Raw genomic sequence first — 144,179 nt, forward strand, 5'->3', positions numbered from 1 at the left:
ACTTGCCGACCGCCCACCATAGTTTTACGGTGACGGGACGGCTCGGCTGTGCAAAATCACGTAATATAACGTGATTTTGCATTCCAGCCACTAGGGGCGCCCCCTGCTCGCCCTCAGTGCCGATGCGCATGCCCGGCGGGTGCGATCACCGCCGGGCACCCGCGATCGCTCGTTACAGAGCAAGAACCGGGAGCTGTGTGTGTGAGAAATGACTGATCGCATGTTCATACAATGTATGAACAGCGATCTGTCATTTCCCCTAGTCAGTCCCACCCCCCCTTCAGTTAGAACACAATGCAATGAGGGAACATAATTAACCTCTTCCTCGCCCCCTAGTGTTAACCCCTTCCCTGCCAGTGACATTTTTACAGTAATCAATGCATTTTTATAGCACTGATCGCTATAAAAATGCCAATGGTCCCAAAAATGTGTCAAAAGTGTCCGAAGCGTCTGCCATAAGGTTGCAGTACCGATAAAAATCGCAGATCGCCGCCAATACTAGTAAAAATAAATATTAATAAAAATGTCATAAATCTATCCCCTATTTTGTAGACGCTATAACTTTTGTGCAAACCAATCAATAAACGCTTATTGCAATTTTTTTTAATGAAAAATATGTAGAAGAATACATATCGGCCTAAACTGAGGGAAAATTTTTTTTTTATATATTTTTGGGGGATATTTATTCCAGCAAAAAGTAAAACATATATTTATTTTTTTTAAATTGTTGCTATTTTTGTTTGTAGCGCAAAAAATAAAAACCACAGAGGTGATCAAATACCACCAAAAGAAAGATCTATTTGTGGGGAAAAAAGTAAGCCATTTTTTTTGGGAGCCACGTCACACGACCGCGCAATTGTCAGTTAAAGCGACGCAGTGCCGAATCACAAAAAGTGGCCTGGTCATTAAGCAGCAAAATGGTCCGGGGCTGAAGTGGTTAAAGAGACCCCATTGACAGATCAATCATTTAAAAAAAAAATATCTTCCCATGCATGTTATTTACCTGTAAAATCCTCTTGTGTAGACACCAAAGGCCCTGGTACTGATGCTGGGTGCCGCCATCATGGATGTAATGTCAGCAGCCCCCCCAACAGCATAAATATATCATTTTTGTTTATAAGATTTACTTGTTTATCCTCATTCTTCTCTTCTCTACATACGTTCAGAATGCAGAATTTATACAGCTTGTCTAAACTTTCTGAAAGCAGAAGGCAGAGCTCTGAGAGCTGATTGGAGGAAAGAGACAAGCCCCCCTTCAAGCAGCACACAGAGCTGAGGACGTCAATTGCAGGCTGTACGCTGGAGATCCCTCCTCGTCACCTTTTTTTTCTTTGTGTCAGAAAAACTTGTCAGAGCTTACTCTTGCAGATAGCAGAGGAACAAAGCAGCAGACAGAAATGACGCTTAGGCCTCGTACACACGACCGAACATGTCTGCTGAAACTGGCCGCAGACCAGTTTCAGCGGACATGTTCGGTCGTCTGTACGTCCGACCGGACAATTTTCCGGCGGATTGGACAGGTTTCCAGCGGACAAATGTTTCTTAGCATGCTAAGAAACATGTCTGCTGGAAGCCTGTCTGTCGGACATGTTCGGTCGTCTGTACGACTTACCGGACATGTCCGCTCGGCCGAAAGCCCTCGCATGCGTCGAAGTGATTCGACGCATGCGTGGAAGCATTGACCTTCCAGGGTCGTGCACGTTGCCGCGTAATCGTCGCAGCGATGGCGCGGCTACGTCACCGCGTATCCTGTCCGCGCGGATTTCTGTTTGATGGTGTGTACAACCATCAGACAGAAATCTCCGAGCGGACATGTCCGATGAAAACGGTCCGGCGGACCGTTTTCATCGGACTGTCCGCTCGTCTGTACGGGGCCTTAGTGCTTTTGATTGAGGTCATATTACATGTCTGAAGTTTACAACCACTTTAACTACTTCAATACCAGGCACTTTCACCCCCTTCCTGCTGTCAATCAAATCTTGTGAGGATGGAGTGGGGATGGGGCTAAGCTGCACTGTGTGTCGTTATTTGGCCCAGATCAGGATCAAGCCTACATGTGTGCCACTATAGGAAGGAGCTTCCTATGGCGACACATGGAGAATGGGAGAAGAGTGAGAGCAGGGGGATTGCCTGCAAAATCATTGAAAGAAATGAAAGTATAATGGCAGAGCATCTTGTCCTCTTATTGATACAATTGATGAGAACAAGGGCTTCTTCCCCACAGCCCTGGCAAGAGATTGTAGATGCCCAGATACCAAGGAAACAGATTTGTGGCAGTGTTGGGCCAGGTACATTGACAACATCCTCCTCCTATGGACTGGCACTAAACCCCAATTAGATCTTTATATCTCTCTTCTGAATGATAATAATGGGGGAATTCATCTAACCCACAAAGCGAGTCAGGAAACAATCAATTTCCTAGACTTAACAATCAGAAAAGAGAATGGCACCTTCAAAACAAAGACGTATTTTAAAAAAACTGACCGGAATTCCTTCATCCCTTTGGGAAGTTGCCATCATGACAACTGGCTAAAATCGGTCCCAAAAAGCCAGTTTATATGAATGAGAAGAAATTGTACCACCATGGAAGATTACCAAATTCAAGCAGGCGTGTTAAAAAAAAGACTGTAGGAAAAAAGATATGACCCAGGAGCATTGGAAACCACCCTGAAGGAAGTGGCCGACATTGAGAGATCACAACTGTTGGATCCCAGCTCCAAGTCTAGCAGAGATAGACAGACGGTACCATTTATAACCACATATTCCACCCAACACTATGCGATCAAAAAACTGATCAAAAAGCATTGGCACCTGTTGGAAACGATAGAATTATCAAAACATTTCTACCCAACAATCCGCAGGTGATCTTCAGCCATGACTAAGCGCTGAAGTACAGCGTGAAACGCGTCGGCCTATACTGTACCTTTTTGCTTGCGGTGAATGCATGTGCATTTGAAAATAAATACCTAATTTGTTTTAGTCATTTTGGAGTGCGGCAATCCAGAGTTTTTTTCGACTATTTGCTGTGATCTTTAGAGGTGTACCTTCTCTAAGAGACAAGATAGCACCGAATGTTGTGGATCCCCCCACTAAAAAAGTCTCTTTTTTTCAACGTGGCATCACAGGCTACCATCAATGCCGCAGATGCCAAGTGTGCACAATAAATAAGAGTAAATCCAAAAAGACTGTATCATTCACTTCAACTAGTACATCTAAAGAACATAAGATTGAGCCTTTTATCACTTGCAGTTCAACTGGCATTGTATACTTATTACAATGTCCATGCGGACTTCAATATATAGGCAGAACTAAACGATCTATGCAAGTGAGATTGGGTGAACATATTGCCAATATTAAATCTGGTTTCCCCCAACATTCAGCGTCCAACCATTATGATCAACATCATGATCGTAACCCTGCAGGCACACTCTTCTTGGAGATCGATAAATACGACCCCCATTGGAGAGGTAGCTCTTTAATCAGAGAGATATCTAGACTAGAAATGGCCTGGATCTATCGAGTACGCACTGATACCCTTTATTGGTTAAATGTAGACACTGACGTGAACGCATTTATTGACAATGGTTAGATCAGCACATTTATTCCACTTGTATGATCTGTACTAGTCATTTCTTCTTTTTTAGGCTTATTGTGTAAACCAGCTCTGGGATCCGGGCAAATCCGGGCACATTGATAGTCACATTGGTTTAACATTTTTTTATTGGATTACAGCCACATCCATATACATACGGGTTCATTTTCTCCTTCCCCTTTTTCTTCCTTTTCCATTTTCAAAGATACTGTACATCAAGTTTTAACCTTTGACCTCCTAGATAGTACATATTATATTCACAACTCCTATGGTTTTGTGCTCAACTCTCATATACTGTAGCTGATTAAATATAATATACAACTATTTACATTGAGCATAATTTCTGCCCCTGTGTGTAGCCTAATGATAATTGCGTGCACCCAAATTATTGCACAGTGTTTATGGAGCCTTTGGCCCTCTCGGTGTTACAACACACCTTTACCTACTAATTTTCATCACTATGTTAGTTCTTTAATGTCCGAGCTGCTTGGCTAAGTATAGTTTTTAACTGGCATAGTTATTAAATATTTTTATATTTTTTAAATTATTTTAATAGTTTTAATAAATTCAACAATTATTTAAAAACAAGGGTAGTTCAACTCTCATCTGTCCCATTTAGTGACTTTTCACTGAAGGGATGCGAGAATGATGACTCATGTCTGAACAGGGGAGACATAGCCCAGTTATTGATATTGAGGTTCCGTGTCCCCTATTGTTCATGACCTCATGCTAGTCGATTGGGCGCTCTCACAAGCGACTGGCAGGGTTATCTGATTTTACTATTTTGTTGTCTGAATTTACCATTCCTGCATTGTAATACTACTGGCAGGGATCCCCATTTAAAGATGGAGGACGCATGCCCTGGATTCCCGGACCTCAGAGCTGGGCGGTCCTAGGCGCTGTGAAGGAATAAGAAGTGTCGAGTCAGCGCGCCGCTCGTGCCCCTGGAAGAAGTCAGATTTGTGACGAAACGGCATAGGGAGGAGCGGCATGCTGACGTCACCACTGTTTACCTGCTGCTATCCGGACGTTATTACACTATATGGTATATTTTCTTTAATTGGGTCACTGTCAATGGGAGCTTTGACTGAGTGAACTAAGGAGGATCGTACAGAGGGAAAACACACAGGAGGCTCCAGGAAACCGTACACAGGGCTGTTTAGCCACATGCGCTTATGATCTCATTCATAGAGATCCATTTTAGCTGGTAAGCAGATGTGAAATTAGAGGTGGAGGTTTCATCTATTCTGCTCCTTGGCACGGTTTTCTCTTGGATCTATCTGGCACTGCTGTTTAAGATCTATTGGATTTTCACAGAATTATGGACTAACTGTTAATTAATATATGATTACACACAGTCACGGTGTTTTATCTGCACAATGCACTTTGTGCACATAACATATGTGTACAAATATTATATCACCATAATTATCTAATAATCACGCAGCGCAGCCTAATTTTTTATTTTTATGCTATTGATGTTTTATCTGACATTTTTTTGTTGCAGCAGCATGATTTGCACAATTTAACTATATGATTCATATCATTTATTATTCACTATTAGAGACCTGCGCAGTATTTTTTTCCACATAGTTGAATTGTATGTCTTATTAAATTGCTGCACATTTTCACTGTGCCAATTCGGCAGGTTGTAAACTTGCAGAGCACTTGAAGCACAATTTCTAGTTAAAACTTTTTCAATTTGCAGCAAATTTGTGTAGCAAGTCTTTAGCAAGAGCAAAGTTGCAGTGGTGAGAAAGTTGATCTGGAGTCATGCAATGCGGACTTGCTGCAATTGTGGAACAAACCTGTGATTCACAGGTTTGTTCCACAATTGCGAAGTCCACATTGCATGAAAACCGGCAAGTCTAGCAATAGCTTATACCGCCTACACACGACCGGTTTTCATGATGTGAAAAATTACTTTTTTTTTAATGTCATTAAAAATGCTCATTTTCATGACGTGAAAAATGGCCATTAAAAATTTAGAACATGCTCTATTTTTTCGCATCGTTTTTCACGTTGTCGTTTTTCACATCATAAAAAATGGTCGTGTGTAGGCTTTAACGACGTGAAAAAAACACGCATGCTCAGAAGCAAGTTATGAGACAGGAGCGCTCGTTCTGGTAAAACAAGCGTTAGTAATGGAGATAGCACATTTGTCACGCTGTAACAGACTGAAAAGCACGAAGACTGAAAAAGGCGAATCGTCTCTCACCAAACTTTTACTAACACGAAATCAGCAAAAGCAGCCCCAAGGGTGGCACCATCCGAATGGTACTTCCCCTTTATAGTGAGGAGTGAGTGAGAAACGTATATAGCGCAACACATCCAAACTGAATCGCCTGTGGGCTCTTAGTATCCTTTGCCTACTGTACTTTTGCCCTCAGAAAAGATGGGTTTTGAGTTTTTTTCTGAAGGCCAGGTGATTCACCTCCAACCGGATGCTGGTTGGTAAAGCGTTCCATAGTCTAGGTCCTTGGATTCCAAATCTTCGTTCTCCTTTGGACTTGTATCTGGCTTTGGGTATCTGGAGAAGACTTTGGTTGGTGGATCGCAGAACGCGATTGGGGTTGTGACATTTTAATTTTTCACATAGATATTGGGGGACGTTTCCTTGAACACACTTATGTGTCAGAGAGAGTGCCTTAAAAGTGATTCTGTCTTTTACTGGCAACCAATGAAGGGATCTCAGTGATTTACGATCCGCCGGTGCAAGTTTCGAGGTAAGTGCTTTGTGAATACTGCACTAGCCTCGCAAAAGTGCACCGGCGGATCGTAAATCGCATAGATTACGCGGATCTAAAGATCCGCTAATCTATACGAATCTAGCCCATCGACTCTAGCTACTTCGGCTAGGCGAGTCAGCAATAATTTGTGGTCTACAGTATCAAATGCTGCGCTTAGGTCCAACAGTATCAGAAGACAAGATTCTCCTTCTGCCGTCGTCAAGATTCTGGCGTCGTACATGTTGTACGTCACTGCACTTTGCTCAAGCATTTATTTTTTCACGATCGTGTGTAGGCAAGGCATGCTTAACTAGAATCGTGTTGAAAAAAACTTTGTTTTTTCTAGACCATTAAAAATGGTCGTGTGTACGCGGCATTAGTCAGTCATTTTAAAACTTGCAGCGCAATTGTTTGCTATCTGGGGGTCTGTGGGTGGGGAGCTTATCAGATGCCCCTACTCATTCACAAAAAAAATAAGATGTCACCTAAAAATGAAGACACCCAAACCTTTGACAAATCCTTTATTAATAAAATAGGAATCCCTCAAAAAGTCCCTGATTATAAGTCCATCATCAAACATGATGCCTGCTGCCTGCTGATTCGCTATGAAAAAAAAAACAACAACGACCCAGTGTACATGACCAATCTTGATGCTACCACTTCCTGAATGACAGCACCTGCTTCCTTAGCAACCATTAACAACTGAAAGCTGTTATGTTCATCCACGCCGAACACCCTTAAAGCTGGATACACACTATACAACTTTTGTTGTTCAATTTCCTTTAGATTTACCTTCAACTATGTAGTGCAAGGGCCTGACTGATTGCATACAGATTAAAAGTGTTTAGGTTTGACCTCATATTATATTTGTTTGTTAAATCTAAAGAAAAAAACCTAAAGAAAATTGTATATTGTGTATCTAGCTTTAGGGCCAGATTCACAAAGAGATACGACGGTGTATCTACTGATACATCATCGTATCTCTGACTTACACTGGTCGTATCTATGCGCCTGATTCATAGAATCAGTTACGCATAGATATGGCTAAGATCCGACAGTTGTAACTGTGTTACACCGTCGGATCTTATTTTCAATTTGAAAATGGCACGGGGGGCGTTCCCGCTGATTTACACTGAATAATTTGTAAATCAGCGAGATACGCGGACCCGACGCAGTTTCTTACGACGTTTCCGCAGCGGTTTTCCCAGCGTATACTTCCCCCTGTTTCTATGAGGCGCAGCCAATGTTAAGTATAGCCGTCGTTCCCGCGTCCATTTTGAATTTTTTTACCTCGTTTGCGTACGCCGATTCAGAAACTCGCGCGTCGCAAGTTACGCTCACGTCGAAACCACTGACGTCCTAGTGACGTCAGTGGGAGCAATGCACGCCGGGAAATTTCACGGACGGCGCATGCTCATTTAAATCGGCGCGGGAACGCGCCTGATTTAAATAGTACACTCCCCCTAGCCACGGAATTTGAATTCCGCCGGGGGATTTGCGAGACGCCGCCGCAAGTTTGGAGGTAAGTGGTTTGTGAATTACCCACTTGCCTCTCAAACTTGCGGCAGCGTATCTTAAATCAGATAGATCACGCGGATCTAAAGATCCGCTGATCTACCTGAATCTGGCCCTTAATGTCTGGCTCTCACATGAACGTCCAAACAGCCAGTATTCAATCCGGACCTACGTTTGGACTGAACCCTGAACTCTCCATATTAAGGGAAGGGAGGAAAAACTGGCAGGTTCAACAGACAAACATTTACTCACACCAATATAAAAACCTTACACAACCTAATTTACAAGGCATAACATCAGTTTAAACACAGGTAAACAATTATGTTTACATTTGCCAAACAAGCTGATCCAAAGCTTAGTGCCTCCATATACCACAAGGTGTTGAGGTGAACCGATTCGATTCTCTCCTAGCTACATATTTGTATTTTTATATCCTGGTTCTGTTTTTTTAGGTGATGATAACTGCAAATGTGCTTTGTGGGTTGTTTTCCAGCGTTTATGGGCATTATGTTTACTAGTGTTTACCTGCATTTACATGCATTTTATTGCAAGCTGCATTCATTAAACACAGAAATAGCTTTTAAAAGCAGGAAAGCGCAGCAGGGAGCTTCTACAAATGCTGACACAAATGCCGGATATTAAAATAGCGGGGAGTACAGCACGATAGAAAATAGTTACCTTAAAAAAAAATCTGTCAGCCATTCTAAACTTGTGAAAGTAAAAGGCTTGTCTGAAGTTGTTATTTAGTTTGTCAGAAAAGTCTCTTTTGTATGTCTTTCTCTATTCCTGGCTTTACGTTTTACTGAAAGAATAAATTTTTATTTTTTTTGGTCTAAGACAACACCTTGGAGGCTAGTCCACTCACCAACCATGCCAATGACTATGGAGAGTGCCTTTATTAGCCAATGAGTTACTCTTGTTAAATTGAACACCATAAGTGGGTGGAGTTTAGATTTAGGAACAGGTCATAGACCCCAAGTTGCAGAAGTTATACCCTTCTGCCCTGTACACACGATCTGATTTTCCGTCAGAAAAACCTTGGATGGTTTTTCCGACGGAATTCCGCTCAAGCTTGGCTTGCATACACATGGTCACACAAAAGTTCTCTGAACTTTCGTCCGTCAAGAACGCTGTGACGTACAACAACTACGACGAGCCGAGAAAATGAAGTTCAATGCTTCCGAGCACGCGTCGAATTGTTTTCGAGCATGCGATCGGATTTTCCAATAGGATTTTTTTCCGGTGGAAAATTTGAGAACCAGCTGTCAATCTTTCGCTGGTGGAAATTCCAACAGCAGAATGGAGCATACACACGGTCAGAATTTCTGTTCAAAAGTTCACATCTGACTTTTGCTGGCAGAATTTCTGATCGTGTGTACGGGGCATTAGTGACACTGAAACCAAGACATGAGGAACTTGCAGAAATGGCTTTTTACGGCTGACAAAGATAATATCAAACACAATAAGGAGTGTATCCTTAAGCAGAATATTTAAATTGTTATTTGGTTTGCTTGTACCGTGTATTTTCATCAGGTTAAGGCCAGGACCACATCTATGAAGTGGATAAGTGGTTAGCACTTTTGCCTGGCAGCACTTGGATCATTGGTTCGAATCCCAACCACGGTCCCAACCACGGTACTACTTTCCTGGAGTTTTTATGTTCTTTCTGTGCCTGTGTGGGTTTCCTCCTAGACTCTAAAGATATGCTGGTAGGTTATTTAGCTCCAGACTAAATTGGCCCTAGTATGTGTATGTATGAATGTGAATAAGGGACCATAAGTTCCTTGAGAGCAGGGACTGATGTTAATGTATAATATGTACATGTAAAGCACTTCGTAAATTTACAGTGCTATATAAGGACCTGTAATAATAAATTAATACACTTTAATGTAAGTTGCATTACGGCAACCCATTCATTTTGAATAGGCTCCCAGTGCAAACAGAACACAGGACACAGGACACCCTATCAATGACCCTGTTTTGGGAACCAAAAATTTAAAACAGAATCAATTCTTGAATTTTTTAGGTACACTTGCACACAGTTTTTAAAGGAACTTAGCAGGTTGTTTTTTCCAAAAAATTTGGAGAACTAACCACAGATCTTCTGTGCCTTAACCACTTAAGACCCGGACCATTATGCAGGTTAAGGACCTTGCCCCTTTTTGTGATTCGGCACTGCGTCACTTTAACTGACAATTGCGTGATGGTGCGACGTGGCTCCCAAACAAAATTGGCGTCCTTTTGTTCCCACAAATAGAGCTTTCTTTTGGTGGTGTTTGATCACCTCTGCGGTTTTTATTTTTTGCGATATAAACAAAAATAGAGCAACAATTTTGAAAAAAATGCAATATTTTTTACTTTTTTCTATAATAAATATCCCCAAAAAAAGATATAAAAAAACATTGTTTTCCTCAGTTTATTGTTTACAAAAAAGGGGATAGTTTTATGGCATTTTTATTAATATTTTTTTTTACTAGTAATGGCGGTGATCAGCGATTTTTTTTGTGACTGCGACATTATGGCGGACACATGGGACAATTTTGACACATTTTTGGGACCATTGTCATTTTCACAGCGAAAAGTGCTATAAAAATGCACTGATTACTGTGAAAATGACAATTGCAGTTTAGGAGTTAACCACTAGGGGGCGCTGTAGGGGTTAAGTGTGACCTCATATGTGTTTCTAACTGTAGGGGGCCGGGGCTGAACATGTGACGTCAGTGATCGTCGTTCCCTATATTTACCTTAGTGCAGTCCTCCTTCACTTACCTCATCCGTCGATTTTGCTTTTAAATGTCCTTATTTTTTCTGAGAAATCCTCACTTCCTGTTCTTCTGCCTGTAACTCCACACAGTAATGCAAGGATTTCTCCCTGGTGTGGAGTGTCGTACTCGCCCCCTCCCTTGAGGGGGCGAGCAGGAGAGTCAGGACGCTCTCTATGTTGCAGATAGAGAAAGGAGCTGTGTGTTAGTGGGTGTCCTAACTCTCCTGCTCGCCCCCTCCCCCCTCAAGGGAGGGGGCGAGCATGACACTCCACACCAGCCTTGCATTACTGTGTCGAGTTACAGACAGAAGAACAGGAAGTGAGGATTTCTCAGAAGAAATAAGGACAATTAAAACCAAATTTGAAGGATGAGGTAAGAAAAGGAGGACTGCACTAAGGTAAAGGATGCTATTTAGGGAAACATTTTTTTACCTTTACAAACCCTTTAAATCCTTCTGTCTCTTTAAGTAATCCCAGACAGACTCAATGATGTTGAGATCAGGGCTCTATGGGGGCCAAACCATCACTTCGAGGACTCCTTGTTCTTCTTTGCACTAAAGATAGTTCTCAATGACATTGGCTGCATGAATAATATCAGAATGTATCTATTCTTTAAACCCGTGGTGACTCAAGGACAAAAAGGGTTTGCATGACTATTCCTTTTTAAAAAAAATAAAGAATATACCCCTTATTTTTGGGGATTTGTGATGGAACCAGAACATATAGAAATCTTATGTTTCAAGAAGACTTTTCTGTGCTGTGCACTGAATTATTGGGGGGCCTGTTGGTTCCTTTAAATTCACTTTACTATAACCTTTCTGACTATACTATCTCATTAGTTTGATGGAGAAACCCAAACTTCACATACGTCAATAGAGCTGTATCTTTCAAAGACTTTTCCCTCTTTGTAGAAAACTTACAGACTGCTGTGTGTTGTATGCAAACCAATCTTTGGTGCATATAAAGCAGTGTTTCCTTTATATTCTTTAGCTGCCCATTGACCCCGGTGTTAAATAGTTTCAAGTTTTACAGTCAACCATATTTCTTTCCTGGTGTGAAGCCATATTAACCTAGGCATACAATGTGGGTATTTGGAAATCAATGTAGGGTCTGTTTACATATTTCGTCAAATGCATACTTTATAGATGCTAGTTTACAGACTCCCCTCCCATTTAATTTGTAGCAGGGTTTATGCAGTTATCATGGTAACTGCAGCTTAAGTTGCCATGTTTATGTATTGACAACTGGAGCCAGTCAATGTGTATAAGCTACAGAGATAGACCAGTGTTTAATGAAGCGGCAAGCTACAGCTGCCTTCATGATATGTTTTGAGAGGTTTTTAATAATCATGTACGATATTTGCTGCCTTCAGAAAAGATGTGAGCTCTATAGGGCTGCACATCCAGGGGAAGGAAGGAGAAATTCTGTATCAAACATGTAGACTCATCTACATAATGTATGTATTTCAAACCCACACACTTAGGGTGATCTGTCTCTGCTCCTCCACTTGTCTAATATGACAGCAAACTGGACATAAATGGCAGCCCTGAGTTCAGAGCTACAATTTACCGGTGGGGGTAAGAGGGAAGATCACCAAAACTCATTAAAATGGATCTCCAGGAAAACCTCCATGTATTCTATTGGTAGAATGTGTATTGATGTTAGTCTCATGCAAGGGCAGAGACTTATGCCGCGTACACACGATCAGAAATTCCGGCAAGAAGACCGTGAGTTTTTTCCTGACGGAATTTTGGCTCAAACTTGTCTTGCATACACACGGTCACACCAAATTCTGACCGTCAAGAACACTGTGATGTACAACACTATGACGAGCCGAGAAAAATGAAGTTCAATGCTTCCGAGCATGCATCGACTTGACTCATAGCAATCGTAGGATTTTTCTCTATCGGAATTGCATCGGAATTTCTGACAAGAACTTTTCCCGTCAGAAAATTTGAGAACCAGCTCTCAAATTTTTCTTGGCGGAAATTGCGACAGCAAAATTCCGTTTTAGCCTACACATGGTCGGAATTTCCGACCAAAAGCTTGCATCAGACTTTTCTTGACGGAATTTCCGATCGTGTGTACGCTACATTAGAAGAGAAGGAGCAGCACTTTAACCCACGTTAACGCAATCTCTGTGTCTAACACAGAAAACATGTTTACAGGAGAGAATACAGGAATGATGTCATCAGTGTGCTGATGCTTCTTTTTCTTCCAGTCATGGGCTGGAGCAAATTCTGTTATAGGTAGTATTGCTTAAATTCTGGAGTCTGCAGGAAAACTAAAGACCTGGCTGCGCTGTTTATCTGGGGTACTTATATCACAAGAATAACTATAAATTCCCATATAGGCATTTCAACTTTGGGGCAGATCCACAAAGAAGTTACGCTGGCGTATCTATTGATACGCCACGTAACTCCTAGTTTGCTCCGGCGTATCTTTGTTTTGTATCCACAACACAAGATACGCCTAAAGCTGTGCTAGATCCGACTGGCGTACGTCTTAGTACACCGTCGGATCTAAGGTGCATATTTACGCTGGCCGCTAGGTGGCGTTTCCGTCGATTTCCGCGTCGAGTATGTAAATTAGCTAGATACGGCGATCCACGAACGTACGTCCGGCCGGCGCATTTTTTTACGTAGTTTCCGTAAGGCTTTTTTCGGCGTATAGTTACCCCTGCTATATGAGGCGTATCCTAGGTTAAGTATGGCCGTCGTTCCCACGTCAAAATTTGTAAATTTTACGTCATTTGCATAAGTCGTTCGCGAATAGGGCTTTGCGTAGAATGACGTTCACGTCGTAAGCATTGGCTTGTTGCGGGTTAATTTCAAGCATGCTCACTGGGATACCCCCACGGACGGCGCATGCGCCGTTCAGAAAAAACGTAATTTACGTTGGGTCAAGACGTATTAACATGAAACACGCCCCCATCTCACCCATTTGAATTGCGCGCCCTTACGCCGACACAGATACACTACGCTGCCGTAACTTACGGCGCAAATTCTTTGAGAATACGGGAAATACCCTGTAAGTTACGGCGGCGTAGTGTATCTGAGCCGGAAAGAAGCGCCGCGCTTCGTGGATCTGGCCCTTTGTGTTTAGCTGTTCCTTAGGTGTCCAACTTTAAAATGCATCTGCAATACTAGTAAAATAAATATGCTGTAATGGAATCGGAAGATAAGGACTCCCGTCTTTCTTTTATATGTAGGACTCCTGCCCTGCGTTGGCTAAATTTAGTATACGGCTTTGCTGTATCCTAGGGCACTTCAATCCATAAATACAGTTCTATACGCAAATCTTAAATTAAGCATTTTTTTTTTCTGTGTGTTTTACTTTTACTGAAGGTAATGATTAATGATATCAAAATAAATAAAGCCTATGCCAGCTAGAACAGAGGTCCCATGCTGTCCCTTGAGCATGGAAAAAGGGTATTTTGTCAAAAATAAGTATGTACTGAATAATTTATTTTGTTCCTTTATTCAAAGAATGTTATAAGGAAGGAGAAGAAACATTATTGTGCCATGCATATTACTGGGTATTCCAACTGACATACTAGACAGGGCTGCAGCTGTTTGATTCAATTTTATTATACCAGCATTTTCGGTCTTTAAAACCTCCCATCCAAAATGCCAGTTACAGTGGAACTAAACCTATAAATTAAAGTTACATTCCAGGCATACTGGCATTGCTAATTGTCACATTTGCTCTCAACCAAACTGTCAAACCATGGAATGGCTGGACTCAAAACTGATCACATGTGTAGCATCGCTGCAGTTACAGATCAAAAAAAAGCTAAGATGGCAGCTTCTTAGCTAAAAGTTTAGTCCCACTTTAAATTCTAAAACAGTGTAATGGTATTTACTTTTCTCTGTATGTAAAATTGGAAATATATGTGTGGCCCTTCATAACCTACATTTGAGGTCCCAAAGTCCACGATGTTGACCACCACTAGCTGAGATACCTACTGAATGAATATTCACATAGCAGTTACATGATAGTAGTACAGATATTGCTCTATGATGTTCGTTTTTAAGGTTCTTGTAATGCCCAGATTTTCTTCACAGCACGGGAGCAACGCAGGTCAAATTCATAACACATAATCTCTTCATAAATCCTAATCTTTTCATAAATCCTAATAAGCTCACAGGTGCGTCAATTAGCGAGCTGTCTGTCAAGAAGCGATGGGGAATTCTAGCCAACCTTTTGTCCAACAATTTTCATATAGAATCCACAAAAGAAGAAATGTTAGCATTGCCACAGCCATCTTTGCTTAATATACCTCCTTGGGGGCTGTCCCTTTTCCAAAGCTATTAGGCATTCATAAATATTAAAGTTTCTGTTTTTTCTTCAAATAAATGAAAATTAAGCTAGCTGCTTTTAATCATTTATGATTATCAGTCTCAAGCCTCGTAAACATGGTCGGACTTCAAACAAACTTTTCCGTGGATTTTTGTCCGAAGGGAGTTGGCTGGGCACACCCATAGCATACACACGGCAGGACTTTTCTGCAAACTTTCCCAAAACTTTCCCAACATCACATGGTTTTTCTGCTCTTTTCTGCTCTTTACCACCACCCTTTGGTCAACTTCTGCTATTGTTGGTTGATTTAAACATTGGTTCTGGGCATGCGTATTTGTACTTCGGACAAAAGTTCGATGGAGTTCTGTACACACGATAGGACTTTTGTTGCCGAAAAGTTTGTTCGTTTGCAGAGCGAACTTTTGTCCGATGAAAACCGAAAAAGTTTGTCCGATAGAGCGTACACACGGTAGGATTTTTTTTGAAAACTTGCTCATTTTGATGTTTGTTGTCAAAAATTTCTTCATATAAAAGTCAAATTCTATGGTATTCAGTTAAATCTTGAAGACCATTAATGCAGTCATGACTGACTGGCTGTGAACACCTTGACAATGGCAGATGTTAAATGTCATACTAATCATCAAATTTACTAAAGCACTATCAAATGTGTACATTTATTGGGCCTCACTAAATGAAAATGTCTTGAAATGTGGGATAAGTGATCTGAGGCACTTTCAAGGGCAGCAGCAGGTTGGTGGAATTTGCTGGATGTGAAATACTGTATATTGTGAAGCCTGTCCAGCTACTTCACTGGACTGGAAAAGGGAACTGAGACCCTAAGGCCCCGTACACACGACCGGATCTGTCCGCTGGGATTTATTCGCGGATCAGTTCCAGCAGATAGATCCGGTCGTGTGTAGGGCCTAGCGGACATTTTCAAGCGGACATTTGTCCAGCCGACGGTTTTCCAGCGGATAAAAAATTCTTAGCATGCTAAGAAATCTATCCGCTGGAAACCTGTCCTTCGGACTTATCCGGTCGTCTGTACAGACTCACCGGATACGTCCGTCCAATCCCCATCCCTCGCATGCGTCGAAATGATTTGACGCATGCGTGGAAGTATTTACCTTCCAGGGTCACGCACGTCGCCGCGTCATCGTTGCGGCGACGGCACGGCCACGTCACCGCTGATGTTTTCCGCAGGGATTTTGATCTGATGGTGTGTACAGCCATCAGATCAAAATCCGCCAGCGGACATATCCGATGGAAACGGTCCGGCGGACCGTTTTCATCGGATATCCGCCCGTGTGTACAGGTCCTTAGTAGTTCAATAAAATAATCCTGGCAACCACTGATTGGGGAGATGATGCTACCAAATAGTAATAACCCAAATATTCATGAACTGTTATATCACCATCCTAATAACTATAAGATGTTGACTGGCCAAGAAATTTGGTGACCAGAGGACAAGGTTCTGGCTCTTTAACTATTAACGTGAACTAGTTAGGGGCAAAATGGCAAATATAAAACCAGATTATTTTGGATTTCTAGGCTAATGTGAAGAAAATAATATTTTTTATGGAATCTGCAATTTATGAGTCAAGCACATTTTGTTATAGAACAACTTGAGATAAAGTACATGTTGCTTTTATTTTTCCTATATTCGCTGCTGTAAATGCTTATTTACAACATCAGAGGCTTTAAAATGTTTGTTAAATCCTCTAGAAATAAGTCAGCATTTTTTAACACTACTCAGGGACATGGATACTAAATGTGCCAACTGGGGGACTTTAGCTTTACATAAGTTGAATCTGGTAAAAATATAGATTTGGTGGTAAAATGGGTTAAAAATGTGTCCATCAACAGAACTCATAATGCAGTAATCTGGCTTCTAATGACCACTATATCCTCTCATCCCTGTAAAAGTATTATATGTTTATATTTTTTCAATGGTCTTCTGTCCTTTCCTGGTGACCTAACAGGCCCCTTTTCTTCTCCCGGTGATGGTGGGCAGTCTTTATTGCTGCATGGGAACAGCATTCATGTAATGATATGTGAACAGTGAACACTATTTAGTAAGCTGAGGCCAGACCAGCATGTTGTTAGTTGGTGTCCATGATAATCTGGGAATGGAAGAAGTGGTCTGAATGACACTGGTTGTCAATCTAGGTGGAAGATTGTTGTATAAACCTTTTTGTAGGAGGTATTAAACGAATCACCGTGATACTCATTAAGTGCAATTAATAAAACAAAATATATTATATAGGGTGATTGTCATAGAATGCATAGTCCCATTTCCTGAAAGGAGGTATCTGATATTTTCATAGATGTAAGATCCAAAAAGACCATCAATCTTCTGATCTGTGGTATCTCATCCCCAAGACTGATCACTAGTAGAAATAAATTGCCCTTACCAGAGATATGCACCCCTGTGGAAGTATTTTTATACGAAACCGGTCGGGTCTTTGATCATATACACCTTTACTGCGCACTGTCTGTTCTACCTTTGAAGCTTGTATGCCCAGACTGCTGTGATTGTTTTGCAGTGTTGTCTGCTTTATGGACATTTTGGTGTGAGATATTCAAGATTCCTTTTTATATTCTGTGAAGCATGTCCTTCTTTTTGAATTTTTAATAAAAAAAATTACGCGATGAGGAGGTGTTTTTTCTCCTTTATTTTTATATTTTACCAAGATCATTACCATCACACGTTCCTGGTTCCTGGTCTGATCGTTGTAGAAAAGCCCTGCAGGAAACATCATCAGGAGTGTCCGGAAGGTTACCCTGGTAAGGCAATAGGCCTACATAAGCTTTGAGGACCCCCCGCCGTATGGTGAGATGTGGGTCTACAACATCTGGTAAGGGCAATTTATTTCTACTAGTGATCAGTCTTGGGGATGAGATACCACAGATCAGAAGATTGATGGTCTTTTTGGATCTTACATCTATGAAAATATCAGATACCTCCTTTCAGGAAATGGGACTATGCATTCTATGACAATCACCCTATATAATATATTTTGTTTTATTAATTGCACTTAATGAGTATCACGGTGATTCGTTTAATTTATATGTGCATTTTTTGTGATTGATTCCAGCTGGTCTGGGATATCTAGGCTTTACACCTAGAATTTTATTTAAGTATTGTTCAGGGAGAGTCTATTCCCATTGACCCTTTTCAGGGTTCGGAGGATATAATTGACATTTCCTGTGCATCTTATTATTCACTAACACTAATATTGTTGTTGTAAGTTTAATATTGCCCAACAGGGCATATTTGTTTTCACTGGCGCTGCACTTTCTTTTTACTTTTTACTTTTACTTTATTTCACAGTTTTCCATGTTGTGTTGGCAGCCTTACATTTTGAATTTTTCACATTGCTTACATCATTTTGTATTATAGCGCAGTATAATTTAATTTTAATTTTATTGTAGGAGGTATTGCCTGATTGAGGCAAAACTGACTTTTTTTTATTTTCCCTGACATCCCTAAATATTTGCCAAATATAATGCTACCCCTACAGGGCACACTGGTAAAACTGGTTCTTCCCTAAAAGTATATTTCACACTGGCTCCAATAACACAGTATAGGCAATGTCTCAAGATTTTAGTGCTTGAAGTACTTTAAACAAAAGAGGGGTTAGGGCAGAGGACTCCAAAACCCTCAGTAACAACAACAAGAGTTCAATCTTCTCCTTTAGTAACTGTGAATTCTGAACAGTCTAATGCCGTGTACACACAATAATTTTTCGGGTTGTAAAAAACAAAGTTTTTTAAAAATGTAATTTAAAACGTTCGTATGTAGACTTCAGAGCATTTTTCGGGTTCTGAAAAACCTGCGCATGCTCAGAAGCAAGTTAAGAGACGGGAGCGCTCGTTCTGGTAAAACTACCGCTCCTAATGGAGTAAGCACATTCATCACGCTGTAACAGACAGAAAAGCGCGAATTGTCTTTTACTAACACGAAATCAGCTAAAGCAGCCCAAAGGGTGGCGTCATCCAGGTGGAACTTCCCCTTTATAGTGCTGTCGTACGTGTTGTATGTCACCGCGCTTTGCTAGAGCATTTTTTTTTTCACGATCGTGTGTAGGCAAGGCTGTTTTAATGATGAAGTTGAAAAAAACTTTGTTTTTTTCTAGAGCCTGAAAAACGTCGTTCGGGTGTAAATGATGAGGCTTATCAGCAGGGGACCAGAAAGCAAGTTTCTGAACAGTCTAAAGCCTTACAGCTGGGGACATTAAGACAAGTTTTTTTGGCATCTGGCTTACCTTGGGCCTTTTCAAAACTATTGGTACCCTTGCAGATCTCTGCACAGTCATAGGGATCAATTTAGACTCTTTACTCTTTAAGTTCACAGGACAGCTGCCAACTTCCAGCTTCCTCTGCACACGATCCAGTGTATGAGACAGTGCTTTGACATACCAGAACCTCTGTGGTGAGCTCCTGTGCCCAGCCTCTAAGAGGATCCACCTAGGCCCTCAGCCCTGACAATGCAGAGGCCTCTAGAACAGCTACACAGTCTAGGTGCTGCCTAAGTGCAGCAGCCCCCCAGGCTTTGGAACCCTCATGGGGAGAAGGAACTCAGCTCTCCTGTGCTTCAGACCATTTATCACTTCTCCTGCCCTATTCTGGACACTCCTCTCCAGGCTGCAGCATAATAAATATAAATAATAATAAAAACAATAAATATTCAGGTTGTTTTTTTTAATCTCTCTTCCTAAGCTCTGGTAGGTTCTTCTAAAGAGAGATGGAAACAATCAAACTCCCATCCTGTGAAGCCCTGAACAGACCAAGACAAACAATCACTGCTCTCTCCATTACAGAAGGAGACAAAAGCTAAATTTACCTAGCAGTCTACTCTAGAAGGGTGCTACACAAGATTTCAGGAAAATTAGAATTTTTAATTTTGCTTATCTCGAGGGCTCATATGTCACATATTCTCCAAATACCTCTGAGTACTCGATAGTTCTCTGACTGCCTAGGCAGATTGGTCAGTGGGGAACAGGTGGAAGGTAAGTAAAAGCTGTTTAAAGTGTCTTCTATAAAGTAAATATTTTACTTTGTGTTCTGTGAGGTCAGGTTTGCTTTATAAGTACTGTACATTTTCAAATATTTTTATTTAGCTTTCACTAGGTATTAATGTAGTTATATTTTATGAGTGGTTTGTTTTGCATTACCTTGTAATGATGGGATCACATGTTGTGGTTGTAGTTTGAAGTGTCATGGCTGGTTGATCCCTCTATGTCCACATATTGTTGCAGTTACCCTGTCCCTTTTCACCAGAGGGACAGACAACGTCTTGTACCGGGTCACACATCGTCCAATGCATGCCTAACATTTGCCTGTGTTGCATCACAAATGTGGGGGTGCAAATGTGATGAAAAGATGTCTCTTCAAGCATGGTGTTCTTTGTAACTGCTCTACCTGTTTGTCTCTGTGTCAGATCTAATTACTATTTAGCTTTCACCTACAACAAGCACTAGACTGAGACCCAGGAATTGTACAATATGCAGTTTCTTCACAGGAAGTATTTTTCTTTGACTACAGACACAGGGTATGTATTAACATGTGCAGTGCCATGCTGCTTGCCTCATGTTTGAACACAAACACTTCTGACACTGGAATGTGAAGATTTACTCTACTAAATCCTGTATAGCCAACAAATGACACCACAAAATGCACGTCTAAGGTCTAAGGTGCAGGTAAGAAGGGTTATAATGCTTTTAAGTATTTATTTTAAAAAGCTTATTCACACTTCACATTTGCATTAGCATTCTCCCCACGATATATATTGAATGTTTCTCATACAGTAAATATGTTAAATTGTACTAAATACACACTTGTACACCTTGAAGCATTGTATATTAATTAGCTAAATAATGTTTATGGAGAGCACATATTTTCAGATTGTTTTGTGCCTGTCTAATTTTTCTAATTGGATAAAGAGATATTAATTATCTGCTAATGTTTAAGATTCTAAAACTGCTTACAAAGGGAAGCAATAATATAGGCATTAACATGAAAGCCAATTACACCAATCAAATATAAAAATAGGCAAGACTACAATAGGCCGCTCTTAGATTAGAGAATACTGCACTTACATTTTAAAATGTATAGTATCTCGGACCAAAAAATTTAGAGATTTCCTCTCATTTCCTGTTCGTCCCCAAGATAGAAAGTGAAGGGAAATCTCCCCAGTGGGACAGAGAAACCAGAAAAAACTAAAAGGTTTTTAACCACTCCTTACAATACCTGAAAAGTTTGCAACATGGTACAGAAAATTGTCTGGGCTGGGAAGCCCATTGCTGAGACCAGTGGGCGCAAGGCAGATGTTCTCACCCACCGAAGGAAATTGTGGCCAACAGGTTGGAGCTGAGCGCGGCATATCAAGCTCTTCTAGCCTTTGCCCAGGTAATCCTTTGGGGCTTGGTCCTCCTAAAGATGGACAACGTAATGGCTGTAGCCTATATCAAGAAGCAGGGATATATCAGAACTCAATGATTTGGAGTGAGAGAGTGACACTCACCAGACAGGGCAATTACAGGAAGTTCGTGAAGATGTGGAAACCTTGGCTAGACGAAACAGGATGTCCTATATAAGAAGATGGTAGTCGGCCCTCAAATTTAATATCTTAACCCGTTATCGGGCATCCCTTTTTAGGGAAGATTTGATTAATGAAGTACACTAACTTAAAAAAATGGTTTATGGTGTGCGGGAAGGGAGGGGGGGTGGATTTTTGAGGGTTAGAGGGGCGGGTAAGGGGGTGGGAGGAAATGAGGGAAGACAATTTGGAACTGGGAGGTTTTTCATTTTCACAATGCTAAAAAGTAAAGAAAGGGGACGATAAGAAAAGGGAAAAAGAGGAAAAAGTATGGTTGTGTATTTAATATGTCAAGTTATGCACGTTGGTTTACTGTTTTTTACCTTTGATATGCGAACAACAATAAAAAAGTATTGAATAAAAAAAAAAAAGAAGCAGAGAGGCACGCAGAGTTTGTCCCTCCAGGAAGGAATCCATAATGAATTGGGCCCAAGAGAACCTACTTTGCCTCTCAGCAGTATATATACCCGGACAAGCCAATCTCCAGGCAGACTACCTGTCCAGGACTACAGTGGACAACAATGAATGGTCCCTTTTGATACAAGTATTTAGGGAACAAGTAGTCTGGTCTTTTCTCCCAAAAATTTACCTCTTTGCATCTCAGGTCAACGTGAAGCTCCCAGATTCTGCACAAATTCAATTCATCCACGGGCAGCCATGGTGGACACTCTGACTGTGAAGTGGGACTTTCAGACAGTTTATGCTTTTCCCCCCTGTGCTGTTAATACTGCTATTTCTGAACAGACTGAGAAAGGAAGACATCGCAGTACTGGCAGTGATCCCAGATTGGCCAAAATGCCCATGGTATCCTCTACTCTTACGCATGTAAGGGCACCTCGGATGTTACTGACAAGGCCAGATCTCCAGAGCCAGGCTCCAGTTCTGCACCCAGCACTGGAGAAACTTGGGTTAATGACCTCGATATTGAAAGGCGGAGGGTCATAAACCTAGGGTGCTTAGCCCAAATGGTACAGACCCTCATGAAGTCCCACAAAAATAGCACAAACAGTGTCTATAATAGAAGCTGGCAAAAATTCCAAGAATATGCAGCATCGGCGGCACTCAGAATGGAAGAACTCAGAGCCTGTCACGTCCTTCAGTTCCTGCAGAAGGACCTTGAAAGTATGCTCAAAGTGTCAGCCATTTCCGCAGTCACAGGAATTCAGTGGGCCTCTAACGAACTAATCATCCAGTTCTTTAAGGCTGTCATGAAACTAAGGCTTCCCAGAGCATCCGCACTTTCCAAGTAGGACCTGCCGCTAGTTCTGAATTTCCTGGCCTCCCCCAGGTTTAGCCAAGGTGTCGCTGTGGGACTTGACAATGAAAGCATCCTTCCTGGTCACAATAACCTCAGTCAGGAGGGTCTTGTAAATAGCGGCTCTCAGAGCTAAAGAGCCCCACATGTCCTTTGGGGCAGGTAGGGTCATTCTAAGGCCAATGCCAGACTTCATTCCTAAGGTAGACACCAAGTTTCACCTAAGTCAGGAGATAGTGCTACCCACCTATTTCCGAGTGTATGGACAAGAAATCAGTCCACTGGATGTGGGCAGAACATTGAAAGTGTAACTTTGAAAATTCCCAATGGAAAACACAAGAGATATAAGGCCTCCAGCAGGATCATCGTCGCCCAGCTCGTAAAGAAAATCGCCATGGCATACAAGGATAAGGGGTTGGCACCTCCAGAGAGAATAACGGCTCCCTCCACGAGGAGCGTTTCAACATCATGGGCAGCCGCATGTGGTATGTCTCCAGAAGTCATATGCAAGGCAGCAACCTGGTCATCCATGCACACGTTTGTCTTTTACTACCGCATTGCCCCGGCAATGTTAACCACAGCCAAATTTGGCAAAACTTATTTCTGTGGCTATAATTAAACTAATTTAGCAGCATCCCACCCTTGTATCTAGTTATTTCCCAGTGGTGGCTGACATGGAGCTTGTCAGGAAAACTGAAAATTGTATATCAAATACTTACCGCAATTTTCCTTTCCTGACAAGCTCCATGTCAGCGCAGACTCCCACCCTTAGGACAAAGTTCTAGTTATGTAACGCCGTTCAGGGAATGGGGTCAAATGTATTACTTAGGTCCTGATTGCATGGGGGAGGGCGGTGCCTTACCCGGTGGTGGCTGACATGAAGTTTGTCAGGAAAGGAAAATTGCGGTATTTTTTTAATATACAATTTCCAGTTTTTAACCTGCCAAGATCCAATGATCCAGGAGTGCTGACCAATTTCAACACCTAGGCCTGGATTCACGTAGCACTTAGGCCAACGTATCACGAGATACGCCGCGTAAGTGCACATATGTGCCGTCGTATCTATGCGCCTGACTCTGAAAGCAAGATACGCCTGAAAATAGGCTTCATCCAACCGACGTAAGTTTTCTATGCCGCGCATATTTACGCTGGCCGCAAGGGGCGCTCCCATTGATTTACAATTCGAATATGCAAATGAGTGAGATACGCTGATTCACGAACGTACTTGTGCCCGGCGCATCAATATTGCGCGGTTTACGTAAGTCGTACGTCCGGCGTAAAGTTAAGCCTCATAAAGCAGGTGTAAGTCAGCAGCATCAATGCAAATGGCTGCACCAGGGAACACAGCCGTCGTTTTTTATGTCGTTTACATAGTACGTGAATAGGGCTAGTCGTAGGTTATGATCAAGTCGTAGGCAGTGATTCGACGTAACTTAGGCAGTTGTTTCAACGTGATTCTGAGCATGCGCACTGGGAAGCGTCCATGGGACGGCGCATGCGGCGTTCGTTATTCGTATCTTGATGGCGCTCGGCCCATCATTTACATGGGGTCACACCTCATTAGCATGGCTCACGCCCACTGCCACTTACTATGAGTTACGGCGAGGGAACCCAGCGTAGATTAGGGAGCAAGTGCTTTGTGAATACTGTGCTCGCCGCTCGGCGCTACGTCGGCGTAGCGTATATTCGAAACGCTACGCCGGCATAACTATGTGCCAAGGTATGTGAATCCGGGCCCTATTGTGTAAAATTAGGGTGGAGATGTGGTCAGAGTACCTGGGAATGGAGTAGTGCTGTGGGATTAAAGTGGTAGGAAACTCAGTTGTTAAAATGATCCCCTGCCTGCAGGTTAAAGTCATAATGTGCTAGTATGCATTTAAACAACAATATTAAAGTGGTATTAAACCCAAAACCAAAAATGTTATATATATATATATATATATATATATATGCAAATACTGATAGAACCAGCATGAAAGGTGCATGGCAAAGATGCCCAAAGAGTTGCCAATTACCAGACTTTCTCCTAATTTAATTGTCACTTTGTAGCATTTTCTATTACGTATTATTATTACTTACAGTATCAATGTATTTTATTTAGGGTAATGAAATCTCGCTGATCTCTACACCTATGATAAATAACGAGTTAAGGGGAAAAAATTTAAAATGCTGAACAAAACTTGCAATAAATGCTGCTTGCAATCCACTATGGAGCTGGTTGAATTTCAAAACCAGCTGTTAAAGCAGTCAGCCATAAATCACTCCACTGCTGAGCAGTTACAACATCTGACAGAAAATGATTGTGCAATTGTAGAACAAAAGAAACAAACAGGAGAAGCTTGAACGAGACACAGGGCCTGATTTACTAAGGTCATAAACTGACTAGCCAGGCCGTTCATCTCTGGCACTGCAGCTGGAGTGTATGTCTTAAGAATCATATGTCATTTTAATTAAGCTCTGTTATAATTCACCTTTTATTACTAATAAATATATAATATAAAAATAAATCTATGGTGATTTTTGACGAAACCTGTTAAAGTGATACTAAACACACACTGTTTAAAGTACATTACTTCCCTTTTTGTATGTGAATGATGGCACTGTAATTATTTTAATAAAAAAAGTACTTTCTTTCCTTAGCGATATACAGATGTCACATGACACAGCTCTTTCCCAGCCTGCCTGCAGGGAAGCAGTGACAGGAGGAGCCTATATTCCTCTGGTACTGGTCAAACGTTCAAAATAAAATAAAAAACAGCCTTTGTAATACAGAGTAAAAATAAATGAATAATATCAATAAACTGTTTTATGTTGCCATACAAATATATTTGAAATAAAATCGTTATTATTTGTTGACAATAACATGGTGGCAGAAATTGTGAAATGTTGACATTGATATTAAAAATATGACTGATCATGCCAAAAACCTCTCTTTTATTTTAAAGTTAGTGATCATATGAAGGCATTTATTATCACGTAGTTGTTTGACTCCTTTTTAAATCATAATGATAACGGGAATCACCAAAATGGCCCTGATCAAAAGTTTACATGTCTTGGAATGTTTGGTCTTGGTACAGACACACAAGGCGACACACACAGATTAAATGACAATTAAAGGTTAAATTCTGTGGCATTTTTTTTTGCAATTAGTGTCTGTGTATAAATTGTCAATGTGTTTGTTAGCACTAATGGGATTGCACTGAGCAGACTAGAAACTGAGCCATGGGGAGCAGAAAAGAACTGTCGATGACCTGCGTAACTAGATAATGGAACTTTATAAAGATGGAAAAGGATATAAAACAAGATAATCAAAGCCTTAAATTTGCGAGTAAGTACTGTTGAGTCACTTATTAAGAAGTTGAAAATTCAGGGATCTCTTGACACCAAGCCAAGGTCAGGTAGATCAAGAAATATTGCAGCCACAACTGCCATAGGAATTGTTTGGGATACAAAGAAAAACCCACAGGTAACCTCAGGAGAAACACAGGCTGCTCTGGAAAAAGAAGGTGTGGTTGTTTTTAGGGAGCACAATACAACGATACATGAACAAAAATGATCTGCATGGTCGAGATGCCAGAAAGAAGCCTTTACTGTGCCAATGCCACAAAAATGCCCAGTTATAAATATGCCCAGTAACACCTTGACATGCCTCACCAGGCTTTTTTGTGGCATTGGTGCAGTAAAGACTTCTTCCAAACAAAGTTGTGTTGTGCAAATGATGGAAATGTGTATTCAAAACAATTAGGTAAATAAACAATTTGAAAGGTATTTCAGTATTTTATAGCCCAAGAGTCTACCAGTTGCTAATAAATTATTATTAAAGTATATGTAAATCCTCACCTTAACCTCCCTGGCGGTATGATTCTTTCAGAAAAAACATGCTGAAAGCGGTACCGTTATTTGCAAGGAAATTTGGCGTTTTATACTGTAGGTCTGTAATTTTTAGAAATAACTCACTTAAATCTGTCCAAACAAGATTCTAATAGGCATCCCGGGTATGACATTTTTTTAAAAACAAAATTATAAATTATAATATAATAAATAATTATAAATAATTATAACAAATAATAATATAATTATAATAAAAATTATTCAATAATGTAATCAAATCAAAATCACTGAAATTTGCTCAGTTGCAGAATTGTCGCTGTCATTATTTTTTTTTTATTATGACGAATTTCCCCACAAATCGCTATCGCACAATTCTGCAAGTGATTATAATTTATTATCGCTGTTTTTTAGCTGATCTAAAACTATTTTTGACATAAAGGGACACTTTTGGTTGCTATGGACAATCTAAAGTTTGCAGGGAGAAAGAAACGTTTTTATTTTATAAAAGTACATGCAGGGCACTGGGCAGACCACTAGGGACAAGGGGGTGTGTGTATTTTTTACATACAGTACTGTAATCTATAAGATTACAGTATACTGTATGTAATGTGTTTGTTTACTTTTTTGAATTTGGCGCCGTTCTCCGCTCCCGTGCGTCGTGACGTCACAGGGAACGGAGATCGGCGTCACACAGAGGCACTGTGTGAATCGAGCGAGGTCCCGCTCGCTCACACAGCGCGGTGGCATCGCTGGATCCAGGGACAAGGTAAGTAAACAGTGCCTGTGGATCTAGCGAGGCAAGCCAGAGTCTGACTCGGGGTTACCGCTCGCAGCAGGAAAATCTAACCCCGAGTCAGACTCGGGAATTAGTTTAAAATAGAAATGCAACACAAAACATCTGTGTATAGGTATAAAAAAAACATTACGTATACCCTTTTTCCACTTTTTTTATTACATACTCTTTATTTTCAGCTGCATAATGAGCTCAGAGAGGGGAGTAGAAACAGCTGCACATTGGTCTTCTCAGTGAATGGCTGTACTGGGGGGTGTCAGAACAAGTCTTATCATTGAAGGAGAACAGGCTGACTTCCCAGCACAGCTAGAGAACTGACCAACGCATCGACATTGTATGTGCACTGAAGAACGTTTTTTAATATATTGATTTTTACTGTCTATTAGACTGCGTGTTTCAAATGATTTGTAGAGTTTTTCCACCATAATCTCTTACATCACTTCCAAAGTTTTGACACACATTGTAATGCAGCGTTACTAAGAAGCTTATAATAAAGGGTGTCCTATTAGTTTGGTCTTGCCTTTCTAGGTGTGGAGTGGCCTATCCATTTAGGCCCACCCTAGAAAGACTGTTTCGCTTTGGGGTATAGACAGTCACATAAGCAGTTAGGTTTAGACCCACAGTCTAAGGCCCCATACACACGATAGAATTTATCCGCGAATACGGTCCAGCGGACCGTTTCCGCGGATAAATCCTCTCGTGGATTTCGGCGGATTTTCATGCGATGGTGTGTACACACCATCGCATTGAAATCCGCGCTGAAATCCTCTGGCGATGACGTGTCGCGCCGTCGCCGCGATTATGACGCGGCGACGTGCGCGACGCTGTCATATAAGGAATTCCACGCATGCGTCAAATCATTACGACGCATGCGGGGGATCCCTTCGGACGGATGGATTCGGTGAGTCTGTACAGACCAGCGGATCCATCCGTTGGGATGGATTCCAGCAGATGGATATGTTGTGCATGTCAGCAAATATCCGATCTGCTGGAATCCATCCCAGGGGAGATTTATCCGCGGAAACAGATCCGCTGGCGTGTACACACCATAGGATCTATCCGCTGAAACCCATTTGCTGGGATTTATCTGCGGATGGATTCTATGGTGTGTACGGGGCCTAAGGGTATGAAGTCAAAGCAAATTTATCTGACACCAGCTGGAATTATTGCCATATGGAATTAATACTGCCATATGTTGGAGACTGACCATGTCATTGAGATTGTACCTATTTGAGTTTGGTTCAGTCTTATGCACATGTTTGTACAAAGTTTACCTACAGTAAAGAAACATACAAATGAGACATACCATACCATGGTCTCATGGAGGCACAGCACACAACCAATACCTGGGGAATCCTTTTTTAGCAGCTGGTTTGGGGTAGAGTTGGTGGTTCAGTGACATTGGATAAATCAGTGGCAGTGGCCGAGTAGGTTCCCCCAGTGCACTGGCTATGCCACCTGTACACCTGTGTAACATGGGCCGCAGGTGTGGGATGTGATTACCTAGAGACTGAACCTGGAATCATGAGTGTAGCAGAGTTCTCTAATGTACGGTGTTTCATGGAACTTTGGTTCACCACCCCTGCAAATTTGCTATTGGGAGTGCTCTGTCCGGAAACTGCCTTAAGAATCTGGGTGCAAGAGGCCCCTCCTGACATGCTGTAACCAAAATCTTGCATGAAACCAATTAAAACATTTTTTATTTTGTCCATTCTAGGCAAATTAGCATCAGGCCATCTGATAGACATCCCCCACCAATGCTAATACTTACCTTTCCTGAGCTATCCTGGTGCTCTGTATGTTCATCAAAGACTGGCAAAAAAGTCATGATTAAGCCTTGGATTACTCTAAGTCAGAGTTAATACATAAGGACCCTCCTCAGCCTTCCATGTTTTCATAGGGGTTGGGCTATCAAGTAAACTTGTTAACCTTGCCTTAAAATAAAATTGTTGAAAATTTTACTGTTCCTCTTAAAAAAAGAGGCAGAAACGAACAAGTTGAAAAAGATCTGTACCCACCCCCCTGCACAGCGGGGAACCCGATGTGCTTGGCCGGCGGGCACGATCACGTGCACAAACGGGTGCACGGGGGTTTGTGTGTGTAAACACACAAATCCCTATGCTGTCAGAGGAGATAAGATAGATTGTGTGTTTCTACAAAGTAGAAACCACAATCTGTCATCTCTCCTAGTTACACAGTTAGAACACACAAATAGTGAACACAGTTAACCCCTTGATTGCCCCCTAGTGTTAACCCCTTCCCTGTCAGTGACATTTACATAGTAAGCAATGCATTTTATAGCACTGATCGCTCTGTAAAGCCTCGTACACATGATCAGTCCATCCGATGAGAACGGTCTGAAAAACCGATTGTGTCAGAACGCAGTGACGTAAAACACAACGACGTGCTGAAAAGTTCAATGCTTCCAAGCATGCGTCGACTTGATTCTGAGCAAGCGTGGATTTTTAACCGATGGTTGTGCCTACTAACGATCGGTTTTGACCTATCGGTTAGGAATCCATCGGTTAAAATTTAAAGCAAGTTGGCTTTTTTTAACCAATGGTTAAATAACCTATGGGGCCCACAGACAATCGGTTTTGACCAATGAAAACGGTCCATCAGACCGTTGTCCTCTGGTTAACCCATCGTGTGTACAAGGCCTAAGTGTCAATGGTCCCAAAAATTTGTCAAAAGTGTCCGAAACTTTTTTAAATAACATTGTAATAGATTATAAGTACATGTAAATAGGATAGATAATAAATTAGATTATTCTTTTTTTTTTTTTAATCAAGTAATTTCTTTATTTTTATTATTAAACATTTAATACAAAAAAAACAACAACATCTAAATTATTGTAAGGCCAACCCCAAAAGAGGCACACTGTGATATACATTCAGTTACATAAATTATGTCAAATCAAACTAAACAATATCAATATCAATAGAAATAATAGAAAAAAAAAACTAGATAGTACTAGATAAACCGTTATATAATAAATTACAGAAATCTCTCCAGTAGGACCATTTTTAAAATTTTTTGGGGTGTTTCTCTATGTTTATACATTAACATTTCTCTTTTTAATATGTAATTAAGTTTCTCACACAATTGTTTGAGTTGGAGGAATAGGATTATTATTTAATAATATTTATAACAGAAAATTAATCTACCCAAATAAACTCATGTGAATCTCTCATAGTACTTCTACATTAAAAAAGAAGAAGAAAACCTGATGACGTCATCACGCTGAACAGAGCAAGCCACTGGTGCTTTCTTCAGAGCACAGCCGAGTCATTGTATCACACCATTGGGCTAAGTATATTGCTTGTCTGCTTATAAAAGAGCTGTTATACTGATGATGCTGCATCTATTGGCCATTATGTGAGTATTTCTTATTGCGCTGTACTGCTTTTAATTAAGTTTAGTAATGAACACTATTTGCAGTTTCTATTTCACTTTTATTAGCAATTGTCATTTCAAGAGTGAGCTGGTGTTAACCCCTTACATCATGTGAGCTTTTTTTCTACCAAGCCAGGTATTGGATGAATTTTACCCATTTACCTACTAAGGGCCATATATAATTTAAGGGGTCTAAACCCAAGGTGAGCAGTTTGAGTGACACCAGATGGAACAAGGGAGAACAGGTTTGGTGGGTTTTCACAGATAAAGAACACCTGATGTTATGAGCACTTTTATGGCATAGACATTGCACCGCTGGATTTGTGTGATTTTACTTCATGTACAGCCTTTTTCTTTAGAGTGTGGATCTTTTGTTAAGGGTATTTTTTCATAATATCACTCTATATTTGTGCAGTATTTACACGTTAGGATTACTATTTAAATATTTTATATAGCACTGCACTTATCACTTTATTTTTTTATAGTTTTATCAGTGTGAATCACTGCATTAAGTGCTGGCTGGTTGTTTGTGCAACCAAGTACTGCAATCCTAATACACTGACAGTTTTTTTTTTTTTTTTTAGACTTCTACATTGCTGTACTCTTCCCATGGCCAAGCAGTGCAACTCTATCCAGTTTGGAAATCCCGTTTTTCCTCAAGTCCAGGAGGTGTCCAACCTGTGACCCAAGACAGCTATGAATGCAGCCCAACACAAAAATTCTAAAATTACCTAAAAAAAAAATTTTTTTGTAAAAGTGCATTGACACTTAGCAAACATATAATGGAAAGAACATTTTGACTGTGTCTCATTTCTGGACTTTTTCTTCCCAACGAAAAATCTCCCATTCTTCACAATCACATCTTATTCATGTCATCAGCTTTTGAGAGCACCTATATTTGTGACAATATATAAAACAAATAATGTGGCGCCTCCTCAATACAAAAAATGAACAATACAATTAAAGTTCATGAACTTCAATAAATAAATAAACAAATATACGTGTAAATAATATATTACAAAAACTCAAATTAAATGTCTGTTCTCTGTATATACAATTCCAATGAGATATAAAAAGTGCTCCGTGCAAAAAAAATTGCGCAAACAATTTCAGTACAATGTTAAAGTGCTCTGTGCAAAAAAATTCAGTGCAAAAATGTATGGGCCAGATTCACAGTGAGAGTACGCCGGCATATCTACTGATACACCGGCGTACTTTCAAATTTGCTGCGTCGTATCTTTAGTTTGAATCCTCAAACCAAGATACGACAGCTTCTGGCTTCGATCCGACAGGTGTACGGCTTCGTACGCCTTCGGATCGTAGGTGCAATACTTCGGCGCCCGCTGGGTTGAGTTTGCGTTGTTTTCCGCGTCGGGTATGCAAATTAGCTTTTTCCGTCGATCTAGGAAGGTACCCGCGGCCGTCACATTCTCTTACGTCGTCGCTAGTCGGCTTTTCCCGGCGTACAGTTAAAGCTGCTATTTCGTGGCGTATAGATAGACTTGCCATGTTAAAGTATGGCCGTCGTTCCCGCGTTGAATTTATTTTTTTGCGTAAGTCGTCCGTGAATAGGAAGGGACGTAACTCACGTCTATGTTCAAAAAATGACGTCGGTGCGACATCATTTCGCGCAAAGCACGGCGGGAAATTTCGAAACGGAGCATGCGCATTTCAATCGGCGCGGGGACGCGCTTCATTTAAATTAATCCCGCCCCCTACCCGCCCAATTTGAAATACGCGCCGAGAAATACACTACGCCGCGGTAACTTACGGCGCAAAATCTTCCTGGATTCGAAATTCTGCCAGGTAAGATACGGCGGCGTAGCGTATCTCTGATACGCTGCGCCAGGGCAAATGTCTGTGAATCTGGCCCTTTGTTCCTACTGTATACTGATGTCACCATCCAAAGTGTACACATAAAAAATGTTCAAAATTCTTTCAAAGTGAAGAACTTCCACCATCTGTAATCATAGTGTGCCCCAGCCTCTCACCTCAGGAATGACCTCTACAGGTCTAGTCACACTTCTGGTATCAATCTTTAGGTGTCAGCAGCCACAGCCTCTTTCTCCTTGAAACATTCAGCAACCATCAGCTTCTCAGTATATACAGGAAATTCAAATGGATTCTTAATATCTCATCACCTCCGCGCTCCTCCGTAGTAAGCTTACATGCAATAGAAATGAATCTTCATGTGCAGAATCCCAATAAAAATATTTTATTAAAAGCATCAACTTACATTTAAAATTTCACTGTTCAGATGTCAGGTACTTCGGGTCTCGGCCGTGACCGGAAGTGACATCACCCAGCTCCTCCCGACGCGTTGCGTCACTAATCAGGTGACTTCATCAAGAGTTTTGTGAGCCACATTTTTCAAGAATGAAGCACACAAAGGCAAAATTTAGCACCTAAATATTTGTTGAGCGTCTTGAGAATTGTTACTCCATTCATCAAATCAGATATTAATGCGTTTGCTTATCAAAAACAGTGTTAAATCCAGAACTAGTTTTATGTTTTCCTTTTTTACTTTTATAATAAAAATTATTACAAAAAAATAAAGTTTTATTACTCAGATAGGTATATTATCTATATCAGTGATCGTTAACTTGTGATCTGCTCTCTGCTCACCAGCTATCCTTATTTTTAGTGTTTTTTATGTGTGGCCCAGGATAATTCCTTTATTTCCAATGTGGCCCAGGGAGGTCAAAATGTTGGACACCCCTGAACTAGTCCAATTCTGCGCTCATCCCTTGTACTGTAACTATTAGTCTCACCCCTTCAGTCAGTGGCTATTTGCACCTGCAGTTACCACCATCTTCGGTTAAACAATTATCATCAGTCATTGTGCTACAAACTCTACCTACAAATGTAATTAGTTAATGCGTTCCTCATCATTAGAATCCTCTCCTGAGAGCGAAATCATGAGCATGTTTTATAAATACAGCGCAGAACATCATTTGTGGAGAAAAAGTGTCTTAGAACAAAATTAACTGGATACATGTGGATAAGTGAGTTGAATAAAAGAAAGAAAAGAAGTCAAACAAAAAGCAGTACAAAAATACAATCATTAGAGGAAACCAACGAGATCCATCACTGCCATACTGAGATGAATATTGTAGGCAAAACGATGTTCTAATAAATCTCCCTCAGAGTCCCTCTACCACAATGAAAAGAAGAAAGGGTTTTAAGCTTAGTATAAATAAACATATGGGGCCAAATTCTCAAAACCATGTCTAAATTTAGGATTATCTAACTTATGTCATTTAAGTTACGGCGCCCTAAGTTGGTGTCGTAACTACCGTATTCTCAGTGCATTTGCGCACAAAACTGCGCCATCCTTAACTTAAGTTTCAATGCCTAATGCCGCGTACAGACGGTCGTTTTTTGCGATGAAAAAAAACCGACGTTTGATGTGATGAAAAAAACGACGTTTTTGAAACTTCATTTTCAAAAACGACGTAGCATACAGACCATCGTTTTTTGAAAAATCTCTAGCAATGCGCGCTGACGTCCATCACGTACGACGGGACTATAAAGGGTAATTTGCATGCGGAAGACGCCCTCTTTTGCTGATATCGTGTTGCTGCGTGTTAGTAAAAGTTTGGTGAGAGACGATTCGTGCTTTTCAGTGTTTGTGCTTAAAATTTCGTTTTCTGTCGTACAGTTTGTGTATTTGTAGTCGGATCTGTGATACAGTGCTTGTATTTAGGACGTATTTGTTTTGCAAGTGCGTTCTTGTGTGCACGTTGCTGTTTTGCAGGTCGTTCTTCAGAGGCCTTTCTGTACTTCAGGGCAGAATTTTTAGTCCGATCTGATTTGACGACCGTTTTCTAGCCATGTTGCGGGTACGTTCTCGTCGCCGAGATCGTGCTGTGCATGTTGTTATGATGTGTGCTGCATCCCGGCTCCGGTCCTTGAGGAGGAGGAGAAGGACTTTGTGGGCCAAGAACTGGTTTCTTTGCAGGGACCAGTTCTCTCATATGCCTCTGCTGCGGGAGATCCAAGAAAATAACCCTGATGATTTCAGGAATTTTCTTCGGATGTCTGACCCCGTATTCCAGCAGCTTTTGGCTTCGGTGTCGCCATATATCACCAGGCAGGACACCAATATGCGGGAAGCCATAACTGCTGAGCAGCGGCTAGTTGCTACGTTGCGATACCTTGCAACAGGGAGAAGTCTGCAGGACTTGAAGTTCTCGACGGGCATCTCCCCCCAGTCTCTGGGCGTCATAATCCCGGAGACGTGTTCTGCCATAATCCAGGTTTTGCAGGAGGACTATATTAAGGTAAGTTCTGTCCTTTAAATGCATAGACTATGTTTCTTCTTTTGTTTTTTAAACAGTCCCTAATTAACCTTTTTTTAATAATATGCTGGTAATGTTACCTTTGTCTCCATGCATGTATTATTGTATTTTTTTTTGGTCCTACATGCATTTTTTATCTAGCCCACATGTCCATTTTGTGTTATTTTGTTAGTGGCAAACCCACCTAGCTTAGTCCCTATATCCCCCTTGATTTTTTTCCTCCATTGTAGTGCACGACCAACCCCCCCCCCCCCCCCCAATGTTATTTTTGTAACTGTCTATTTGTATTAATTTGATGTTAAACCATCATTTTTTGGAGGTCACAAACTGATCTTGGGGGGGGGCCCCCATCACACTTTTATGTTAATTTTTCTTACCATGAGAGGGTGTGATTAATCTGCTTAGTGATCCCTTAATATTGTTGTTTTTACAATAATACCTGAACTAATATTTTTTATTTTTAGGATCCAATAATCTTTGCTGATATTCTGTTAGTAATGTACTATCTTAAAAAAAAAATTCTGCTTTATTTACAGTTCCCCACAACACCACAGGAATGGCAGACTGTGGCAGCGGACTTCTCTCAGCGATGGAATTTTCCAAACTGTGGAGGAGCTATTGATGGCAAGCACGTCCGCATCGTGCCACCACCCCATTCTGGATCCCATTATTTCAACTACAAAGGGTTCCACAGTGTCGTACTGATGGCGGTGGTGTCTGCCAATTATGACTTTCTCTATGTTGATGTGGGGAAAAATGGGCGGATGTCAGACGGCGGGGTCTTTGCCGAGACCGAGTTTGCCCAACGGCTTCAGGCGGAGGACCTTGCATTGCCACGTGCGGAGGATAATGAAGAGGGGCTGCCCTTCGTTTTTATTGGTGATGAGGCATTTGCCTTGGGTCCCCACCTCATGAGGCCATTTCCCCAACGTGCCCTCACCCATGAGAGGAGGGTCTTTAATTATAGGCTGGCCAGAGCCAGAAGAGTGGTTGAAAATGCGTTTGGCATTATGGTCAGTCGATTTCGCTTGTTTTTAACCGCCATAAACATGGCAGAATATAAGTGGAACAATATTATTTTATGTTGTTGTATATTACATAACTTTCTACGAAGACATTCTTCAAATTATTTGACATTATTGCCTGATGAGGGAGTTGATGTCCCAGAGGCGGCCCATGAGGCAGGCCATCCAGGCTTGGCCCCCCGAAACGCACGTGCAGTGCGCCAGGCATATGTTGACTATTTTATGGGTAGGGGGGCCATTCCAATGCCTGATCTTTGGTGAATGAACATAATAAATATTTTATGCAAGAAACATTGTATTTTTTGTTCTTATTGTTTTGAATGTTTGTGTATTTTCTTTGTCTCCTAGGTTATCATAGTTGCATGTGTTTTGGATGGACTAAATATCCTTCCTCGTTCTATGTTCCCAGTCACTTTTTTTTAGGTTTAATGTCATCATTGATCTAAAATAACAAGCCACAAATATATTGATCTGCATAATTTTTATTTTACATATTTTGTGAAACCAATTTTTCAGTCTCACATGTGTTTTTTGGTTGGTCGAACAAGTAAAATCACATATTTTTTTTTTTTAGTTTTTTTTTATTTAACAATCAACATATAAAATCATATTTTTTCATTTTTTTGTATTTTTTTGATCAATCAACATATAAAATCTTATTTTTTCATTTTTTTGTATTTTTTTGATCAGTAAACATATAAAATCTTATTTTTTCATTTTTTTGTATTTTTTTGATCAGTAAACATATAAAATCATATTTTTTCATTTTTTTGTATTTTTTTGATCAGTAAACATATAAAATCATATTTTTTCATTTTTTTGTATTTTTTTGATCAATCAACATATAAAATCTTATTTTTTCATTTTTTTGTATTTTTTTGATCAGTAAACATATAAAATCTTATTTTTTCATTTTTTTGTATATTTTTGATCAGTAAACATATAAAATCTTATTTTTTCATTTTTTTGTATTTTTTTGATCAGTAAACATATAAAATCTTATTTTTTCATTTTTTTGTATTTTTTTGATCAGTAAACATATAAAATCTTTTTTTTTCATTTTTTTGTATTTTTTTGATCAATCAACATATAAAATCTTATTTTTTCATTTTTTTGTATTTTTTTGATCAGTAAACATATAAAATCTTTTTTTTTTCATTTTTTTGTATTTTTTTGATCAATCAACATATAAAATCTTATTTTTTCATTTTTTTGTATTTTTTTGATCAGTAAACATATAAAATCTTATTTTTTCATTTTTTTGTATTTTTTTGATCAGTAAACATATAAAATCTTATTTTTTCATTTTTTTGTATTTTTTTGATCAGTAAACATATAAAATCTTTTTTTTTTTTTTTTTTTTTTTTTTTAAATTCAAGAATGAGATGAAATCATTTTTTAATTTTTTTTTGGTTTTTTTCACACCCTACCCAAAACATCCAGTAAATTTTTCAACTGGACCTTAACACTTTTTGCATTTTTTATTATTTTCCGGGCTGCTATCTGTAGGTCTTCATTCTTTTCCCGGCAGGACCAAATTTCGGCAATGAGGAGCTGGGCAGTGTCCCTGTCAATTGAGGAGCCAGCACGAGTTGCTCCTGAAATGTGCAAGCAAACCATGTATTACAAATATGTTTCTCCTACATCTACATTACCTGGGTATCTTTTGAATATGATACTTTACCAGATGTGGTGGCAGCTTCACATTCATCAAGATCCCTCGGGGGTGTGGCTTGTGAACTTGCGTCCTGCCTTGATGCTTCCTTTCGCCCTACGAGATTGAAGAAAGGGAAAACACAATGGAAAAATTTTAGATGAAACTTTAGCTCACAATTTTCAAACAAATAAATCCCTATGTGTATAAATCCTCTGCTGAGTATACTGTCCTTTTTGTGCATATTTTATATCGAAATTATTAAGATCTAATTAGGTAAACATGTACATAAATGTTTACAAATTGATGTCACATTAAACCCAATAAATTTTTTGAAACTGGAATATTTGGGAACACAGGAAATGGTCGTATGAGTCGTCGTTCGTTATAACATAAATCAGACAAATACGTTTTTATTTGTGGCTGATACAGTGATTGCACTACAATTTGTCCATGTGAAATAGGCATGTTGCAAATTATCGGGAATCTCGTCGTTTTATATTAGTTAAATTAACGAATGAACGACAACACATACGACAATTTTTAGTGCCCACACAAATACATTTCAACCTGAATGGAAAAGCACATGACACAAAGAACAAACACCTAAAATTAGGGAACATAAAATTCACTTACTTTTTGCTCGAATCAATCTTTTTATTGCCCGAAGTTGCTCTGGCTCTCTTTTTTTCAGGTCTGACCACCTCTTTCTTATTTGTTCTTTTGACCTGCGTTCACCAAATTTCTGCCGGAGCCTTCTGATTACTTTATCAGTAATGTCCGCCTTAACCTTATTGGGGTGCAGGTAAGGCCCGTGCTTCCCATCATAATCTTCATTAGTGAAGATGGTGACCATCTCTACCATCTCCTGGAATGCCATGTTTTTGGCCTTGTACCTCCGCCTGGATCTTCCTGTTGCCTGGGCCTGGCCTACCTCATGTCTTGAGCCTGACATTTTTTGCTGCTTGTCTTCCAACACCATAAATCACACCCACAAAAAAAGAACGAGAAAGGGGCGTGTAAAGGACGAGACGGAACGTCAGGGGCGGGGTATCGTGCGTTGCGTCACACGTGCGCAGTGTTTAAAGGGATCCGACGTCATTGAAAGCGACGTATACAGTCTGAAGAAAAAGGCGGAAGTAAACGATCGTGAAATACGACGGTACGTAACTCTATTTTTGACATTTCTATTACTGAAGAGTGGATCAGTTTGTGGGCTAGATGATATGGTGTAAAACAGGGAAATGCAATTCTCGGACCTCCAGCTGGTGCGGAACTACAAGTCCCATGATGCATAGTGAAACTCTGACAGCCACAAGCATGACACCCAGAGGCAGAGGCATGATGGGACTTGTAGTTTTGCAACAGCTGTAGGTCCACTAATTGCAGATCCCTGGGGTAAAAGCTTGTTGTAGTAGTAGTGGCTTTACTGACACTTTGTTTTTTATTTAATTTTTACATACAGAAATTATGGACCCCTTCAAGGAGCCAGAATTTTTCACGGAGTTTATACAACGCTGGAAAGAACTTCCTGTGCTCTGGCAAACAAAAAGCAAAATAAACAAAAACAAAGATGCCAGGAAGCAAGCACTGGAGACCCTGCTTGCATTTGTTAGCCCAAGGCTCCCACACGCAACTACTGACACGGTCAAAAACAAAATTAATTCGATTAGGGGCACCTACAGGACCCAACGGTCACAAGTCCTGGCCTCTATGAGATCTGGAGCTGCAGCTGACAGCATCTACAAACCCAACCTGTGGTACTATGGTCAGATGCAGTTCATTGATGACCAGCTCGAAACACGGGCATCCGTGTCTACCCTTCCCCCAAGGAATCAGTCCAGTCTTCCCGGCAGCCAAGAGCAGGCTACATCTGATGAAGATCTAGACTTCATGGAGGACACAGATTGTGACCCATCGAGCCAGGTATTGCATTTTAATACTAATTAATGAAATGCAAAGTATAATAATGATTAGAAATGTAGGTTACAAGTGGTGTAAAATTTAGCTGAGTTGTCAAAACATTGGTAAAATAGCAATAGCCAATACGGCCAAAACAGAATGGGGACAAGATACATAAATGCAGAGGTCATAATGATTGTGGGTAATTTTATGTTACGCCATTAGGGGGGTAAACGCTAGACACCTGGAAGGGGTCACAGATATCTAACAAACTTTGTGTTCATTAACATTTTTTCTACTTTTTTTTAACTAAACAGACATTCCTAGCTTTGAGAAACGCACCCTACTTAGCAGGTTCAGTCAGCATCACCCCCCCCCCCCCCCCCCCACACAACTCCAGGGGGCAAATATCTGAAGCTGGGTAAGGGGCAACATAATTAGGGATGGCGGGCCTCATTTAAATCTATTTCCGCATTCACTTCGCATATGTCATGATTTGTAAAATGTGTGTGATTAATGAAGCCAAAAAATTAAATAAGATCCTTTTTTTTGTAGACACACACAGAGCAAAGCCAGGAGGAGGCAGGCCCCACAGGGAGCCAGGGTGAGGCAGAGGCCACTCGGAGCCAGGAGGTGGCAGGCCCAACAAGGAGACAGGGTGAGGCAGAGGCCACTCGGAGCCAGGAGGTGGCAGGCCCCAGTGGGATACAGGAGTCACGCAGGCGGGATTGCATCTCCCAGATCCCTCCTTTTCGCGCTCCAGGAAAAAGAACAAGGAGACTGATGCAAATGGAGGAGGAGACCCAGGCCATTCTCCGTCAAGCAGCTGCGGCCATCAGAGAACAACCATCTGAGGAAGAGGGATTCGCAGCGCTCATCGCAGCCAAGCTACAAAATCTAGAGCGGGCCCAGCGTGTGCGCTGCGAATACATCATATTCAAGGCCATAAGCATGGCCTCACTGGGCAACCTACATGAAAATATAGATCTTGGGCTGATTCCCACTCCTGTGCTTTCTGCTCTTCCTGCTCCTTCTCCTGCTCCTGATCCTTCTCCTACTCCTGCTCCTTCTCCTACTCCTGCTCCTTCTCCTACTCCTGCTCCTTCTCCTGCTCCTGATCCTTCTCCTCCTCTTCCTGAGCCTGCTCTGGTTCCTGCCACAAACTTGGCTCATGAAACCCAGCCCCCGAGGAGGCAGACTGCAGGGAAGGCTGCAGGGAAGGCTGCAGGGAAGGCTGCAGGGAAGGCTGCAGGGAAGCCTGCAGGGAAGCCTGCAGGGAAGCCTCAACCAAAGAGGAAGAAGTGAGGAGATGGTGCCCCTAATCCCAAAACATTGGCATTGCCAGCCTGGATTATTTGCTTGCTGGACCCTTGCCTTGCAAAATCCAAGCAGGGTCTCCTTTACTTTATTCCGGGCTTTTTTTTTTTTTTTTGATATGTTTTGGTTTGACAGATGTGTTTAAGTTTATTTTATTTATTTTATACATGAATAAATGTATTTGTTTGTTTCTGAAAAAAGTTCACATGTGTTTTTTTTAAACATATATAGAGATCATTAGTGAGGAGGCAAACACATTTCACCAAAAAAAAAAAAAAAAAAAAAAATTAACAAGGGACAACAACCTCCTTGTGGGTAATTTGCATAATAAGATATTATGTTGTTGTGGTGACTTCACACACTCCAAAATAACAAACATTAAACATGGTATTCATTTGCTCAAATACATTAAACAACCCAAAATAAAAAAGGGACATGGAGATGTGCATAAACAAAAAAAAAAGAAAATTAACAAAAATAATTCAAAAACAAAAAAGGTTGTCAGAACTATGTAACAAGATGAGCCACAACAAACTAGGGTTTTAGTGTAGCATTTAAATGCATTGTGTCAAATGCTGCGCAGTCTTTTCTTCATTACTATTAAAACGAACGAATGTGCTGAAGCCATTCTGGACAGTAGATTTACCACAACAAGCGCTCCCGTCTCAGAAATTGCTTCTGAGCAGGCGCGGGTTTAAAACGTCGTTTTCAACGTCGTTTTGCCCACACACTATCATTTTAATTGACACAGAAAACGACGTTTTGAAAAACGACACAAAAAATTCGAGCATGTTCGAATTTTTTTTTGGTCGTTTTTCTCAAGACATAAAACGACGTTTTCCCCACACACGGTCATTTGAAATGACGTTTTTCAAAACGTCGTTTTTTTTCATCGCAAAAAACGACCGTCTGTACGCGGCATTAGGCGTGGTTATGGCAAGTGGGAATGAAGTGGGCGTGCTTCATTGTAATGAGCCGTGACCCCATGCAAATGAAGTGCCGGCCGTACTGCGCATGCGCGCACGAATCTGGACCGCAATGCGCATGTGCAGAACTTTGGTCAGCGCAATCAGTGAGATAGGTAAAAGGCCAAGCGTACTTAGTTTGAAGATCGCCCTGTGTCTAAATAGCCCCAGTCAAACACACTTCAATTGCAAAAGTATTTCCCTGTGTTCCCTTCCTAAAGCAAGTTGCTTCTGCTTTGAACGTTTGTCAGTGTTTGTTGGTAAGATTGTTTTGTGAGAAAAGTGTTTGTGGAGTTGGAGGGTATAGTTGGTGTTTGTTTTTGATAATTTGTTTTTTGTTTTGATTGTTTGCCTGTTTGTTTTTCCTAATAGTATTTTTTTGGTTTTGTTTATATTTTTTGTTTTCCTTTTTTGCCTGTTTGTTTTCGAATTAATAGTAGCTGTCTGTCTATTTTTTATTTTGGCTTGTTTGTATTTTCTTTGGTGTGTGTGTGTATTGTTGTTTGTTTGTTGGCTGAGTTCCCTGTTGCTGGGTGTTGTCTGTCATGGCTCCCAAGCGCAGGAAGCTAAATTTTTCACCGGCAGAGAAGCATATACTTGCTCAGGGCGTCATTAAATTTGGGCGATTTCTCCATGGCCCTGAGAGCCACACCACCACCCCGGCCAGGAGGAAGGAGATCCTTCAAAAGATCACCGATCGGATCAATGCAGCGGGGGGGGGGAGACCAGGACCATCGCTGGAGTTCAAAAAAAAATAAATGACTTGAGGAGCGTGTCCCGGAACAAGCTGGCAACGCTGCATGCACATACCAGGGGCACTGGAGGAGGGGGACCCTGCCCAGTCAGGATGAGTGAGGAGGAATGGGCAGTGGCCCAGTGTTTCCACCCACAGCAGGTGGTGGGCCTGCCTGGCTTTGACAATGATCCTCTTATGAGGACAGGTAATTTTTTTGAATTTCTGGTGATTAGCATGTGTGGGTGGGGGAAGGGAAGATGTGCCAAGTGTATGGATCCAACAACCTGTGATTGTTTTGTGTCCTCCCCAGATGGGCAGGAGGTGGCAGCCCCATCAGCCCAGGAGGTGGCAGCCCCATCAGGTCAGGAGGTTGCAGGCCCATCAGCCCAGGAGGTGGCAGCCCCATCAGGTCAGGAGGTTGCAGGCCCATCAGCCCAGGAGGTGGCAGCCCCATCAGGTCAGGAGGTGCCAGCCCCATCAGCCCAGGAGGTGGCAGCCCCATCAGGTCAGGAGGTTGCAGGCCCATCAGGGCAGGCTGCTGCACCACCCCCAAGACAGGCTCATGCAGAGTCCCAAGAAGGGCAGGATTCGCCATGGGAGGGGAGTGCCCACAACTCCCCTAATTTGGATGTTGAGTGGGAGGAGGATGAGGGGGAGGAAGATGACAATATTCTGATTGGGCAGGAAATAATGATGGGCCAAGATATGACTTTTGAATCATCCCCTGAGGGAACCCCACAGGCGCCCAGAAGTCAGGCCACCATCATGGGTCGCCCCTTCCAACCCTCCTCCAACATGCAGCAGCACCCATGGCTCACTCCAACTCCTCCTCCAAGGCCACAAGCCTCAGGGGCAAGTAGGATGCCGACCCCTGAAAACAGGGGGGGGTTGGTGCGTCTGCCGGTCAGTCTGTTGAGGGACAATGTCCGGCAGACCCGCAGTCTGTCTGCAATACAAAAAACTATCAGCAAGGTGGAGCGCAGCCTGGGTGCAATGAGGGAGTCACTGGGTGACGTGGCCACCAACTCCGTGGGGGTCATCACCTGTTTGTGGGACCTGAGGAACGCCACAACAGGTGTGGCCCAGGAGGTGACTGCCCTCACCCAGGCTGTGCAGGCCAATACCCGGGCTGTGCAGGCCAATACGGCTGCCATAACTTCCTGTCTGACAAGGATAGCCGTTGCCTTGGAGGGAAGGCCAGCAGGAGGACAGACACCAGGGGAGGCTGCTTCCTCCCCTGTACAGTCCCCCCGCCCTCAAAATACTCCCTCCTCTGCACAGTCCCCCCCCCCTGAAAATACTCCCTCCCCTGCACAGTCCCCCCCCCCTGAAAATACTCCCTCCCCTGCACAGACCCCCCCCCGTGAAGATCCCCCAGTTAATGTGCGTTTTGTAAATCAAAATAAACATTCTGTTTGGCATATAAGTAATGTGCATTTATTTAACAAAATAAATTTTTAAAGGTCACATAATCTCTGTGATTTGGTCTTGGCAAATCAAAAACAAAAATTGTATTAGGATGCATTTACTGGGCAAAGATGCCTTCAGACAGTTGTCTCCTGATAGCCTGGCCCTCAGCAGACCGGGTAGAGGGGTTTGGGGGGGGGGGGGTTGCCTGGGTGGGGGGTTAGGTCAGGAGATATCTCCACATGCATGCCCCTTCTTAATGCAAAATTGTGCAGTATGCAACATGCACCAATAATTTTGCACACAAAGTCTGGGGAATACAATAGTGTACCCCCAGTCTTGTCCAGGCATCTGAATCGTGACTTTAGCATGCCAAAAGTCCGCTCAACTATAGCCGGGTCTGGACGTGCACCTCATTGTATTTTCGTTCTCCGGGTGTTTGGGGGTTCCGAAAGGGGGTCATCAGGTGGGGTCCCAATGCATATCCTGAGTCACCTGTAAGGGAAAAGACAGGAGAATATTAGTCATGCATGTGCCCCTTGTGATGTCTCCATCATGGGGGGGGCATACCTGACACCAATGTCACTCACCAATCAGCCAGCTGTCTCCATACACGTTCATCTCCAAGTCTCTGTAGATCTTGGTCTGCCTTAGTATGAAACTATCATGGCACGAGCCGGGAAACTTGGCACAAACGTGCCAGATGAGGCCATGTGCATCGACAATCATCTGGACATTGATTGAATGCCAGCCTTTCCTGTTTCTGAACAGGTGTTCAGTATCATGGGGGGGCTGGAGTGCCACATGGGTGCAGTCAATCGCCCCGATGATCTTAGGAAAGCCAGCAATATTATAAAAGTCTGTCATTGCTTGCACACGCTGGTCCTCCTGGGTGGGCATGACAAACTGATGGGTCATGCGCCGCAGTATGGCAGGGACCACCTGATGTAGGCATTTACTCATGGTTGACTGCACCATCCCAGCCACACCTCCAGATGCTCGCTGGAAGGAGCCACTCGCTAGAAAATGCAGTGTTGCCATAACTTTTTCCAGAGGTGTCAGGGCATGGGAACGTAGGGTTGGGGCGATTAGATCCTCATGAAGGAGTTGGGTAATCTCCAGGATGGCCTCCCTATCAAATCGGTAGTTGCCAATGACCTCATAAACTGGCATTTGCCAAATATCACGGCGTGGCCGATAAACACGCGCCTGTGCCCTCATCCTCCTCCTCTGTGCCCTCCTCCTCCTTTGTGCCTGTAAGGCAGCAAGTGCCGTCAAAATCATTGCTGGTCCTGGCATTTTTCAACAACAAACTTCACAACTAGAGCTGTAACTCCCTTCTGCAAACCCTTCCACAGCATGTGTAAAATTAGGGCTGGTTTTATAATGTGGAAATTTAGTCAGAAAAACTAACAGGTGCGCACAGGGCGGAAAATACGGCACACACACTTAATTCTGAGAATCGCCCTAACTCCCTCATTTGCATCTTTGCCTATCAAAAACAGCGGCGAGCCTAGCGTAATTTGCGCCCGGGAATGCGCAGGTGTAACTACTTTAAGTACGGCTGAAAATACGGAAATCTTTGCTTAAGTCATTTTGACGATCGCGCGCAAATATACGCGCCGTGTAAAATTAGAAAAATGGAGTTAAGTCTGCGTATCTCTTTTGAGAATTTGGCCCATGGTGCTCACCTGTATTGTGGAGGCTTCCCTGATGCATACAGCTTTGACTACTCTGTTATGCAAGGAAGTCAGAGGTATTCCCGAGAGAAAAGTACATAAAGGCTCCATGCAGACTGCAGATCAGAGGATGCATTTCCTACTTCTCAGCTCCGAATTTTAGTTTTAATTGCTTGTCGCCCATTTTCTTGGTATCATTGATCTTAATGCAAAAATGGCAACAAAAGCATAGCTTGATGATGCCATTGGGCTCCACTCATAGCTAGGTCAACCCTTCATCCTACAGCAGCAAGTTTAGAGCTTGTTCAAGTGGGCACTTGGCTCGTGCTTCAAACCACTGCTATGGTCCCATTAATTTGCTGCTCCAGAAAAAGTGTAGGAGTCTCAGCATAAAAATGTATCAAATGCAGATTTAGGCGTTTGCCATGATAGCCAAGGGAACTGTCAGGGAAATGGCCGTGGAAGTACTGGCAATCTTGCCAGTAGAAGAAATGGCCGAAGGCTGTGTCAGTGAAATAGCTGTGGAAGTACTGGCAATCTTGCCAGTAGAAGAAATGGCTGCCAGAGGCACATCATGTGACAGGTGGATCCCCCAGCTGGCCCATAAAAGGCTGCCACTGTCTGACCCAAATTGCTGGATTGTCGTCAGCTTCCTTTCTTCCTGTGTCTGTTTACCTTGTAACTCCTGGCTTGACCTCTGCTTTTGGCTTGACCTGTGATCCCGATTATCTCCTCGCTCTGACCTTGGCTTAGCTGACTATTCTTTGATCCACTGCCTACTGTTTATGACCCGGCTTGCTCCTGTTTGCTCTTGGACTGTCTCCTGGTATATGACCTCTGGCCTGGCTGCGAACCCTGCTCTTGGTTTATCCTGCATACACCTACTCAGGACTTCTTCTTGCACGGCTACTGACATCACTACCCAGCGCACCCCAGCTACATTCTGCTTACCAGCCTGTTGCAGCACTACTGGCAACCCGTGCACCCTTGGGCACCGTATCCCCTGTATCACTCCAAGGGGAAAGCTGCACTTTGCCGCAAGGGGCGCCCTCTCTGCCACTCGGGCCTCACATCAGAGTCTTGACAGGAACACACACCTACTCCTATGGCATGGCTCCCTTGCTGGCCAAACTAGCAAGGTGTTGCTCCTTAATTGCTTTCTCACTGTTAACATACATTCTACAGAATACTGCCAGCCACAGAACAGAAGCGTACTTATGCACCATTATACGTAAATGACCAAAAAGCCACACAATTTCTTAGCACTACAAATGAATTAGTTGCGATTCTGATTATTGCAGATGTGCAATAATGAATATTGTTGTGAAAACAATTAATGAAGGTTTTCATTTATTTAGGTCATGGCATAGATCAGGGGTATTGAATTAAAACTCATGGAGGTCCGATCAGTAATATTTTCTTCCAGCAGAGGTCCAAATCACATGTTTGTGCGATGTCTCCGAGGCTCACAGCTGCCTCATTTTATATCACAAGCCCATTTTTTCATTAGTGTCTTCAGTCCCCCACTTCACATCAGTTTCCCCTTCATATTCGTTTCCATTTCCCCCTTTACATCAACCCCCCACAGCACTTGCCCCCTCTTTACATCACATCTCCACCCCCCCAAAACACTGCCCACTTCAAATCACCCCCTTAGCACTGCTGCCTTAACACCACACCCCCCCCAAAGCACTGCCCTCCTTTACATCACATCTCCATCCCCCAAAACACTGCCCACTTCAAATCACCCCCTTAGCACTGCCCTCATTTACATCACATCTCCCCCCCCCCCCACATCACTGCTCTGCTTTACATCCCCCCACAGCACTTGCCCCCCCTTTACATCACATCTCCACCCCCCAAAACACTGCCCGCTTCAAATCACTCCCTTAGCAAAGCCCCCTTAACATCACCCCCCCCCCCAGAGCACTGTCCTCCTTTACATCACATCTCATCCACCCAAAACACTGCCCACTTCAAATCACCCCCTTAGCACTGCCCCTTTAACATCACCCCCATCAAAGCACTGCCCTCCTTTACTTTACATCTCCCCCCTCACAGCACTGCTCTCCTTTACATCCCCCCACAGCACTTGCCCCCCTTTACATTTATCCCACTCAGCATTTGCCCCCTCCCGAAATCACTGCCTCTCCTTTACATCACCCTCCACAGCAGTTCCCCCTTCTTTACATCGCATCTCCCCTCCCCACAAGAACTTGTCCCCCTTCCCATCACCCCCCCCCAAAACACTGCTCCCCTTTACATATCCCCCCACCACCACATCACTTGTTACCCTTTACAACAATAATGTGCTCTGGCCCCTTCGCATCTGCCCCCTTCAAATCACTGACCCACACACACAAATAGCACTGCCCCCCTAATGTCACCTCCTGTCTTCCCTACCCCCCCCATAAAATGATACAGCCTTACACTTTATCACAATACAGCATAGTAATACATCGCAATGCACTGCCATGCATTGAGTTAAATGAGGTGTAATTAAAATAAAGTTATTAAAAAGGAAGTACTGCAATTGTTGTTGTAACAACACATTGCATTTCACATGCAAAACACACCATCATGAGCTATGCGTCTATTGGTGTGAATTTGCAGAATCCATATGCCCAAAACTAAATGTATAGAAAATGGCAAAGCACTACAAAAATCTATCACAATAACAAACACCTGCATGATGATTGTGCAAAGTAAGGAGACAAATGAAAGTAAAATGAAGTCTGCAGCAGTTGTTATTGCACATGCTCTGCCCACTACATTTAATAACAGCTCTGTGCTACCTGCCACCTGTCATCACTATATGGTAGCATCCTGTCTGTGCTCTGCGCTGCACTTACTTTATTAAAAACAAATAATGAGCAGTCTGTGCTGTGTATACAAATATAATCCATTTTCTTTCTATCTGCAACCTGTTATATTGCTGAATAGTAGTTTACAAGCACTAAAAAAGATCAGCGCTACTGACACATAAATATTTTATAGTTCTTAATAAATGTAGAACAGGAAAATTATTAATAATGTGTCTCTGGTGAAATAAATTAAGTTTAAAGAGAAAGTGTCAGCTTTATTATTACCTGTAGAGGAAACTTTGGCAGCTTCAGTGAGAATTTACCCCATGGAGGTCCAGGGATGGTAGCAGTTTTATTTACTTACTGCAGTTCTGAGCTTGAGAGCCCCTCCAAGAAATAAAGAGTTGTCTGTAAGGGTGACATTCTGACTATCACTGTAAGGGAAGCATTCTTCCCATTGACCATAAATGTAAGGGGAAAGTTTTTCTCACTGTCCATCACTGTAAGGGAAGCGTTCTTCCCACTAACCATCGCTGTAAGGGAAGCGTTCTTCCCACTGACCATCACTGTAAGGCAGGGCTGGACTGGGACAAAAATCTGGCCCTAGCAATAAGAAGAAGGAGATGGACAGCCACACTCCGAAATAACTTTTCAAAAAAGTTGTCTTTTATTTTTCAAGCAGGAACATGCATAATCACCACAACCATAAACCAGGACAGCCGACTAGTTTCGCACTCTTGCTAGTGCTTAATCATGGCTGAAGTATGGTTCATGCCATACTTCAGCAAGAGTGCGAAACTAGTCGGCTGTCCTGGTTTATGGTTGTGGTGATTATGCATGTTCCTGCTTGAAAAATAAAAGACAACTTTTTTGAAAAGTTATTTCGGAGTGCGGCTGTCCATCTCCTTCTTCCTATTGCTACTGCTACGTGCATTGCCTGCACCTTGGTAATCCGACCGTCCCTGATTGTCTATAGGGCTCACCTGGAGCGGTGAAAATCTTCTAAAAATGTGGCCCTGGACTTCATCCAGACCAGCCTAGGGCACAACACATCAGGGTACATTGCACATCAGGGCACTGTACAGAGCCCAGCACATCATAGCACAGGGCACAGCACATAAGGGCACAGTGCACATCGGGGCATAGCACATCAGGGTACAGCACACCAGGCCACATCAAGGTAAAGGGCACAGCACATCAGGGCACAGGTCACAGTACATTAGGGCACACAACATTGAGGCACAACACACCGGGGCACAGGACATCAGGGCACGGGACATCAGGGCACGGGACATCAGGGCACATGGCACATCAGGACACGGGGCACATGGCACATCAGGACAAGGGCACATGGCACATCAGGGCATGGGAGACTTTGCGCACATCAGGACATATTGGAGAATATCAGGGCATATTGGTGTACATCAGGGCATATTGGAGCACATTGGGGCATATTGGAGAACATTGGGGCGTATTGGAGCACATCAGGGCATATTGGAGCACATTGGGGCATATTGTAGCACATTGGGGCACAGCGTTTACCTGGCAGCCAGCATGCAGAGTAGCGCAGGAAGCATCTGTGATAAGTCCTCTCTCATGTCACGCTGCCCCGGTGGCCTCTCCTCTCTTCTTGTCCATCCCAGAGGATTTCACAAACAAATGGGGTTGGATGAGAAGAGAAGAGGGGCCGCTGGGGAGCCACGTGACATGAGAGAACTTATTACACACACTGCCAGTGTGGCTGCAGCGCCCCCTCCCTCCTTCTCTACACTTCACACACAGCAGGCATCTCCCGCTGTGTGTATCGGAACTTAGTGTGAAAACTTTGACTGCGCTGTGAGAAAAGTCCCGCCCTCCTCCTAGATCAGCTTGTGTGATAGACTCATTGTTCTGCCTATCACACAAGCTGATCTAGGAGGAGGGCGGGACTTTTCTCACAGCGCGACCAAAGTTAACACACTGAGCTTTGATACACACAGCGGGAGATGCCTGCTGTGTGTAATCCTGGAACTCACAGAGACGAGAGAGACACTGACACAGCGACAGCCGGTCCACTGAGCCAATGGGGATGATAGGCCCACCGGGAATCTCACGGTATTCCCGATGGCCAGTCCATCCCTGCCGCAAGGGAAGTGTTCTTCCGACTAACCTTCACTGTAAGGGAAGCATTCTTCCAACTAACCATCACTCTAAGGGAAGCGTTCTTCCCACTAACCATCACTGTAATTGAAGCGTTCTTCCCACTAACCATCACCATAAGGGAAGCGTTCTTCCCACTAACCATCACTGTAAGGGAAGCATTCTTCCAACTAACCATCACTCTAAGGGAAGCGTTCTTCCCACTAACCATCACTGTAAGGGAAGCGTTTTTCCCACTAACCATCACTGTAAGGGAAGCGTTCTTCCCACTAACCATCACTCTAAGGGAAGCATTCTTCCCACTAACCATCACTCTAAGGGAAGCCTTCTTCCCACTAACCATCACTCTAAGGGAAGCGTTCTTCCCAGTGACCATCACTGTAAGAAAAGTGTTCTCCCCACTAACCATCACTGTAAGGGAAGCCTTCTTCCAACTAACCATCACTGTAAGGGAAGCGTTTTTCCCACTAACCATCACTGTAAGTGAAGCGTTCTTCCCACTAACCATCACTCTAAGGGAAGCATTCTTCCCACTAACCATCACTCTAAGGGAAGCCTTCTTCCCACTAACCATCACCCTAAGGGAAGCGTTCTTCCCAGTGACCATCACTGTAAGAAAAGCCTTCTCCCCACTAACCATCACTGTAAGGGAAGCGTTCTTCCAACTAACCATCACTCTAAGGGAAGCGTTCTTCCCACTAACCATCACTCTAAGGGAAGCATTCTTCCCACTAACCATCGCTCTAAGGGAAGCATTATTCCCACTAACCATCACTGTAAGAAAAGCGTTCTCCCCACTAGACATGTGCACACTGAAATATTTAGTTTTGGAATTTTGTTTTCGCCTGAAAAATACATTTATTTGGTTACCCCCGAAATTCGTTTTTATTTATTTAGTCTTTCGTTAAAAATTGCATTAGTCCGAAAATCCGAATGAATTAAGGTTGAATCTGCCATTGAATACTTATGGTGTCTGTCGAATGTTCAAAGAAGATTCGACGGAGCAGCGAAACTGTACGGCAAATCGTACATTTCCGGTCGAATGTTCCGCCTACAAGATATAGAAGAATTCTAATGTTGTATGACTAGTAATAAATAATTATATTTATTAATTATTATTGCTAGTCAACCAACATTAGAATTTTTCTATAGCCTATGGGCTATACGATTGCGGTGTCGTACCGTTTAGCAGCTCCGTCAAATCTTCTTTGAACATTCGACAGACACAGATTCAACGTTTGTATGTTTTTCGAAGCTTTGTCGAATAATCGTTGTTAACGTTGAATTGTCAAGTTAGTTCTAGCTATTTTACTGCTCCTCCTCTTTGGTTACAATCAGTCAATAACATTCATCATCATCATTTTTTTTATTTTACTTCCCCCACCCATTTCCAGCAGCGATCTTTTCTCTCTATGTCAAATCTTTTCTCTCTATAATGTCGAATTATTTCTCTTTATGTCAAATCTTTTCTCTCTATAATGTTGAATCTTTTCTCTCTATAATGTCGAATCTTTTCTCTCTATGTCGAATCTTTTCTCTCTATGTCGAATCTTTTCTCTCTATGTAGAATAATCTTGGACTAATAGAGCCAAGGTTAAGCACAGTTGACCCTCGAAAACGAAAATAAAGCATTTATTTATGTCGGATCTTTCGGTTTTTGTATTCTGCACTTTCGTTTTCGTTTGTTAAAACAAAATAGCTGAAATTCGGACGAAAATGTATTTGGACGAAAATGAATGCACATGTCTACTCCCCACTAACCATCACTGTAAGGGGAGCCTTCTCCCCATTGACTTTTACTGTAAGGGAAGCGTTCTTCCTACTAAGTATCATTGTAAGTGAAGCGTTCTCCCCACTGACCATCATTGTAAGTGAAGCGTTTTTCCCACTAAGCATCACTGTAAGGGAGGTGTTCTCCCCAGCGACCATCACTGTAAGGGAAGTGTTCTTCCTACTGAACATAGCTGTAAGGGAAGCGTTCTTCCCACTAACCATCACTGTAAGGGGAGTGTTTACTGTATTTATTGGCGTATAACACTCACCTTTTCACCCTGCAAATCGGTTGCAAATAGTATGTGCTTGTTCTACGCAGATACTGCATCGAAGAGAGCAGGGAGGGGGCGGGACAAGCGCCGTCAGATTACATACAGCGAGAATCTTCTGTTTACTCAGCGGCCTCTGTAATAGGAAGTCCCGTCTCCTGGGCTGGCATTGGACCAGTGTTCTGTCTATCATAGAAGCCGGTCCAGGAGGCGGGACTTTGTATTAAAGAGGCCGTCGAGTAAACAGGAGGTTAAAAAACCTGTATTCCATTACTGTATACTGGTGCAGTGTCTCTGTTTATTACGGTTTAATAATATAATGTTTTACAATTTACAGCCACTGGAGGTCCTCTTTTCTCCTCCCAGCTGATGTTTGCAGCCCCTTCCTATTCAGTGTATGAGCGGGCTGACGTCAGCAGGATCTTGGCTCTTCTCTTTCATCCTCTCCTCCCCGCTAACGTCAACAGGAACTTTTACATTTTTTATTGATTTATTCATGATTAATTTTTAGAACATGGAAAGGGGTTAAATGATGCAGCTCATGTACTGTGCTATCTATCATGCTTTAAAAGGAACTGTTTTTTTTGTTTTGTTTTTTAGGGTTACAACCACTTTAATGCCGTAATTAAATAAGCCCTACCCCAAAAATAAGCCCTAGTGTGTGTTTTTTTTTAAATTTATACTTTATTTTAAGGATTTTTTCACATACATCACTTAATTGCATATGCATTTTAAAATCTTACAAACATCCTATATTTACTTACTGCCCCCCCCCCAGATCTGATATTTACACCATTTAACTTATTTCAGGCCCATCCGTTTCTATCATGGCTGCTGCATACTTCTCTGTTCGCTTGAACTCACGCCATTTCTTCCAGATTAACCAATAACTTTCCTCCGTTCCCTGCTCCCTGCTGCAAAGGTACTCCATCTCACATGCATGATCTACTCTCTGTATCCATTCTTATATGGATGGTTTCTCCACTTGAAGCCATTTTTTGGGAATCAGAGTCAAGCAGGGGAGGGACCAAAGTTTCATTATATTGTTTTTTAGTTTTATTATTCCCATGGAACAACATATTCCAGGCGTTTTGAGGGATCCTTTCCCCGGTTATCTCCTCAAAGTACTCTAGGATACTATACCAATATTCTTTTATTTTTGGGCACTCCCACCAAATAGTGTGTTTTTTGTAGCAAAAATTAATATAAGACCCGGTCTTATTTTCGGAGAAACATGGTACTTGACCATATTTGATCTTGCTCTCAGGTTTTACACTTTGAGGTATTTATCCCTTGACTTTCTCTTTCTCCTCCTTTTCTTTTGTTAATATCTACCATTTAGTGGTACTGATCCAATATTATACACCTTTTTATGTGTTGACAATTTCCTGGATAAGCATGATGTCCTTTCTGGGTATGCTGATTCAATTCACAGGTTAGACCTCGATGAGTATATCTAATGATGTACTTTTTTGGGCCCAGGGGCAAATTCTGTTGATATGCAATCTACCCTGTTGACCTATTGCGCTATATATTGATTGGACTGTTATCATGTGTGCTTTTCTTATTATGTCATTGTTTTTTATAAAACTTTTATAACTAAAGATTATTAAAAAAAAAAGAGTGCAATTGTATAACAGTTGTCACCCCATAACAGGAAGTACCTGAACAAAAACCTTCACGGCAGAATCAATAGGTATTCTTTTAATAAAAGCTGCAGATTAAAAAATATTAAAAACAACGTTTGAAGTGACATTAACATGTTAAAGGTTATATTAGTGATCGAGTTAAAGTAGTATTAAACCCCAACCCAAAAATATTACAGCTTATCAATTCTTAGACGTGAAGGCTGCATAACTTTTTTTCTTTTTAGCCTTTTCCCCCTCTGCTTTCACATGGTGATCCTGCCAGTAACACACCTACTGCATTAGAGTGCCTCCACTCTGGATGAAGGAGCACAGGAGGCACATTTGAACAGCAGCATTGTTAGTCTGAGGGGGAGGGGAGTGTTGCATGTACTGGCTGTTTTAGATACACTAATAAATTGAAGCCAAACTCCAGCTCACACTTTTTAATCAGTTATAGCAAACACTAACGATAACATACAAATCCATTTACAACTCTGCCCCAAACTACATCACCAATTTTGTCTCCAAATATCATCCAAATCGTTCTCTCCGCTCCTCCCAAGACCTCCTGCTTTCTAGCTTCCTTGTCTCCTCCTCTTATGCTCTGCTCCAGTGCCTCTCCCATCCTCAGGAACTCACTACTCAAATTTGTCTGGCTATCTCCTACTCTGTCTACTTTTAGGCGATCCCTGAAGACTCATCTTCAGGTATTACCTTTTGTTCCTCCAGCTCCTCCCTACTAGATTGTAATATTGCAGGAGCAGGGCCTACCTAATGCTTTTATAATGAATTTTATTGTCGCTGTATCATACCACCCAATTTTTTGAGATGGGAATGAGGGACACCTATCAGCAAAAGTATGCAAGCATAGGACACACCCCTTGCCACACCCCCTTAAAGAAGAATTGTACAAAAAAAAAACAAGATTGGTTAAACCTACAAGTGCTTTTTTTTACCACTATTACCCTTATAAATTAGCTTTTGTAAGCTAATTTTTCAGCACATTAGAAATTGGATGAAAGATTTAGCACTTTAAAACACTTTTTGATAGATAAAAAGTGCATTTTATATGCATCTATATAGATCAGATCAAAATGAGGGACAGAGGGACATTGCTCCAAATCAGGGACAGTCCCTAGAAATCAGGGACAGTTGAGTGCTATGCTGTATTGTTTTCCTTTATATTGTAAAGCATTATGCAACCTGTTGGCACTATATAAATCCTGTATAATAAAAATAAGAATATTTTTTCCTTTTAGGATAAAGGCTATAGATGAATAAATAAATGCTGATCATTGGACACAACCCTGTTAGTGGTAAATAGTTTGTCTTATCCCTGTAAACTGATATATCTGGGACAGAACTTGTTCTTTTGAAAAACAACATATTTACTGGCTTGATCACCACATGATATAAAAGGAAAACTTAAAGTGGAAGTAAACCCTCCTGTCATTTTCATCCAAGGAAGCTGCCATCTTGGCCAGTAGTGTATTTAGGTTTTGTGCTGCCCTAGGCCTGATTAAACTCATGCACCCCCTAATTGTAATATGACCCACCCCTTTCTGTCAAGACCACACCCCTTGCTGTTTAAGACACACCCTGTTTTTTTTGGTGGGGACACTAGTTCTGAGGGCCATGGCTATGGGGCAGGAAGTGAAGGGAAATCTCTGCTATGGAACGGGGATTGTAAAAAAAAAACTGACCAGGGCTACAACCTTCCCTTACTCTATCCAAAATGATAAAGTGATGCTTATAGTTCTACTTTAAGCAAAAATTTCTAATAATTTTATGGAGAGGACTAGGGATGAGCCGAACATACCCGGGTTCGGTTCGCATCAGAACGTTCGAACAGACCGCGGGTTCGCGCGAACATTTAGAACCCCATTGAAGTCTATGGGACTCGAACGTTCGAATTCAAAAACGATCATTTTAAAGACCAATATTCAATTTAATGTTGGTAAACGTCTTTCAGAACCCGGGTCTTGCCCCAGGGAACATGTATCAATCGAAAAAAATATTTTAAAAACGGACGTTTTTGCGGAGCAGCGATTTTAATGATGTTTAAAGTGAAAAAAAAAAAATGAAAAATTCCTTCAAATATCACACCTGCTGTGTGTCTCTAGTAGTGGCACATGTTTAGAAATGTCCCTGCACAACATTAAATTATTATAAGAACAAAGTAATTTAATACTGGTTGCGCACGTGCTGTGTGGGAACAATATCTCGATTATTTTAGGGGTGGTGGGGGGGTGGCATTATCTTTTTGGGAAAGCAAAATTGTAGAAAAAAGGGCACCCCTCAAACATACTGTAATTGTAGCGCAACAAAGAGCCACGTGCAAAGTATTGCATCAAAAATTGTTATTAGGTGCCCCTGTTACACAGGGGCATAAAAATGTGTCCATAGGCGCAACATAACACTGCAACCCCTCCCAATATCTGTAATTGGAGCGCAACAAGGAGCCACGTGCAAAGTATTGCATCAAAAATTGTTATTAGACGCCCCTGTTACACAGGGGCACAAAAATTAGGCCTTAGGCCACGTGCAAAGTATTGCATCAAAAATTGTTATTAGACGCCCCTGTTACACAGGGGCACAAAAATTAGGCCTTAGGCCACGTGCAAAGTATTGCATCAAAAATTGTTATTAGACGCCCCTGTTACACAGGGGCACAAAAATTAGGCCTTAGGCCACGTGCAAAGTATTGCATCAAAAATTGTTATTAGACGCCCCTGTTAAACAGGGGCAGAAAAATTAGGCCTTAGGCACTGGTGGCGGAGCACAGAAAAACAAAATTTCTTACTAGCTAACAGCATGAAAAGTGAGGAGAAGGATATTCCATCAGCAGCACAACAGGACAGTCACTCAGCATCAGCAGTCTCAAAGGGATCTGATATTTCAACACAAAATTCTTATTCAGTAACATCAGCATCAGGTGCTTGGTAGCCGGTGTTGATCCAAGCCTGATTCATTTTGATGAAGGTCAGTCGATCAACAGAGTCGGTGGAGAGGCGTACCCTGTGATCGGTCACAAAGCCTCCAGCAGCACTGAATGTACGTTCTGAAAGAACACTGGATGCAGGGCAAGCCAGTAGCTCAATTGCGTACTGTGCAAGCTCTGGCCAGTGATCCATCCTCAAGACCCAGTAAGCCAGAGGATTTTCCGTGGGGAAGGTGTCCAAGTCGGATCTTGCCGCTAGGTATTCCCGGACCATGTAAACCAGACGCTGGCGATGGTTGCTGGAACCGGTCAGACCTTGGGGCTGCGGACTAAAAAATTGTCTGAACGCATCGGTCAGACGGCCACCTTCTCCACCGCTCCTTCTCTGACTCACCGAAGCCTCAGCAAGACGTTGTCCAGGGCCAGGTTTTGGTAATCCCCCCGGTTCTGGGAACGCATTGCACAGACCCTTCTGCAAGGCCTCCCGCAGTAGTTTCATCTTCTGCTCCCTCTGCGATGGCAACATAAGATCCGTTACCTTACTCTTGTAACGTGGATCAAGGAGAGTTGCCAGCCAGTAATGATCCCTCTCCTTGATAGCACGTACACGAGGATCCTTACGCAGGCTTTGCAGAATCAGGGAGGCCATGCAGCGTAGGTTTGCAGAGGCATTCGGGGCACAGTCCTCTGGGTCACTGAGGACGACAGGATCCTCAGCCACCTCATCCCAGCCACGTAAAAGTCCACGTGTTCCTTGGGACTGTAAATGATCCCTTGAAGACTGCTGCTCTTGATGCTGAGTGCTAGGCTCCACCTCCATGCTGCTGATACAATCCTCCTCCTCCTCCTCTTCCTCATCCTCCTCCTCCTCTTCCTGTGTTCCAGGTGGGCAAGCAGGAACAGTGTCTGGATAAAGGGGGCCTTGAGAGGTAAGGAAGTCCTCCTCTTCCTCCCTCTGTTCTGCCTCAAGGGCCCTGTCCATTATTCCACGTAGGGTGTGCTCCAACATGTGAATAAGCGGGACAGTCTCACTGATGCATGCACTGTCACTGCTCACCATCCTCGTGGCCTCCTCAAATGGTGACAGGACAGTGCATGCATCCCTGATCAAGGCCCACTGGCGTGGTGAAAAAAACCCAAGCTCCCCTGAGCCAGTTCTGCTGCCATATTGGCACAGGTACTCATTGATGGCCCTCTGCTGCGTGTGCAGCCGCTGCAGCATGGCCAACGTAGAGTTCCATCTGGTGGGCATGTCACAGATTAGGCGGTTCTTGGGCAGGTTGTATTCCCTCTGGAGGTCTGTCAGCCGAGCAGTGGCATTATATGACCTCCGGAAATGCACACAGACTTTCCTGGCCTGCCTCAGGACATCCTGTAAGCCAGGGTACCTGCCCAAGAACCGCTGCACCACCAAATTGAGAACATGCGCAAAACAGGGCACATGGGTGAGTTTTCCACGTCGCAGGGCAGAGAGGAGGTTGGTGCCATTATCGCTGACCACCATTCCAGGCTTCAGCTGGCGTGGCGTCAACCACCTCTGAGCCTGCCCCTGCAGAGCTGAAAGAACCTCTTCCCCAGTGTGGCTCCTGTCTCCCAAGCACACCAGCTCTAGGACCGCATGGCATCTCTTGGCCTGCATTCCTGCGTAGCCCGTCGTACGCCTACGGAGCACGGCTGGTTCTGAGCCAACATCACCACAGGAAGAGGCCACAGAGGAAGAAGAAGAGGAGGGGGTGGAGGAGAGAGGTGTGTCACAAGCAGTTGTAGTGTTTTGGAGGCGTGGTGGTGGAACAACCTCCAAAACTACTGTGCCTTGACCTGCGTCCTTCCCAGCTGCCAGCAGAGTCACCCAATGGGCCGTAAAAGACAGGTAACGTCCCTGTCCATGCCTGCTGGACCATGAGTCAGCGGTAAGATGCACCTTACCACTGACCGCCCTGTCCAGCGAGGTATGGACGTTGCCTTCCACATGCCGGTAGAGAGCCGGAATCGCCTTCCGTGAAAAAAAGTGGCGTTTGGGTACTTGCCACTGAGGTACTGCACATTCCACAAACTCACGGAAGGGGGCAGAATCTACCAACTGAAAAGGTAGCAGTTGAAGTGCTAGCAATTTTGCTAAGCTAGCATTCAACCGCTGGGCATGTGGATGGCTGGGAGCGTACTTCTTTCGGCGCTGCAGCAGCTGGGGCAGGGAAATTTGTCTGGTAATATCAGTAGATTGGCCGGATGTACTATCACTACTACGTTGTGACACACCTATTTCTACACCTTCGGTGCAGGCTGCAGAGAGGACTAGGGGTCTAGTGGGGTTTGAGGTCACAGAAGGGCAAGGGGAGGACCGCTTTGGTCTTTGGTGTGGGTCTTTCTGGTATGCCTGCCAACGAGCTGCATGGCAGGTCGACATATGTCTGGACAAGCATGTGGTGCCCAAGCGGGTGATGTTTTGGCCACGCGAGATACGCTTGAGACATATGTTGCAAACAGCAAAGGTAGCATCTGATGGACAGGTTTCAAAAAAGGCCCACACCAAAGAACTTTTGCTGTACCGTTGAGACACAGCAGCGCCACGTAATGCAGTTGGTGTACTGCCCTTAAGCTGACCCCTGGAGGGCTTCCTGCCTCTTTGAAGATGTGCCTGTGCCTCGTCCTCTTCCTCCTCCTCCTCTCTCCTACCAGGCACCCAGGTAGAGTCAATGACCTCATCATCCCCTCCCTCCTCATCATCACTGGCGACAACCTGGCAGTATGCTCCAGCTGGGGGAACATCACTCCCAGATTGTTGTCCCTCTCGGCCACCCCCTCTCCCTGGGCTCACATCAATGCCTTCCTCTATCAGTGTTCCGTCATCGGAGTCTTCAAAACGCTGTGCATCTTCAGCTAGCATGTACCCAACACTGTGTTGAAACAGTTCGGGGGACTCCTCAGGAGGACACGGTGGGACTAGGGAAGGATTGTGTGATCCCATTGTGCAGAGGGTAGAGGACGCCTTGGCAGCTGCTTTGCCAGACAAACTATAATCAGTCTGTGTGAGAGAGGATGAGGAGGATGAGGACGGCTTGGTCATCCACTCAACTAATTTCTCAGCATGTTGAGGCTCAACACGGCCAGCTCCCGAAAAGAAGGACGAGCGGCCACGGCCACGTGCTGAAGAGGATGCACCACATCCATCACCAGCGTTACCTCTAGATGCAGAGCCTGCTTGCCCTCGTGACTCTCTGCCTCTCTTTGTCCTTCCAGCCATAGTTATGCGTTCAGGTGTTATGTAACAAAATAGTCGCTGTCACACCAACTGCTTTCAGATGGTATTAAACAGCAACCACACAGTAAGAGCGACTTGGCTCAAGTGTAAAGTAACAAAATAGCCGCAGTGACACCAACTGCCTTTAGTTGCTATTAAACAGCACGCACGCAGTAATAGCGACTGCGGTCAAATGCGATTTAACAGCACGCACGCAGTGACACCAACTGCCTTTAGTTGCTATTAAACAGCACGCACGCAGTAATAGCGACTGCGGTCAAATGCGATTTAACAGCACGCACGCAGTGACACCAACTGCCTTTAGTTGCTATTAAACAGCACGCACGCAGTAATAGCGACTGCGGTCAAATGCGATTTAACAGCACGCACGCAGTGCCACCAACTGCCTTTAGTTGCTATTTAACAGCACGCACGCAGTAATAGCGACTGCGGTCAAATGCGATTTAACAGCACGCAGTGACACCAACTGCCTTTAGTTGCTATTAAACAGCACGCACGCAGTAATAGCGACTGTGGTCAAATGCGATTTAACAGCACGCACGCAGTGACACCAACTGCCTTTAGTTGCTATTAAACAGCACGCACGCAGTAATAGCGACTGCGGTCAAATGCGATTTAACAGCACGCACGCAGTGACAACAACTGCCTTTAGTTGCTATTAAACAGAACGCACGCAGTAATAGCGACTGCGGTCAAATGCGATTTAACAGCACGCACGCAGTGACACCAACTGCCTTTAGTTGCTATTAAACAGCACGCACGCAGTAATAGCGACTGCGGTCAAATGCGATTTTACACATGTCAGTCCCCCCCCCCTACAGTTAGAACACACCCAGGGAACATATTTAACCCCTCCCTCGCACCTAGTGTTAACCCCTTCCCTGCCAGTGGCATTTTTTGAGTAAGCAATGCATTTTTTACAGCACTGATCGCTAGAAAAATGCCAATGGTTCCAAAAAAGTGTTCGATGTGTCCGCCATAATGTCGCAGTACCGATAAAAATCGCTGATCGCCCCAATAACTAGTTAAAACAACAAAAAAAAAAAATTTGTAGACGCTATAACTTTTGCAAAAACCAAACACTAAACGCTATTTGCGATTTTTTGGAACCAAAAAGATGTAGAATACGTATCGGCCTAAACTGAGGGTTTTTTTAGTTTTTTGAATATATATTTTTGGGGATATTTATTATAGCAAAAAGTAAAACTAATTTTTACATATGTGGGCGGGACTTACACAAGTCCCGCCCACATATATAAACATCGTTCAAACCACACATGTGAGGTATTGACGCGTGCGTTAGAGCGAGAGCAATACTTTTACCACTAGACCTTCTTTGTAACTATAAACTGGTAACCTGGAAAAAAAAGAAAAAGGTTGCCTATGGGGATATTCACGGAATTCATTTTGGCCCCATTGCAGGAGTGTTTCCAATAGTAAAGCGTGACATGTAAGGTATCTATTTACTCGGTGTAACATCATCTTTCACATTATCCCCAAAAATTGGGCTCACTTTTGTGTTTTGTTAATTTTTAACCACTTGAGCCCGGACCATATTTCTGGTCAATGACCGGGCAAGTTTTTGTGATTCGGCACGGCGTCGCTTTAACTGACAATTGCGCAGTCGTGCGACGTGGCTCCCAAACAAAATTGGCAACCTTTTTTTTCACACAAATAGATTATTAAATGTGCGTGTTTACTTCTGTCTTTAACACCTCCCCTTCAGGCTGGAAAGCATCAGATCAGGGGAAACCAAAAAAAAAAAGCTCTCATTCCATTGCAGCTTGGTTCCTACATGTGTGATGAACTGAGCATGCTCAAACACTTAGAAAAAAAATATCCTTTCTTTTTAAAAGGTGAAAAACACTCATTGGATGCTCATAGAGCGTGGTTTGGATTAATTGCAGGTGTGCCCAATTACAAGCTCACCCAAACTAGAGACTGCAATTTGTTCATGTGATTCCAATTGCTTCATTACTAGCACTGTTATAAAAAGCTTGGATCGATCAGTCCTCAGCTGCCCTCAGAAGGGGCAGGCTGGCAGAAATGCTGTTGCTAAACACAAATGTGGTTTGTTGCATGGGTTTTGTTTTATTTTGCCAATGGTTTTGGTTTATTTTTAAATGATGTTCACTTTGATGTATTTGTCTATGTGGCCTTATTTTATGAAAAATGTGTAAAGCTATGGTTATTTAGAATTTTGAAATGTATTTTTGTTTGTTTGTCTTTTTTTGCTTTCCTTGTTTTGTTGACCAATAAAAATTACTTTAAAATTGTTAAGTTTGTCTTTTGTTACTTTTTCATGCTACATATGTTGACAGCTGCAGCTGAACTATGTTTGGGCCTAACAAATTATGTGTGATTTTTGTCTAAGCTTCTTTCCTGGTGTGTAATCATGAAATGTTTGCCATGTTTATTCCCCATGACTTTAAAGACAAAAACTGGTAAGTATTTTATTTATTCTGCAGTGGTCCTCAGCCCTCAAGTAAACCCCGACAGGACATGTTTTGGGGATTTCTCTTATCAAGAATTCCTGTCCAGACTGTATTTTAAAGCACATGTGCAAGATGAAGGAAAACCTGCAAACATGGCCTGTGGGGGGGGTTTGCTATTGGTGGACAGGCTTGACGTGCTGATTTACAGCACTGTGCTTAAATCTAGCGCAAGGCAATCCTATTCAAATTGTGGGTGTTTGAGGGAAGCCAAGTGAGTGTTAGAACCCCTGCTTTGTGTTTTTTTATTTTTGTGTTGAGCTTTGTGTCCCTTTTCTTAAAATTGGCTTCACTTCCTGTCACACAGCTGAACAGGAAGTGAGGTTAAAACCCTACCAGTGTCATTTCTTGGGGACACAGGTCAATCTAACTAGTGTCCCCATTAAGCAAATTGCACTCCAGCACTGCTGTGTACACCCCAAATCATGGGTCTTCAAACTACGGCCCTCCAGTTGTTCAGGAACTACAATTCCCATCATGCCTAGTCATGTCTGTGAATGTCAGTGCATTACAAGGCCTCATGGGATGTGTAGTTCTAAAACAGCTGGAGGGCCGTAGTTTGAGGATCCCTGCCCCAAATGATTATTTAGTTTGGGGTTTAGTAAAGGCAAAGCCACTCTGCAGTACAAGCATAGTTGCTGAAAATCAGAGAGGAAGCACTGATGGTTTTAACATCCAATCCTGTAGAAGCAAAGTTGTTTTGTTTTCTTTCTTCCTTGCTTTGCACTTGTAGTGCAAAGTGGATTTGCCTTTAGTCAATGGACCCCAAAGTCCAAGATCCCTAATAATTTGGGGTGTACACAGCAAAATGCTAGAGTGCAATTTACATAATGGGAAACTATTTAGCTTGATCTCTGTGTCCCCAAGAAAAGATATTAGTAAGGTTTTACCCTCACTTCCTGTTTGGCTATGTGACAGGAAGTGAATGAATTAGAAAGGGTGAAGACACCTCACAAATGTTGTCACTATCAGGGGTGCAGACATCCCCAAAAAATGAGCAGATAATACTTATTTGCAAATTAATAATTTTTTAGTTAACATTGGGTGGGGTGCTCTAACGCACACATTCCTACATATTAGCAACGCTCTATCCTGGCCTATTGGCATGGTTATATTTTTTGGGGCTCTCAATAAAACTCTATGAAATTTGTGCTTAAACTAGAACCAGGGGCAGACTGACAACTCATGTGGCCCCTGGGCAATAGAAGATTATGGGGCCCCTCTGGCTTACAGATGACCACCACGCCAGGAGGTAGTGCAGAGGCGGGCAGCTAAAATCTTGGGATATTCACATTAAAAGCATGTCATTTTCGGACATATCAGGGACAGATCTAAAAAAAACACAGATTTTTACATACTGTCCCTGGTTTTACTGAGCCTGGCAACCCGGATGGGGCCCCCTAGTGGCATGGGGCCCTCGGGCAGTGCCCGAGTGACTCAATGGTCAGTCCGCCCCTGACAAGAACTATAATCAAAAAGTTTTATTTTCTTTAATTTTGGATAGAGTGAGGGAGGGTTATAGGCCCTGTCAGTTTATTTTGTATTATCTGTGTCCAATTGGGGAGATTTGCCTTCACTTCCTGCCCCATAGCCAAACAGGAAGTGAGAGAAAAACTATGCAAATTAACCACTTCCCGCCCAGCCTATGGCCGATTTACGTCCGGGAAGTGGTTACACAATCCTGACAGGACGTCCTGCAGGATTTCATGCCGCACGCGCCTGTGGGGGCACGCAGTGCGGCGATCGGTGATGCGGGGTGTCAGTCTGATCTCAGTAAAGAGTCTCTCACGGAGACGGAGACTCTTTACCACGTGATCAGCCGTGTCCAATCACGGCTGATCACGATGTAAACAGGAAGAGCCATCGATGGCTCTTCCTCACTCGCGTCTGACAGACGCGAGTATAGGAGAGCCGATCGGCGGCTCTCCTGACAGGGGGCGTTCGCGCTGATTGTTTATCAGCGCAGCCCCCCCTCGGATCACCACACTGGACCACCAGGGATGCCCACCCTGGACCACCAGGGTGTGCAAAAACCAAAAAAATATAGAACAAAAAAACAAAAAGCAATAAAAAATAAGAAAAAAGATGCCAATCAGTGCCCACAAATGGGCACTGACTGGGAAAATCAGTGCCACCCCACAGTGTCCATCAGTGCCACCCCACAGTGCCCATCCATGCACAGTGCCCACCTATCAGTGCCCACCTGTGCCACCCATAAGTATCCATCAGTGCCACCCATAAGTGCCGCCCATCTGTGCCGCCCATGAGTGCCCATCAGTGCCGCCTATGAGTGCCCATCAGTGCCGCATAGCAGCGCCGCCAATCAATGCCACCTCATCTGTGCCGTCAGTACTACCTCATCGATGTCCATCAGTGCCATCTCATCGGTGCCCATCAGTGCCGCCATATCAGTGCCCGTAATTGAAAGAGAAAAACTTATTTACCAAAAAATTAACCTAAAAAAATAAAATCTTTTTTTTGTTTCAAAATTTGCAGTCTTTTTTTAGTTGTTGCGCAAAAAAAAAATGCAGAGGTGATCAAATAACAACAAAAGAAAGCTCTATTTGTGGGGAAAAAAGGACGCCAATTTTGTTTGGGTACAGTGTTGTATGACCGCGCAATTGCCATTCAAAGTGCCACAGTGTTGAAAGCTGAAAATTGGCTTGGCGGAAAGGTGCGTAAGTGCCTGGTATGGAAGTGGTTAAGGGAATCCAGTGCCCCCCCAGAACTAGTGTGTGGGTCCCCTGAAAATTACTGGGCGGGGTTATACAAAAACAGGGTGTGACCTTGACAGGAAGGGGTGGGTCATTTTTCTATTAGGAGGTGCAGATATGTAGTCAGGCCTAGGGCAGAACCAAACCTAAATATACTACTGCATATTAGGGCTTATTTAGACCGGAACCGATTTACAGCGTGTTTTTATATTGTGGGAGGAAACCCACGCAGGCACAGGGAGAACATGCAAACTCCATGCAGATGCTGTCACGGGCGGGATTCGAACCAACGACTCTTTTGCTGCTAGGTCAAAGTGCTATACACTACACCACTGTGGTGAACGAACATGATTGCAGCTGAAAGCATGAGAACTTTTTTTTTTTTTTTCAATACCATGCTTTCCAGCCTTATTGACCCCGCCTCTCTCCATAAAGAGGACCTGTCACACACTAGTCCTATTACAAGGGATGTTTACATTCCTTGTAATAGGAAGAAAACTGATCATTTTTTTTTTTTTTTTTTTATTTCAGTGTAAAACATTATAAAAATAAATAAAAATAAATAAGAAAACCCCAAAAAAAATTTTTAAAGCGCCCCGTCCCGACGAGCTCGCGCACAGAAGCAAACGCATACGCGAGTAGCGCCCGCATATGAAAACGGTATTCAAACCACACAAGTGAGGTATCGCCGCGATCGTTAGAGTGAGAGCAATAATTCTAGCCCTAGACCTACTCTGCAACTCAAAAAATGCAACCTGTAGAATTTTTTATACGTCGCCTATCGAGATTTTTAAAGGGTAAAAGTTTGATGCCATGCCACGAGCGGGCGCAATTTTTAAGCGTGACATGTTGGGTATCATTTTACTCGGCGTAACATTATCTTTCACAATATATAAAAAAATTGGGCAAAATGTATTGTTGTCTTATTTTTTAATTCAAAAAAGTGATTTTTATCCAAAAAAAGTGCGCTTGTAAGACCGCTGCGCAAATACGGTGTGACAAAAAGTATTGCAATGACTGCCATTTTATTCCCTAGGATGTCTGCTAAAAAAAAATATATAATGTTTGGGGGTTCTGATTAATTTTCTAGCCAAAAAATTGTGATTTTCACATGAAGGAGAGAAGTGCCAGAATTAACCCGGTGGGCAAGTGGTTAAAGTACTCATGGCTATAAAAAATAAAGTCATTGCTCATAAAAAAAAAAAAAAAAAAAAGGGGGTCCCTCCAAATTAAATTACCAGGCCCTTCAGGTCTGGAATGGATATTAAGGGGAACCCCGCCGTAAAAAACCCCCCAAAAAATGGCGTGGGGTCCCCCCAAATATCCATACCAGACCCTTCAGGTCTGGTGTGGATTTTAAGGGGAACTCCACCCCAAATTGAAAAAAAAAATGGCGTGGAGTCCCCCTAAAAATCCACACCAGACCCTTATCCGAGCACGTTGACCTGGCCGGCCGCAGAAAAGAGGGGGGGACAGAGTGCGGCCCCCCCCCCTCTCCTGAACCGCACCAGGCCACATGCCCTCAACATGGGGAGGATGTCCCCATGTTGATGGGGACAAGGGTCTCATCCCCACAACCCTTGCCCGGTGGTTGTGGGGGTATGCGGGCGGGGGGCTTATCAGAATCTGGAAGACCCCTTTAACAAAGGGGACCCCCAGATCCTGGCCCCCCCCCCTATGTGAAATGGTAATGGGGTACATTGTACCTCTACCATTTCACCCCAAAAAAAATGTCAAAGTGTTAAAAATGACAGTAGCCGGTTTTTGACAAATCTTTTAATAAAATCTTCTTTTCTTCTTTCCTTCGGGTTTCTTCCGCTGCTTCTTTCTTCTCGTCCACATCTTGCCCGACGTGTTCTTCTATCTTCTCCGTCCGTCCTTCAGCCTTCTGGTCCCGCATCTTGCCCGTTGTCTTGTCCTGTCTTCTTCTCCGTCCGCCTCCTCGTCCGCATCTTGGGTCTTCTGCGGTGTTCTTCTCGTCCCCGGACCCAGCGTTTGAATTTGATTTGGCCGCCGTTTTCCCGCTCCTGGGACCCGCCCCCCTCTGACGCCACAAGTAAACTCCTTAGAAGGTCATGTGCGTCAGAGGGGGGCGGGGTCACATGAGTGTGACACGGCGGGAACTTCTTCTCCGGGCGGCGCGATTGAAATTGAATTCCCCCGCTGTGTGACGCTCTGCGACCCCGCCCCCCTCTGACGCACATGACCTTCTAAGGAGTTTACTTGTGGCGTCAGAGGGGGGCGGGGTCACATGAGTGTGACACGGCGGGAACTTCTTCTCCGGGCGGCGCGATTGAAATTGAATTCCCCCGCTGTGTGACGCTCTGCGACCCCGCCCCCCTCTGACGCACATGACCTTCTAAGGAGTTTACTTGTGGCGTCAGAGGGGGGCGGGTCCCAGGAGCGGGAAAACGGCGGCCAAATCAAATTCAAACGCTGGGTCCGGGGACGAGAAGAACACCGCAGAAGACCCAAGATGCGGACGAGGAGGAGACAGGACAAGACAATGGGCAAGATGCGGGACCAGAAGGCTGAAGGACGGACTGAGAAGATAGAAGAACACGTCGGGCAAGATGTGAACGAGAAGAAAGAAGCAGCGGAAGAAACCCGAAGGAAAGAAGAAAAGAAGATTTTATTAAAAGATTTGTCAAAAGCCGGCTACTGTCATTTTTAACACTTTGACATTTTTTTTGGGGTGAAATGGTAGAGGTACAATGTACCCCATTACCATTTCACACAGGGGGGGGGGTCAGGATCTGGGGGTCCCCTTTGTTAAAGGGGTCTTCCAGATTCTGATAAACCTCCCGCCCGCATACCCCCACAACCACCGGGCAAGGGTTGTGGGGATGAGACCCTTGTCCCCATCAACATGGGGACATCCTCCCCATGTTGAGGGCATGTGGCCTGGTGCGGTTCAGGAGAGAGGGGGGGCCGCACTCTGTCCCCCCCTCTTTTCTGCGGCCGGCCAGGTCAACGTGCTCGGATAAGGGTCTGGTGTGGATTTTTAGGGGGACTCCACGCCATTTTTTTTTTCAATTTGGGGTGGAGTTCCCCTTAAAATCCACACCAGACCTGAAGGGTCTGGAATGGATATTTGCCGGGAACCGCACGTCTTTTTTTTTTTTGGTTTTTACGGCGGGGTTCCCCTTAATATCCATTCCAGACCTGAAGGGCCTGGTAATTTAATTTGGGGGAACCCCTACACATTTTTTTGTTTGTTTTATGAATGAATCCCTTTAGAATTGTCAGAGCCGACAATTCATTATAGCCGCGTGTGAATTTTTAAATGACTTTTTTCCTTCTGAATGTCATTTTGTGCAGGGGGAGTTCTAAGTGCGGGAAAAATGCGCTATTTCACATGCTGACATTACACCCCCCCTAGGTACGAAATTTAAAGGAATATTTCACTTTTATTGTTTCACTTTAAGAATTATTAATTTCACTGCTCCCGAAAAAACGGCCGTTTTAAAAAATAAAAAAAGCATTGATACATGTTCCCTGGGGCAGAACTGAGGTCCCCAAACACTTTTTAGGACAAAACTTGCAGATTAGCCTTTAAAATGAACACTTTTGATTTCTCCCATAGACTTCTATAGGGAGTTCGGCGCGGCTTTACATATTAGTTTCAATGCGCCGGCTGCTACGCTGGTTCATGCGCCCAATTAAGCCTCCACCCGGAGTACTAATTAACGCATGAACCAGCGCAGCGCACAGAGCATAGTAAATCAGGCCCTGTGTCTCTATCTCTCTATCTCTCTCTGTCTGACTGACTGGTCTTCTCTAGAACCGCCAACACACTACACTAGGCAGCCGTGCAGGCTGCCTTTTATAGTGGGGGGCGTGTACTAATCCCCCTGAGCCATAATTGGCCAAAGCCACCCTGGCTTTGGCCAATTATGGCTCTTCGTTTTTTGAGCGCTGTGATTGGCCAAGCATGCGGGACATACAGCATGCTTGGCCAATCATCAGCGCTCAACGCCCCAGTGAATTATGGGACGTTTTGCGTCACTCGAATTTGGCGCGAACGACCCGTTTTGTTCGAGTTTCGACGAACGATCGAACGACCGATGTTCGAGTCGAACATACGTTCGAATCGAACGCGGAGCTCATCCCTAGAGAGGACTAAGAAAATATAACCATGCCAATGGTGCAGCAGAAAACATATAGCACATTGGGGAAGGTTTGTGGTCCAGGATAATAGGACAATCAAAATTAGAAGCACACTAACAGCGTATCGCAAGTCGGCGGGGACTCTTTCTGTGCTGCCCCCCTGCAAAGTGCTGCCCTAGGCCTGGGCCTTGTTGGCCTAGGCCAGGATACAGCGTTGATCTTGGCCCCCTATTTAATCTTCAACTGCCATGATGCTGCACATGTGATCAGTTATGACACCAGCAATTGGATGGTTTGACAGTTTGGTTGAGAGAACAACCAATTTGATAATAACATTCCCGTCACGTGACGGAAATTAGACTATTTTTTAAACTGGTAAATAGATGGGTTTACTTCCACTTTAAAAAAAAGAAACGAATGCAGCCATAGGGCCAGGTTCACAAAGAGATACGACGGTGTATCTCCTGATACGCCGTCGTATCTCTGAATTCCGTCGGTCGTATCTATGCGACTGATTCATAGAATCAGTTACGCATAGATATGCCTAAGATCCGACAGGTGTAAGTGACTTACACCGTCGGATCTTAGGCTGCAATTCCAGGCTGGCCGCTAGGTGGCGTTTCGGTTTATTTACGCGACAAATATGCAAATGAGGAGATACGCCGATTCAGAAACGAACGACCGCCCGGCGCTTTTTTTTACGTCGTTTGCCTCCGGCTTTTTCCGGCGTATAGTTACCCCTGGGTCTATGAGGCGCAGCCAATGTTAAGTATGGCCGTCGTTCCCGCGCCGAGTTTTGAATTTTTACGTCGTTTGCGTACGTCGATTCACAAAAGAGCTGGACGCAAGTTACGCTCACGCCGAAACCAATGACGTCCTAGCGACGTCATTTGGACCAATGCACGCTGGGAAATTTAGCCGGGGGCGCATGCGCAGTTCAATCGGCGCGGGGACGCGCCTGATTTAAATACTACACTCCCCCTAGCCGCGGAATTTTAATTCCGCCGGGGGATTTACGATACGCCGCCGCAAGTTTTGAGGTAAGTGCTTTGTGAATTAACCACTTGCCTCAAAAACTTGCGGCAGCGGATCTTATATCAGATAGGTTACGTGGATCTAAAGATCCGCTAACCTATGTAAATCTGGCCCATCATATCTAAGAATTGGTAAGCTGCAATATAATGTTTGCTTTTGGGTTTAATACTGCTTTAAGATTTACTATAAAATCAAATACACGGCTTAGAAGAACTTTCTCTTTGGCTTTGTCCACATAATGGAAGAATAAATAAATTACAAAGTAAAGTGGGAAGTATAAAAATGTTTATTTTTCTTATTATCTTTAGTTTATAGTTTAATAAAAGAGAAACAATGAAGAGAGAATATGGAAGCCCAGACATGTGTTATAAAAGTATTATGTCCACTATAAGTTTTTCAAAGCATAGCAGTCCTGGTTTTATGAAATTGTACGTTCTCTAGCATACTTACTGGGTACAATTTTATGTACTATGTAATGATAAAACTCCTATGATTTTATATCCTCCAATGAACAGTGTCTGGTACACAGAACCAGTGGGATTGATGGGCCTGTTTTGTTGTGATAATGTGATGCCCAAGAGAATCCATATCATCAGCCAACATACAAAGGGGATCTTTATTCTAATGGTCAGACTCCTAAATACTCTGTCAACGGAGGTGTCGAAGACCGATATGATTTTAATTGTGAGTTGGAGGCCTTTGGTAGAGTGAATGATCCATTAAAATAATCTGATTTTGGTTGAAAAAGTCAAAAAGGTGTATTGTTTGTCCTCTGGATCAGCAGTAAAAGTAAAGAATCCATTGAACTTAATTGATTTTTAGCCTTTTTAGCCTCACAGACTATAAAACATATAGCAGAGCTGTACCAAAAATAGTGCAAAAGTGGGCATTACTTTTTTCTTAACCGGTTGCCGACTGCCTCACGCACTTATACGTCAGCAGAATGGCACGGGCAGGCAAAGCAACATATATATATACGTTGATTTAAATCTGTTGCCTATCGGGCACACGCTGCGGTCTCCGTGACCATGCCCGCAGGACTCGCAGACTCGATGTCTGCCGGTGTCCCGTGATCGGGTTACGGAATGGCAGAACGGGGGGATGCCTTTGTAAACAAGGTATCTCCCTGTTCTGCCTTGTGACACAACACTGATCGTCTGCTCCCTCTCATCGTGAGCAGCGAACAGTGACGTGTCACAGTAAGCCATGCCCCCTAACAGTTAGAATCACTCCCTAGGACACACTTAGCCCCATACTGGTTATCCCCTTCCCTGCCAGTCACATTTATACAGTAATCAGTGCATATTTATAGCACTGATAGCTGTATAAATGGTCCCATAATAGTGTCAAAAGTGTGCGATGTGTCTGCCATAGTGTCGCAGTCACAATAAAAATCGCAGATCGCCGCCATGACTAGTAAAAAAAAAATAATACAAATTTCATAAAACTATCCCCTATTTTGTAGACTATAACTTTTGCACAAACCAATCAATAAACGCTTATTGCGATTTTTTTTTTTAAACAAAAATATGTAGAAGAATACGTATCTACCTAAACTGAGGATTTTTATATATATATATATATATATATATATATATATTTGTGGGGAAAAGTTATTATAGCAAAAAGAAAAAAATATTGCTTATTTTCAAAATTGTCGCTCTTTTCGTTTATAGTGCAAAACATTAAAACTGCAGAGGTGGTCATATACCACCAAAATAAAGCTCTATTTGTGGGAAAAAAAGGACATCAATTTTGTTTGGGAGCTACATTGCATGACTGCAAAATTGTCAGTTAAAGCGTTGCAGTGCCGAATTGGAAAAAGTGGCCCTGTCATTTGGCAGCCAAATGGTCCGGGCTGAAGTGGTTAATTTACAGAAGTCGCTCAAATTTCACACGTTGGTAGAGTAGCTGTTCCTATACAGTACCTCTTCTCCTTCTTCTGTTTTCATTGCAGGTAAATAATGGATTCCACACAGGAGCAACGTGAGTACTTGAAATGAAGTAAAGTGCAGAATAATAGGTTATGTTTAGTAAGCACATCGAGATAAAATAGAGCGTTGGGATAGGAAGATGCTGGTGCTTTTCAAAGGTAGCCTTCTTGGTCCTAACAGGCAGTTACTGCAATACTCATATCCCTTGAGATATCGGATTTGTGCGTAACCTAAAATACATTCTAAGCAGAGGTAAATTTTACAAAGAAAGCGCAAGCAGATGTCTTCCTTGTTCACTCAAATGAAATTATTAACCGCTTGCCGACCATATAACTTACATATATAGTGGCGGAGCTGCCTCCCTGCACTCAATCATGTACCTAGTATGCGATCCGAGCGCTCGGGCAGGGAGCGCGCGTGCACACACTGGTCCCGTTGTGCTGTAATTCATCACAGCACATGCCGATCACCGAGTCCCAGGCAATGATTGACCACAGGCACTCAGTGATCGGCTCTGAGCTTCAACAAACATGGCTCTGTGAATGTAAACAACACAGAGCTGTATCCGTTGACAGGGGATCTTGTTGTTTGCTAAGCAGGTGATGAAAACAACTAGATCTCCAGTAAAAGCAGCACACGTTACACACATAAACACGTAGGCACACATTTTACCCCTAGATGTTAACCCCTTCCTGCCCAGTGTCATTAGTACAGTGGCAGCGCATATTATTAGCACTGATCACTGTAATAATGGCACTGGTGATGTCAGTGGCAGTCAGTTCCCCCCCAGCATCAGTTAAGCCTTGTACACGCGATCAGTCCATCCGATGAGAACGGACCAATGGACCATTTTCATCGGTTAACCGATGAAGCTGACTGATGGTCCGTTGCGCCTACACACCATCGGTTAAAAAAACGATCGTGTCAGAACGCGGTGATGTAAAACACAACGACGTGCTCAAAAAAACGAAGTTCAAAGCTTCCAAGCATGCGTCGACTTGATTCTGAGCATGCGTGGATTTTTAACCGATGGTTGTGCCTACTAACGATAGTTTTTTTTTTTCTATTGGTTAGAAATCCATCGGTTGAATTTAAAGCAAGTTGGCTTTTTTTTAACCGATGGTTAAATAACCTATGGGGCCTACACACGATCGGTTTTGACCGATGAAAACGGTTCATCAGACCGTTGTCCTCTGGTTAACCTATCGTGTGTACGAGGCCTTAGTGTCAGATTGCCCATTGGACTACCGCAGTCCCATTATAAGTCGCTGATCACCGCCATTACTAGTATAAAATAAATGAATAAAAATTCCAGTAAATAGTCCATAGTTTGTAGACACTATGGGGGTTATTTACGAAAGGTAAATCCACTTTTACAAGTGCAAACTACAAGTGCAAATTGCACTTGAAATTGCACTGAAAGTGCCCTTGGAAGTGCATTGGCTGTAGATCAGAGGGGGACATGCAAGGAAAATAAGAAAATAAATAAAAAACAGCATTTTAGCTTGCACATGATTGGATGATAAAATCAGCAGAGCTTCCCCTCATTTCAGATCTACCCCTCAGATTTATATCGACTGCACTTCCAAGTGCAATTTTTTTTTCAAGTGCACTTTGCCCTTGTAGTTTGCACTTGTAGTGCAAAGTGGATTTGCCTTTCGTAAATAACCCCTTATAACTTTCACACAAACCAATCAATACACAATTATTATTATTTTTTTCCCCAAAGACATACAGAATACATGCAGAATACATTTCAGTATTATGGGATGTGTTTTATAACAAAAAGTAAAAAATATATATATTTTTTTCAAAAATTTCGTTTTTATTTTCTTTATATAATAAAAAATAAAAAACCCAGAGGTGAGAAAATATCACCAATATATTTATACGCTTTTTGCGTGAAAAATAATTATAAAAAAATTATATGACCATGCAATTGTCAGTTAAATTGCGCATAGCAAATAATGGCCTGATCATGAAGGGGGTAAAGTGCTTAAATATGTGAAATGTTTACTTTTTTAATTCACACAAGCAAGCTATTGGGGTATTTTTTCTGCTATTCTAAAAAAATAATAAAATAAATAGCAAAAAAAAATCAGTTGCAGGAATACAAAAACATTTTATTCCCCACGCAATTGATTTCTAAACTATAGCAAACATGTCACAAATAAAGATCATGCAAGGTGTTACGGAGCAGAATCAGACAAAGCAAACACTGTTTTTACACAATCAATTCACCTCTGCCAGCACTGGGAAGATTACCCTTATTTCTACTGGCTATCAGAATAGGGAGTAAAGTGAAATCCCCCCAATAGGGACACATGCGACCATAAAAACCTGGGGGCAGATCCACAAAGATCTGCCTATCTTTAGGCAGGCGTAGTGTATCTAAGATACACTACGCCGCTGTAACTTACTTTTTCTTCTTGTGAATTCTCAAAGAATCCGCACGGTAAGTTACGGCGGCGTAGTGTATCTATTGCGGCGTAAGGGCGCGCAATTTCAAATGGGAGTGATGGGGGCGTATTCTATGCAAATACGTTGTGACCCGACGTAAACAACGTCCGATGTGTCTGCCATAATGTCACAGTCATGAAAAAAAATGCTAATCGCCGCCATTAGTAGTAAAAAAAAATTATTAATACAAATGCCATAAAACGATCCCCTATTTTGTAAAACGCTATAAATTTTGCGCAAACCAATCGATAAACGCTTATTGCGATTTTTTTTTACCAAAAATAGGTAGAAAAATACGTATCGGCCTAAACTGAGAAAAAATTATGTTTTTTTATATCTTTTTGGGGGATATTTATTATAGCAAAATGTAAAAAATATTGCATTTTTTTCAAAATTGTCGCTCTAGTTTTGTTTATAGCGCAGAGGTGGTCATATACCACCAAAAGAAAGCTCTATTTGTGGGAAAAAAAGGATGCCAATTTTGTTTGGGAGCCACATCGCGCAATTGTCAGTTAAAGCGACGCAGTGCCGAATCGCAAAAACAGGGTAAGTTCTTTACCTCCATAATGGTCCTGGTCTTAAGTGGTTAAAGAGAAAGCAAACCTTTTTTTTCCTGAAAAATAAAACCTGCAAGAGAAAGGCATAATGAGCTAGTATGCATGAAAGCCCCCGTCGTTCCCCTCCTCCTCCGCTGCCATGTTCCCTCCGAGCACCTTCTCGGTATCGCCGATCCCGCGCTGTGACTGGCCAGAGCGGCGATGACGTCACTCCCGTGCAAGCGCGCAGGACCCGGCATGATACCGCGCATGTGCACAGGACTGGCATAACCCCGGCATTATCCCATTCATAAAACCAGGACGCTCAGTAGACATCTGTGTTTTCTGCAAATATCTCCTTAACCGTGTGGGTTAAGGAGATATTTCTTGCACCTACAGGTAAGCCTTAATCCACTTTAAGAGTTCCCTTCACTAGCACCCTTTAGCTTATAAGTTGAAAACCACTGTTCTAGATCTTAATCCTTTGTTAGGACAGATAAATCTAATTTACAACTGATAATAAGATCCGCCAGTACAATATAGACAGAATTAATTATGGTAAGCTACAATGCCTCAGCCCCCCTCAGAAAAATTACAGAGGAAAGCTAAGCAAGATTTTTCAGTCCTGAAATTTTCTGAAAAGAACATTTAAAAAGGTATGCAGCTATTTTTAAATATTTGTGTAAAGTTATGCTATGTGAATGGGAACATGTAACATATATAAGCTGAATATTTTCCCGCTTTGACAGCAAAAGTGGAAATACACATTAAATAAAATCCACTTTTCTCTTGCCTACAATAGCTTTGTATCACTTAAGAGATTGAGTAATGCACATTTCTATTTTATAAAGTTAAATCTTTGTCTTTCTCTAGATATTTATGCAAATTTTAGAAATATAATTATATATTTTTGTAATATATGTGATTTCTTCTTTTGTTCTTGTAAATAAACCTCTTTGTGTATATTCTACATCGGATGTTTAAGCAATAAGCAGAACAGATGGGCATTTTTTCTTCTGTGCCCCTTTCTTTTCTCTACCTGCCTTTTGAAAATGCCTGATTTTTTTTTCTTTTTTTCCAGCAGAATCTGGTGGAAAACCAATGTTGTCTAAGGTACATTTAAATGATAAAAGCTACATTTAAAGCTCCACAAGGGGACCCATAATTAAGAGGGTAAAGGTGTGAAAAGTACTAAGTAAAAGCGCTAAGAAGGTCAGGTGGCAAGATGGAGATCCAGAAAGGGATTCAAAGGTACAAATACCAATTAGCGTATTTAACAATATATATCCAGTGGTCTTTGAGAAAATGAGTGATAATTTAGTCAGCTGGAAGATAATTAGAACTGCAGTGATATAATATTAGGCCTAAGAGGCAGGAAAAAGTGGGTCTAATTAAAACAGCGGCAATATAATATTAGGCAGAGGGGCACAAAAAGTATGGTTATGAAAATTAGAGGCTGGAAAATAAAAATAAAACATCCTTGTATTTTTTTTTCTTTGACTTCATAATGGAGAATTTAATTTAGTAAAAAAAATGTACATTCTTGAAAAAAAATAGAAATAAAAACAAAAAAATAAAAAATAGACGCTTAACAAACATAAAAAGCAACGGAGTTCAGCCCATTACAAACCCCTATTTAAAATTCCATTCTCGCTGTGTATCATTTCCTTTTTTATGATGTGATTTTTCACAGTTTATAATTAAAGGTCAAGTACTATTTCACATTAATGGTTTTGTTTCACTTGGGAAGCTGCCAAACACTTCACTTTTCTTTCATACCAATCCAATTCTCACAGCTCTGTTTTCTCTGGAAAAGTTTAGAACACGTTTGTTTGGCAATTTTGTTTCTGCTAACCTACAAAGGAAAGAAATGGGTTCTTGAAAATCTCTTGCTGATTCTTGAGATAGCTATACCAGATCAGAAAGAAATCAAGGGTCAAAAGCCGCTAAAGCGAGTCAAGCGTTACCATGCATGTGCTCAATAAATATTTGTTCAAAGCTGAAATCTAGCCACATAGGTAAATACATATTTGAGATACGTATATGTAGATGACTTAAAGTGTATTTATGGTGAAAATGTAAGATCATTTATTAATTTTCACATTATATTTCAATTATTTCTAACTTACCTATCCATGTCTGTACAGACCTTGCCATACAGCCTGGCTCGGGGTGGAAATCTAATACCATAAGCGGTATCCCCGAACCAGACTCAGGATTGCATCGCAGTGTTCAGGTAGGCATTACTTACCTTGTCCCCTGGATCCAGCGATGTCTCCCCGCTGTGTGATCGAGCTGCCTCCACCCTTAGTCGCTCAACGCATTCCTATATGTGAGAGAGATGTTGTAGTGAACCCCCAAACTCCTGTGTTCTGATTGGAGTGACACCTGGGGTCAGTGGCGGTTCGTCTATAGAGGGCGCTGGAGCGCAACCCCCTCTGGCTCTCGCACCGCCACTGAATAACATAGATTCATGCATTGCATGAATCTATGTTATTCTTGCCGGCCGCTGGTCTATTCAGATGGCCGGACCTTGAGCGCCGGCCACTTGAATAACGGCAGCTGGTTGGCTGTGCAGAAGTGCCTATCAGAGCCAGCTTTTCGAGTACAGTGGGCACAGTGGCGGCAATTAAAGGGCACAGTGACATCAATGGGCACAGTGCACCCCGCTAGCAGCCGAAATGCGCCGCAAATCTGCCCATAGCGTCGGTGGTAAAAATAGCGGATTTTTAATGCTATTCAGTGTGAAAGGGGTCTTATTTGCATTTTAAGCTATTAATATCAACCCTACAAAATCCCAATATCCACAAAAGACCGTGGAATCCTTTCACATGCACATGGAGAAAAGTGAGCAGTCATTCAATGGTCAGTGAAATACACTATAATACCAAAAGTATTGGGACACCTGCCTTTACACGCACATGAACTTCAAAACCATCCCAGTCTTAGTCTGTAGGGTTTAATATTGAGTTGGCTCACCCTTTTCAGCTATAACAGCTTCAACTCTTCTGGGAAGGCTGTCCACAAGGTTTAGGAGTGTGTCTATGGAAATGTTTGACCATTCTTCCAGAAGCGCATTTGTGAGGTCAGGCACTGATGTGAATGAGAAGGCCTGGCTTGCAGTCTCTGCTCGAATTCACTCTAAAGGTGTTCTATCGGGTTGAGGTCAGGCCAGTCAAGTTCCTCCACCCTAAACTCGCTCATCCATTTCTTTATGGACCTTGCTTTGTACATTGGTGCGCAGTCATATTGGAACAGAAAGGGTCCATCCCCAAAGTCTTCCCACAAAGTTGGGAGCATGAAATGATCCAAAATGCCTTGGTAAATTGACGCCTTAAGAGTTCCCTTTAATGGAACTGAGGGGCCAAGCCCAACCTATGACAAACAACCCCACACCATAATCCTCCCTCCACCAAATGCTTTAGACCAGTATACAAAGCAAGGTCCATAAAGTCCATAAAAATGCACTTCTGGAAAAATGGTCAAACATTCCCATAAACATACTCCTAAACCTTGCAGACAGCCTTCCCAGAAGAGTTGAAGCTGTTATAGCTACAAAGGGTGGGCTAACTCAATATTGAACCCTACGGACTAAGACAGGGGTGACATTAAAGTTCTTGGGCCAGATTCACGTATCTGGCCGTATCTTTGTGCGGGCGTAGCGTATCCTATTTACGCTACGCCTCCTCAACTTGGACAGGCAAGTGCAGTATTCACAAAGCACTTGCTATGTAAGTTGTGGCGGCGTAGCGTAAATTGGCTGGCGTAAGCCCGTCTAATTCAAAATAGGCTGGTAGGGGGCGTGTTGTATGTAAATGTATCGTGACCCCACGTAAATGATGCACCTAACGAACGGCGCATGCGCGCGCATGCTCAGTATCACGTCGAATTTACTCCATAAGATACGCCAGGCCCAATGCCTGTGACGTGAACGTAACCTACGCACAGCCCCATTCACGTACGACTTACGTAAATGACGTAAAAAGATAAGCTTGCTGACATCCATACTTTGCATTGGCTGGGCCTCATATAGCAGGGGTAACTTTACGCCGGACGTAAGCCTCACATAAATGGCGTAGCGGGCGCAAGTACGTTTGTGAATCGGCGTATCTACCTAATTTACATATTCAACGCGTAAATCTACAGAAGTGCCCCTTGCGGCCAGTTTAAATATGCACCCCATAATACGACGGCGTAGGAGACTTACGCCGATTGTATCTTGGCCAAATCTATGCGTAACTGATTCTAAGAATCAGGCGCACAGAAACGACGGCTCACAATCGGACTTACGACGGCGTACGTGGAGATACGCCGTCGTAAGTCCAATGTGCGTATAAAGGCAGGTGTCCCAGTATTTTTGGTAATATAGCGTATGTCATGGATCAATAGCATTGCTCATAAATATCTTGTCTATGTATGAGCGGCTTAAGCCTACGAAGTGCAATCTAAATTGAATAAATTTAAAGTCTGTTTGTCATGAAATGTACGAACTCGAAACCTCATAACAGACAAATCCCCCAGTGCTTTCTCACCATATGTCTCCTTTATTAATGTCTGGATTGTAGTTTTGTGAAAACTTCTGTGCTGCCTCAATTTTTAGTAGCATAGATAATTTATTGCATGCCGGATGATAGACTGCCAGACGTATACACGATTCCGTTTGCAAAACTGCGCAGCCTTAGCCTCTTAATGGTGTCATTTTGGCTGAATGCTATTAACAGATTACCCCAGCCTAGGGCAATGGAGCATGTGCAGCCGAAAGATAACCTTGTGTTCATAATTTAATATTAACTATTTTCTCCATAGTCGCCTCTTTCCAGTACATTAACAACAAACCAATGTACCCTTGTCCCCTATGGTCATTTTTTTTCCTCCCTGCCAGAAAATAAAAAATAAAACGGATTACAAGATAGCAAGTTCTTGAAGATTTTCAGTGGACTATTACAAATCTCTCAACGCCTGATCTGTAGAAATGAAAAAAATAAATAAAAAATAAACAGTCTTCGGTTCAATCAGACCTAATTCCTCCAATTTAGCTTTGCCTCTACTTCAAAGGTTCCCCTATTAGCACTATGGCTAACACATTTAAACAGTCGTTTCTACCAGTTCTGATACGGCAAGCTAGCAGTTATGCTTAACACACCGTAAGATCAAAAACTTTTTATTTTTTTAGGACATTTTCTGACACTATTTGATAGAATAGTGTAAGCCTTTTAAGGGGAAGCCTTTATGGAATTTTCATCCTATTCCGTTCCTGCGAGCTAAATTTCTATCCTGTATTAGCTATCATATCACTGGAGTATTAGCAGGCTTGGTTTGCCAGCGGTTCAGGGCTGTGTGAAGGCCCCTATCACTCCCCAGCACTCACATACAGACGCATTATAGCTTTTATCTCATCTTCTGCAGCAAGTACATGGCCCAATTCATTCCTCCAGGCTACTTTACTAATAACCTATTCCTTATCAGGCCCTCTCCACCTCAGCCTGTGATCAAAGACCCAATTAATGGGATGGAGAAAGGTGAAGCATTGAAATAATGGAGACAGCTGTTTTTCTCTGTTAGAGAAAATCTATTTGTATTGTTATCTTGGCTCGAGGTTCCGCAGCACTACTTTAATTCAGTCTCCTTCTATTCCTGCAGCTGATAAAAAAAAGTCACAATGAACTGCGTGCAGAATGGTCGCTGAAATATCACTCTGTTTCAAACCTTACTGCCTGTTATCGTGTTGAAGGTGGAAACAGTCGAAGATAAGAGAGGAAATATTTAACAAAGAACCTATCAAATGAAAAAAATAAAAAGGAATTTTTTTCAGTTCTTCTTTCATAGGACCACTTCTGGAATGTTGATACTTAGTAGGTGCAGCTCTAGAAATATCAACAATAGTAATTCGCCAGTTTTTGTCTAGTCAAGCTTTTTATAAGTTAAACTTTAACTATTGGCAAAAAAAAAATTAAAAATACATATATGATGCAGTGCAGTCACTATTTATTACAGGTATTCATATAGTGCCAACAATTTTTGGCAGCACTTTTCAGGCATTAAGCCTTGTTCACACGCACGGTTTTCTCGGCAAGGAAGTTGCTGGCAGAGCTTTCTTGCCGAGTAAAGCCCTGTACACACGATCGGTTTGTCTGATGAAAACAGACCGATAGACCGTTTTCATCGGACAAACCGATCGTGTGTGGGCCCCATCGGTTTGTTTTCCATCGGTGAAAAAAAATAGAACATGTTTTAAAATTTTCCTATGGATAAAAAAACGATAGAAAAAAACGATCGTCTGTGTGGAAGTCCATCGGTCAAAAATCCACGCATGCTCAGAATCAAGTTGACGCATGCTCGGAAGCATTGAACTTAATTTTTCTCAGCATGTCGTAGTGTTTTACGTCACCGCGTTGGACACGGTCAGCTTCATCGGATATCCGACGAAAAAATCCATCGGATTAGATTCCATCAGATATCCGATTGTGTGCACAGGGCTTTAGCCTTGCTTGTGTACGAGGCTTTGAGGTTTCTCGTCAAGAAAACTGCCCAGAATCTAGACGAGAAAAATAGAGAACCTGTTCTCTATTTTCTCGTCGTGATTCTCGGCAGTGTTCTCCTGCCCGCTGGAACAAATTTGATCATGCCTTGTTGTTTTTTGATTTTTTTTTGCCTGCCTCTGAATCAACTGTGGGTAAAGGATTGTGTACATAGGATTGTACAATTTTCATTATTGGTTGAACTAGATGGACTTGTGTCTTTTTTAAACCTGACTAACTATGTAACTATATGTAACTTCGTGCATATAATGCTTGAAGGTGAAAAACCTTCAGCTTTCAGAACCACTTTAAGGCAATCATTGAAAATGTATCTCTTCAGAGAATCCTATCCTGGCTCCACCTACCAACTGAACTTTTAATTCTTCCATCAGCTCATCCCTCACAGTTATTACCTTATTTGTTATTTTGGACGTCCACTGACGAACCTTATAGTGATAGTGGTTGCAGAACCCTGTAGTTAAATTCATCTATTCAGTGTGGATTTGTATCTAATTTGTTCACATTTGTTTTGTGTCACCTGTATATTCTTGTTATATGCATATCATCATAGGTGTTTTTGCATTTTTGGATACACTTTAATATTGCATTCTCACATTTCACTTTTGTTTCATTTGTATTTTTGCTATATGCATAATATTTTAGGTGGTTTTGCAAACCTTAGACACATACCATATTGTACTTACTCACTTCTACAGTTATGTGTATTATTACATGCTCATTAACCTATAGATCCCCATTGCGTCTGTTTTAGACGCGTATATTTTACATTGTTTCTTACACTTTGTATTTTTGCGTACGGAATTTTTATATTCCATACTTTCACTATGTTTATTTTCTAAAAATTATTCATCCCATTTTTCACATACACAGCGCTACACTTTAAAGTTCCATTATCTTTTGTACCACTTGCCTCACCCCGTTAGTTTGTATGTGCTTGCCGTTTATGAGAAGAGATCTCCTAACCCTCTCGTATTTTATTGTATTGTAAATGCCCTGGCTGTCTCCCTTTATATTGTAAAGAGCTGCACTAACTTTGGGCGCTATAAAAATCCTGTATTATCATAATAATAAATAATTATAGGCTCCTTGCACTTGGGACCTCTAGCCCCTGTGTGTCCAGTTCCTGCATTTTGGTTTACCGAGGAGGCATAGGTACAGCTTCCAGCCCCACTTCCTTCAGCTTGTTAAACTATATGCACAGCTGATGGACAGGGCTAAACGCTGTACTGAATGGTGCTAACATTTAGGGCCATATGTGTCTTGGGGTAAATGCCTGGAACACAAGTATTCTGCATTCTAGGCATTTTTCCCTCAACACATAGGGACCTAAATGCGAGTACCACTCAGTACAGCATTCGCCTTAATGCAGCCATTGTGTATTTCAGTCTTTCATAGAATTTGACTGGCTGAAGGCAAAAGGACTGTACACTCCACCTGTGCCGCCTGGGTGGACTAGATTGCCAGGATTGGACATGCAGAGGGCTAGACACCCTAGTGTGAAAGGAGCCCTGCTTGAGCCAATTTGGACAGGGGCCCATTAAGCTACCAGAGCAAAAATTGTTGTTGTTTCTTACATTTTGTTCCTCAATAACAAATAAGATTCATAACCAAAATACTACAATGGAAGCCTAAATTTGGTTAATAATTTCAAGGCAGTATAGATACTTATCTGAGACATGGTAATAAACAAGACCCAACGTAGTTCTAATGCCACATACACAGGACCGTTTTTTTTTAAATGTCATTAAAAACGATTGTGTGTAGGCTGCAGAACATTTTGCACGTCGTAAAAAATGGCCATTAAAAATTTAGAACGTGCTCTAAATTTTCATGTCGTTTTTAACATTGTCGTTTTTAACATTGTCGTTTTTAACGTTGTCGTTTTTAACGTCGTAAAAAATGGTCGTGTGTGGGCTTTAACGACGTGAAAAAAACGCGCATGCTCAGAAGCAAGTTATGAGATGGGAGCGCTCGTTCTGGTAAAACTAGCGTTCATAATGGAGATAGCACATTCATCATGCTGTAACAGACTGAAAAGCATGAATCGTCTTTTACTAAAACGAAATCAGCAAAAGCAGCCCCAAGGGTGGCACCATCCGAATGGAACTTCCCCTTTATAGTGCCGTTGTACGTGTTGTACGTCACCGCGCTTTGCTAGAGCATTTTTTTTTAGGCAAGGCTGGTTTAACAATAATTGGGTTGAAAAAAACGTTGTTTTTTCTAGACCAGTAAAAATGGTCGTGTGTACGCAGCATGAGAAGACAATGGGGTAGATTCAGGTAGGGGCGCGCAAAGATACGGTGGCGCAGCGTATCGTGTTTACGCTATGCCGCCGTAACTTACAGGAGCAAGTGCTGTATTCACAAAGCACTTGCTCCGTAAGTTGCGGCGGCGTAGCGTAAAAGGGGCCGGCGTAAGCACGCGTAATTCAAATGTTGAAGGGGGGGCGTGTTTTATGTAAATTTATGATGACCTGACGTGATTGACGTTTTGTGCATGCGCCGTCCGTGTACATATCCCAGTGTGCATTGCTTCCAAGTACGGCGCAACAACGTATTGGTTTCGACGTGAACGTAAATTACGTCCAGCCCTATTCGTGAACGACTTACGCAAACAACGTAAAAAATTCAAATTTCGAACCGGGAACGACGTCCATACTTAACATTGGCTGCGCCTCCTAATAGCAGGAACAACGTTACGCCGAAAAAGCCTTAACGCAAACAACGTAAAAAACGAATGCCGGGCACTCGTACGTTTGTAATTTGGCATATCTAGGAAATTAGCATATTCTACGCCGACAACAACGGATGCGTCCCTAGCGGCCAGCGCCAGAATACACCCTAAGATACGATGGCGTAAGAGACTTATGCCAGTCGTATCTTAGGCTAAAGTCGGCGTATCTAGCTTTCTGAATACAGAAAGTAGATACGCCGGCGCAGATTTGAATTTACGCCGGCGTAAATTCTCTGTGAATCTACCCCAGTATAGTCAGGCTGAAGAAGTTAATTGTCTTGGGTGAATGATGTAGATCTCTATTTTATGACATATCCCAACTAAGCCTGGGCATAGATGGACTGTTCTTTCCTCTATAGTAACTGGCAGTGATAAATCTGATCATCATCCTGATTTTAATTCTGGTGGACACAAATTTCCTACCAAACTCAGACTATGCTGACCACCAATGCAAAGGCAGTAAAAGACGATTTCCTTTCCCACAGAAAAAGGAAATGGATGACCAAACAGTTGCAGAACCTTAAAAAATGATGATCACTTCTGATTCTTGTGCTTGAGAATAATAGTTGAGTATTAACCCCTGCCTAGCCTGTTTTAGATTATGTTTGGCCATGTGGGATCTGTTCACCTTAATGGACCAGGCCAGCCATAGTATGCGGGACACTAATTTACTACCATTTTCTTCAATGTCTACCTACCACTGCACACATCTTTTCTGGCCGATTGAAGAGTTCATTGGGAAACTAAGGGTGTTATTTACAAAAGGCAAGTCCACTTTGCACTACAAGTGCACTTGGAAGTGCAGTCGCTGTAAATCTGAGGGGTAGATCTGAAATGAGGGAAAGCTCTGCTGATTTTATCATCCAATCATGTGCAAGCTAAAATGCTGTTTTTATTTTCCTTGCATGTCATCCTCAGATCTACAGCGACTGCACTCCCAAGTGCACTTGTAGTGCAAAGTGGTTTTGCCTTTTCGTAAATAACCCCCTAAAACTCCAAAGAAAGCAAGCTGTAACCCACCAAAACCTTGGACAATAAAGCATGAAAACCCCAATGTTCCACCTATCTCTGCATTGTCAGAATTTTTTGAGGTATGTTGAAGCCAGTCATGCTCTCGTCAGCTTTTGTATGCATCTATGCTGTTTATATCATATTTTTGCATTTTGAAATAACACAGGTCCTCAATAGAGCACATAACAAAGGATGCCATGCCATTTTAATTGGGCGATAGCCAGAGCTGTATACCTTGTTTATAGGAGCTTTTCCGGATCAAGCTGTATTCTTTGACTGTATGTATTCACAGCTGAAAATGAAATTTGTCTTTGCAGATAGTTTTTTTTACAACCTGAAAGAACATGGAAAGAATATTTTAAGCTGTGAAATGTCCCATCTGCTATGCAAATCAGATTCTGCGCATATTGAAGTTCAAAAAAACATATTTGAACCATTTGTTTACCTGGGATAATTATTCTAATATTATATAGGACATTTATAAAAAATTGTGTGTTGTATACATATTTCTTTTATCAATAATTTATGGTTGTCTTCATGGTTATTATCATATAGCTAACCCGTTAGCTGTCTTGATTTTTTGAAATGATATTCCTAGAACTTAGCATGTGCTTAGGTATGTTTAAAGTTTTAGGAGCAGGTCCACAAAGAGAGTACGCCGGCGTATCTAGTGATACGCCGGCGTACTTTCAAATTTCCAGCGTCGTATCTTTGTTTTGAATCCTCAAAACAAGATACGACGGTATCTGGGTTAGATCCGACAGGCGTACGTCTTCGTATGCCTTCGGATCTTAGATGCAATTCTTCAGCGTCCGCTGGGTGGCATTCCCGCCGTAATCCGCGTCGAGTATGCAAATTAGCTATTTCCGATGATCCACAAACGTACGAGTGGCCGTCGCATTCTTTTATGTCGTTTCCGTTCGGCTTTTTTCGGCGTATAGTTAAAGCTGCTATTTGGTGGCGTACGCAATGTTAAGTATGGCCGTCGTTCCCGCGTCGAATTTGAAAATATTTTGCGTAAGTCGTCCGTGAATGGGGCTGGACGTAATTTACGTCCACGTCAAAACAATGACATCCTTGCGACGTCATTTAGCGCAATGCACGGCGGGAAATTTAGGGACGGTGCATGCGCAGTTCATTCGGCGCGGGGACGCGCTTCGTTCAAATGAAACATGCCCACTACTCGCCGATTTGAATTAGGCGCCGTTACGCCGCAAGAGATACACTACACCGCCGTAACTTATGGCGCAAATTCTTTGTGGATTCAAAGCTTCCAAAAGTAAGTTACAGCGGCGTAGCGTATCTCACATACGCTGCGCCCATGCAATTGTATGTGAATCTGCCCCTTAATGTTCTAAGGGCCATATTCACAAAAGGGATACGACGGCGTTTCTCCTGATACGCCTTTGTATCCCTGTTTCTATCTATGCGACTGATTCATAGAATCAGTTACGCATAGATATCTTTAAGATCCGACATGTGTAATAGTTTTACACTGTCGGATCTTAGGATGCAGTACCGCGGCCGCCGCTGGGGGGAGTTCGCGTCGTAAACCAGCATCGGGTATGCAAATTAGGAGTTACGGCGATCCACAAAGCTTTTTCCCGTCGTTACGTCGTCGCGAGTGTTAGATTTCCGTCGCAAAGATAGGGCACCTTTAACATGGTGTAAAAGTACTCCACCATGTTAAAGTATGCCTGTCTTTCCCGCGTCTTTTTGACTTTTTTTTTAATCTTTTATTTTTCCCGGCGTAAATCTTTTTTCACGTCGCGATTCACAAAACGTTGGCGCGTCGTAATTTTGCACAAAGCACGTCGGGAAACTTGCGACGGGAGCATGCGCAATACGTCCGGCGCGGGAGCGCGCCTAATTTAAATGGTACTCGCCCCATTCTATTTGGCCCGCCTTGCGCCGGACGCATTTACGATACACCGCCGCAAGTTTCCAGGTAAGTGCTTTGTGGATCGAGCACTAAACCTGAAAACTTACGGCGGTGTAACTTAAATAGCTTACGTTTCCCCGGCGCAATTGTATGTGAATCTGGCCCTAAGTTCTACCAATTGTTGGCTTTGCAAAAGTCAGAATGGCTGTCTGTTTTTCTTTAGTGTTATTTTGATCCTAGTGTATGTTGCACATATTAACTGGACTACTGGCCTTTGGCTGGCCATGGACACCCTTCCAGTGGACTAGTGACCTTTGGCTGGCCATGGACACCCTTCTATCTGTGAGATTCTAAACATGAACTTCAGGAAGATATAAAATATATAAATTAGTACAGCTCTGTACTAATCGACCGCCGCCGGCCTGCGAACAGAAGCCAGTCAAAGGTACTGTGTACAATTTTTCTACAGGAGCTTTTGAGCCATGCTAAAAACTTTAACCCCTCCTTGCTCTATGATCGTGGATGTCAGCACTGTCAGTTGTGAACTGCAAGTTGTGATTACTATCATATGGATAACCTTTTTATTTTCATTCATGCTTGGATTGGATCTATCATATCTAATTGTGATCAATAAATGGACCTCGTTTTTCACTTTTTGCTATTAAGCCTATATGTGTTTTTGAGTCTCATGAGCGCTGGTTTTATGTTTGATTTGTGTATAATTGGTACTTCTGGGTACGATTTCATCCTGCTGCTCTGGACTCTCACATAAATTCTCTTTTAGAGATGTTTGTAACCTCTTGAATTATTATAATCTTTATTTTTATCATCATCATTATCCACCATTTTTAGCACTAGTGTTTCTTGCTGTTTTTTTTAGTATTTATTAATACATCATTAACCGCTTCTGGACTAAGCCTATTTCTGACACGTGTTGTTTACAAGTTAAAATCAGTATTTTTTACTAGAAAATTACTTAGAATCCCCAAATATATATATATATATATATATATATATATTTTTTTTTAGCAAAGACCCTAGAGAAAACAATGGCGGTCGTTGCAACATTTTATGTCACACGGTATTTGTGCAGCAGTCTTTCAAATGCAATTTTTTGCATATCGTGAAAGATGATGTTACGCCAAGTAAATGGATACCTAGCATGTTACGCTTTAAAATTGCAAGTTTTTGAAACTTTTCTTTGCTTGATCTGAAATGACTAAAGGGGTGTATTGCAAGTAACCGGCACACATAGTCTACAGTTGGGTCACTAGCACATTGGGATATGAAGACATCAGTATAAAGAGTTAATTCAGTGTGAAGCTACAGTGGTTACCAAGGGTAAAGGAGAAGAGCAAGTAAACGTGTTACAGGTACTTAGCGTAGTGCCCATCCCTTCTAGGCCTCGTGCTTGACATATGTGGTGTAGATGGACATGTCTGAAACAATTCTGGCATTGTCTACAATGTGGTTTTTATATAATACCCCTATATCACCTTAATTATTTCTACCTATTTAATTCCCAGCTCTCTGGGCTTCTTACCCTGCCATGGACATAAAGTTCAATAATTCTATGAAGGAGCCTAATTTACAGTATTTTTGTCTAGTCTTTATTTTTCTGTAATTATCCTAAGTTCATGGCAGCAGTTAAGATAGCAATTTAGATTGCAGGTTATCTAATAAACCACAAAATGGGTTGATATGATACCTTGTCAAAAGAGTAATCATGGCTTTACGCTTCGTTTGGCTGTATTTCTTAGAGTCTCTTTGATACTCTCTAATTACTTTAGTGAGAATACCTATCTGACTCAATGTCTTTCTTATTTGCCTGGAGTCTGTCGTATCACACACTTCGGTCTGCTGAAAACTTTGATTAAAGGCACCCAAGCTCTTGTCATGGGGAATTTATGGGACTCTTGCTCTGTTTAATTAATGATGCTTTCTGCCTTTTATATGCCATCTGCTGGTTCATTCCTTCAATGTTTTATAGCTTCCTGAGTATTATCATACTTATGTCCAGGTTTTGGATATGATTTTTGTCATTTATTACACTCTGCCACACTACAGTCTAAAATTCAATGGTAAATAATATTAAAACCTTATTTTAGATCATTAAAAAAAAAAACAGCACTGACCATACTTACACTTAATGAGAACTGTCCCTTGTGCTGGTGCCAATGTCCTAGCTGAAATCCTCCAAATATGAGTGTTGAACCTATAAGGCCCTGTACACACGGTCGGTTTGGTCCGATGAGAATGAACCGAAGTTCATTTTCATCGGACCAAACCGACCGTGTGTATAGGCTATCGGTCTGTTTTCCTTCGGTCCAAAATTTTAAAACATGCTTCAAAACCGAACTGATGGACCGCTGCCCCGATGGTTAGTACAGAAAAGCATCGGTTCAAAACCCGCGCATTCTCAGAATCAAGTCGACGCATGCTTGGAAGCATTGAACTTCGTTTTATTCAGCACGTCGTGTGTTTTACGTCACCGCGTTCTGACCCGATTGGATTTTGAACTGATGGTGTGTACACATATCAGGCCATACGGCCACTTCAGAGGTGAACCAATGAAAACGGTCCGTCGGACCATTCTCATCGGTTTTGTCCGACCGTGTGTACGGGGCCTAATAGGCATTCATCAAGTGCACCTATGCTGCCCTTTTAGCCTCCCTCATCCATTCATAGAAGCCATACTATAGCTTCCATAAATAAAAGGTGCTTTTTGAATGGGGAGGCAGACCTTTTATTCATCTACTCATTCTCCATTTATAGAACGATTTTCATTCATGGAAGTACAGCTTCTATTAATGGTGACAAGTGCCTGTGACAAGTACAGAGCTCATATGGGTCCCCATAGCACTGGAAGATGATGGCTGTGAGAAGGGGGGGCAGAGAAATTCAGATTTCAACTAGGACAGCCGATACCACCACAAGGGACAATTCTCATTAATGTAAGTACTGTCCCTTGTGCTAATATTTTTTTTAATTTCTTACCCAAACTTAGGCTTTAAACATCATTTAGTCATGAATGTTAGAGTTGTCACTAAGGTCTTTATTGTTTGTGGCTGATCATTTCACATTTTCAGATGACAAGATATTGTAGAAGTTTTTGTCTGAAAGCAATAAGATAATAGTGCAATATAACATTGTTGTGTTTACCATGAACATCCGCATACACAACAAGCGTATTTTACTGATTTATTAGAATAGTTTTTGGTCGCTGATCTAGTAGAACAAAAATAAACGAAAAAATTAAGCATTTAATGTTATTTTTTTACATTTCTGTAATTATCATACCCTGGACTGATTCTCTTGTACCCCTTCTCTATGACCAGTGTTGGTGTAGGCTCTCACCAAGACAGGGTGAACTTGGCAGGAGGGCACTTCACAGGTTAAAATCTTTCAGATTATCGCACTGGTGACAGCAGAAAGAACAATCACGGGCTGGTGAAAAATTGGAACAGCAGGAACTGTAAAACATTCTCTAGAGGGGACACAGTTCAATACTGAAGAATAAAACCAGTTGTAACTTTATGTGTTGATATAGGAAACACAGCCTTTCTCAACTAAGGTTGCTGTGGCACATTTGGATGCCATCTAGGTTTATCAGTTGTTGTGCCAAGGCATCATGGATGCCTGCACATGGTACCTATGATCTGCTGTCATTAGACAAAGGCACAAACTTAACCACCAACATACGAGGAAAACAGAAACTGACCACCAGTGTAGTGAGCAGTTTTAGACTATGTGCCAGGGCTTATCATGCGCCAGTATTTGCGAGTATCGTCCCAGGCTCTTTCCCAATGATGGTAAGAAACATTGATGGTTTTTACAATTTATATTGTGGTGCCTTGAGATTTTGCTCATATTTAAAGCATACTGAAAATGCAGAAATGTAAGTGTGCACCTAAGAATATCGGGCCAGATTCACAGAAGAGATACTCCGTCGTATCTCAGATACACCGTTGTATTTCTCAGAGTATCTATGCGACTGATTCATAGAATCAGTTACGCATAGATAGCCCTTAGATCCGACAGGTGTAATTGTTTTACACTGTCGGATCTTAGGATGCAATACCGCGGCCGCCGCTGGGTGGAGTTTGCGTCGTATTCCAGCGTCGGGTATGCAAATTAGGTTTTTACGGCGATCTACGGCGGTATTTTCGCGTTCGGTACGTCGTCGCTAGTCTAGCTTCCCGTCGCAATTTTAGTCGTCGTTTTACCTGCCCTAACTTTACACACCCCACGTATGGGCTGTTTAAAGTATGGCCGTCGTTCCCGCGTCGAAATTTAAAAATGTTTTTGTCTTGCGTAAGACGTCCGGGAATACGAAAGTACGCTATGCACGTCGCCGTTCGAAAAAATGATGTCACTTCGCGCAAAGCACGGCAGGAATTTCAAAACGGAGCATGCGCAGTAGGTCCGGTGCGGGAGCGCGCCTAATTTAAATGGCACATGCCCCTTTGAATTACGCGGGCTTACGCCGGAGGCCGCCAGCGTAAGTTCTCATGCAAGTGCTTGGTGAATCAGGCACTTGCGATGAAAACTTGCGGCGGTGTAATGCATCTACGATACGTTACGCCGCCGCAGTTCTATGTGAATCTGGCCCATCATACCTAGCCTTCAGGAAGGGGGAGCATGCTGGTGTAGAGATTGGATCTTCACTAAGACAGTACCTCTGCAAACCGGCATTGAGGTACCGAAACCCAATGATCCTTCAGAACTGAAAAAAAGCAGAAGTGAGACTGAAGAAAATAACTGAAATCCAGACCTTTGGATTGCTAATACATTATAAAGAATATTTATTACCGTGGATGTCTAACTACAGAGATAAAATACATATATGAAAACAGTTTTCCCTGCCAAAGGATCTGTAGTTCTTAGTATCTTCTGTAGTTTTTCCATTGCTGAGATAACACAGTCCGGCCACACAGCACAGTCAGCCAGGAGACATGCCTCCTCTATTACAGTTATGTAATACAATTAGGTTTGGCCCTCCCATAGCCTTTGACCACACAATTAGAAAGAAGCACATGAGCACAGCAGGTCAACCTTGTGCTGACCTTCTCTCAGTCTGAGTGTTTTTATAGGAGATTTATATAGGTTGATATAAAGTCAAATTCAGGTGCTTACATTAAAATTATTTAACCACTTCAATACCAGACACTTACACTCCTTTCCTGCCCAAGCCAATTTTCAGCTTTTAGTGCTGTCGCTGTTTAAATGACAATTGTGTGGTCATGCTACACTGTTCCCACAAATAGAGCTTTATTTTGGTGGTATTTGATCACCTCTGTGATTTTTATTTGTTTGCTAAACAAATAAAAAAAGACTGAAAATGTTGAAAATGTTGAAAAATGTTGAAAAATAATTATTTTGTTTCTGTTATAACATTTTGTGAATAAGTAAGTTTTCTCCTTCCCTGATGGGCACTAATAAGGCTACATTGATGGGCACTGAAAAGGCAGCACCGATGCGCACTGACGAGCACTGACGATGGGCACTGATAGGCGGCACTGATGGGCACTGGTAGGAGGCACTGCTGGGTGGCACTGATATGCAGCACTGATGGGCATTGATAGGCGGAACTGATGGGCACTTATGAGTGGCACAGGTGGGCACTGATAGGCGCCACTGGGCACTGAGAGACTGCACTGATAGGCGTCACTGATGGGCACTGATATGCGGCACTGAAAGATGGTACTGATAGACTTCACTGGTGGCACTGGCACTGACAGGCATTGCCGATGTGCACTGATGACAGAACTATATAACTACCTGTAATTAATAAATAAATACAGCCTAAATAGTCATTAAACCCTAATCTACATGCAGGTTGGTGTCAGTGGAACAGTGGACGGTGCCAGAAGGGCAGAGATTGGTGTCAGTAGTTTATTTTTTATATTTTTTAATTATTACTTTATAATTTTTTGCAATATTTATTTTACAATAACTTTTTTATTATAGCTTTCTACTGCACTGACAGGCATTGCCGATGTGCACTGATGCCAGCGCTATATAACTACCTGTAGTTTATAAATAAATACAGCTTAAATAGTCATTAAACCCTAATCTACATGCAGGTTGGTGTCAGTGGAGCAGTGGATGGTGTCAGAAGGGCAGAGATTGGTGTCAGGGTGCCGGCACATGGATTCCAACGGGGGTGGGAGGGTTTAAGTATGTGATTAGAGCTAGAGTCATCGGCCAACTGGGGGGGGGGGGGGTTGGTTGTTTGCCGCCGCCTCCCCCAGCCGCCACTGGTGTTACATCTTCTGTTGCTTATATTTCTATGCTGACTTATCAGGCATGTGAACAGTTTGCTGTGGGTTTATTGACACTTTAAAGTAGAACTACTGTCGAAATGTTTTTCTCATTTTGAAAAAAGGGAGGGTTATAACTCCTGTATGGCTTATTTTTTGCCCTCTTTGTCCCATTGGGGAGATTTACCTTCACTTCCTGTTCTATAGCCAAACAGGAAGTGAGAGGGAGTTCCTGCAAATTAAGGGATTTCCTTTGAGGACCCCCTGGTTACCAGAACTAGTGTCACCATTGGAAGATTTCCCCTGTGTGTCTTTTCTGGGGACAATTAAAAAATGTGTACTTTCCTTTACTTTCACTTTCAATAAGAACAGTAAACAGAATGAATAAAGGTGAAGGGCGGGGCATGAAATGTCTGTGGGATTGTGGCAGACCTATAATTTTAATTAAAGTCAGTTAAAGCAATTAAAATATATATACACTTCCCAGGGATTGGTCGATGAGTTGACAGTTGCCCCAACAAATGATCCTCTGGCACAAGTCTCAACCTATAAAAGGAATAGAGGATGCATCATTAGTGGGCAGAAGATGACGAGGATCAGAAAGGAGCACATCCCATCCTACCTCCCTGTCATGCCCCGTTTTTTATGGGGTTTAAAAGTCCCTTCTTTTGAAAAGGGAATATTATAGTTGATGTTATAGTTATAGCTTGAGCTTAAATGGCTGAACTATCCATCCATCTATCTATCTATCTATCTATCTATCTATCTATCTATCTATCTATCTATCTATCTATCTATCTATCTATCTATCTATCTATACTAGTTATTAAGAATATTTTAATATATGCTATGTGTATTGATTATTTACAAATTTATTGAAAGATGATATAAATTGATATAATATGTATACCTATAAATAAAGGGCCAAGGCCAATTTAAACCACATGTATTAACTGAAGTGTTTATTATTTGACTAATGGAATATTTTATTTAAATAACAATTGGTAATAAGTTCATACTACGATCCCATAGAGAGGGTGAATTTCTCTAACGGGGGCACAGACAACAATGCAATATGACATGGGTTCTAATCTACTGCCACTCCATCCAAAACTATAAACACAATGTTGACTTTAGTTATACTTTAAGCATTTTTTTTTATTTCATTTAACAGAGGGAACACAGATAACCCCTTGATCGCCCCCTAGTGTTTAACCCCTTCTCTGCCAGTGACATTTACACAGTAATCAATGCATTTTATAGCACTGATCGCTGTATAATTGTCAATGGTCTCAAAATAGTGTCAAAAGTGTCTAACCTGTCTGCCACAATGTCACAGTCACGATAAAAAAACTACAGATTGCCGCTATTACTAATGAAAAAAAATTATATTAAAAATGCCATCAATCTATCCCCTATTTTGTAGTCACAATGGGGCAGATCCACAGAGAGAGTACGCCGGCGTACTTTCAAATTTCCTGCGTCGTATCGTTGTTTTGAATCCTCAAAACAAGATACGACGGCATCTGGGTTAGATCCGACAGGCGTACGTCTTCGTACGCCTTTGGATCTAAGATGCAATTCTTCGGCGTCCGCTGGGTGGCGTTCACGTCGTTTTTCGCGTCGAGTATGCAAATTAGCTATTTCCACAAACGTACGAGCGGCTGTCACATTCTTTTACGTCGTCTGTAGTCGGCTTTTTTCGCGTATAGTTAAACCTGCTATTTGGTGGCGTACTCAATGTTAAGTATGGCCGTCGTTCCCACGTATAATTTTTAAAAAAAAATTTGTTTGCGTAAGTCGTCCGTGATTTGGGATGGACGTAATTTACGTCCATGTCAAAAAAAATGACATCCTTGTGACGTCATTTAGCGCAATGCACGGCGCTTCATTTAAATGAAACACGCCCCCTACCCGCCAATTTGAATTACGCGCCGTTACGCCGCGAGAGATAGACTACGCCGCCGTAACTTACGGTGCAAAATCTTTATGGATTCGAACCAAACTGCAGTAAGGTACGGCGGCATAGCGTATCTCAGATACGGTGCGCCGGGGCAGATCTTTGTGGATCTGCCCCAAAAACTTTAGCCAAACCAATCAATATACGCTTATTGAGTTTTTTGTACCAAAAATATGTAGAAGAATACATATTGGCCTCACTAAAAGTGAGGAAGAATTTTTTTTTTTATATATATTTTGGGGATATTTATTATAGCAAAAAGTGAACAATATTGCTTTTTTTTCAAAATTGTTGCTCTTTTTTTGTTTAATAGCGCAAAAAATAAAAACCAAAGAGGTGATTAAATGCCACCAAAAGAAAGCTCTATTTGTGGGGAAAAAGGACGTCAACTTTGGGTACAGCGTCGCAAGACCGCGCAATTGTCAGTTAAAATAATGCAGTGCCATATCGCAAAAAAGGGCTTGTTCAGGAAGGGGGCATATTCTTCCGGGCTGAAGTGGTTAAATGAGCTATTCATTTTTGTTGTGTCATTTTGGCTGGATTTCAGATCTAATATTATCAAAATTCTGAAATTGCCAGATTTTAGCTTGCAGGTTTTTTTTAACTATCCCTCCAAATCTGTAATGTCCGTAAACTGTTTAATAAACCCGCCAATCATTCTCTACTTTAGTGTATTTATTTTTGCTAAAAACATGTTTACCTCACAGCAAGTCCCATCACATTTTCCATACATTGGCAAAAAAAAGAAAAAAAAATGCATACATTTAAATTAAACAAACCTTGACATTAATGGCATTTCATTTTGTGCAGCTGACTTTTATAAATTAATTGAGCAAGGAGAAAGTGAGTAGGATTTTAGACCTGAATCCAGTGGAGGCTAACAAAATCACATAAGCGATACATTGAGCCACCTGGGGCTTGACTGAATGCAGGATGGATCAGTGATAGGCTCTCCCAGAAGTATGACTCAAGAAGCCCATTAGTGTCAGTCCTTGCATGCTGCTTTGCTCTCACGCCGACAGAAAGGCCAAGGAAAATGTGAGTTTTACTGTATAGCACAGGCAGAAACATTTCCTATTAATTAAAGCAATTCTACCCCTCGGTTTCTTCATTTGTGATATCCTACTACAATACTTTCAACTATTGTAAAGCTCAGCATTACAAAATGTACAAACGTCTAGGGATCTGCAAAGTAGGAGCAAAAAATAGAGCACTAAAAGTTAATGTGTACCTGTACCTGTCACACAAACGAAAAATAGCTCAACAACTACTCAAGGACCCAAGTCTTCTTCTAGGTCTTATTTATAGTATAGTATGAAAATACCAATGAATGAGCTCCAGGAAGCGCTGGACTGTTCATGCAAAGTGAACCTTGCATTATATATATATATATATATATATATATATATATATACACACACTCTATATACAGTATCTCACAAAAGATACACTTCACATTTTTGTAAATATGTTATTATATCTTTTCATGTGACAACACTGAAGAAATTACACTTTGCTACAATGTAAAGTAGTGACTGTACGGATTGTATAACAGTGTAAATTTTCTGTCCCCTCAAAATAACTCAACACGCAGTCATTAACCGCTTAAGGACCGGACCAATATGCTGCTAAATGACCCAAGGGGTTTTTACAATTCGGCACTGCGTCGCTTTAACAGACAATTGCGCGGTTGTGCGACGTGGCTCCCAAACAAAATTTGCGTAATTTTCTTCCCACAAATAGAGCTTTCTTTTGGTGGTATTTGATCGCCTCTGCGATTTTTATACCTAGCGGGAACAGCGACACTAATACAGCGATCAGAAAAATGATCGCTTAGTGACACTGGCAATAGGGAGTGAAAGGGTTAACTAGGGCGGTGATCAAGGGGTTAAAACTTTATTGGGGGGGTACAGGGGCTACCCTGGACCTAACACTAACTGCCTGTCACACTGACACTAAATGCAGTGATCAGTACATATATGATCACTGCATTCAGTGACACTGTGACAGGGGGTGGGTGATCGCAAGGGGTTAATGTGCCTGCGTGTACTGGTGTCAGTGTAGTGTTGTGCAGACTCACTGCGTGATGTGATCTCTCCTCAGCGGCGGTTGAAAATACTGCCGAGAGGAGAGATCACATCACTTCCCTCTTCCTGTGTTTACACAGGCAGAGGAAGTGACACACGGGGGAGCGCACGGATTGGCTGGGAGCGATCCGGAGGGGGGGGACAAAAACGAACAGCCGCCCCCTCATCCCGGATCGCTTGGACAGCCACGGGAACAGCCGCATGTACCGGGGGGGGGGGTCCGGATCGGACCCCCGACCCACGTCTAGGCAGGGACGTACAGGTACGTTGATTTGCCTGTCCATGCCATTCTGCCGACGTATATGTACATGCGGCGGTCCTTAAGTGGTTAATGTCTAAATTGCTGGCAACAAAAGTGAGTACACCCCTAAGTGAAAATGTTCAAATTGGGCCCAAAGTGTCAATATTTTGTGTGGCCACCATTATTTTCCACCACTGCCTAAACCCTCTTGGGCATGTAGTTCACCGGAGCTTCACAGGTTGGCACTGGAGTCCTCTTCCACTCCTCCATGACAGCATGGTGGATGTTAGAGACCTTGTGCTCCTCCACCTTCTGTTTTAGGATGCCCCACAGATGCTCAATAGGGTTTAGGTCTGGAGACATGCTTGGCCAGTCCATTTCCTTTACCGTTAGCTTCTTTAGCAAGGCAGTGGTCTTCTTGGAGGTGTGTTTGGGGTCGTTACCATGTTAGAATACTGCCCTGCGGCCCAGTCTCCGAAGGGAGGGGATCATGCTTTGATTCAGTATGTCACAGTACATGTTGGTATTCATGGTTCCCTCAGTGAACTGTAGCTCCCCAGTGCTGACAACACTCATGCAGCCCCCAGACCATTACACTCCCACCACCATGCTTGACTGTAGGCAAGACACACTTGTCTATGTACTCCTCACATGGTTGCTGCCACACACGCTTGACACCATCTGAACCAAATAAGTTTATCTTGATCTCATCAAACCACAGGGCAAGGCTCCAATAATCCATGTCCTTAGTCTGCTCGTCTTCAGCAAACTATTTGCTGGCTTTCTTGTGCATCATCTTAAGAAGAGGCTTCCCTCTGGGACGACAGCCATGCAGACCAATTTGATGCAGTGTGCAGCATATGGTCTGAGCACTGACAGGCTGACCCCCACCCTTTCAGCCTCTTCAGCAATGCTGGCAGCACTCATAGGTCTATTTCCCAAAGACAACCTCTGGATATGATGCTGAGCACATGCACTCAACTTCTTTGGTTGACCATTGAGAGGCCTGTTCTAAGTTGAACCTTGTTAAACCGCTGCATGGCCTTGGCCACCATGCTGAAGCTCAGTTTCAGGGTCTTGGCAGCATCTTCTTACAGCCTAGTCCATCTTTATGTAGAGCAACAATTCTTTTTTTCAGATCCTCAGAGAGTTCTTTGCCATGAGGTGCCATGTTGAAATTCCAGTGACCAGTATGAGAGAGTGAGAGAGCGATAACACCAAATTTAACACACTTGCTCCCCATTCACACCTGAGACCTTGTAACACTAATGAGTCACATGACACCGGGGAGGGAAAATGGCTAATTGGGCCCAATTTGGACATTTTCACTTAGGGGTGTACTCACTTTTGTTGCCAGTGGTTTAGACATTAATGGCTGTGTGTAGATGTGGAAGTGTCTGCGCTGTAAAAAAACTGAACTACAAGGGGGACATAAAAGTAAAAAAGGGGGGGGGTGGGGTGACAAAAAATCTGTGGACAGTGGGCCGTGAGATAATAAGTATATTGACACGGTGGGGGTAACCCAAAATAAAACGTGAAATAAGTGTGGTCTAGCCTAAACAGTGTATCTAAAACACGTATAAGGAATCTTCAAATTATCAATGATAAGTGAACAGTTCGAACAAAAAACTCCCCAAGCAATTAGTAGAAATAAACAAATATCCGATTTGGTAAAACTTGAAAAAAAGAGAAGTCTTATGGACAGTATTGGAGTGCAGTCCAACAAACAGACAAGTAAAGTGACTAATAAATAGATAAGTGAAAAAATATATCACACTCAGGTGAATGGAGGTGCGTGCTTGGGTAGGTCCACACAACGTGTACCCTTCACCAATAGTGAATCAGAAGGCTTACCTCTCTGCTCACATACAAACCCTGAGACAATCACTGTACCAGCAGGCTGTTAACTGGATATCTGCTTGTCTCGATCGTGGTGCATATATATAAAGACAATGGTGTGAAAGTTGTAACTTTGTCTTCTTACAGGCAATAAGTAGACATAGTGCCCAAAATAAGCAGTGGCTGATTGTCCACTTACACAACTTACAGGAGTGTATGAGGAGCGTGTGCCTATCTCCACGAGCGCCGAGCTCGTATCCCAATCTTCTTCCAGCTGTCAGTTTCTCTTTAGCAACATATGAGCCGTCCGCTCATGATGAGGTGTATGGGCGGGGATGGAAGAAGAGAGGGGGGGCACATCGCATAAACCATGCAGCAAATAGATTTAATAAAACAAAAAAGTAGGTAAAAGACTCACATGGGGCAGTCTCAGGGCGGTCCCGTAGCAACGAACGCCGCGCTCGTCCACCGTCCGTCAGATGCTGCTCCTACTGTGTACTCTGTGTTCCCGACGCGTATTCGTCACATCACGTGACTTCATCAGGGGATGGTGAAATAGAGTACTAGGTCCTGTTTAAATAACGTCTCACTAATTGGGCATAGCAGCGGCCATTTTGTTGAAGTCCACGCCATGTATTGGCGAATCCCACGCCGGCGCCATTTTGCCTGAGTCTCCTTACTTGTGTTAAACTCCGCTGGGTAAACGAACGGAACGGAGGGGGAGCGATCAGGGGGGGCTGGGTCGGACTGGGCAGCAGCTGGCTTATGCTTTGAGCAAGTATCCACAGGGGAAAGGATTTTTTAAAAAACCATTCGGTTAAATTACAGTAAAACAAGGAAAATTTAATATAAAAAAGAGAAATTATTATACTTCACTGGGGAAAGTAATTATAATAATGTGCATAATCCGGACCTGTTGAACATGAAAGTCTAATAAGACATCCATAGGGGCGGTCGGGTTGAAGGCACACATATGGGCAAATGGTGAGCTATCACACACTATAATGCAGAGTTCTGCCCTAGCTCAAAGCCGATGTGCACTGCATTACTGGCAGCGCGGTAGCAGGCAGGCTATGAAGAAAATATTAAAAATAAAGATAAAATTTTATATTAAATTTTCCTTGTTTTACTGTAATTTAACCGAATGGTTTTTTAAAAAATCCTTTCCCCTGTGGATACTTGCTCAAAGCATAAGCCAGCTGCTGCCCAGTCCGACCCAGCCCCCCCTGATCGCTCCCCCTCCGTTCCGTTCGTTTACCCAGCGGAGTTTAACACAAGTAAGGAGACTCAGGCAAAATGGCGCCGGCGTGGGATTCGCCAATACATGGCGTGGACTTCAACAAAATGGCCGCTGCTATTAGTGAGGCGTTATTTAAACAGGACCTAGTACTCTATTTCACCATCCCCTGATGAAGTCACGTGATGTGACGAATACGCGTCGGGAACACAGAGTACACAGTAGGAGCAGCATCTGACGGACGGTGGACGAGCGCGGCGTTCGTTGCTACGGGACCGCCCTGAGACTGCCCCATGTGAGTCTTTTACCTACTTTTTTGTTTTATTAAATCTATTTGCTGCATGGTTTATGCGATGTGCCCCCCCTCTCTTCTTCCATCCCCGCCCATACACCTCATCATGAGCGGACGGCTCATATGTTGCTAAAGAGAAACTGACAGCTGGAAGAAGATTGGGATACGAGCTCGGCGCTCGTGGAGATAGGCACACGCTCCTCATACACTCCTGTAAGTTGTGTAAGTGGACAATCAGCCACTGCTTATTTTGGGCACTATGTCTACTTATTGCCTGTAAGAAGACAAAGTTACAACTTTCACACCATTGTCTTTATATATATGCACCACGATCGAGACAAGCAGATATCCAGTTAACAGCCTGCTGGTACAGTGATTGTCTCAGGGTTTGTATGTGAGCAGAGAGGTAAGCCTTCTGATTCACTATTGGTGAAGGGTACACGTTGTGTGGACCTACCCAAGCACGCACCTCCATTCACCTGAGTGTGATATATTTTTTCACTTATCTATTTATTAGTCACTTTACTTGTCTGTTTGTTGGACTGCACTCCAATACTGTCCATAAGACTTCTCTTTTTTTCAAGTTTTACCAAATCGGATATTTGTTTATTTCTACTAATTGCTTGGGGAGTTTTTTGTTCGAACTGTTCACTTATCATTGATAATTTGAAGATTCCTTATACGTGTTTTAGATACACTGTTTAGGCTAGACCACACTTATTTCACGTTTTATTTTGGGTTACCCCCACCGTGTCAATATACTTATTATCTCACGGCCCACTGTCCACGGATTTTTTGTCACCCCACCCCCCCCCTTTTTTACTTTTATGTCCCCCTTGTAGTTCAGTTTTTTTACAGCGCAGACACTTCCACATCTACACAGTATCAATTCTTTTGTCTTGAGAGGACAACACCCTTGGTGTTTGCTGCAGTATCCACGCCCACTTACCCCACTGTCCTTTTCTCTGGCCCACTCCCCTTCACTTTTATCCCATACAGCGCAGGAGCCCACCCAATACATTGATCACGCAAATCTTCTTTTACTCCAGCAGCAGTTATGGATATTTTTACGTTTATTGAACAACGCGAGGTTAACCTCGACCTGGTCTTCAATAGCGATGATCCCAAAACAGATAGTAATGTAGAACATCTCACACGGAAACTAGGGCATGGCCTTGAGAAGAAAATCAACCTCTGGTGGGATATCCACACGTTTGAGCGTTACATCAAGGCCAACCTAGTCCCTAGACGACTCAGATGGGACGTACCCCCCAATGATGGGATAGGAGACCAGGAATCCAATGAAGAGTGGTTTAGATTCTTTAATGGTAAAGGTATTGAACTGTTACAGTTTCTCATCAAAAGGAAACAGAAAAAACTTAAGAAAACTGAACAAACCCTAGCTGAACTTAAAATAAGACTGGACATACACAAAGACACTGAGGAATTCAAGCGCCTCACTGCCCTACTAAATAAAGACCTGGTAAAAAAGGACCTTGAAGTACAACTAAGGAAAAGTAAAAAGTATGCCAGAGATATTGGTGACTATAAAAATGAGGTAGTATACAGGTGGCAGGTCAATAAAGGCCCCCCTGACCCCATATCTACATTCTCAACACCTGAAAAAATGGTGTGTCATGTCCCTTCACTTATGGAAGGTGCAACGACCAATATCCCTCCAAGAGCGACTGATACACATAGAGAAACCAGAGAGGATCCCCCTAAAAAGGATCAACCAAGAAGAACAGACCGAGAAGAGAATCAGGCACACCCCAGTGGCCAGACCCCACGCAACACATGGAGGAAACACTCAGAGGCAGCAGCCACTCCACAACAAGGTTGGAAGAAAACAAAAAATCGGAAAAATAAAAGACCACATAATAACTGGAATAAAAATAACCAGGGACACAAAGACGCAAGAGATCCACAGTACGAACGAGGAAGAAGTCCCGAGTACTCCGCCAGACAATATGACAACCGAGACTATAGAGGAGACCAGCCATACTATCCTGGAACCTACAGAAGAAGTCCAGGACCAGACCTCTACTACGAACAAAGAGAAAGGCATGGCCCGCCGCCTTTATTACCTAGACCAAGAGAAAGGAGTCCAATGTATTATTACAGCCAATATGCTCCTCCAAGAGACTCTCGGGACTGGTATAGAGAAGAAAGAAGAGCTCCGGAGTACCGATATGAGGAAGGATACAATAGATCTTTTTTAGACCGGGACAAAATCTACCATCCTCCAAGGAAAACAGAGGAAATGAAGCAGAGAAGCCCCCCAAGAAAAGAGGATGTAGGGCAGGAAAAAGAAAACAAGAAAGAAAAAGAGAGAAACTGAGAACAATAGGAGAAGGGATTTTTAATCTGACTGATATACCACTGACCCAAGAAGAAATTCTAGTATTAGATAAAGGACTCAAATATGCACCAGTCAGAAATTTGGATAAATTTCAGACCTACATAAACATCGAAAAATACGTTAGGAAACTGAATATTAAAAAATACATGACTGGCAAGACCTTTAAATCCGCCGGAGTGGAAAACGACACAGTGGTACACAGCCAATTAAGAAATAAATCCACCTTCAACCCAAAAGTGAAAGATGGGAAACACATTGAAGTATTTAGAAATATGGTGACAAATGAAATAAAAAAACTAGCGATCAAGAAAATAGAAGAACCCAAATCCATGAAGATCGGTATTAAGAAACTCAGAACCAATAAAAATCTCGTGATCCGACCTTCGGATAAAGGTGGGGGAATAGTGTTACTGACCACGGAACAATACCACAAAGGGATGCTTAAACTCCTCAATGACCCTGAGACCTACAGTCTAATGTCAAGAAATCCGATGTTCAAATGGAGAAAAGAACTTGAACAAGTCGTACACTTGGGCCTCAAAAAAGGAGTCTTGGACAAAAAAGAAGCAAAATATCTGATCCCTGAAGCTTGCAGGACCCCCATCATCTACGCCTTGCCCAAGATCCACAAAGACAAAGAAAACCCTCCCTTCAGACCCATTGTTAACGGCATTGACTCAATAACAGCCAGACTTGGACAATATATAGATCGGTACCTACAACAGGCCGTGCAACACACACGCGCATACCTAAAAGACACAAAGGAAATGCTGCAACTGTTAGCCGGACTGAATGAAAACGGACCTCTATTAATGGCCACGGCCGACGTCTCCTCATTGTATTCTATTATTCCTCACCACTTAGCTTGTGACGCCACGAAATGGGGACTTCGGAACTACACCGACCTTCCCTGTGTACAAAGGAAGTACATCATCAAGTGTTTAGACTTTTGCCTAAAACACAGTCACTTATGGTACAATGACCAGTACTACCAACAACGGACTGGAGTGGCGATGGGGGCAAAATTCGCCCCGAGCGTGGCAGGATTGTTCATGTCTCAATGGGAGGAAGAAGTGGTATTCACTCATCAACCTGCAGATCTTTTGCTATATAAAAGATATATTGATGACATTTTCATCTTGTGGAGAGGCGATCATCAATCATTGGGGAATTTCCTGGAGAATCTAAACAAGAATACCAGAAACATCAAACTTACCTGGCAAATTGAAGAACAAAATATAGCTTTTTTAGATTTGGAAATCTCCAGGAACAATGCAACCTTCGATACCAAAACCTTTTTTAAGAATGTTGACAGAAACAGCTACCTTCCCCTTACCAGCTGCCATCACAAGAATTGGCTTTTTAATATACCGAAAGGGCAACTAATGCGCCTACGACGCAATTGTACTAAGCAGGATGTTTTTCAGGAACAAGCAAAACAGTTGGGTGATAGATTTGTGCAGAAGGGGTACGACAATATATACATCCAGCAAAAGATAGAAGAGGTATCTAAAATACCCAGAGAAAAACTTCTGGAAAGCAAAATCGCAACAAGCAGACAAGATTTAGTACCTATTGTATTGGACTATAATATACAACATAAGAAAATTGAAAAAGTTATCCAAAGACACTGGCATATCCTTAAAGGTGATAAAGATCTGCGAGACGTATTACCTGATAAACCAAGATTTACATACAAGAGAGCCCCCACATTGAGGGACCAACTAGTGAAGAGCGTTATTAACCCACCAAAGAAACAGTTCACATTTTTCACCGGAAAAGGTTTTTTCCCTTGCAAGAGATGCTATGCTTGCACACATACTAAACGTCCGAATAAAAAGGTGTCTACCTTCAAGTCTAATAGCAACAGCACCGAGTACGAAATAAGGGACTTCATTGGCTGCAACACAGAAGGAGCAGTGTATGCACTCGAATGCAGCTGCGGACTACAATATGTAGGCCGCACAAAGAGACTCTTACGGATACGTATCAAAGAACATGTGAAAAATATAGAAAAGGGGTTCGCTAATCACAGTGTTTCTCGCCACTTTGCCAAAGTCCACCATAAAGACCCCACACATTTGAAATTCTGGGGGATAGTCCCGTATTCTAGACCATGGCGGGGGGGCCATAAGGTTAGGGCACTCAGCCAACTAGAATCGAAATACATCTACAATATGGACACTTTCACACCTAGAGGTCTTAACATTGAGTTCGATCTAAACTGCTTCCTAAGTGATTTTTAGACCCTTTGTATTCTCTTATACTATCCTGTATATGTTGTGTAGAGCATTATATGTTTGAGACCCCTGTGCCTTTATCTATCCCATCTATACCTGCTGTGCGTCAGGTGCTGCTCTATTTCGGTCACCATAAAATATCAGCCCCTTTCACACCTGGTGTAATACACCTTGGGCCTAGATACCCCGACTTTCTCTACCACTTCAACATTCCCTTATTAGGCTCTTATTGCCTAGTCCCCTATATATGGTTCTCAATATACATCACCCTTTTATTTTAAAACTTATTTGTTTCTATATTTTTAAAATTTTATCTTTATTTTTAATATTTTCTTCATAGCCTGCCTGCTACCGCGCTGCCAGTAATGCAGTGCACATCGGCTTTGAGCTAGGGCAGAACTCTGCATTATAGTGTGTGATAGCTCACCATTTGCCCATATGTGTGCCTTCAACCCGACCGCCCCTATGGATGTCTTATTAGACTTTCATGTTCAACAGGTCCGGATTATGCACATTATTATAATTACTTTCCCCAGTGAAGTATAATAATTTCTCTTTTTTATATTAAATTTTCCTTGTTTTACTGTAATTTAACCGAATGGTTTTTTAAAAAATCCTTTCCCCTGTGGATACTTGCTCAAAGCATAAGCCAGCTGCTGCCCAGTCCGACCCAGCCCCCCCTGATCGCTCCCCCTCCGTTCCGTTCGTTTACCCAGCGGAGTTTAACACAAGTAAGGAGACTCAGGCAAAATGGCGCCGGCGTGGGATTCGCCAATACATGGCGTGGACTTCAACAAAATGGCCGCTGCTATGCCCAATTAGTGAGACGTTATTTAAACAGGACCTAGTACTCTATTTCACCATCCCCTGATGAAGTCACGTGATGTGACGAATACGCGTCGGGAACACAGAGTACACAGTAGGAGCAGCATCTGACGGACGGTGGACGAGCGCGGCGTTCGTTGCTACGGGACCGCCCTGAGACTGCCCCATGTGAGTCTTTTACCTACTTTTTTGTTTTATTAAATCTATTTGCTGCATGGTTTATGCGATGTGCCCCCCCTCTCTTCTTCCATCCCCGCCCATACACCTCATCATGAGCGGACGGCTCATATGTTGCTAAAGAGAAACTGACAGCTGGAAGAAGATTGGGATACGAGCTCGGCGCTCGTGGAGATAGGCACACGCTCCTCATACACTCCTGTAAGTTGTGTAAGTGGACAATCAGCCACTGCTTATTTTGGGCACTATGTCTACTTATTGCCTGTAAGAAGACAAAGTTACAACTTTCACACCATTGTCTTTATATATATGCACCACGATCGAGACAAGCAGATATCCAGTTAACAGCCTGCTGGTACAGTGATTGTCTCAGGGTTTGTATGTGAGCAGAGAGGTAAGCCTTCTGATTCACTATTGGTGAAGGGTACACGTTGTGTGGACCTACCCAAGCACGCACCTCCATTCACCTGAGTGTGATATATTTTTTCACTTATCTATTTATTAGTCACTTTACTTGTCTGTTTGTTGGACTGCACTCCAATACTGTCCATAAGACTTCTCTTTTTTTCAAGTTTTACCAAATCGGATATTTGTTTATTTCTACTAATTGCTTGGGGAGTTTTTTGTTCGAACTGTTCACTTATCATTGATAATTTGAAGATTCCTTATACGTGTTTTAGATACACTGTTTAGGCTAGACCACACTTATTTCACGTTTTATTTTGGGTTACCCCCACCGTGTCAATATACTTATTATCTCACGGCCCACTGTCCACGGATTTTTTGTCACCCCACCCCCCCCCTTTTTTACTTTTATGTCCCCCTTGTAGTTCAGTTTTTTTACAGCGCAGACACTTCCACATCTACACAGTATCAATTCTTTTGTCTTGAGAGGACAACACCCTTGGTGTTTGCTGCAGTATCCACGCCCACTTACCCCACTGTCCTTTTCTCTGGCCCACTCCCCTTCACTTTTATCCCATACAGCGCAGGAGCCCACCCAATACATTAATGGCTGTGTGTCGAGTTATTTTGAGGGGACAAGAAATTTACACTGTTATACAAGGTGTACAATCACTACTTTACATTGTAGCAAAGTGAAATTTCTTCAGTGTTGTCACATGAAAAGATATAATAAAATATTTACAAAAATGTGAGGGGTATACTCACTTTTGGGAGATACTGTAGATAAATACACAGTTAAGGCCTATATTGCCCTCTCATACCTGCAAAACTATTTTGTGTGGAAATAAAAACATCAATTTAACTGTTTCTCAAATGAAATTCAAGCTAGAAATGTTCAAAAAATGTTATTAAATGTTGAAGGAGGAATTCCAGGTATGTATATTTTATACATAGTTACTTTGGTCTGCCCTGAAAACCATACTAGTGAGATCCCTCTGGAAGCTGGAAATCAGTAGCTTAGAGAAGGCAAAAGGAAAGAGAAAGAGAAATTTATTTAACCACATCAATACTGTGATTGGGCACTGTCATGTGATTAGGAGGGCCAATCACAGAGCCCTCCGGTTGACACACGAGCGCATCGGGATCGCGCCGCTGTGCAGGCACGTGTGCGCGATCCCCTTCCTTCTGAGGGTCGTTCCTGAACATCCACTTAGAAGGAGCGAGCATGGTGGGAAGTGGTAAAAAAAAAATTTTTTGTAATATGTTATTGTTGTATGTATTTTGAATTTTTATGTGTGTTTCACGATGCGATTGTGATAGAGGAAAAATGTTAATAAAAAGAGATTGGAAAAAAGGAGAAAAAAAAAAGGAAATCAGTACAGTAGACACCACTACTCCATAGATTTCCTCTAGCTTCCGGATCCCATGCCGAGCTGCTGCGCTGTTGTATTCTGTTCCGAACACCCCCTCCATTTCGGTTCACAGCAGAACATGCGAACAGGTTAAAAATTTGTTCCAACAGGCGAACACCGTTAAAGTCTATGGGACGCGAACATGAAAAATAAAAAGTGCTCATTTTAAATGTAAATATGTAAGTTATTGTCATAAAAAGGGTTTGGGGACATGGGTCCTGCCCCAGGGGACATGTATCAATGCAATGCAATTTTTTATTTTTTTAAAACAGCCTTTTTTTCGAGAGCAGTGATTTTAATAATGCTTAAAGTAAAACAATAAAAGTGAAATATTCCTTTAAATTTCATACCTGGAGGGTGTCTATAGTATGCCTGTAAAATAGCGCATGTTTCCTGTGTTTATAACAGTCCCTGCACAAAATGACATTTCTAAAGGAAAAAAAGTAATTCAAAACTACTTGCGGCTATTATGAATTGTCGGGTCTCGTCAATATAGATAAAAGTCATTGAAAAAAAAAGCATGGGTCCCCCTCTCCCAGTCCATTACCAGGCCCTTTGGGTCTGGTATGAATATTAAGGGAAACCCCGAACCAAAATTAAAAACAAAATGTGTGGGGTCCCCACAAATTCCATATCAGACCTTCAGGTCTGGTATGGATATTAAGAGGAACCCTGCGCCAATTTTTCTTTTAAATGGTGTAGGGGACCCCCTCAAAATTCATACCACATCCTTCAGGTCTGGTGTGGATTTTAAGGGGAACCCCGCGCAAAAATAAAAAATAAATGCCGTGGGGTTCCCCCCAAAAATCCATACCAGACCCTTATCCTAGCACGCAACCTGGCAGGCCGCAGGAAAAGAGGGGGGAAGAGAGAGCGGCCCCCTCCTGAACCGTACCAGGTCACATGCCCTCAACATGGGGAGGATGTCCCCAGGTTGATGGGGACAAGGGCCTCATCAACACAACCCTTGCCCAGTGGTTGTGGGGGTCTGTGGGCGGTGGGCTTATCGGAATCTGGAAGCCCCTTTAACAAAGGGGACCCCCTGATCCCAACAACCCCATGTGAATTGGTGGGGGTACCCCTACCATTTCACAAACAAATTGTCAAAAATGTTAAAAACCACAGTACACAGCTTGGGGCAAGTCCCTTATTAAAAATAAAAAAATAATAATTCCAGCGATGTAATCCAGTCTTGATCTCCAACTATGTAAATCCATTCTCTCGATCTCCAGCAAGGATACAATGCCGACACGATCCTGCCTCCAGCTATATAAGAGCTGTCAGGCTGGAGCACGTCATTACCAGGCAAAGGGGCCAGGTAATGGACTTGGGGGCGGGGGGACCCATGCCTTTTTTTTTTTCAATGACTTTTATCTGTATTGCCGGGACCCGACAATTCATTATAGCTGTGAGTTTTAAATGCCTTTTTTTCTTTAGAAGTGTCATTTTGTGCAGGGACTGTTATAAACACGGGAAACATGCGCTACTTTACAGGCATGCTATAGACACCCCCAGGTACGAAATATAAAGGAATATTTCACTTTTATTGTTTCACTTTAAGCATTATTAAAATCACTGCTCCCGTAAAAAAATCTTTTTTTAAAACTTCTTTTGCATTGATACATGTCACCTGGGGCAGGACCCAGGTCCCCAAACACTTTTTAGGACAATAACTTGCATATTAACTTTTAAAATTAGCACTTTTGATTTCTCCCATAGACTTTTAAAGGGTGTTCCGCGGATTTGGAATTTGCCACAAACACCCCAATTTGTTCGCTATTCGGCGAACGGGCAAACAGCCAATGTTTGAGTCAAACTCATGTTCGACCCGAACATAAAGCTCATCCCTAATCCTCCAGTCCCTTTATTAGCTTTATTGTCCTTCTCTGTACTCGCTCCATTGCCAGTACATCCTTCCTGAGGACTGGAGCCCAGAACTGGACAGCATACTCCAGGTGCGGCTGGATTAGAGTCTTGTAGAGTGAGAGAATTATAGTTTTCTCTCTGGAGTAAATGCATGCCAATATTCTGTTTGCTTTGCTTGCAGCGGCCTGTCATTGCATGCTATTGCTGAGCTTGTCATCTACTAGGACCCCCAGGTCCTTTTCCATCCATCCTATTCCATCCTATTCCCCCAGAGGTTCTCCCCCTAGTGAGTAGTTTGCATTCATGTTTTTGCCACCTAAATGCATTATTTTAAATTTTTCTACATTAAATCCCATTTGCCATGTAGTACCCTATTAATTTGTTCAGATCTTCTTGCAAGGTTTCCACATCCTGCGGAGAAGTTATTGTTCTGCTTAGCTTAGTATCGTCCGCAAATACTGAGATTGAGCTGTTTATCCCATCCTCCAGATCATTTATGAATAAATAAAATAGGTTTGGTCCCAGGATAGAACCCTGAGGGACCCCACTTTTCACACTGGACCATTCCGAGTACTCACTACCCACTGAACTCGCCCTTGTAGCCAGGTTTCAATCCAGGTACTCACCCTTTGGTTCATGCCGACAGACCTTAGCTTGTATAGTAAATGTTTGTGGGGAGCTGTATTAAATGCCTTTGCAAAATCCAGATACACTACTGATAAGGATAACCCCTGGCACAACTCCAGAGCATAACCATTCTGCCTCTGATTAAAATTCATAATAGTGAAGCACACAGACAAGAGATAGATACAGTCTACATCCTTCACCATCCCAACGTCAAGAGACAGAGAGGCAGAACCTTTATTGGCTTTATAGACAGAGTGACATCATTCATATGAGTACAACTGATTCGCTAGTCCATATATGGCCTCCTCTTCTTGTGACGTTTAAGTCCTTTCTTACGCTGCTTCACATTCCACACTCAATCGCCATTTTGCTTCTTCGGTGGAGGGGGCAGAAAGGGGGGAGTTTGGAGTAAGGAGTAGAAGGGGCCATCTGTCTTCAGTTTTCCTTCCAAGCTGAGATTTAACTTTATAATGACTCTTTTCAAGGAAAACAACAGTATTGTAATACACCCATATATATATATATATATATATATATATATATATATATATATATATATATATATATATATATATATATATATATATATATATATATATTGTAAGGGATTAGCTTGGTAGCAGGGCTGTGTGACCCCCTGGATGGGTTCACTACACGCTGAATGATACAGAGAAACAGCCGAAGACGGTTGAAAACAAAGAATTTGGTTTATTCTTCCATCTTGCTGGAAACAATGGCAAGCATCCAAACAGCATAAACAAAATCAAACATAAAATAAACCCTGGCCACATGGGGCGTCTACCTTCACCACACAGGAACCTATCTATGGAGTCTGGCACAGCCTACTGCTGAGCAGACACTGCTGGTCATACAGCAGAGAAACAAATAGTCTTTTTGATTTTTATCACACAGAAAAATCAACAGCACCTCATCTCTTCAGAAGTATTTCTGTTCACTGCTCTCCTTCACTCAAAAAGCCTCAGGATGCAGCAATCGGTAGTAATCCTCTGGATTACTTATAGAGACCTTAATTGCCTCATTCTGAACAGCTAAAGTTTTCCTTAAATCTTTCTGGCTGCTTCTGCAGCCGACACCTTATAATAATTGGTATATTGTCTAAACAAGGCAGAAATGTACCTCCCGTCTGTGACAACACCCACAGATTTACCTGACTTCCTGTCACAATATATATATATATAGATCAAGAAATAAAAGAAATAAAACAATATAAGAAAGAAAGCAATATTTAAGTGGTTGTGAGAAAAATAACATAAACACAAAATAATCATTTTATCAACTCCATCACACTACGTCAACCGACCATCCCTCATTTAGATGCCAGCTCACCTCCTCATAGAAAGTTAATAGATTTGTTTGGCAAGAATGATATTTCATGAATCCATGCTGATTACTGCTAATTATACAGTTTTCATACTAAAATCTTGTATATAATCGCTTATCATCCCTTCCAAGAGCTTACATACTATTGATGTTATAAAACAGATGGTGCAGTGCTAGAATACCAGTCCATATGTCAATTAACAAAAAAACATCCACGTGATCTTCAGTCTAGACATATGAATATATCATGCAGGTGACTCCGTGGGTATATGTGAAACCTCCACCAATATAAAAGATGGCCGCTCACCTTACCGAGGGGACCCTTTAATTATGGAGGGTCAAACACACCTTCCCTTACGGGCACTAATGGATCATATGAGGCAAATCCAACCAATCCGGATACAGAGCAGGAAAACTTCTATACGGCGTGGATATCTCCAAAGCTCACATATGCCATGTAATTAAAAAGGATAAAACATAGTGCTCTCCGCTAAAATCATCATTTATTAAATGAAAAATAGTGAATGAGAACTTACAAACACGTCACTATCCCAGAGTGTGTAAATCTACAGATTGCATGATGGCCGCGGGTGACGTCACAACGCTTCCTTCCTTCGATACGCTTTGAGTCCCTATAGGTGGGGACTTCATCAGCGGATACGGAAGTTGGCAATCCTAAGCTTTCCCACTTCACCTTTGCTGGTCTTAGGGAACCACTGCATCAATTTCACTTTCAAGCCCACAGCCTGCTAAACAAATGCTACAGCCATTAGTTTCTGATTAACAGCAGACCAGTATCGAAGTAGGGGAAAACCATGATAGGACTGGGAACCAATGGCTTGGGGGGTTTAATGTGACACACCTTTTCACATCCTACACCTTTCTTTACAGCTCTAAGAATTTGTTCACATGACATTTCAGTCTGAACAAGGAGTAAAAAGCAATATAATGCTCAGCAAGTATCACTTATCACTTTGAAGTCTGAATGAAAAAATATTAATTACAGATTGTGTAATTTGAAAGTCTTACTACCGTGTTTCCCAGAAAATAAGACGTACTCCGAAAATAAGCCATAGCGGGATTTCGACGCAAGATCGAAATATAAGACATCCCCCCGAAAATAAGACGTAGCGATGGCGTGTCGAATCCCCGAAAATAAGACGTAGCGATGGCGTGTCGTATGCGTAGCGGCGCGGGCGGGAAAACAAGACGTGATAGGCGTACTGTACTGGTGCGGAGCTCAGGAGCTGTAAAGAAGTCGTGCAGCCCTTCTTATCTGCTCCACGTGTCTCTAAGTGACCGGAGAGGTGTCGGCAGCCCCATAAATACGGTAAGGTCGGCTCCATACTGTTGTACCATACTTGCCGGTAAAAAAAATAAGACGTCCCCCGAAAATAAGCCATAGTGTGATTTCTGGAGGAAAAATAAATATAAGACGGTGTCTTATTTTCGGGGAAACACGGTATATAGTACCCATACAAAAATGTACAATGGGATTTTGACATCTACCAGTCACCCACAAACAACAATGGTCGCCATTTTGTGCTCTGAGACATTTATCTTAGTTAATCTGGATTTTTTTAGAACTCCAGGACCCTACAAGGACTGCTATCACTAGTCTGTATTACATTGATAGGATGAACTCTCTGAGATACCATAAAATGGCCACTGTGTTCTAGAGAAAGAAACACTTTATCGCAATCTAAATTTATTGTGTGAAAAACAAGAAACCACAGAAAAATGTGGTCAAATAATGAATAGTAATTAAAAATGAAATGGCTTGGAATCAAAACAGTTAACATTTTGGTGAATGTGTGCATCAGGATAAAAGACGAATTAATCAATTTGAAAACAAAAGCCAACGCACGTCTGGGTTAATGGTGAGTGTACCTGTTTAAATGTAAAGAGGATGGTTCCAAGACGTTACAGCAAATGGATCTTTGTAAAATAGCATTTCGTATTCCAACTTTTGCATAAACGTGATACATTTCCAGTAAGATGATAGATTGGGGAGAGAATCGATTGGCATAACCTTTGTCATGGTTACAAAAATGTAAACAGTACCTGGCAGATACTGTAAATGGACAAAAAAAGTATGGGAGTGGTATACCACGCTAATATAACAAAAAATGTGAGAATAGCACCGACAAAAAAACGAGATATATTCATGCACACAAGAGTAATAAAAATGAACAGTCGCGCTTATTTAATGAATATGAATAAACCAATAGCTATGAATTAAAATGCTGACGATCAAAACATATAAAACACAAAACGTGAATTTATGTGATAAATCAAATAACACAAGTTAAAAGGAGTGTTAATAAAAGAGTAAACATCTCTGAAAAATAAATGAAAGAGTGTAACAAAGTTCTGCAATAAGAAAGTTAGAGCAGGGTGGGATGTTCCAGGACTTTCCCCACCACCAAGGGAAAATGGAGATCTCTGTGTGGCAATAACTCAAATAAGTGGGAACTCTTACCGGAAGGAGTGGATCTCCTGTAGCAGAGAGGTCACACCCGTCAGCATATTTTGCCTTCTGCAGCGTCTAAGGATAGATCCTGGCTCAGGAATACACTGGCAGTCAGATGCCATCCTTCTCGGTAACCAGCTACTGTCCAACTCCCTTTCTTGAGATCCCAATTTCTGAATACCATACCATAAAAAGCAAATGGATCAAATGTACTGGGAGTTTAGAAAATCTGAGCAGCTTCTAGAGCTTTGGCAGCCAAGGAGTGTATTTCTGAACAAGTAAGAAGTTAGGACCCAGATAAGCATACGGTACCTTACTGTCCACCATCCATGATCGGGATCTCGAGGAAGGGAGTTGGACGGTAGCTGGTTACCAAGAAGGACAGCCTCTGACTGCCAGTGTATTCCTGAGCCAGGATCCATCCTTAGACCCCAAAGAGAGCTATATCTGCTGGCGTGTGTGACCTCGCTACTACAAAAGGTCCACTCCTTCTGGTAAGAGTCCCCACTTCTTTGAGTGATTGCCACACGGAGATCTCCATTTTCCCTTGGAGACATCCCATCCTGCTGAAACGTTTTTATTGCAGAACTTTGTTACACTCTTTTATTTATCTTTCAGAGACATTTGTGTTATTTGATTCTTCACATGTATTCACTTTTTTTTTTTTAAGATATTTTTATTAGGTTTAAGACAAACCAACAAACAGAAAAACATACAAAAAAAACACCAGACAACCTGGTCATAAACGTTAGGCAATACACTCAAACATAGAAAAATAAACTGACATCAGTGCAAAATATACACATGTATTCACTTATTGTGATTTATATGTTTTCATTGCTTCATAGATATTGGTTTATTCACATTCATTGAATAAGCGCGACTTTTCATTTTTATTACTGTAAATGAACAGGGGGAAAGGAGAAGACAGTGAATAGATTGGTAGATAGATAGATGGATAGAAGTAAGGATGGATGGATAGATAGACTGAAGAAAGGACGGGTGGCTGGATGGATATATGGGCACTTAAGTTATGTCTGTATACAGTGCTCAACAGTGTAGTGCGATGACATGCAATACCATCCAGTGCACTGTGACAAAATTGCAGTATGTCTGCAGTTTTCTGCTCTGCATTGAACAGCACCATATATCACCCCAGCATTGTGGTGTGACCATAAAACACTATTGGATGGATGGAAGGAATACATGAAGAATGGATGAATGGAAAGTTGAATGGATGGAAGGAATGAAGGATGGATGGGTGGAAGGAAATTTAAATGGGTGGTAGGAATGAAGGATGGATGGACACTTCATTCATGCCTCCATCCAGTGTGTTACCCTGCAGTGTGGTGACATGCAGTGCTATCCAATGCACAACAGAAATTTGTAGCACATCTGCAATTTTTTTGCTTTGCATGAAACTGCACCATATATCACATCAGCATTGTAGTGTAACCATAGAAAACTATTGTTTTCTATGTGCCTTTGCAGTGACTGGCATTTATCCAGTGTGAAAAAATAGCAACCACACTTAGTGTGAACAAGCCCTCAAAACGATACACAGCAGTAAATACAACTGCAAATCGAACAGTAAAACTATATCAACTCTGCAGTTACCAAATCCTGCCTTTTAATGCTGTGTGTGGACATAAATATAATGATTTAATGCTGCCTTTACTAAGCATCCTGGGTTCTTCATGAAGGTCAGTTTCCTGGTGGATGATAATAAATGCAATATATTAATATATGCACACAGTCTTGTGTGAGGTACGGAGAAAACCCAGTACATCATCCTGTAATCACATGTAGCAGAAATAATTTATTCAATCAATTAAAGGGCACTACCAAGGGATGATTTGACAAGTGTTGCCATGCCAACAAGCAAGGAAGACGGAATGTCTGTATTTAGTGCTCTACATTGTGATATATGTAGCAGATTTTGAAGGCTGGAAAACAATCACCATAGTCTAAAAGTGTGGAAGGAACATAACATTAACCTGGAGTTCCATACACCTTGCACGAAGAAATTCAGAGCCGAACTATGGGCAGAAATGTGCTATATGTTGTCACTTGCCAGTCATTCCCTTACCATTTATTTCCCACATTTATATACTGACAACATTTTGAGTGGTGTTTTATAGAATATTAAGGGCCATTCACATCAATTTCTACCCCCTGAGGCTTTTACAATTTTTCACAACAATTGAATTAAAATTCACAGCGGTCTGGTCAGTAAAATTTTCTTCTAGCAGAGCCCTGAATCTCTTGTTTGTACTATGACCCATATTTTAGTATATATGTAGTTATTTTATGTCTATCAAACAATAAGCAATGCCAAAAAATAAGAATTACAATAAATGTGTGTCAATATTCAGTAACTACATTAAACATGTGAACAGTTTGAACTTGGACGATGTTACGTTTGTTCTTGTATTTTGTAAAAAATACAAACAAGTACAGGCCTCGTACACACGACCATTTTCCTCGACAGAATCCATCAAGAAACTTGGTGGCAGAGCTTTTTTGCAGAGGAAAACGGTCGTGTGTATGGCCTCGTACACACAACCGAGGAAATCGTTGTCAATGAAACACCGTTTTCCTCGACAAGTTCCTTGTTAGGCTTGTCGAGAATCTTGACAAGCTTTCTTTGCGTACACACTGTCAAGACAAAATCTCATCGTTCTCAAACACGGTGACGTAAAACACGTACGACGGCACTATAAAGGGGAAGTTTCATTCCACCAGCGCCACCCTTCTGAGCATGTGCGGGTTTCTAAGCATTCACACGAATGTGTTTCTCGTCGAAAACCAGCCCGACGAGGAACACGACGAGGAAATTGAGACTCTCGACGGGGAAAAAGAGAACTTGTTCTCTTTTTTTCTCATCGAGTTCCACAACAGTTTTCTCGATGTTAAACATACACACGACCGTTTTCCTTGGCAAAACAGCTCTGCCACCAAGTTTATTGATGGATTCTGTCGAGGAAAATAGTCGTGTGTACGAGGCCTATGTTTTTCATCGAGAAAACTGTCGTGGAACTCGATGAGAAAAAAAAAAAAAGTTCTCTTTTTCCTCGTCGCGAGTCTCAATTTCCTCGTCGTGTTCCTCGTCGGGCTGGTTTTCAACGAGAAACACGTTCATGTGTATGCTTAGAAACCCACACATGCACAGAAGGGTGGCGCCAGTGGAATCAAACTTCCCCTTTAAGCCTTGTACACACGATCAGTCCATGAACCAATGAAGCTGACTGATGGTCCGTCATGCGTACACACCATCAGTTAAAAAAACGATCGTGTCAGAACGCGGTGTCGTAAAACACAACGACGCGCTGAAAAAAACAAAGTTCAATGCTTCCAAGCATGCGTCAACTTGATTCTGAGCATGCGCGGGTTTTTAACCGATGCTTTTGCATACTAACGATCAGTCTTGACCTATCGGTTACCAGTCCATCGGTTAAATTTTAATGCATGTTCTCATATTTTGACCGAAGGTTAAATAACCTATGGGGCCTACACACGATCGGTTTGGACTGATGAAAACAGTCGTTCAGACCGTTGTCCTCTGGCATCCCTATCGTGTGTACGAGGCCTTATAGTGCCATCATACATGTTTTACGTCACCGTGTTTGAGAACGACAAGATTTTGTCTTGACAGTGTGTACGCAAAGAAAGCTTGTCAAGATTCTCGACAAGCCTAACAAGGAACTCGTCGAGGAAAACGATGTTTCATTTACGACGAGTTCCTCGTACACACGACCGAGAAACTAGATGGGCGAAACACATCGTTTTGCTCCTCGAGTTCCTTTTGAAGCCGTCGAGAAACTCGACAAGCCAATTTTCTCCATTCCCGTCAAGGAAATAGAGAACATGCTTTCTTTTTTGGCTCGTCGAGTTTCTCGACAGTTTCCTCGACGAAAATGTACACACGACCGGTTTCCTCGGCAAAAAAATATCTCCCAGCAAGTTTCTTGCTGGTTTTTACCGAGAAACTCTGTCGTGTGTACGAGGCCTCAGAGTTAATATGGGAAAAAGGTGTCTCCACTGACGCTTTATCATCAATCCCTGTTTCCCTAATAACCCTACATTTTCAAAATCCAATTGTCATTGGGACAGAAAGTGAGGGAAAATCTTCCCCACCAGGGTGCCCCCTTACATTAGGTGTCCCATTCAGAGTGTGCTCTTACATCAGGTGTCCCCATCAAAGTGCCTTCTTATATCAGGTGTCCTTAACACAGTGCCCCATTGCTTTAGATGTCCCTATTGGAGTTCCCCCTTACATCAGGTGTCCCCATCAGAGTGCCCTCTTATACCAGATGTCTTTATCAGAGTGCCCCCTTACATCAGGTGTCCCAATCACAGTTCCCCAATTACATTGGGTGTCCCAATCAGAGTGCCCCCTTACATCAGGTGTCCAATGGACTATCCAATGGACTACACATTATTAAATAGCACTAGATTAGATCCTGTAAATGTGTTAATGAGAAAGGGGATAATCAATGGATGGAGAGAGTGTGAACATGGGTCTGTTTCATAAGAGTAAGAATGGAACAGTGGCTGTTCCTGGTTAAGATACTGTAAACTCAAGTAATAGAGGAGCAATGTAAGTCTGTCCTCTGACAGTTTGTATTCAAGATCTGCGTTTTTTAATACTTTTGTTTTTTGAAAACTGGCATCCTTGGTTCCCAAGTAAACCGGAAGTGATGTCATGACGTTGCTTCCGGGTTTCCATAGCCGAGACCCGATCAAAGCCGATTCCAGGTTTGTTCGGTCTCCAGCCAGCCGGTGGATATGTCGGCTGGTCGTTTGGGACTGCCGGTGGTACGGGAGAGCCCGGACGAGCGGCAGAAGGTGGCAGGAGGGGGGGACATCTGCTTGCAATAAGAATCGACTCTAAAACATGGTACAATCACTTGAAGCTAAATGATGTACAGGTACGTGATTTGGCGGCAAGTTGTTAAAGCAAGACATAGATCTGAATGGGTCCTTAAAGTGAAAAAATCTTGCTGATCAACTTTTTCTTCTGTTACCTAGTTTGTGTTTTTGTGTAGAAGAGATAGTAAGAGCGTTTATGTACTTACAACTGTAATTTTACATCAGAAACATTGGATTCTAAAATGTAAGTTATTAGTTGTATTATAGTTATGATTGTATATAGGAGGTGTGTGTATATTGCCATTGATATCATTTAATTTTTGCAGATCCAGCACCGTAGAGGTTATGGTTACTTCACGACGGTGCTGCCTGAATCATAGCTTGCTATACAGTAAGACCTTGGATTGCAAGCAAAATTTATTCCAGAAACATGCTTGTAATCCAAAGCACTTGTATATCAAAGTGAAATTCGCCATAAGAAATCATGTAAACTCAAATGATTTGTTCCACAACCATTTATTCATAAGTCCTTCAGTTTATAGTCCATATAAAAAGATTATAGCAATGTGATTTGGTTGTATAACCATAAAATGTTCATCCACAAATGGAAGCTTCCACAAGGGGATTAGAAGCAAAATCCAGAAGGAGCTACAGAGTATAAAAGGGAAGAGAGGAGCCTCTAAGCGTAGCAATATGGTTACATTTAATGAAGGTACAACATTTAGCAACTTACATGGTGAGGCGTCCAATCACAGCGCCTGTCATTTCAGCCAATCAGGTGACAGGTAACACAGATCCGGCCCACCTGATTGGCTGAAAGGGAGTTCAATGTAAGCAAAGCGAATTCCTTTGTTTTGCTAACATACAGCTGAGTTAGAAGCGAATGCACAGCGTTGCGCCCGCTTCTCAGATTTTTGGATGCCTATTAGAGCCAATGGCTCTAATTAGGTGCTTCCAAAAACACCTCCACCTCTGTAATTCAGGTGCCCGAAAAGGGGTCGGACATCTGAATAGGGAGTGTCAGCAGCGACCATAGATAGATTCATGCAATGCATGGCAAGACTTGAAAATTGCTGTTCACAGATGCTCTCCATCCAATCTGACAGAGCTTGAGCTGTTTTGCGAAGAAGAATGGGCAAAATCTTCACTCTCTAGATGTGCAAAGCTGGTAGAGACATCCCTAAAAAGACTTGCAGCTGTAATTGCAGGGAAAGGTGGTTCTACAAAGTATTCACTCAGGGGGGCTGAATACAAATGCACGCCACACTTTTCACATATTTATTTGTAAAATATTTTAAAAAACATTTATTTTTTTTCTTTCCACTTCACAATTATGTGCCACTTTGTGTTGGTCCATCACATAAAATTCTAATAAAATACATTTACATTTTTGGTTGTAACATGACAAAATGTGGAAAGTTTCAAGGGGTATGAATACTTTTTCAAGGCACTGTGTGTGTGTATATATATATATATATATATATATATATATATATATATATATATATATATATATAGTATATATACATATACAATTATTTCTTTTTTTAAACCAGAGTTTAGCTTCACTTTAATGCTTTGTCTAGCTCTCATAACCCCAAAATAAGACAAATTAGAAGCACATGTGTATAAGGAAATAAAATAATGTCCATGATACATACAGGCATATACTGTATCTAAACAAGATTTTTTTTTAGGGTGTGGGTTTTCCATGACAGTTTTTTTTTTTTTTTTTTTTAAGTTTTAGAATGTACAGATGAATTCACAGGCAGTTCATAATACAAAGTAAATGACTGAATAAAATGGCATTGTTCCAAATGAGTAGCTGAATTGTAAATATGTAAAATCTGCATCATCCAGTCTTGAGCGTGGTCAGCTAAACATGGACCATGATGAACCAGGTCAACCATGCCTAACTGTGACAGCTGAGCAAGCTGACTGCTCCACCTTTCACATCTGTCAATAGCGCGGCTCTGCGTTGTTGGCCTTTACCTGTCTAATAAAGTTTTGCCCTCAGCAGGTAATCCTCTTTATAAATTCATGACTTGCCATCCACTATAACAGGCGGAGGAGCAGATGATTCAGCAAGAACACACTATACCTTCACAAGCCTTGACTATAACCATCTGTCTTTTAAATATATATTTAATGGTAACATTATCATAGTCAAGTATAGCATTGAAAGATAAGCCATGTTGTGCTTTGACTTCTACTAGACCGCTTTTCAAAATAGAACACTGCTGTCTGCTTAAAGCGGAGGTCCACCCTAAAAAATAAAATAAACAAAAAGGCTACAAAAAATTAGAAAAAATAATTCCTTGTCCGCGGTGGTCTTCTTTCTTCTCCTCATCGCGCTGCCTCCTGGGAAATGGGGAGCGGTGTCTTCAGGGGCCCTGTGTGTGTCCCAGGAGACATCCGCCCATTCACATGCGCAGTAGGGAACTGGGAAGTGAAGCCGCAATGCTTCACTTCCTGATTTCCTCACCGAGGATGGCGGCGCGGCAGCGGAGACCTGAGTGATTGCTCAGCTTTGGCTGCCGACATTGCGGGCACCCTGGACAGGTAAGTGTCCTTATTTATTAAAAGTCAGCAGCTACAGTGTTTGTAGATTTTGACTTTTAATTTACATTTTTTTTTTAAGCCGGACCTCTGCTTTAAGCCATATTGAAACCGCGTTCTAGGGGTTATTATCTGTGGAGGGACTGCAATTCCTAGAATATACATCTGCCTTGTCACAGACAGTGACAATTTATGGCAAAGGGACCCCCTGGGTGGAAATCAAACCGAGACCCTCAACGCCGGAGTGCTTCTGTTACACTATTCATAAATAAACTCATTGCTATGTGACCACAGAAAGTATTGGTGTCATGTAATCAAAGACAACTAGAACCATTTTGCTGCCATATTTGTAGGGTTCTGTATGCTATTGGAGCAATGCCATGCATGTTTAAAAGCTTCATTAATAAATACAATGTAACACTACTGTTGCAATGTATTTGTTCATGTACAGATCAAAATACTGGGGTTGATTTACTAAAACTGGAGAGTGCAAAATCTGGTACAGCTGTGCATGGTAGCCAATCAGCTTCTAACTTCAGCTTGTTAAATTAAGCATTGACAAAAAAAAAAAAATCGGAAGCTGATTGGTTTTCTATGCAGAGCTGCACCAGATTTTGCCCTCTCCAGTTTTAGTAAATAAACCCCACTGTGCTTTTAACTACCTTAGCTCCATAAGATGTACCCCCTTCATGACTAGGGCATTTTTTGCTATCCAGGACTGAGCTATTTTAACTGGCAACATTGTACGCAAATGAAATTTTTATTTTTTCACACAAATAGAGCTTTTATTTGGAATATTTGATCATTACTAGGTTATTTATTTTTAGTGATATAAAAGAAAGAAGTTTTTTCTACTTTTTTTTCTACTTTCTATTATAAATTTCCTCATAAATTTAAACCAAAATGTATTCTGCTACACGTCATTTGTAAAAAAAAAGTCTCAATAAGTGTGTCTTAATTGGTTTGTGTAAAAGTTATAACATTTAAAAAATATGGGATATACTGTATATTTTAAAACTGATCAATTCTAATGTACTGATGGCCTATCTCATTTCTTGAGGCCTTTAAAGTGGAAGTAAACTTCCATCTCTTGCTATTACCTATAGGTAAGCCTATAATAAGGCTTACCTATAGGTAGTGTAAATATCTCCTAAACGTGCGCTATTTAGGAGATATTTACTGTACATGCATCCGGTGACATCAGTGGCGCATGCGCTCTGAAGGAACAGCCACCCGGGCCATTCTAACATGAATATGCTTTGATCTAAACCATTCCATTGTAGCTCTGGCTGTATGTTTAGGGTTGTTGTCCTGCTGGATGGTGAACCTCCCCCCCAGTCTCAAGTCTTTTGCAGACTATAATGCCACAAACACACGATTGGAATTTCCGACAAGAAAAGTTCGATGTGAACTCTTGGTCAGAAATTCCAACCGTGTGTAGGCCCCATTGGACATTTTCTGTCGGAATTTTCGACAGCAAAAATTTGAGAGCTGGTTCTCAAATTTTCAGATGGGAAAAGTTCTTGTCGGAAATTCCGATCGTCTGTATGTGATTCCGACGCGCAAAAAAAACATGCATGCTCGGAATCAATTTAGACACATGCTCGGAATCATTGAACTTAATTTTTCTCAGCTCGTTTTAGTGTTGTACGTCACTGCTGCGTTCTTGGTATTCTCAGGGTGATGTGCAGTGTTAGTTTTTAGCCACACATAGCATTTTGCTCTTAGGCCAAAAAGTACATTTTTGGTCTGATCTGACCACCAGAGCACCTTCTTACACATGGGTCTTCAAACTACGGCCCTCCAGTTGTTCAGGAACTACAATTCCCATCATGCCTAGTCATGTCTGTGAATGTCAGTTTGTTACAATGCCTCATGGGATGTATAGTTCTACAACAGCTGGAGGGCAGTAGTTTGAGGATCCCTGTTCTTACACATGTTTGCTATGTCCTTAACATGGCTTCTCGCAAACTGCAAAAGTTGAAAACCATTTATCATTTTCCTTCCACTTCACAATTATGTGCCACTTTGTGTTGGTCTATCACATAAAATCCCAATAAAATTAATTTACGTTTTTTGGATGTAACATGACAAAATGTGGAAAATTTCAAAGGATATGAATACTTTTTCAAGGCACTGTAAATCCGATTTCTTGTGAGTTTTTTTAACCTTTGGAAAGAAATCATACTGTCTAATACTGCACTTAGGTGACGCTTCCCCTTTTTTCTTTCCTTGTGCAGTTAGTTCTGTATTCATGTGGCCCATTTTCAGCTGATAGCGGACTAAAGCCACTCTTGGCCGACATTACAGAGGCTCTGAAAAGATCCTGCACATATGGTCAGATCTGTCCAGAAGCCTACGCTGATGGCTGACTGACAGTCACCAGCTCCCTGTAGACTAAAGACTGAGAGCTGAGCAATCAGTGGTGTTTGATCGCACAGTTCACAGTCTCAGGCCCCATACACACGAGAGGATTTATCCGCAGATACGGTCCAGCGGACCGTATCCGCGGATAAATCCTCTCGAGGATTTCAGCAGATTTCTATGCGATGGCGTGTACACACCATCGCATTGAAATCCGCGCTGAAATCCTCTGGCGATGACGTGTCGCGCCGTCGCTGCTATTATGACGCGGCGACGGGCGCGACGCTGTCATATAAGGAATTCCACGCATGCGTCAAATCATTACGACGCGTGCGGGGAATCCCTTTGAACGGATGGATCCGGTGAGTCTGTACAGACGAGCGGATCCATCCGTGGGATCCGATTCCAGCAGATAGATATTCTGTGCATGTCGACAAATATTTATCTGCTGGAATTCGGAAATATCCGCGGATAAATATCCGCCGGAGTGTACACACCATAGAATCTATCCGCAGAAACCCATTCGATGGGATTTATCTGCGGATAGATTCTATCGTGTGTACGGGGCCTCAGAGGCGGCTGGGGACAGCTGATTCAGCTGGGATCGATGCTGCAGCCATCTAGTTGAGTATGATTTTTTTTTTTTGCAACTCCTACACTTCTCTTTGAACTAATGTAAAAACATTCTATATATTATATAACTGATGATGATCATTATTTTTAACACTGTTTTTGTATCTGCCAAGTACAGTGTTAAACAGAAGAACACTGCTAACTTCAGGTTATAGTGGCATTTGCAGTCCCACCTATAGCCTGAAGGTTTATTGTGTCAATGAAGCCCCCATTATGCATGTAATCACTATATTGATCACCCTAATTGGTTCCCATCTAGTGGAGGTTGAAATTGTCAGTGACAGTAGGATTACGAACCACCAGCCAAGCAAAATGTCAGCTGGTGGCTATCAAAGAGAAGGCATTTATTAACATATTCCCAGCACTTGACATCGATCTGAGGCATGTTAATATAAAACTTACAGGTAGGAAGAGGTTTTAAAAAAAGTTCAACGGGTTGGTGTTCTTTAATTCTGAATCCAGTCAATTCTTTTTTTTGTCAGGTTGAAGAAGGTTTAGAACCCTGGTGCCCAGCCCTAAATAACAGGGTCCACATATGGCCCTTTTAGCCCATATATTATGACCCATGGGGCCCTTCCAAACAGTAGTCTGTGTTTTGGAGCTTACTGAAGAAATAATGTTGTTAAGACTTCAGATTTTTTTCATAGTACCTTTTTTTTCTGTGCTGCTCATTCATTTCTGTTTCTTTTTATGTTTTTCCCTCTGATCTTTTATAAAAAGGATCTTACTGAGAGAAATATTACACATGGCACAAGTAATTTTAATGAGGGCTGTGGGGAGCACAAATGTGAAAGTCTTGATTTGCAAAGGGGCTGAAATAGCAATGATCTCTATCATTTCGAGATGATCATTTCATGGTCTCGTATAATGTGTCTAAAGTCATTAGGCCTAATTCAGAAAACTTTACCAAAGGATAGAGATCTTTATTTTAAACCATGTGTCTGTAATCTGTAACTAGTCATGAGATGGAAAAACGGTAATTTAAAAAAAAATGAAGATATTTATCCTTGTGTTTGTGAACTGAGCCAGTCTCCAACATCTCCTATAGTACATAGAGGTCTCGTACACACGACCGAGTTTCTCGGCAAAAACCAGCAAGAAACTTGCTGTTTTTTTTTTTTTGCCGAGGAAACCGGTCGTGTATACACTTTTCGACGAGGAAACTGTCGAGGATCTCGTCGAGCCAAAAAGAAAGCATGTCTTCTTTTTCCTCGACGGCAATGGGGAAATTTGGCTCGCCAAGATCCTCAACAGCCTAACAAGGAACTCGACGAGCAAAACGATGTGTTTCGCCCGTCGAGTTTCTTGGTCGTGTGTACGAGGCTTCTGTCTCTGGACATGTTTTAGCATGTCTGCAGTCTTTGGCCGTCTTTTGAAGTGTGCCTATAGTGTGCCATCTACTGTTGTATTTTTGCAGTCTCTGATAGTCCTGAATATTATGTGCATCCATTTGGTGGTGTCAGGGGCCACACTTGTGGCCCCAAAATTTAGGTGATTTGACTATCACTGGGTTATATCTTCTCTTAGGATTAATTACTGTGAATGTCCCCCGTGGGGAGATTTTTTACTCCTTACTTGGTGACAGGGTGTCATCAGGAGAATAAATTAGCACCAATCTTGCCAAAGGGAACATTCACTAATTTGGGGAAAAAATAGCAATCTTCTTTTTTTCTCTTTATTTAGAGGGTGCATATTTGTGTGTGTGTGTATTTTTTTTTTGTATTTTTGTTTATTTCATTTAATGTTGTTTGTATGTGATCTGTTTTTATTTTATATTCTCTGTGAAATAAATTTAAAATAATGAGGGTAATATAGGATGATTTCTGTATCCTTCAGGAGCTGTTTAAATCCAACTGCAAAAAAAAAATCTTATATTCACTTTCCCCTGTGACTCCAATTTCCAATTTCTTTAAAATGTTAAAATATTCCAGCAATCTTATGATTTATGCCATAATTTTAGAAAATAAAAAATAACCCATCCTCAATGCAAAAATGAGAAATGCACGGAAAATATCCTAGTGAGGACTAAAGTACAAAATAATGTTTTTTTTTTTTTTTTTACATAATATCACTGGTATCCTATGAAGAATTCTGGTCACTATGGTCACTATGTTTTGTAGAGTATAAAAGTGTTTGTGTTTTCAAATGCAGTTCTATTTAGTGCAATATAATTTCACATATTAGTTATACAATATGCAGTCATAATTATATACAAAGGAAAACATTTTTTTATGGGCATGGTAGGGTCAAAGTAGCAATAATGTAATGGCTACTAATGGAAATTATGCATGCTAATGCAAATGCTTCTGAAGAACTCAAATTAGGAACCATCAGAGTCATTACTCTAAGGTAGGAACACTGAAAGATCAGGGCAAGAGGGAACATAAAGGATCAGTGAGTAGAAACCAGAGCACACAAACACGTGTGTACTCTTCTAGGAAAATGTTTTTTTTTTGCAAGCTACAAATGCCATGATATGCCTTGTATTACAGGCTAAACACACCTTTTAGAAAATGTGGTATACACTGCGCTGCCTAAGATACACAGCTGCTAACACAGCTAATTCTGAATAAAAAAGCAAAAACGAAAAGGAAAATAAAGTGTAGCGCTTAAACCATGTAAATTATGACAATATACTTGGATGTGAATAAGATAAAAAGCAAATAATGAATTAAACTCAAATATGATTGCAAGTGCAACTCAATAACAAAAAGTGTCCATGTGATTAGACAACACCAGGTTAATAGGCAATAATCATTGGTGATCACACCTAAAACAATGTTAAAGTAAAAAGTAGTCCATAAAAATGGTAATTCCACCAAGTGAGGAAATAATAAATCAGCGCATAAGATATTGATGTCTTCCTTGAAGTGATCGAAAGCCACCACCAGTGTGAATAACTGCTTACCGGAAATGGTGGACTTGTGGGGACATATGTCGCCAGAAGTCAAACAAGGCTTTGGAATGGAAATCCAGGATCATGGAGATGGACAGCTGGATATTGAACTCATCAAGTACTTCTGACACCAAACAGCTTCAAAGGAAAAACTTAATATTGCAAAGAAAGTTCCTGAACAATGCCTCTCCAAGTGGTGTCAGTGATGGAGAAAAAAGAGAGAAGGGTGGCCACATAGCGTAAAATTGTATGATACAAAATGTATTTAAAACAGCAATTACACTCACATGTAGGCTGTAGATTCAAACGTGTGTACACAGATGAGGCGGCAGTGGAAGCGACCCGACGCGTTTCGTATGAGAATACTTTATCTGGGGTCACCTTTTATATAAGGAGCATTAATACTCCATTTTGCTTACCCCTTCCACAGTTCTACTTATAAATGTAAATATTTTGTATTTTTGCTCTCTCTATTGCTTATCCTGATTTACTGCGCCACTAAAAGTTTTCCTGTGTCATATGGTAAATGTGTAATTTCTTTAAGACAGGAAACTACGTCTACCTTTTTATAAAGTGTTACAAAACCCATGACCCTGAATTCACTATATCTGGTCTCCCACAGTACACAGAACATGGAAATGCAATTATTTTAGTAAATACAAACTGTTGAATAACGTTTTTTATCAGCAGTATATAGCAGCCTTGTGACTTTCAGTGTTTGGTTAATGATTCTAGGAGGAGTTTTCATTCTACTCTGACTGTCCTATGAGGCTGCAGGACCCTGACCCTCTGTCTGTATAGTGCTGATTGGCCCTGTGCTGGTCACATGCACCCTCCCAAGGAAATAAAAGACACTCTCTAGCAATACACACCAAACTGAGTATGTGCAAAGTAACTCCAAAGGCTCTGTTCTATCAGAAGATGGATTAGGGACAGAGAAGACTGGATAAAACAGCCCTTTTACACAATGCAAAGGATTAACCCATTAGGTTCCACAGTGAGTGTAGAAAGCATGCTTTACTGCACATACAGACTGATTTTACTGTTATAGGCTTAATAATACTTTAAGTATAACTGTACTTCTATTACAAAAAAACTTCCCAAAAGTCCCATTTCCATATTCCTCATGAACAAATCTCTCCAGAACCCAGGGATTGTTGATCCAGGGAAAATGTTATGACCTTCTGTGGTTCAGGAAGGAATTTATCCTCCACACCGCAAATCGGATCATGCTTCATTAGGGTTTTTTGCCTTCCTCTGGATCCTCTCTGGGTATAGGATACTATATATGAAGTTTTCCTATATTTATTTTATTGATGTATTTTTCTATTGGTTAAACTAGATGGACTAGATGTATTTTTTCAGCCTGCTATGCAGAAGCAGCCGGTCCATAAGCAGTGCGGCCCCCCTATTTTGCATGCAGGCATTTTTGCGGGGCGCTGAACTCATAGGTTTCTATGCTTTTTTTTAAAGCCACATGATTAGAGCCAGAGGTTCTATTTGGCTTGAAAGTGGTTGAACTCTGGCACACTCAGAGCACTGCGCCCCAAACCCACCCACTTTTGACGCCAGCAAATCAATATTCACTATTGTTTTCTGACTTCTCCTCCCAGCCAATGAAGGCAGGAGGTGGATCGGACTGGCTGGGATGGAGAAGCCAAGAAAGCTGAGTGTGGGGGACCATAAAGGGGTAAGTGCAGGGGGACCGTAGAGGGCTGAGTGCTGACCTGGGAGGGGTTTGTTTACCGCCCCCCCCAAAAAGTTCAGCACTAGCCACTATTGCTGCTATGTTGTGATCGGGAGCCCAGTGTTGTTGCACTGGGCTTGAGGGTCTTCTCACAAGTTTTGGGGTACTCATCATGTGCCAGGAATTTCCAGGAAGCTTGCTAGAAGGATAATGGTGTTACTCTGTGCAATACAGAAGATGAAGGTTCAGAAAGTTTTTTGGAAGGGGGGAAACACCCCCCCAGGTGGTCGGTCGGTCAGTAGGGTCTGGAGCACTTACCCCATCTATGGTGGGCAGCGCTTCTCCTGGGATTTACCAGTGACTTCCCCTTCCCCAGCCACTATTGCTGCTATGTTGTGATCGGGAGCCCAGTGTTGTTGCACTGTGCTTGAGTGTCTTCTCACAAGGTTTGGGGTACTCATCATGTGCCAGGAATTTCCAGGAAGCGTGCTAGAAAGATAATGGTGTTACTCTGTGCAATACAGAAGATGAAGATTCGGAAAGTTTTTTGGAAGGGGGCAAACACCCCCTCGGGTGGTCGGTCGGTCAGTAGGGTCTGGAGCACTTACCCCATCTATGGTGGGCAGCGCTTCTCCTGGGATTTACAAGCGACTTCCCCTTCCCCTGCTCTCCACTGGCATTGCGGTGGCTTCCTTTTCTTCCCTCCTCCTCGGCGGCCAATTGGGACTCTTCTCTTTTCGGCCAATCTGAAAAGGGGTCTCAAACCCACTTCTGATTGGCCGGATTTTGGATCAGTATTTCAATAGCGAATATTCATTTGCTGTTGTAACACATGGGTGGGCTTGTAGCGTAATGCTCTATGCCACGAGCCCACCCTATTTTGAAGCCTAATAGAGCCTATGGCTGTAATCAGGTGCTTAAAAAAAACACCCCGCTGCTGTAATCCATGCGCCCGGTGCCCTAAGAGGGGCCAGATGCATGAATAGGTGGTAGCGGCTGTGGACTGGATAGAGCATGGGGGTGGCGGCCGTGGATAGAGGGGGCAGCGCTCAGGCACCCCTAATGGAAGGGCCGCACTGCTTACAGGTACATTTTTCTACTATCTATATGCAGTGATTTTTGCAGGGGGAGGGGGCCTGAATCTAATAAGCAGACCTTGTTTTTTACTGTAAGGTTCACTTTAAACAATGTCTTCAATTCCATCATGCTTACGTTTCCATTTTCTGTAACATTTTCCATAAGCTTTGCAGAATGTCACATTATAGTAAACTCATCGGTAGTATCTTTGTAGTATCCGCCAACCTGACCTGTTTTTTCCTAGTATGTCTCCCCTGTCTTCATTCTCATTCAATGTCCCAGCCGTATCTTTTGCAGATCGTCTGCTTTGGAATATGTTGCTATGGCAACCTCACACTTCCCGGGGTTTCGAAGCCAGACTAGAGACATTGGGCATTAATTGTTTTTCAAGTGTTGAAGAACAGAACTATTCCTATGAGTAAGAAGAGAACAGTTTCAAATGAACCAGACAGTTAACATATTTTTATATTACTCAAGTTAATAACTTCTGCTGTTAATTTCTGGAAAGAAACGTTAGTTTTGTGAAAAGGACATGCTGCTGCTTGATGTAAACTTGCCCCCTAATAATTAAATCATGGGTGTTGGGTTTCTGGGGGTGTCATTTCCTTTTGAGTTCGCTGACCTCTGGAACAATGAAATCAAAAGTAGATAGTATATCCAAAAAAGTACTATGGTAATTTATATATGTATATGAATATTTGGACAGGTCTGCAAGAAAGTGCATATAAATTGTTTTCTGTCTCATGTGCCCTGGTGAAGACAAATCGTTCTGGACACCTCAAGGATCACCCTTCTCACCTGTACTCTTCAACATCTACATCCGCCCGCTCCTCAAAATCATCAGCAAACAGGACCTGCACTACCACTCCTATGCGGACGACATGCAGCTTTACCTTCGAATCACCAACAAAAACGACCAATTTCATGAACTAGGAAAGTGCCTTACACTGATCGACAATTGGATGACTGAAAGCTCCCTCAAACTCAACGGATCGAAAACAGAACTACTCACCCTTCACGCAAATAGGAAATCCATTTCCAGGACCACATGGACACCACCCACCATCCTCGGACAAACCATCGCGCCAAGCAATAAAGTCAAAAGTCTCGGAGTCATCTTTGACGCAGACATGACGATGGACGCACAAATAGGATCAGTCGTCAGCGGTTCTCATCATCTGCTCCGCATGCTACGTAGACTCATCCCCTTCATCCCGGAAGAGGACACAGCAGTAGTGGTTGGAACAATCATCAACTCACGACTTGACTACGCAAATTCCCTCTACATAGGACTACCGAAATACCAGATCTCACGCCTACAAGTCGTCCAGAACACGGCAGTCAGACTGGTAACTGGTAAAAAGCCGTGGGAACCAATCTCCCTGGCCTTGAGGTCCCTCCACTGGCTGCCCGTACAGGACCGGGTGACATTCAAGACACTCTGCCTCACCCACAAATGTACACAGGGTAAAGCTCCTCAATACTTGAGCGAGAAAATAAAACCCTACGTCACCAAGCGCGTGCTCCGGTCTACCAACCAAAACCTTCTCCAAATCCCCAAATCTCGCTACAAATCTAAGGGAGAACGCAGATTCTCGATCCAAGGACCACGGCTCTGGAATGCTCTACCCACGACCATCCGCTTGGAAGAAAACCATTGGGTTTTTAGGAAAAACTGAAGACCCACCTCTTCTGAAAGACCTGCACAACTCTGGATGCCAGCGCCTTGAGGCGATTAAGTTCGCATTTGTTGCGCTATACAAGTTTCTCACTGACTCACTCACTCACACCCAAAATGTGTTGGAAACTCTTTTGATTATTTTCCTGTCCCTTACTGAAATACATTTTGGATAGAGACCTTTTAGAAGTAGTGCCACACTTCAATTAAAAATGTATGCTCCATAACACAACAAACCAAGGAAACTATGGAGATCCTCTGGATATAGAAGACACCTACCCAGGAACCAGATCACCTACATCAACATAATTGCATTAAGATTAGATAGTAATACCAAAGAGACAACCTTGTGGGTCCAGTATTATCTTTTGACTTTCCCTCTTATTTTTTTGCATATTTATTACACTTAAAAAATGTAGATCCTGTTTCTTATTAATGACTTTCTGCTATTGTATGTACTTTGACACTGGAACACATTAAAAGGGATTTACTAAAACTGGAGTACACAGAATGTGGTTCTGCTGTGTAAAGTAATCAATCTGCTTCTAGGTTTAAGGCCTAATTCACAGCTATGCAAGTTGCAGTTTGCATATTTCAGGTGCATTTTGCATTTTTCAATACATGCTTTTCATCCATTGAAGTCTATGGAACCAAAAACCAGAAAAAAATCCCTGGTCCTTTCCATAAAATACACAGATGTGAATGTGACCCGTAGGAAACCATGTTAAATGGGCCGTGTGTTTCTGCAAAACTGAAAATGCACAAAAAAATGCATCAGTGATTTGCACCTATGCATTTTTAGTGCTTTTTGCATTTTGCAGATTTGCACTACAATCCATTTAACATGGTTTCCTATGGAACACGTTCTGTAGTGCAAATCCGCAAAATGCAAAAAGCACTAAAACTCCATAGGCTTGAATCCAGCCTCAATGTCAAAGTTTAATTTAATTTAAAGACACTGAAGTTATACCTTGTACACATGACCGGTTTTCCCAGCAGGACAACTGCCATGACAGTTTTTCGCCAGAAAAAAAAAGGCTGTGTGTATGCTAAATTGCAGTTTTCCCAGCAGAAAAACTGCTGCAAAACGTGTTCTCTATTTTCCGGCCGCGATTCCCGGCGGTCTTTTTCCTGGGAGTTTCCCTATGGGAAACACTGCGGTGGAGCATACACATGGCCGGGATTCCCGGCCAAAGCTCTCACCGCAGTTTTCCAGATGGGAAAACCTCTGGGGTGTACACGGCGAAAGTTACGGAGCATGTTCTCGGTTTTCCCCCCAAGATTCCCGGCAGACTTTTTACCGCTGGGAATCCCGGTCATAGAATATATAAGAAAAAAAAAACGGATGGTGCAAGTAACGTTTTAACAATATTTATTTAAATAAAAAGAGAGATCCCTTGCCGGGGTACTCACATACTGCAGGTGCAACAGTGCACCACTCTATAACAGGCTTGTAGTGAGATGTACAGATCGGGATATGGTAAACAGTCCTCTCAGCCCCACACAGACTTTCCTGCCGTCCTGTCCCCTCCCCTACGAGTGACGATACAGGGGGTTTCGTATCTTCTTCAGGGGGAAATTACCCCCTGAATACGATACAACACCCCCTGAATCGTTACGCTGCGCTGCGTTTTGTTCATTTTATTTAGTCTTTGGCACGATTTATGAGACTTGTTTCACGCTAGCAGCTTTATTTCTATTTTTATTTTTATTTTCAATATTAAATAAGACTTGATAAAATATTTCCAATAAACTTGTGTCTCTCTTTTTCTTGTTAAAAAAAAACTTGTGTCGCTTAATTATTTGTGCTTAACCCTTGTGATACTGAACTACAAACTTAAAATAATTAATTTTTAAATAATTGTAATATCCATAGCAATTAGCAACACATTAAGCACCATATAAATATGCAGGTTGCTATAGTAAAAGATTACAAATACAATTATTTTCAGCTTTCTTTAGTCTTTTGACATACCACTGGTAAAAACAAGTTTCAGACAAAATAAAAAAGAAAGAAACAAAATATCCAAAAAATCCAAACACATGGGATACAAGATAAATATCAAAGAATAATAAGCAGGTAGCCAGCTTCTGTCGGACAGACCAACATACACATGGGCAGAATGTCAGATGTTTTTTTTTTTTTAACCGGCAAATGTCTCCTGGCCTTCTGCCCGTGTGTATGGGGCATAAAGGGTTCACCACACTGATGACACCACCAGAGCATAAAGGTCGCAACAATAAGCATTTCAAGGAAATCTTCCTCTTCTTTAGCTGAAGAAGCCAGCACATTCTCGGGGATCCAGACGCTGGGTTATGGACTGATCCCCTCTGCGGCTCAGGACATTGCACTGACAGCGGTGCACATTATTGCCCTTTATTGCTCCTGATGCATCTACGTTTGTGAATAGGATCTTTTTATATTGTTTACATTGACATACTTCACCAGTGGCACTGTCTGCCCCTTTCCCCTCCACTGGTCAATAGCCTGCAGATGAAGAGGTGGTGTCCACAAAGTACCTCAGCTACACAGTTCTAGGGCCATTCCCAGCATCTGGAATCACCCAAAGGTGGACAGCCATGAATAAAAAAATGTACACACGGGCAAGAATCTCGTCAGGAAAAAAACGTTGTTTTCCCTGACGAGATTCTTGGCATGAATCTCTTGCCGCCCGAGTGTACAGACTCTCGTTTCAAGTAGTCCATGCACTACTTTGGTCCCACTTTGATGCAACTTGAGGTCCATAGACCTCCAGAATACACAGGCATTGCTTTAAGTCGCATCAAAATTGCAGCAGAATCGTGCAACTTTCAGGCTGCGTTAGACTGAAAAGCCTGAAAGTCGCAAGATTCTGCCACAATTTTTTGCCGTGATTTTGCAGCGACTAGAAGCAAGGCCTATGTATTCTGAAGGTCTATGGACCTCAAGTCACATCAAAGTGGGACAAAAGTAGTGCAGGGACTACTTTGAAGTCGCTGTGACTTGACGTTGCACAGATATGAACGGTTCTCATTGGAAATCATCGGGTACGACTTGACATGCAACTTTCCAGTCCCTAGTCGCAGGACAATTTGCACCTAAATGAAAAGCGGGTTTTTGTGCATGTGAACTGCATTCTGATGGGCCATCTTCACAGTTAACATTGCTAGCCATCAGATTTATGGAAACCTAGGTACTGCTGCGTGGTGCAAATTCGCATGTGATTTGCACCACACTGCAAATCACATGCGATGTCCGTGCGATGCGATTTCAGCCATACAGTTAGTATGGCTGAAATGGTATCGCATTCGGACTAAACTCGCACAGGACCCTTTTTTTGGTCCGCACCAGAATTGGATCGCATGGAATCCTATTCATGACCGGTCTGAAAGTTCGCTGTGCGACATGCGAGCTGTCCCCCTTGCAGATGATGAAATAGTAATATACATGCCCCTTGCAGAGTGGGGGACGTTAAAAAAATATATAATACCCGGGGGTTTGATGCTTGTGCCGCTGCTGCCACGAACTCCTAATGTTAAGAAATAAATAAAAAGCGGCCGGGGGGGGGGGGTTCCGCTGCTGCCGCGAACACCGAATGTTTAAGTAATTAATAAGCGGGTGGGGCTTCCATTATTGTCGCCGATCTTTAAGGGGGGGTTGTATGGATGCTGACAGCAGACTTTTAATTTAAAAAACAGTTAATAAGCAGAGGGGGGGGGGGGTTGCTTTGACACGCGCTTTTTTTGCAGAACATTAAATACAAAAATTTGCAGGGGGGGGGTGAAGGCCACTAATTTCGCCGAACTTTATGGGGGGGTTGTATGGACGCTGCTGCTGCCTCTAAATAATTAATTGATCAGCAGAGGGGAATGCATGGCTTCTTTACCTGTTCGGTGCGTTCCACTGAGCTGCAGAGTGCCAACGTCACTTCCTGTACTTTGAGTGACGTCAGCACTAGCACAGAAAGCACCGCCCAGTACTCTACACTGTGTGCACCCACCCGGCCACAATACAGTCCGTCGCGCCAGATGTGGTGCGATGGGCTGCGCCACAAAGGCATTTTCTGGCTTCCAATGTAGCGCCTCGTCTGCAATCTCGTGATTGCACAGACGTGGCGCTACCCATACCGCACTGTGCCTGGCGCCCGGACACAGTGCACATAAGGACTTTTTTTGATTTTTTTTTCTTAAAGGGACATGTTTAAATAAAAAAAATATATATATATATTTTTATTTTTTATTTTTACTGACTGGGGGGGGGGGGGGGAGACGGGGCCCCCCTATGGACGGGTCGCCACTGACCGGAGGGGAAGCAGATAAGCAGAGGTTCCACTTTTGTACCATGTGATATCACATGGTACAATGAACACTACAGTTTGAATGGCACATCAATTTGCACCTGCAGTGCACAGCAATGCACAGATGTGAACTATCAGTGGGTTGTGGTGCACTGAGATAAAAATGTTCTTTAAAACATTAGTTGTGATGTGGACACCCCTTTTATTATGGATGTGCTAATTTGCTGCAACACACCATAACATGCAGTGAAATGCATGCGTTCAGTAATGCAATTCAAACGTGTGAATCCAACTGACTATTAGGATTAGTGTGAATCAGTGCTTCCACCGGTGCTTCCAATTCCCTATGTATTGCACTTTGCTTGGCTTTTAGTGAAAATATGTCTCAATTAATTTTATTATTTCCTCCAGTATAGTTTTTGGTCGACTTAATGAAATAAAAATATAATTAAGTGGTCAGTCATGTTGGAAACCTTTGCTTTTCTTTTCATGCACTCATTTCCACACACAAATCCATCCTGTGACTATGTCTCAGTGTGACTTATGTTGGTTGCATTGCAATGACTGATATTCATAAAAATCTATTTTGACATCATCAACATGGGAGTGCATTTTTCTTAATGCATGTTAAAAGTCACAGTGACATGAAACTGGGAGCACTCCCTGTGAGAACACTGGGGCTCTACTGAATGGCCATGTTGTTTATTATAGCAGTTGTATAATTGTGGATGGCAGTTGCTGCAGTGTACTTTGTTGGAGTGCAGAGCCATGAAAGAATTGTAATCATGTTGCGTATTCTATGAGCCTTTTGGCTGTAACCAGCACAATATGTGCCTGTTGACGACCTTGTCATCTTTTCGTGGCATGAAAAATACAGGCATTCTCCTTAGCAGCTCTATGCAAACTCAGTTGAAACTTTCACATTTCAAAGGTGAAATAGGATGTTTCTAGGGCACATACCAGTGTATTCATAATATCTTCTGTTACCGGATGTAATTGTTTTACATATATTAGAGGACAGAATTTATCAGTCTGTATAATTACAATTAGCTTGGAACAGTATACATAATATTTTTAAAGGGAAAAAAACATTCTGGGCCAGATTCACAGAGATCGGCGTATCTCTGTGCGGGCGTAGCGCATATGACATGCGCTACGCCCGCACAGAGATACGCCGATCTCTGTGAATACAGACATAACCTAGAGAGGCATGTACAGTATTCACAAAGCACTTGCTCCCTAAGTTACGGCGGAGTAACGTAAATGGGGCGGCGTAAGCCCGCGTAATTCAAAGTAGGCTGGTAGTGGGCGTGTTGTATTATAATGAATCGTGACCCCATGTAAATGAAGCGCTGTACGAACGGCGCATGCGCGCGCATGCTCAAAGAACGTAACCTAAGCCCATCCCCATTCACGTATGCCTTACGTAAACAACGTAAAAATATACGCTTGTTCCGACGTCCATACTTTGCATTACCTGCGCCTCATATAGCAGGGGTAACTTTACGCCGGACGTAAACATTACGTAAACGGCGTAGCTAAATCCCACGAGTGCAAGTACGTTCGTGAATCGGCGTATCTAGGTCATTTGCATATTCGACACGTAAATCTACGGAAGTGCCCCTAGCGGCCAGCGTAAATATGCACCCAAGATACGACGGCGTAGGAGACTTACGTTGGTCGTATCTTGGCAAAATTAATGCGTATCTTGTTCCCTGAATAGGGCGCATAGATACGACGGCGCATCACAGAACGTACGCCGCGTATCAATAGATACGTCGGCTTAAGTCGTCTGTGAATCCGGCCCCCTGTTGGCATATTTTACATTCTAATTTCCATTTTAAAAACTGTATATTTTAAAAAGTTAATTATATGTTAAAAGTACAATATATGGCTATAATGAACATACTGCAATGAGCAGCTGTCAGGAAGGTACTAGCCTTAGTACAACTGAAGCCTCCAGATGTCCCCAGGTGCACAGACGCAAATGTGCAGGTGCCCGTTTGCCTGTTCATAACTGTGCACGAATGCAAACATGCATCCATGTTGGCGCCAATGACACTATTTAAACTGTAGAAATGCATAATCTTTTAAAACTATTTATACTATTGCTGTTCTATCAGCCACTGCTGTCTGATCTGCAGCTATTACCCGTGTTCCGGTTCCTTTTTCCTGTGTTTGATTCCTGTGATTGACCCGGCTTATCCTGGCCACACTTAAACTCTACCTGTCCTGACCTCAGCTTGTCTTTAAGACTTTAATTACCTCTTGAACATCTGCCTGTTATCCTGTTGCCAACCTCTGCCTGTATCCTGACCATTCTCTGCCTGCCATTTATGCCCATACCTGACCTTCCGTTGCTGACATGGCTTGTTTGACCCTGCATCCAGTTATCCACCTGTCCTGCTCTTCATTGTGCCTGGTTATGCTGGTCCTTTATCTGCTGTGTGCTGCCAGTCTTACTGCATCTTCTACCAGTTGCTGCCTATCCAGCTAGGGGTCTGCTGTTCATGCTATAATCTGCTACTTGAGCTATCCAGCCCAACTCTGGTGACGCACCTGGCATGCACCTCTGCGACCATCGGAAGATCTTACCGGCACTCTTACCTCACTGCGCCGTTGCAGCCGGGGGTGTACGAGAGGTCTCCCTCTACACATTAGGCTCTGCGACAAGGTATGTGACAGCAACATAAAATAAATTGTACACTACACAACAACAAGGCATAGCATTCAGTCACAAAATGTAACAAGTAGTAGGTATAGAGGAGTACAGACCAGGTTATATAGATGAGGTTTCACAACCCCATCATCTCTTGGTCCAAACTGAGCCCTTAATTTTGTGTTGCATCTGTTTGGTGTATCTGATCCAGTGCAAGAGACATAACTTTGGATTATGGGGTCCCATAGCAAAGTTTTTTTGAAGCATCCCCTGCCCCGACTGCCTCTTTCTGTGTTGGCTGTGACAATACTGTCTTGGATGATCTTAACATAAAATATGTCTATATAGGAAGTGGGTAGCACAATATCTGTCAACAAAGTCAGTATACTACTAGGGCCCAGTGCTGTGGTTAGAACATGTCAGGTGATGGGGAAATAGTGGTGCTGGAAATCCATTTTCTGAATTAATTTTCCAGCTAACCTATCTATCCTTAGTAGCTTCCCTTTCTATTTTCAGCATTTCAAATCACAGGGCCTTGGTGTCAATTAGAAAAGAGCTTCGGGTTCAGGTTGAGTATGAGCTCACAGTGAGCCCAACCTATTCAGAGACATGGCATGTCCTTTGCCACCATATTGACAAACTGGAAATATTTTAATTACGGACCTCTGAATTTTGGTCAGGTGACATGGAAAGACCGTTAATGAAAGCTTTCTTATATGCCAGGCCCTCACATAAAAGGCAGGGTTCCTAGCAGCCATATTGCTTTCCCATTTCTCTATTTACAGACTTCAGCTTGTATATGACTGCGCTTGTTCGCCTTTTGGACTAAGCTTTGCCTGTCCGTATTTCTGATATTGCCTATAGACTATGTGCCATACTCTAGTTCTATTCCTACCATCTGCACAGCTGTGTCTAGGAATGTGTCCAAGGACCGTGACCTGGTACGACTACCAGTAAAGTCTATCAATCTTTATGTAGTGCTCAGATGCCACAAAAAGTCAACAACTCACAGACTGGAACTCTGTGCATCGGAAAAGGCCTGTAGGGGGCCTGGTTTGGAAAGCGGTTGGCACCAAGCTGTACAGGCTGCAACTTGCTTCTTTCAGGTCCTGGCTGTCACACCTTACGTGATGCTCTGGTGAAGATTGCAGTGAGTGTGCTTAGACTCTATGGCTCTTTCATTTTCAACATTCAGATACCACAAAAATTAAACAATTCACAATCTAGTACTGCTCTAGTGTGCATCAGAAATTGCCTGTAGGGGACTTGAATTGAACAGCTGTTGGCACCAAGCTGTAGAGGCCCCGGCTTGCTTCTTCTTGGATAGAGACTATATGTGACTGTTTTTTGGATCCACCATCTTTACAATTTTGGACACACTTCTCCTAGCCATAGACTCTCTCACAACATACTCTGACTAGAGGTCCATTGTTAAATAAAGCTGTGCCCACTCATAAGGCCCGTACACACAGTCGGACTTTCGGCCAACAAACTTCAAAATCAGCAAGTTTTCACATTTCTCCGATCGTGTGTACGCTCCATCGGACCAACTTTTTCGGGTTTCATCGGACAAAAAGTTCGGTCTGCAAACGGACAAACTTTACGACAACAAAAGTCCGATGGTGCCTAGTCCGACCGTGTACAGCAAACCATCGGACTTTTGTACAAAGTGCAAATACGCATGCTCAGAACCAATGTTAAAATCAACCAACAATAGCAGAAGTTAACCAAAGGGTGGCGGTAAAGAGCAGAAAAGAGCAGAAAAACCATGTGATGTTGGGAAAGTTTTAGAAAAGTTTTCAGAAAAGTCAGAGTGTGTGTATGCTATGGGTGTGACCGGACAAATCACTTCGGACAAAAATCCAAGGGAAAGTTTGTCAGATGTCCGACCGCGTGTGTACGAGGCTTTAGTGCAGAACACCAACAACATCTTGATAGTGTATTCATATCAGTGTGGAACACGATTCACCAGGTTAGCCATCTTTCCAGGTTTCTGTAATAAGCACCACAAAATATTCAGCTCACCACATAGTTCCTTGGTTCCGGGCCACAAGAACCTCTATACGCCAAGCCACAACCCTTCAGCAGAGGGTCAGGGGTGGCAAGGTGACCACTTGCTTCTGAGAAAATATTCATCTGTTCCACTTGTTGGTGCTTCCCAGTCAGGCACTTTCACTCTCTCCTTCCTAAGTGAACTACATGGTACTACACAGGGGTGAACTGCTCCCATGCCCCATTTTACCTGGGCCCCGCCCACAGCTAACATTTATATGGACACCATTACATCCCTAAAGGAGGAGTTTCTCTAAAAGGGAAGCTAACACCTGCTTATGATCATCTGCTAACTGAACCTGCTTACAGGCTTTTTTATTCCATTAGATACTTTTTTCTCTCTGCTCTTACCTGCATGGGGATAATCAATGTAGACATCACCTGACAGTTAAGTGCCATCTTTTTTTTTTTTTTGCTGAATGACTATGAACATTTTCATTGTATTCATCTGATTCTTTCATGGAGCTGCTTTGTAGCAGTTTAAACCTCAGATGACCTTTCAGTCCTTTAATTGTCTTTGTGACTGCTATTAAATCATCCACATTTGGATTTCTATTGATCACTGTGCAATACGTTTTTTCAGTTCAATACTGAATAAACACTTTTTTACTTGATAGGTTCGGTAAGACAAATCTCTTCATTGACCTGCTTTACAACTCTGCTGTATGTGTTAATTATTATTTCCTCTTCTTTTTTTATTGGGTCCTTGAGTGAAACATCAGTGTCCACATTTTCCATTAGGATATCAATGCCCTCCACATTGTTAGATAAACCATGGAACGCAGATAAAAGCAGGAACAATTTTAAAATGTTTAATTATTAGCAAGAATGTGGTTACGCTTAGGATATTTTTGTACCCAGATTGCATTGATGCTTCAAGGGCAGGTCCTTACAATTAAAAAAAAAAAATTACATAAAAAATGTATATACAAAATACTGTTTAAAAAAAACTGCTACCTCGGCATGCAGAACCTTTGTGTCTCACTTTTGACCTGCCTGACCTTGTTTATTAATAGATTTGCTGAATTTAATGGTAGCTATGGCAATAAGGGGGATACATATGTGATGTTATTGTGCACACTACTATACCGTACAAGTATGCAGTAATGTTGTAAGAAAGGTGTGTGCTAATCTGAGAAGCCCGTTGCATGCGCATGTTTGCGATCATAAACTTGCTGCAAGACATGTATTAATATGCACATGCAAAGCATTAGTGTGCACACTAAGCAACCTGGCGTAGGCTCATGTGTATGCTCAACACTTGTATTGGCGCCAAATGGCCTCTTTAGGCTGGGATGTCACAGGGTCATTTTCAACAGCAACCACTTAATCTGAATCTCTTCTGCTTTCTATGTCCCCATTAGGGAGTTTTGCGCTCTCTAATTATCAATGACACCAGGAATGAAAGTCAGGGTACCACCAGGAATAAAAGGGGCATTCTGCATTTCTTATTCCTGAGACATCTGTCTAAAAGGGATTTTCCTCATGTTGGAAAGATATCTTTTCAGTTCCTGTTGAGCCTGCAGGACAAATCTCCCTAATGGGGTACAAATGTAAAAAAAAAAATTGCAGCAGCTTTAAACCCCCCCCCCCCCCCCCGTACTGTATCCAAAATGAAGAAAACAACCACCTTGGCTATAGCTACGTCACTATTGTAAAATGTTGCTGTGACTTTGTTGTGTGGCATATACTGTGTTGCACTTTGTTTCATCTTTCTACATTTTAATTACAGTGCCTTTATTATTTATAGACCTT

The sequence above is a fragment of the Rana temporaria genome, chromosome 5 (assembly GCF_905171775.1).
Source record: "Rana temporaria chromosome 5, aRanTem1.1, whole genome shotgun sequence".
NCBI lineage: Eukaryota > Metazoa > Chordata > Amphibia > Anura > Ranidae > Rana > Rana temporaria.